This window comes from Euleptes europaea, chromosome 18 (genome assembly GCF_029931775.1).
Source record: "Euleptes europaea isolate rEulEur1 chromosome 18, rEulEur1.hap1, whole genome shotgun sequence".
NCBI classification, from domain to species: domain Eukaryota; kingdom Metazoa; phylum Chordata; class Lepidosauria; order Squamata; family Sphaerodactylidae; genus Euleptes; species Euleptes europaea.
Genome location: NC_079329.1, coordinates 18,853,963 through 18,955,173, shown reverse-complemented (window position 1 = coordinate 18,955,173; position 101,211 = coordinate 18,853,963). Strand labels below are relative to the sequence as shown.

The following is a 101,211-nucleotide window of genomic DNA, read 5'->3' as shown; positions in this document are numbered from 1 at the left end:
CTGAAATTTATCTTATCCCGTTTTAATTTGCCATCTATATGCTAGTGAAACAAGAAGAAGCAAAACAAAAATATAATAACAGTGTAGTCGGGAAAATAACTTCATGACCTCCCCCATATGTTTTGTACATGTTTCTACATTTTTAGAGAGCCAGTGTGGTGCAGTGGTTAACTGAAATGGACGGAAATGGACCACATGAAGCCTGCTGGGTGACCTTGGGCCAGTCACAGTTCTCTCAGAACATTCTCAGCCCATGCTGAGGCAGGCAACGGCAAACCACCTCTGAACGTCTTTACGGGGTCTCCATAAGTCAGCTGTGACTTGATGGCACACACACACACATTTTGGTGCACAAGCCAGCATGGTGCACAAGCCAGCATGGTGTAGTGATTAAGTGTGCCGGTTTGGAGCGGTGGAGTCTAATCAGGAGAACCGGGTTTGATTCCCTACTCCTCCATGTGAGCTGTGGAGGCTTCTCTGGTGAACTGGATTTGTTTCCCCACTCCTCACATGAAGCCAGCTGGGTGACCTTGGGCAAGTTACAGCTCTGTTAGAGCTCTCTCAGCCCCACCTACCTCACAGGGTGACTGTTGTGGGGAGGGGAAGGGAAGGTGATAGTAAGCCGGTTTGAGTCTCCCTTAAGTGGCTGAGTCCAGTGGTCCAAACCACTGCTCTTAACCACTACACCATGCCAGCTCTCCAGGATCATCTTATCCCAAATGAACCTACTTGTACACTTTGATCATCCTTGTAGGCCCTGGTTTGGGTACCCTTGCCATCTGAAAGTAGATGGGTGGCAACCTGTGAAAAAGCCTTCTTGGTCCTGGTGCCAAAATTTTGGAAATCACTCCCCACAGAGGATCATCTGTCTCCCTCTACTGTTGTCTTCTACTAGTGGGTGAAGACTTTTTGGGGAGGGCGGGGGGGGGGGGGGTTGGCAGTGTGAGCTATGGAACATGATGTTGTGGAACATGATGTTGTTCATCAGCCAGTCTATTTAAGTAGTTTAAAACACAATAGTTTGCAGGAAGTCCCTACATTCCTGTTTCCCCATTCCCTCTTGCTGGAAACCAAATAGGAAACAATTTACTGCACCAGCAGCTGGAGTTATTAATATCAGTCTACTTAAGGCAGCTTGCAGAAGGCTTGGTGCCTGTCTTTTGGGGGACTGATAAGGATTTCATTGCTTGAGGGTAGGGTTGCCAACCTCCAGGTAGTAGCTGGAAATCTCCTGCTGTTAGAACTGATCTCCAGTCGATAGAAATCAGTTCACCTGGAGAAAATAGCCATGTTGGCAATTGGACTCTATGGCATTGTAGTCCCTCCCCTCCCAAAACCCCACCCAAAAACCTCCCGCCGGTGGCGAAGAGGGACTGGCAACTAGGGCTGTCAAAAAGAGTGAGCTATGTACCTGAGTATGGAACATGATGTTGTGCATCAGCCAGTCTATTTAAGTAGCTTAAAACACAATAGTTCCTTTCCCCCACCCCTTGCTGGAAACCAAATTGGAAACAATTTACTGCACCTGCATGGGGCAGCTGGAGCTATTAATGTCAGTCTACTTAAAGCAGCTTGCAGAGGGCTTGGTGCCTGTCTTTTGGGGGACTGATAAGGATTTAATTGTAGTAAACTGCTTGTTAGGTAGACAGTGGGTTCTTAAAAAGAAACTTTTAAAAACTTCTGTTTTTTAGAAGGTAGATTTAGAAGGCCTTTAGGAGGAATTGCATTACTCTCTGTGTTACTTTTATGCAGCCATGACTCAAACTAGCCTGGAAGATATGGCTAATCCAGGTATCATCTTTTCTGAAGGTGATATATGGAGAAGAATGATGAGCCATCATCAGAAAACACTGTCAAAGTGTTATATCGTTGTCAACTCCAGGTTGGGAAATTCCTGGAGATTTGAGGGTAGAACCTAGGGAGGGACAGTAAAGTCAAACTGAATCCTTCTGGTGAAAGTATTGTTTTATACTGTAAATCAGGGGTGGGGAACCTTTATTCCAATCAAGGGCTATTTGGGTATTTATAACATCATTCATGGGCCATATAAAATTATCAACTTAAAAATTAGCCAACCAAGCCCCAAGCAGGCATTTGCCCCAGATGACTCCCCCACACACACAGACAAGCAAACAGGCATCCAACCAGTGGGGCACTCACCCACCTGGTGGCATAGGATGGTCTGTTGCACCAGCCGGGCGTAGCAGTCCAGCCGCACACTGGAGTGGCTCCTGCTCCACATGGTCAGAGCCAGATTTTACAGCCGGCTCCTGCTACCTCTACCTGGGGGATGAAATGGGGACACACTGGCTTAGAACTCCCCCCCAAGGCATTCTGGCCCTGCCTCCTTTAATCCCTCTATTGTCCCCACTTCTGCCCCCAGCACTCTTGTAGTACAGAGGGCATACATTTCTCCATGGCTCGGATGGGAAAGGGTTAACACAGTTTCTTGGGCGGTCCTAGCAGCTCCATAGCTAACGACTCTTCTGCAAGGGGGGGGGAGGTTCCTTTTCTCGGCAAAACAATCTCACATCTGGTTTGAATAGAGGCTATTCCTGCCGTAAATGATCTATGAATGTTATCTTCCATTTCTGTAATTAATGGGTAGTTAAACATCATTGTTTTAGAGCCTGGGAAAGTGGTCCTGGCAGAAAAGGCTCAGTCTTTTAGTTCAGCAGAGCCCTGCCTCACCAGACAAGCCCCTGAACTTTGTGCCAACTCCCAACCCTTCCCAGCACATGCCAGTGAACTGGGATCATAAATGAGTCTGATCCCTGTTTCCCGTGGTGGCTTGCCAGATTCCTCCAAGGAAACCACAAGCTGAATGTGAAGACAACAGCTCTCCCCATGCTCCCCCCCCCCCCAGCACCTGGGACTGTGATATAGCGCTTCTTAATTCCATTTATTTATATTACACATGTACATCCTGCTTCCTGGAGGTTTGAAGGAGTTTTCATCAGAACACCAATAAGGCAATAAAAAGAGCACCACCACCAAATTAAAAAAAAACATGCCATGATAACAAATACAGGCCACAGTTAAAACAATGGAAGGGGCTCACTCAGCAGCCCTGTAACATTCTCCAGAATGTTAGCTGAAGTGTCCCTCTTCTTTTCATGCATGTTCTCATTTCATGTGGTGTGGACATTTTGAACAAGGACAGTCCCATAAGTAATTTATCATTTGTAAGTTTCTCCCATGTGTTTCCCATCACAATGCATTCCCTTCTGTGTGGCTGTTTCCCCCCCCCCCACATAAAAGTTCTCACACTGTTGTGTTCATTGTCCACTTCAGAAGGCAGTATCGTAAACACATTTTGCATTATGCTCATCTCCTTACAGAATGCAGTAGCCTACCCAAGCTTTTCCTCAGGGCAGTTTTCATCTCCTGATTCCTGAGGGTGTATATCAGGGGGTTTAAAAAAGAGGTAACGACACTGTTCATGAGGGTCGTGATCATGTCTCTCTGTGGGGAGTCTCCTGAAGATGGAGGGAGGTAGTTGAACAATACTGGCACATAAAGCAGCCCTACAACTGTGAGATGGGAGCTGCAAGTGGAGAAGGCTTTCCATCTCCCACTATGTGTCTGGACCTTCAAGAACAGAAAGGAGATGATGTAAAGGTAGGAGAGGAGAGTTAAGACAAAAGGGACCATGACGATTGACCCAGTGACAACGTTGAGGAGGCCGAGGTTGACTACTATGCTACTGCAGGCCAGTCTCAAGAGCGGTTTGATGTCACACAAGAAATGCTCAATGGTATTGGGGCCGCAGAAGTGCAGTCGGGAGGTCATGACGGAGTGCATCAAGGCATGGAAGAATCCCATGGTCCACGTGGATGCTGCCAATAGAAGGCACACTCTTCGGCACATGATGAGCGGATACTGCAACGGGTTGCATATGGCCACATATCGATCATATGCCATGGCTGCTAGAAGAAGAACCTCGCTGCTGCCCAGGAAATGAAAGAAGTGGAGCTGGGTGATGCATCCAATGAAGGAGATTCTTTGGTGGGCCAACAGGAAGCCAACAAGCATCTTGGGAATGATGACTGTAGAGAAGCAAATGTCCAGGCAAGATAGGTTACTGAGGAAAAAATACATAGGTGTGTGAAGTCTGTGCTCTGTCGCCACCACGCACATGATAGCACCATTTCCGAGCACAGTTGCTAGATAGAAGAGCAAGAAGAGAGCAAACAAGAAGTTCTGAGCCTCCTGTCGATCTGTCAGGCCCATCAGTATGAAATGAGTAACTTCTGTCTGGTTCTCCATTATAGCTGAGATAACGACAAACAATTACAAATATATATGTATAAAAATAAGAATCGAAGAATATCGTGACTTTTTTTTAAATAGGAAAAATGCTCCCCCCCCCCTGCATTTTTCTATGTTTTGCCCGCATTTTGAAAGACCTGTTTTATCTCAAATTTGAAACATGGGGCAATGCAGGGTGAGAGTGAGGAAACCTCTGACAGTCGGAAACGGCATGCATAATCAAAACAAAGACCTGAAGTCATCAGAGGGGTGATGGCGAGGGAAAGAGCCATGCATAAAAGACCAAAGAAACAATGGATATTTTCACCTTGAAAATACACACACCAGGCATTATTGAGTTATTCCTATAATACTAATCAGAATATATGCGTGCCTTGTAAGGCACAGACTTGCCATATTTTCTCAATGGTGCTGCTGAGAAATTACAACATTTGTGGGCCCAAGGGCAATGTGGGGAGCAAGTTTAGAAGTGACAGAATAGATCCTGGCAATAAGCGATCACCAAAGTGAATATTTTGAGGCATAACCCTCCGCGTCTTCCATTGGTAGCTCTACTGCCATGAATTAGAGCTTTTGTGCAAGTTCTCATGTTTTGTAAAGAAGAACTCCAACTTGTTAAATCACCAAGAGCACAATCTACCATGAAAGCCCCTTACCACCAGATTAAAAAAAAACAAAAAACTTTCCCATGCATAGATCTTTTTAATCATGTACCTGTGACGACAACAACAACAAAGCCTTTATTGGCATAAAAAAATAAGTCTTGTACCTGTGAGTCTTGGTAGATTTTTTTCTTTAAAAGCATCTAACCAGAAAGGGGTGGCAGTAGGGGGGTAGGGAGAACGAGATGAGAAATACCAGTTCACAATAATCTGCAAGGCAGCTACAAAGTGCAGCTGTTGAAGCAAAATCCTACTTCAATTATATTTATTCCACATCACTGGGGAAATGCCACCAACACTTGTTCCATGACAACTCTTTAATGAAACGCACAAACCACCTGAGAGAGCTTGGTGGTACAATAACAAGATAAATGCTCCCTTGTTGAGACATTGTGTATCATTTTGAAGATGGTGCTAGTAGATGAACAATGACTCAAGAATTGGGTTTGCTACATGTCCCCAATGGAAAAAGGTCTCCACATTCCATTTGGCTTCTCAGAAAACCTCAAAAGACCAAGTCTTTAAGGGGAATTAGTTCTTCTCTTGTTGGATGAGAGTAAAGTTACATAAAAAGCTCAATAGTATTCCTTGAGCCAGATTTAATTGCTTGAGGGTAGGGTTGCCAACCTCCAGGTAGTAGCTGGAAATCTCCTGCTATTACAACTGATCTCCAGTCGATAGAAATCAGTTCACCTGGAGAAAACAGCCATGTTGGCAATTGGACTCTGTGGCATTGTAGTCCCTCCCCTCCCAAAACCGCACCCCAAAAACCTCCCGCCGGTGGCGAAGAGGGACTGGCAACCCTACTTGAGGGACAGGTTGTGTGGGTAGCATAAAGTATCTTTAACATCTTTGTGTTATGTGGAGGGTGCCCCCACTTTTAGATTCTGCCCTCATTGGACATTGAGCTATGAATTTCAGCCCCTTGTTTAGATTAACGTTGCACTCTCTAGAGACTGCCCTTGAGTTATCCTGGAAATGTCAAACGTGCAGGGGGAAAAAATGGAGGCCCAACATTCACTGGTCGTTTCATGTTGTGAGAACATTATACCAAAATTAAAACTGCTTCACTGACTGCTGGCGCATTTCCAAGCTCAGTTCAAGGTGCTGCTCATCCTTACCTTTAAAGACCTTCATAGTCTGGGATCAATTATTTGAGGGACCTCTTCACAATGATGCCCCCAATTACCAACTTAGATCTGCCAGTCATGAGAAAATAGGAAGAGCCCTGCTGGATCAGAGCAGTGGCCCATTTAGTCTGGTATCCTGTTTTACACACTGGTCAACCAGTTGCCCGAGAGGACCAAAAACAGGGCAAAGAGGCCAAGGCCTTTCCCCATTGTTTCCTCTTAGATTTGGAATTCAGAGTTTTTTTACCTCTGAATGTGGAGGTTCCCTTTAGTTACCATGGCTACTAGCCATTATAAACCCATTCTCTGAAATTTGTCTTATCCCGTTTTAATTTGCCATCTATATGCTAGTGAAACAAGAAGAAGCAAAACAAAAATATAATAACAGTGTAGTCGGGAAAATAACTTCATGACCTCCCCCATATGTTTTGTACATGTTTCTACATTTTTAGAGAGCCAGTGTGGTGCAGTGGTTAACTGAAATGGACAGAAATGGACCACATGAAGCCTGCTGGGTGACCTTGGGCCAGTCACAGTTCTCTCAGAACATTCTCAGCCCATGCCGAGGCAGGCAACGGCAAACCACCTCTGAACGTCTTTACGGGGTCTCCATAAGTCAGCTGTGACTTGATGGCACACACACACACATTTTGGTGCACAAGCCAGCATGGTGCACAAGCCAGCATGGTGTAGTGATTAAGTGTGCCGGTTTGGAGCGGTGGAGTCTAATCAGGTGAACTGGGTTTGAATCCCTACTCCTCCATGTGAGCTGTGGAGGCTTCTCTGGTGAACTGGATTTGTTTCCCCACTCCTCACATGAAGCCAGCTGGGTGACCTTGGGCAAGTTACAGCTCTGTTAGAGCTCTCTCAGCCCCACCTACCTCACAGGGTGACTGTTGTGGGGAGGGGAAGGGAAGGTGATAGTAAGCCGGTTTGAGTCTCCCTTAAGTGGCTGAGTCCAGTGGTCCAAACCACTGCTCTTAACCACTACACCATGCCAGCTCTCCAGGATCATCTTATCCCAAATGAACCTACTTGTACACTTTGATCATCCTTGTAGGCCCTGGTTTGGGTACCCTTGCCATCTGAGGGTAGATGGGTGGCAACCTGTGAAAAAGCCTTCTTGGTCCTGGTGCCAAAATTTTGGAAATCCCTCCCCACAGAGGATCATCTGTCTCCCTCTACAGTTGTCTTCTACTAGTGGGTGAAGACTTTTCGGGGGGGGGGGTTGGCAGTGTGAGCTATGGAACATGATGTTGTGGAACATGATGTTGTTCATCAGCCAGTCTATTTAAGTAGCTTAAAACACAATAGTTCCTTTCCCCCACCCCTTGCTGGAAACCAAATAGGAAACAATTTACTGCATTCCTAAAGTTAGGGTGTGGTTTCCCCTGCTAGAAGCTAAGAGTCTACATATCTGCAACTGACCTGGGTGGGTGGAGCTAACAATCAACTTGTCTATTTCACTATCCTACAGTGTGAGCTGTGTACCTGAGTATGGAACATGACGGTGTCCATCAGCCAGTCTATTTAAGTAGTTTAAAACACAAGAGTTTGCAGGAAGTCCCTACATTCCTGTTTCCCCATTCCCTCTTGCTGGAAACCAAATAGGAAACAATTTACTGCACCAGCATGGGGCAGCTGGAGTTATTAATGTCAGTCTACTTAAGGCAGCTTGCAGAAGGCTTGGTGCCTGTCTTTTGGGGGACTGATAAGGATTTCATTGCTTGAGGGTAGGGTTGCCAACCTCCAGGTAGTAGCTGGAAATCTCCTGCTGTTAGAACTGATCTCCAGTCGATAGAAATCAGTTCACCTGGAGAAAATAGCCATGTTGGCAATTGGACTCTATGGCATTGTAGTCCCTCCCCTCCCAAAACCCCACCCCAAAAACCTCCCACCGGTGGCGAAGAGGGACTGGCAACTAGGGCTGTCAAAAAGAGTGAGCTATGTACCTGAGTATGGAACATGATGTTGTGCATCAGCCAGTCTATTTAAGTAGCTTAAAACACAATAGTTCCTTTCCCCCACCCCTTGCTGGAAACCAAATTGGAAACAATTTACTGCACCTGCATGGGGCAGCTGGAGCTATTAATGTCAGTCTACTTAAAGCAGCTTGCAGAGGGCTTGGTGCCTGTCTTTTTGGGGACTGATAAGGATTTAATTGTAGTAAACAGCTTGTTAGGTAGACAGTGGGTTCTTAAAAAGAAACTTTTAAAAACTTCTGTTTTTTAGAAGGTAGATTTAGAAGGCCTTTAGGAGGAATTGCATTACTCTCTGTGTTACTTTTATGCAGCCATGACTCAAACTAGCCTGGAAGATATGGCTAATCCAGGTATCATCTTTTCTGAAGGTGATATATGGAGAAGAATGATGAGCCATCATCAGAAAACACTGTCAAAGTGTTATATCGTTGGCAACTCCAGGTTGGGAAATTCCTGGAGATCTGAGGGTAGAACCTAGGGAGGGACAGTAAAGTCAAACTGAATCCTTCTGGTGAAAGTATTGTTTTATACTGTAAATCAGGGGTGGGGAACCTTTATTCCAATCAAGGGCTATTTGGGTATTTATAACATCATTCATGGGCCATATAAAATTATCAACTTAAAAATTAGCTGACCAAGCCCCAAGCAGGCATTTGCCCCAGATGACTCCCCCACACACACAGACAAGCAGGCAGGCATCCAACCAGTGGGGCACTCACCCACCTGGTGGCATAGGATGGTCTTTTGCACCAGCCGGGCGTAGCAGTCCAGCCGCACACTGGAGTGGCTCCTGCTCCACATGGTCAGAGCCAGATTTTACAGCCGGCTCCTGCTACCTCTACCTGGGGGATGAAATGGGAACACACTGGCTTAGAACTCCCCCCCAACGCATTCTGGCCCTGCCTCCTTTAATCCCTCTATTGTCCCCACTTCTGCCCCCAGCACTCTTGTAGTACAGAAGGCATACATTTCTCCATGGCTCGGATGGGAAAGGGTTAACACAGTTTCTTGGGCGGTCCTAGCAGCTCCATAGCTGACGACTCTTCTGCAAGGGGGGGGGAAGGTTCCTTTTCTCGGCAAAACAATCTCACATCTGCTTTGAATAGAGGCTATTCCTGCCGTAAATGATCTATGAATGATATCTTCCATTTCTGTAATTAATGGGTAGTTAAACATCATTGTTTTAGAGCCTGGGAAAGTGGTCCTGGCAGAAAAGGCTCAGTCTTTTAGTTCAGCAGAGCCCTGCCTCACCAGACAAGCCCCTGAACTTTGTGCCAACTCCCAACCCTTCCCAGCACATGCCAGTGAACTGGGATCATAAATTAGTCTGATCCCTGTTTCCAGTGGTGGCTTGCCAGATTCCTCCAAGGAAACCACAAGCTGAATGTGAAGACAACAGCTCTCCCCATGCTCCCCCCCCCAGCACCTGGGACTGTGATATAGCGCTTCTTAATTCCATTTATTTATATTACACATGTACATCCTGCTTCCTGGAGGTTTGAAGGAGTTTTCATCAGAACACCAATAAGGCAATAAAAAGAGCACCACCACCAAATTAAAAAAAAAAAATGCCATGATAACAAATACAGGCCACAGTTAAAACAATGGAAGGGGCTCACTCAGCAGCCCTGTAACATTCTCCAGAATGTTAGCTGAAGTGTCCCTCTTCTTTTCATGCATGTTCTCATTTCATGTGGTGTGGACATTTTGAACAAGGACAGTCCCATAAGTAATTTATCATTTGTAAGTTTCTCCCATGTGTTTCCCATCACAATGCATTCCCTTCTGTGTGGCTGTTCCCCCCCCCCCACATAAAAGTTCTCACACTGTTGTGTTCATTGTCCACTTCAGAAGGCAGTATCGTAAACACATTTTGCATTATGCTCATCTCCTTACAGAATGCAGTAGCCTACCCAAGCTTTTCCTCAGGGCAGTTTTCATCTCCTGATTCCTGAGGGTGTATATCAGGGGGTTTAAAAAAGAGGTAACGACACTGTACATGAGGGTCGCGATCATGTCTCTCTGTGGGGAGTCTCCTGAAGATGGAGGGAGATAGTTGAACAATACTGGCACATAAAGCAGCCCTACAACTGTGAGATGGGAGCTGCAAGTGGAGAAGGCTTTCCATCTCCCACTATGTGACTGGACCTTCAAGAACAGAAAGGAGATGATGTAAAGGTAGGAGAGGAGAGTTAAGACAAAAGGGACCATGACGATTGACCCAGTGACAACGTTGAGGAGGCCGAGGTTGACTACTATGCTACTGCAGGCCAGTCTCAAGAGCGGTTTGATGTCACAAAAGAAATGCTCAATGATATTGGGGCCGCAGAAGTGCAGTCGGGAGGTCATGACGGAGTGCATCAAGGCATGGAAGAATCCCATGGTCCACGTGGATGCTGCCAATAGAAGGCACGCTCTTCGGCACATGATGAGCGGATACTGCAACGGGTTGCATATGGCCACATATCGATCATATGCCATGGCTGCTAGAAGAAGAGCCTCGCTGCTGCCCAGGAAATGAAAGAAGTGGAGCTGGGTGATGCATCCAATGAAGGAGATTCTTCTGTGGGCCAACAGGAAGCCAACAAGCATCTTGGGAATGATGACTGTAGAGTAGCAAATGTCCAGGCAAGATAGGTTACTGAGGAAAAAATACATAGGTGTGTGAAGTCGGTGCTCCGTCGCTACCACGCACACGATAGCACCATTTCCGACCACAGTTGCTAGATAGAAGAGCAAGAAGAGAGCAAACAAGAAGTTCTGAGCCTCCTGTCGATCTGTCAGGCCCATCAGTATGAAATGAGTAACTTCTGTCTGGTTCTCCATTATGGCTGAGATAACGACAAACAATTACAAATATATATGTATAAAAATAAGAATCGAAGAATATCGTGACTTTTTTTTAAATAGGAAAAATGCTCTCCCCCTGCATTTTTCTATGTTTTGCCCGCATTTTGAAAGACCTGTTTTATCTCAAATTTGAAACATGGGGCAATGCAGGGTGAGAGAGAGGCAACCTCTGACAGTCGGAAACGGCATGCATAATCAAAACAAAGACCCGAAGTCATCAGAGGGGTGATGGTGAGGGAAAGAGCCATGCATAAAAGACCAAAGAAACAATGGATATTTTCACCTTGAAAATACACACACCAGGCATTATTGAGTTATTCCTATAATACTAATCAGAATACATGCATGCCTTGTAAGGCACAGACTTGCCATATTTTCTCAATGGTGCTGCTGAGAGATTACAACATTTGTGGGCCCAAGGGCAATGTGGGGAGCAAGTTTAGAAGTGACAGAATAGATCCTGTCAATAAGCGATCACCAAAGTGAATATTTTGAGGCATAACCCTCCGCGTCTTCCATTGGTAGCTCTACTGCCATGAATTAGAGCTTTTGTGCAAGTTCTCATGTTTTGTAAAGAAGAACTCCAACTTGTTAAATCACCAAGAGCACAATCTACCATGAAAGCCCCTTAACACCAGATTAAAAAAAACAAAAAAACTTTCCCATGCATAGATCTTTTTTAGCATGTACCTGTGACAACAACAACAAAGCCTTTATTGGCATAAAAAATAAAATCTTGTACCTGTGAGTCTTGGTAGATTTTTTCTTTAAAAGCATCTAACCAGAAAGGGGTGGCAGTAGGGGGGTAGGGAGAACGAGATGAGAAATACCAGCTCACAATAATCTGCAAGGCAGCTACAAAGTGCAGCTGTTGAAGCAAAATCCTACTTCAATTATATTTATTCCACATCACTGGGGAAATGCCACCAACACTTGTTCCATGACAACTCTTTAATGAAATGGACAAACCACTTGAGAGAGCTTGGTGGTACAATAACAAGGTAAATGCTCCCTTGCTGAGACATCCTGGATCATTTTGAAGATGGTGCTAGTAAATGAACAATGAATCAAGAATGGGGTTTGCTACATGTCCCCAATGGAAAAAGCTCTCTACACTCCATTTGGCTTCTCAGAAAACCTCAAAAGACAAAGTCTTTAAGGGGAATTAGTTCTTCTCTTGTTGGATGAGAGTAAAGTTTCATTAAAAGTTCAGTAGTATTCCTTGAGCCAGATTTAATTGCTTGAGGGTAGGGTTGCCAACCTCCAGGTAGTAGCTGGAAATCTCCTGCTGTTAGAACTGATCTCCAGTCGATAGAAATCAGTTCACCTGGAGAAAACAGCCATGTTGGCAATTGGACTCTATGGCATTGTAGTCCCTCCCCTCCCAAAACCCCACCCCAAAAACCTCCCGCCGGTGGCGAAGAGGGACTGGCAACCCTACTTGAGGGACAGGTTGTGTGGGTAGCATAAAGTATCTTTAACATCTTTGTGTTATGTGGAGGGTGCCCCCACTTTTAGATTCTGCCCTCATTGGACACTGAGCTATGAATTTCAGCCCCTTGTTTAGATTAACGTTGCACTCTCCAGAGACTGCCCTTGAGGTATCCTGGAAATGTCAAACGTGCAGGAAAAAAAATGGAGGCCCAACATTCACTGGTCGTTTCATGTTGTGAGAACATTATACCAAAATTAAAACTGCTTCACTGACTGCTGGCGCATTTCCAAGCTCAGTTCAAGGTGCTGCTCATCCTTACCTTTAAAGACTTTCACAGTCTGGGACCAATTATTTGAGGGACCTCTTCACAATGATGCCCCCAATTACCAACTTAGATCTGCCAGTCATGAGAAAATAGGAAGAGCCCTGCTGGATCAGACCAGTGGCCCATTTAGTCTGGTATCCTGTTTTACATACTGGGCAACCAGTTGCCCGAGAGGACCAAAAACAGGGCACAGAGGCCAAGGCCTTTCCCCACTGTTTCCTCTTAGATTTGGTATTCAGAGGTTTTTTTTACCTCTGAATGTAGAGGTTCCCTTAAGTAACCATGGCTACTAGCCATTGATAAACCTATTCTCTGAAATTTGTCTTATCCCGTTTTAATTTTCCATCTATATGCTAGTGAAACAAGAAGAAGCAAAACAAAAATATAATAACAGTGTAGTCGGGAAAATAATTTCATGACCCCCCCATATGTTTTGTACATGTTTCTACATTTTTAGAGAGCCAGTGTGGTGCAGTGGTTAACTGAAATGGACTCTAATCTGGGGAACCAGGTTCACTTTCCCACTCCACATGTAGCCTGCTGGGTGACTTTGGGCCAGTCACAGTTCTCTCAGAACATTCTCAGCCCATGCAGAGGCAGGCAACTGCAAACCACCTCTGAATGTCTTTACGGGGTCTCCATAAGTCAGCTGTGACTTGATGGCACACTCACACACACATGTTTTGGAGCCAACGTGGTGCACAAGCCAGCATGGTGTAGTGATTAAGTGTGCCAGTTTGGAGCGGTGGAGTCTAATCAGGAGAACCGGGTTTGATTCCCTACTCCTCCATGTGAGCTGTGGAGGCTAATCTGGTGAACTGGATTTGTTTCCCCACTCCTCACATGAAGCCAGCTGGGTGACCTTGGGCAAGTTACAGCTCTGTTAGAGCTCTCTCAGCCCCACCTACCTCACAGGGTGTCTGTTGTGGGAACGGGAAGGGAAGGTGATTGTAAGCCGGTTTGAGTCTCCCTTAAGTGGCTGAGTCCAGTGGTCCAAACCACTGCTCTTAACCACTACACCATGCCAGCTCTCCAGGATCATCTTATCCCAAATGAACCTACTTGTACACTTTGATCATCCTTGTAGGCCCTGGTTTGGGTGCCCTTGCCATCTGAGGGTAGATGGGTGGTAACCTGTGAAAATGTCTTCTTGGTCCTGGTGCCAAAATTTTGGAAATCCCTCCCCACAGAGGATCATCTGTCTCCCTCTACTGTTTTCTTCTACTAGTGGGTGAACACTTTTGGGGTTTGGGGGGGGGGGGGTTGGCAGTGTGAGCTATGTGCCTGAGTGTGGAACATGATGTTGTTCATCAGCCAGTCTATTTAAGTAGCTTAAAACACAATAGTTCCTTTCCCCCATCCCTTGCTGGAAACCAAATAGGAAACAATTTACTGCACCTGCATGGGGCAGCTGGAGCTATTAATGTCAGTCTACTTAAGGCAGCTTGCAGAAGGCTTGGTGCCTGTCTTTTGGGGGACTGATAAGGATTTCATTGTAGTAAACTGCTTGTTAAGTAGACAGTGGGCTTTTAAAAAGAAACATTTTAAAACTTCTGTTCTTTAGGAGATAGATCTAGAAGGCATTTAGGAGGAATTGCATTACTCTCTGTGTTACTTTTATGCAGCCATGATTCAAACTAGAAAGCACAGCCTGGAAAATATGGCTAATCCAGGTATCATCTTTTCTGAAGGTGATATATGGAGCAAGAATGCATAGCAGAGCCATCGTCAGAAAACACTGTCAAAGTGTTATATCGTTGGCAAACTCCATGTTGGGAAATTCCTGGTGATTTGAGGGTGGAACCTATGGAGGGACCTTAGTGGGTTATAATGCCGTAGCGTTTGCCCTATAAAGCAGCCATTTTCTCCCGATAAACATTTCTCTGTGGGCTGATGATCAGTATAATTCCTGGAGATCTTCAGGCTCCACTTGGAGGGTGTAAGCCCTGGAAGTAAATAACCTTACTGAAAAGGGATTTTTGCTGCTTAGGTCAGTCTGTGGGAATCTTGAATTTGAGAGATGGTTTAGTCTCCCATTAGAAGAGCAGATGCAAATTGCTTTCAAAGTAAGTCAGGATACGATTGCTCAGGATTTTTAACTTGAATCCCCTGTTACACAGAGCAATGCCTTACTCCCCTGCAAGCAGGAACCTTTAACTTCCACTATTATGGAAAAATAAACTGACTGCTATCATGGAGAATAATGACCTTATTTATTCTTCAGCCTAAGTCTTCTGTATGTAACAACAGCGAAGGTGGACACCCAAATTGTATATAAAGTAAATGTGTTGATAAGTTATCTCAGGTTACTTGCTCATCAGTCTCCCAGTTCCACTGATTTTGAATATGGATATTTTTTTCTCCAAAAAAAATGAAGAGCAGTAAAGTCAAACTGAATCCTTCAGGTGAAAGTACTGTTTTATACCGTAAATGATCTATGAGTGATTTCTTCCACTTCTGTAATTAATGGGTAGTTACACATTTTTGTTTTTAGAGCCTGGGAAAGTGATCCTGGCAGAAACGGCCCAGTCTTTTAGCTCAGCTGAACCCCCGCCTCACCAGACAAGCCACTGAAACTTGTGCCAGCTCCCAACCCTTCTCAGTACATGCTAGCAAACTGGGCTCATAGATGAGTCTGAGCCCTGCTTCCAGTGGTGGCTTGCCAGATTCCTCCAAGGAAGCCACAAGCTGAACGTGAAGACAACAGCTCTCCCCATGCTCCCCCCCCAGAACCTGAGACTGCAATACAGTGTTTCTGAACACAGAGGTTCCATTTATTTATATAACACATGTACATCCTGCTTCTTGGAGGTTTGAAGCAGTTTTCATTAGAACACCTATAAGACAATAAAAGAGTGCCAACACCAAATTAAAAACAACATATCATGATAACAAATGGAGGCCACAGTTAAAACAATGTAAGGGGTTACTCAGCAGCCCTGTGACATTTTTTTAATAAGAACTGCGTTTTGCATCCTCTCCAGAAAGCTTCAAGAGCTGAACACTTTTCACCTTAGCTGAAGCGTCCTTCTTCTTTTCATGCATGTTCTCATTTCATGTGGTGTGGACATTTTGAACAAGGACAGTCCCATAAGTAATTTCTCCTTTGTAAGTTTCTCCCATGTGTTTCCCATCACAATGCATTCCCTTCTGTATGGCTGTTACCCCCCCCCCCCCGCCACATAAAAGTCCTCACACTGTTGTGTTCATTGTCCACTTCAGGAGGCAGCATCATCAATACATTTTTGCATTATGCTCATCTCCTTACAGATTGCAGTAGCCTACCCAAGCTTTTCCTCATGGCTGTTTTCATCTCCTGATTCCTGAGGGTGTATATCAGGGGGTTTAAAAAAGAGGTAACGACACTGTACATGAGGGTCGCGATCATGTCTCTCTGTGGGGAGTCTCCTGAAGATGGAGGGAGATAGTTGAACAGCACTGGCACATAAAACAGCCCTACAACTGTGAGATGGGAGCTGCAGGTAGAGAAGGCTTTCCATCTCCCACTATGTGCTTGGATCTTCAAGAACAGAAAGGAGATGATGTAAAGGTAGGAGAGAAGAGTTAAGACAAAGGGGATCATGACAATTGACCCAGTTACAATGTTGAGGAGGCTGAGGTTTACTATTATGTTACTGCATGCCAGTCTCAAGAGCGGTTTGATGTCACAAAAGAAATGCTCAATGATATTGGGGCCGCAGAAGTGCAGTCGGGAGGTCATGACGGAGTGCATCAAGGCATGGAAGAATCCCATGGTCCATGTGGCTGCTGCCAGTAGAAGACACGCTGTTCGGCACATGATGAGAGGATACTTCAAGGGGTTGCATATAGCCACATATCGATCATATGCCATTGCTGCTAGAAGAAGAGCTTCGCTGCTGCCCAGAAAATGAAAGAAATGGAGCTGAGTGATGCATCCAATGAAGGAGATCCTTTGGTGGGCCAACAGAAAGCCAACAAGGGTCTTGGGAACAATGACTGTAGAGTAGCAAATGTCCAGGCAAGATAGGTTACCGAGGAAGAAATACATAGGTGTGTGAAGTCGGCGCTCTGTCGCCACCACACACATGATAGCGCCGTTTCCAAGCACACTTGATAGATAGAGGAACAAGAAGATAGCAAACAAGAAGATCTGAGCCTCCTGTCGATCTGTCAGGCCCATCAGTATGAAATGAGTAACTTCTGTCTGGTTCTGCATTGTAGCTGGGATAACGACAAACAATTACAAATATATATGTATAAAAATAAGAATCTTAGAATATCATGACTATTTAAAAAAAAATACTAAAAATGCTCTCCCCCTTCATTTCCCCCATGTTTTGCCCACATTTTGAAAGACCTATTTTATCTCAAATTTGAAACATGGGGAAATGTAGGGGGAGAGTGAGGCAACCTCTGATGGTCAGAAACGACATGCATAATCAAAACGACATGCATAATCAAAACAAAGACCTGAAACCCTCAAAGGGGTGATGGTGAGGGAAACAGCCATGCATAAACGACCAAAGAAACAATGCATATTTTCCCCTTGAAAATATACACACCAGGCATTATTGAGTTATACTAAGGCATAGACTTGCCATGTTTTCTCAATGGTACTGCTGAGAAATTACAACATTTGTGGCCCCAAGAGCAATGTGGGGAGCAAATTTAGAAGTGACAGAATAGATCCTGGGAATAAGTTATCACCAAAGCAAATTCTTTGAGGCATAACCCTCTGTGTCTTCCGTTTTTAGCTCTACTGCCACGAATTAGAGCTTTTCTTTACATTCTCATGTGTTACAAAGAAGAAGTGCCACTTGGTAAATCACCAAGAGCACAATCTACCATGGAAGTCCCTTAACACCAGATTTTTTTAAAAAAAAAACTTTCCCATGCATAGGTCTTTTCAATCGTGTACCTATGAGTCTTTTTTCTTTAAAAGCATCTAACTAGAATGGGGGAGGGGGGGAACGAGATGAGAAATTCCAGTTCAAAATAATCTGCAAGACAGCTACAAAGTGCAGCTGTTGAAGCAAAATCCTACTTCAATTATATTTATTCCACATCACTGGGGAAATGCCACCAACACTTTTTCCATGACAACTCTTTAATGAAATGCACAAACCACCTGAGAGAGCTTGGTGGTATAATAACAAGATAAGTGCTCCCTTGTTGAGACATTGTGTATCATTTTGAAGATGGTGCTAGTAGATGAACAATGACTCAAGAATGGGGTTTGCTACATGTCCCCAATGGAAAAAGGTCTCCACATTCCATTTGGCTTCTCAGAAAACCTCAAAGGACCAAGTCTTTAAGGGAGATTAGTTCTTCTCTTATTGGTGAGGGTAAAGTTACATAAAAAGCTCAGGAGTATTCCTTGAGCCAGATTTAATTGATTGAGGGTAGGGTTGCCAACCTTCAGGTAGTAGCTGGAAATCTCCTGCTATTACAACTGATCTCCAGCTGGTAGAAATCAGTTCACCTGGAGAAAATAGCCATGTTGGCAATTGGATTCTATGGCATTGAAGTCCCTCCCCTCCCCAAACCCCACCCCAAAAACCTCCCGCCAGTGGCGAAGAGGGACCTGGCAACCCTACTTGAGGGACAGGTTGTGTGGGTCGCATGAAGTATCTTTAACATCTTTGTGTTGTGTGGAGGGTGCCCCCGCTTTTAGATTCTGCCATCATTGTACATTGAGCTATGAATATCAGCCCCTTGTTTAGATACAGTAAATGTTGCACTCTAATCTGGGGAACCAGGTTCACTTTCCCACTCCACATGAAGCCTGCTGGGTGACCTTGGGCCAGTCACAGTTCTCTCAGAACATTCTCAGCCCACGCAGAGTCAGCAATGGCAAACCACCTCTGAACGTCTTTATGGGGTCTCCATAAATCAGCTGTGACTTGATGGCACACACACACACATGTTTTGGAGCCAACGTGGTGTAGAATCCAGCATGGTGTAGTGATGAAGAGTAGTGGTTTGGAGTTGTGGAGTCTCATCTGGAGAACCGGGTTTGATTCCCCACTTCTCCACATGAGTGGTGGAGGCTAATCTGGTGAACTGGATTTGTTTCCCCTCGCCTACACATGAATCCAGCTGGGTGACCTTGGGCAAATTACAGCTCTGTTAGAGCTCTCTCAGCCCCACCTACCTCACAGGATGTTAGTTGTGAGGAGGGGAAGGGAAGGTGATTGTAAACTGGTTTGAGTCTCCCTTAAGTGGCAGAGTTCACCACTCCAAACCACTGCTCTTAACCACTACACCACACTGGCTCTCCAGGATCATCTTATCCCAAATAAACCTACTTGTACACTTTGATCATCCTTGCAGGCCCTGGTTTGGGTGTCCTTGCCATCTGAGGGTAGATAGGTGGCAACTTGTGAAAAAGTCTTTTGGTCATGGTGCCAAAATTTTGAAATTCCCTTCCCACAGAGGATCATCTATCTCCCTCTATTGTTGTCTTCTACTAGTGGGTGAAGACTTTGGTTTTTTAGGGGTGGTGGTGGTGTTGGCATACCTTCAATAATGTTTATTGGCTTCCCTCCCTGTTCTTTGTGTTTTGTGTGTTTATGTGTTTTGTATTGAATTGATGTACATATACTTCATTTGATTAAATGTTTTAATGCTTTGGTGTTCATCACCTTGGAGACCCTATTTGGGTGGAAAGGTGGCACAGAAATGTTTTAAATAAAATAAATAAATCTTTGGGTTGAATTGCTCCACTGTATGTGTGTGTGTGTGTGTGTGCATGCAGGTACTTTACTTTGGCTCACCCATTCAGGAAAGCCAAAATTTTCTTCAAAATTTTATTTTAGATGAAATTTGTTTTGTGGATCTTTTCTTTGAGCCCAGCAATCCGTTCTTCCTCCTTTATACTTCCATCCATGTGTGTAGAATACATGGAGAAGGGTATTGAACTTTGACAGATTGTTCAAGTACTATTGTATTTACTGTAACTTCAACTGTGAGCTGTACAAAATAGAGAGTGGCATTGCTTCTGCAGCAAACTGATTGCAATGGGCAGGTGATAGACAAGAGAGGATGTGAAAGCTGCTGAGGGATAACAGGCTAAAGTTCATTCCAGACAAGATGGAGGTAGTATTGGTTGGTGCAGAGGGAATTGCTTTGCCTTCCCTAGATTGGCATATTCTACACTTTTAAGGCACACAGAAGCCCAGGATCTGATCACCTTTAGAGTCTACACACCAGCTGTCCATGTGAAGAGACCTAGAATTGTGAAGGCACTATTGACCTTCATTGAGAGACTAGTCTTCATGATAGACCAATCAATTTATTTCTTTAATTCAGCATGAAATAATTGATCTATTTCAACTTCAGATTAATTTGCATCAGATATCTTACTTGTACTTTTGTCTGCTTCTGCAGACATATGTACGTTAGTGCACATACACAGGGTTGTATCCAATCAACTTTTCTATTGGTTTACAAGGTGTGCTTTCTGACCACCAAAAAGGCTATGCTGAGGATTGTGGGACCTGCATTGACCAAAGCCACATGGAACAGGGGCTGTTGCTAGGAGGAGAATTGAGCAAAATATCCGACTGGATACAACCTACACATTCTCCCCTTCTCCTGCCTCAAGAGAATTGTATTTGCCACAAAACTTTTTGCTTTGAGGACCTGAAATAGAACAGATCTGAGAATTATATATTTCTTGCAAGCAGTCATTGTGTGAATGATAATTACTTGGATTACTGTAATCAGTGAGAAGGTGAGAGATTTGAGGGATTATTTTAAGAAAACCGATAAAGATGCTGCATTTTTAAGCAGAACTGTTCTGAAATGACTGCCAGCCTAATACCACTTTGGCTTTGAGACTTTGTAAAATTCTAACTTTACTGTATAAACCCAGTAATGCATATTCTCTCCCCCCCCCAGGTTTTCAATTTAATACTTGTATCCATTTTGGACGATTCATAGATGTTGGCATCTGTTATATGGACTGACACTACTGGAGTGTGTCATTCAATCCATCACATGGTTCCATTATACAATACAATCCTATCTTTCACTCATTTAACATTCTTTCCTTTCTTGTTTTCCTTCTACAAAATTGTAATACCCACCCTGTCCCATAATCACTTGGATTCCTTAGCATGGATTACATAATTAACTTTTCTAGCATTCTGGAGAGCAGTAGCTGTTGTTTAAATCACACTTCTCTTTGTAAGACATGGTTAACACCAACATGTTCAAGAATTTGCACATCTATAATCTTATGGAGCTGCCTCTTTTTATCGGATTCCTGAACCTATAGAGTGTTCATTATGGCTATCCTACCGCCTAGCTCTCTGAAGTTCTATCATTATTGTGAGATTTTACATTTCTCTCCAACCACGGAAATGGAGTAGAACTCTGTATTTTGTGTACTGTGTGGAACCACATGTCTCTCCCCCACACACACAAAATGTTCCTCTTGAAGCCATTAATGATACTGATGGTATCTCACTCTTTTTGCAAAGTCTCATGTGGAAAGTGTGCTTCAAAAAGTCTAATGCAGAATGAGTACTATGAAGATGGAGATTTGATCATTGGTGGTATCATGTCTAATTTCCTTGCAGAAATTAGACCAAATAGCTTTGAACAGGCTCCTTCTCCCTATCTAGTTGATGCTTGGTAAGCACTGTTCACTAGTCTAGTTCAACCAGGAATTCTGGATTAATGGTTTGGATCCAGTTTAGTGCAATTAATAGCTTATCTGTCAGTACAGGCTTCTCCCATGTATTCTTGGTCAATAATTAAAATCTTCTGTACTGTACTGACCATTCTCTGTGTGACCCCAATGTCTGAAATAAGAGAAGTGGCTCCAAGGGAAAGGGTCTGTTCTATTGTTTCACGTAGTTTATATAACTCTGCCTCTGGGAGAAGTTCATCTGGTGCCCAGCCTTGCTTTAAGAAACATTCTTTTCTGTCTTGCCTTTTACCTGAAGGTGTGTGCGCTTTTTACCTGAGGGTGCGTGTGTGTTTTTAGTTTAAATAGGTGGGTGGGATTTGTGGGGGTGGGCTTTTAGCCTTTGCCAAGATGACATTTTCAAGCTAATGGGCTGTGTTTTTGAGTGTATTTTCATTATTTTTAAGCAGTTTCATTGTGTTGTATTTAAATTTTGTGTGATATTTCGCCAACTCATAAAAAGCAGCCAAGAGTGTTTTTCTCAATCAGCCACAATTCAATACAGTGGATTTGATCATTCAGTGTTCTTAAGCTCACTTAATTGTTCTATGCTGACCATTTTCATCTTAATCTGCTTTTTCAATCAAAGATCGGTTTTCTTGTCAATGGTATGGCTGTTTCAGTTATCTTCCTTAATCTTAATTTGGCTATTGAAACTCAGAAGCTTGTTTGCAATGCATGGTTTATCAAGTGATGACTTGCATTGGTAAATGGGTTCTCACAACGTTATCCTCACAGAGATGTTTATTTTCACAGGTATACTAAGAGACAGTGTCGTTCAGTGGTCAACTGTCAATAATTGAATAGCTAAATCAAGCAGTGTTCTTTGTGTGCAAACCCAGCTGAAACAAATGATGCCTCTTTCAAATTTCAGTACCTTTATTGGCATACCATCAAGCAGTCGATCAAATAAAACCAACCCTCTAAACATCATTTATATGTTGATGCCTCTTTAATAAAGCTATTGGACAATTGCATTACCCCTGGTTTTCTGTTACAGGCTATTTCCAAAATCGTTCCAGTTCATCCTGGCATTCTTGTTTACAATACAAGAGATCAATAAGGATCGCAGACTCTTGCCTAACTTCACCCTTGGAATCCACCTCTGTCAAGATTTTTTATATGCAAATAACATTTATTTGAGCACTATAAGATTAACATCAGGTCAACGTAAGATGATTCCTAACTACAACTGCAGGAGAAGGCCACTTATGGCTGTAACTGGAGGTCGTAGATCTGATTTATCCATCAATATAGCAGATTTCCTAGGGATATACAAGATCCCACAGGTAAGGGGCAAACAGATATAAATTCCGACTTACTGCTTTGAACTTGTTGGCAGAATACAAGTCTCTTGGTCTGGTGCTGCTTTTTAACATTGGATAAATTGTTGCAGCACTCTTAACAACTTGTTTGTGGAAAAATATAGTAGATTTTATTTATTTATTGAGATTTTTTTTATTCCCCCTCTTCAGCAAATTATTCATGGTGGCTTACAACTAAGACCACAGAACAAACCGACTAAAGTCAATGTCATTAAAAAAAAAAGGAGGGGAAAAAAACAAGGGAAAAAAAACAAGCAAAGGCATAGCAGCATAAAGTACACATTGAGCAGTTTAAAACGTGAACAATAAAATGAACCTTGGGTCAGAAGCATAGCATAAAAAGTGTAAGAGATGAAACCTTCTTTGATAAAAGGCCAGGTAAAAAGGAAGGTTTTAGCCTGACACCTAAAAAAAAGTAAGGAAAGTCACAGTGGAAAGCATTCCAGAGGTGAGGCCCCACCACGGAAAAAGCCTCATCACTTCTCTTAATGTCCATCATTACACTGAGTGCAGTAAAAAAAAAAAAATAGCTGCACCAGCTCTCAGTATCAAAAGTGGGGGGGGGGGTTAGAATAACTATGTGTCGTATGGATTAGCAGTGTTATAGCTCAGTTGATCAGAGCTGTATCTGAATGGGTGCATTGAGTGATCTCAGATATTAGAAGAGTTCTACCAAAATGAAGAAGTTGGTTGTTATACCCCAATTTTCTCAACATTTAAGAAGTCTCAAACTGGTTTACAATCACCTTCCCCTCCCCACAACAGACACGCTGTGAGGTAGGCGGGGCAGACAGAGTTCTGAGAGAACTGGGAGTAGCCCAAGGTCACCCAGCAGGCTTCATGTGTAGGAGTAGGGAAAGCAACCTGGTTCACCAGATTTCAGTCCATTGCTCATGTGGAGGAGTGGGGAATCAAACCTGTTTCTCCAGATTAGAGTCCACAGTTCTTAACTATTACACCACACTCAACAAGCCCTCAAGATGACATGTAATATAACAAATGCCAAGTTTCATGTAAATGTAAGAAGGAGAGAATGAATCAGTGCAGCTATATCGGTTGTTAGAAATGGGCAGGGTTCTGATTTTGAATGGGAAATCACTATGTTCTTTCTTCTTAGATTAGCTATGGCTCGTCTGACTCCATCCTGAGCGACAAATCTCAGTTTCCTTTCTTCTATCGAACAGTTCCAAGTGAATCATTGCAGTTCATTGGAGTGAGCCATTTATTTGCACATTTTGGTTGGAAATGGGTCAGCTTAATCAGTTCAGATAACACCAATGGCAGGAACTTTCTTCAAACAATTACCCACGAAATGAGTAAAATCTGTTATTGTATTGAGTTTGTAGCTCTTTTGCCTGTTCTTGTTCAATTAGACCCAGAATCGATCAATGGCTTAGGTATGAAGCTTTTGAAGCTGACATCCAAAGTAATGCTTGTTCATGGAGAGACTGACCAACTAATTCAGCTACATGCTATTCTCCAAGAATACCAGATTAGTGGCAAAGTATGGATCATCACAGCCATGTGGGACTTCACTTCTCATTTTTCCAGAAAACCCTGGAATTTGACAGCGTTTCAAGGTGCTCTCTCTTTTGCAGAGCACAAACATGAGATTCCAGGGTTCCAGGATTTCCTCAAAAGGCTTAATCCCAACAAGTATACAAAAGAGTTGTATCTGAAACCCTTTTGGGCCCAGGTATTCAAATGTTCATGGCAGGATTACATATTGGATGAAGCCTGGAATAACTGTACAGGGAATGAGAAACTGGAAGATCTTAACACTGATCTCTTTGACATGAACACATCCAGGCATAGCTACAGTATTTCCAATGCTATTTATGCAATAGCACATGTCTTGCATGAATTGTACCATTTCCAGTCAACAAAGAGAAAAGCTGCTAGAGTGGAGCTCTGTGATATTCATGCATGGCAGGTAATCATCTGAACTAGAAAATGGTTACCATGAGTGCACAATAAAGTAATAAATAACTCTGCTTGCCAAAGCAAGATAAATTCTAAATTTGGAGCTTAATCTCATCGTTGTGATAAAGGGGGTTTCATATCCCTAGAGGTTGTGATAGATCCAACACCACTTTCTGCATAAGTGAAAAACACTGCTGAATGCTTGTGGGGTAGGGGTAATGTTTCACTCATTCTGTTATACTTTCTATGGGGCTGTTCTGGAGGACATCTTATGTTTCACAGCTTGTTGTTCTGTTTAAGAGATGGTGCTAGGGATTGCATCATGAAGGAGCAAGCTGAACGTTCCTTTGCGTGAGAGAAGTAACCTTGCCCAAGATTTGCCAGATATGTCCCTAAATAATACAAGGATCCTTCCTTAAGGTTATTGTAGTCCTGATGCTTGGTTACACATGTATAAGGCAGTATTGCATTTCTTTCTTTCCCCTTTAAAATTAGCTACATTCCCTCTTGAGGAAAGTCCGATTTAATAACACTGCTGGTGAGGAAGTATCTTTTGACGGGAATGGTGATTTGCATGGTGGATATGACATTTTGAACTGGGCTGTTTTGCCAAATAATACCCCACTCCCTACCCAGGTTGGATGTCTTAAAGCTCAGATTTCTGGGAGCCAAGCCATTGTCATCAAAGATGAAGCTATTGTGTGGAACACCAGATTTAATCAGGTCAGGAGCAATGATGGAAAGACATATGGAGAAACTGTTAGGAACATTCTTCTTACCAATGATCTCTTTCATTACCACATTTAGCAGTCAGGGAACAATCAGTTTCAAATGTACAATGGTATTTTTTAAAAAAATATAAAGATCTGGAAATGATTTTGAAAGATTTATTCTGATGCAACGAATCAACTTAATTTGTTCATTTCATTCTAATGAAAAACATTAACAGTGCAGTTGAAATGTTAATACTTGAAGATTTCGCAGCCCTTTCTTTTGTGTGGGAAGAAGAAAAAAGGACTCCTGCAAAAATAATTTTCATTCAATTGCTAAAAAGGGAGGAGAGGTCCCCTTTGACCACCCAGAAAAAGTTTGGTTTATATCATGGAATAACCAAAATTCATGTGGGTCAGTGGCTGCAGTGAAAAGGAGAATTTTCCTAGACTGCTCCAAAAGGTTGGCTGGATCCAAGCCACTATCTTCTTCTAGGTCTCCTAGGTATAATTTTCCCAGGTAAATTTTTCTAGACTCTGGGCAACAATCTAGCAAAGGAAATTAAATGTAAGTACATATAAAGAAAAGAATAATGAAGTTTTTAAAAAGTACAACTTCAGATATCTGAACCAATCCACTGATGGGGTTTGAACTGGCTCTGATTATCCTGAAAGGTTATTTCTGTGCTGCTGTGGAAACTTCATTGAAAATATCAGCTAGCGCACTGATAAAAAGGCAAGCTCCATGTTAAGAATTTTTTGTAAAGGATTGAAAATACAGAGGATAGTGTGGCTGATACTATGTATCATTCTAGTTGCTTCATCTCCAAAAAAGCTTCATGCAGCTGGAAAAGGACAGTCTGGAGAACCTTCTCTATCACTCAAGGCTGAGATATTGAACCTTTTTTGTTTAGAAAAAAGGACAAGGGAATTATGATGTTGTAAATGCATAAATAATACAGAGGAAGAGGACAGAACTGCATCTAATCACATTTTGATTGCACCTTATCTTTAAGGATGTCAAAATGCTGTACATCAGGGGTGGGGAATGTCAGGCCTGGGGGCCGTATAAGGCCTGTGAAATTATTTGGTCTGGCCCTTCATGGGTCCTGGCAGATCTCTAGCTCAGAAGGATGCTGAATCTCTTGGGGCCAGCTGGGGACAGCAGAGCTCAAAAGCGAGTCGCTCTATGTGGCAGACACTCAGAGCCGTCTCCGGTCGTGCCTCTTGGCTAAATGTTTGACCAAATATAGCAGGCTAATTTTTAAATTGATAATTTTGTATGGCCCACAAATGTTGTTATAAATATCCAAATGGCCTTTGGCAGAAAAAAGGTTCCCCACCCCTGCTGTACATTGTTCTTTTATTTTGTCCTCACAAATTGATCTGTTGTGGTTGGGTAAGGAATTGAATGCACATTTTCTCAGTCATAGGGAGACATTTTAACAACACCATCACACTGGTTCTCCTGGAGCAGCCTTCGTAGTATAAGATCATAAGATCATACAATAAAATAGATGGGGCAGTAGATTCAAGACAGAATAAAAGAAAGAACATCCTCCCATTTTGCCAAATAATTCTGTCAGTTATTAACATATGATTGAGGTGGTTGGGTCATGTGGATGTTGTAGTCATAGACACCATTGATATGACTTTAAAAGAAGGTTAGACACATTCCTTTTTGATAAATTGGATTTCATATTCAGAACCACATAGTACCAGTCACTGGGCTGCAAACAACTGGAGAGAGCTATGACTTTCATTTTTTCCTGGAAACACCGCACTAGCTATTGTATGGAAACTGAATGCAGCTTTAGATGGGCCTTTTGCCAACTCCTGAAGGATTCTATTTATTTCTTGCCTATTTATGGTCATTGAAATGCATTTTCATGAATATAACACGTGCTTCTGTACTTAGATACCCACATCTGTGTGCAGTGAAAGTTGCCATCCTGGCTTTAGAAGAATGGTTCCAGTTGGGAAGTTATCTTGTTGCTTTGATTGTGTCCAGTGCATGGAAGGAGCAATCTCTAGCCAGAAGGGTATGTGTTCCCTAAGCTGTCACCATCTAAGGACATTGGTGTGGTGTTGCTGAGTGGGACTGAAGTTCTTCTAGCAAACATATAGCCTCTACAATACATATTTTGTCTATCTATCTATCTATCTATCTATCTATCTATCTATCTATCTATCTATCTATCTATCTATCTATCTATCTATCATTTCCATTTATACTCTGCCCTTCTTCAGCTAGGCCAGGCTCAGGCCGGCTTCCAACAATAATTTACAATTTCAATACAGATTTCAAATTAAAACATTACATTTAAAACCATTGTTTCCAGTTTAATCTAATAAAATGGCATCATATTTATGTACCACTAAAATAAAGAGAAGAACTCTTCAGTGGTGACGGTTGTCTGGAAACCAATGGTGACCTGAAAACTCCTGAGTCCCATAGAGGGTACAGACAAGTGGAATGAAAGAACCAAGAAGAAGGGGAGAAAGGAATAAAGGAGGGAAGGAAAAGAAGGGAAGTAGCAAGAAAGGGGGAAGGGAGGCCAGCTGTCCTCAGCCTGGTGGAACATCTCTTTCTTACAAGTTCTGTGGAACTGGATTAAGTTCCACAGGGCATGAGTCTCACTCAACAGTGTTCCACCAGTGGGCAAGAGTCGAAAAGGTCTGGCCCTGGTCTAGGACAGCCAGGTTTTTTGGGGGGCAGGGACCACCAACAAGCTGTTTCTTGCAAAGCATAACATTGTTTGGAGGGTGTACCAGGAGAGGTGGTACCATAGATACGATGGTCCCAGACCATGTAGGGCTTTAAAGGTAAGTACCAACATTTTGAACTTGTTCCGGTACTCAATCTGGAGCCAGGGCAGCTGGCAAAGCACAGGTTGTGTGTGCGCTTACCATGGGGTCCCCATAAGGACCCGCGGCGCCACATTCTGGATCAGTTGTGCTTTCCGGAGCAGTCTCAAGGGTAGTTTCTTACTGCTAATTTCTTACTGAGTCGGTGAAGAGATTCCCTTTAGCTAGCCAAAATACCATTTTGGGGGCCATGGAATCCACATAGACAAAGATCATGTGTAGTAAGTAGGAGTAATGTACTGCAGTAAGTAGGAGAACTGAGTGAAACTGAGTAAATGAGCTGGTTGGATCCAACCAATATATTCTACCAATACTATCTTACAAATTTAGGCACGTAATGTAAATCTTAACTAAGATAAAATTATAAGTATTTAATTTTCCGTGTCAATGTTGTTTATTAAATGTTGGATAAACCAGAAATAGATTTTCAGAGCCATGTTCAGTGCCAAACTAAGCAGAATTGCTTCTCATTTGAAATGTCCTACTTAATTTCTTCTTCTTCTTTTATAACCACATGGATAAAATTAGCATGGATATCTTTTGCAAATTTCAGATATGGATTATTGTGAGGAATGTCCACAAGAACAATACCCAAATGACCAGCGAGACAAATGTATTCCAAAGGTCATTTTGTTCCTGTCATACGAAGAGCCTTTGGGAATCATCATGGCATCCTCTGCAGGTTTTCTTTCCCTCATCACAGTTGTGGTTCTAGGAATCTTCATTGAACACAGGAACACACCAATTGTGAAAGCCAACAATCGTGACCTAACTTTCCTTCTTCTCTTCTCCCTTCTGCTCTGCTTCCTTTGCTCCTTGCTATTCATTGAGAAGCCAAGGAAAATGACATGCCTTCTCCGACAAACCTCGTTTGGCATCATTTTCACAGTTGCAGTTTCTTCACTCCTGGCAAAAACCATCACTGTGGTCTTGGCCTTTCTGGCCAGAAATCCAGGAAATAGAATCCATAAATGGATAGGAAAAAGACTGACAATGTCTTTGGTTATCTTCTGCTCCCTCATTCAAGTGGGCATCTGTGCTGCTTGGCTTGGGACTTCTCCTCCATTCCCAGATATGGAGAAGACATCAGAGCATGGACAAATCAATCTTGTTTGCAATGAAGGGTCTGTTGCCCTGTTCTACACTGTACTAGGCTACATTGGTTTTTTAGCAATGGTCAGCTTCACTGTGGCTTTCTTGGCCAGGAAGTTGCCTGATGCTTTTAATGAAACCAAATTTATCACCTTCAGCATGTTAGTGTTTTGTTGTGTCTGGTTGTCCTTTGTGCCAGCTTATTTGAGCAATAGTGGGAAGTCCATGGTGGCCGTGGAGATCTTCTCCATCTTGGCTTCTAGCACGGCTTTACTTGGTTTAATCTTTTCCCCCAAATGCTACATTATTGTGCTAAGACCACAGACGAACAGTAAAGTGCATTTACTTCGGAATGCCAGTGCTCGAGCCAAACAATTGTAATGGGAAATATGATTTACATATTTGTATTTTGGGTGAAGTCTTAAATAAATTGCACATTGTGTGTCAACATTTCTTAGGTAGAGAATTCCTGATTTATTGGCATCACATACCTGCAATGATTGCCATATTAAATGTTAACTGGGGTGTGTGGCATAACCTTCACAGATCACACATGACCAGCAAAGCTTTTGTAAAACCCTGAAACCACATCAAACACAGTGTTTTACCACATCAAACACAGTGGTAAGTCGTTTATTTATTTTAGAGAAACCTATGATTCATTTTTTCACAGTAGTCCAATTACACTTACACTCTTTGCATTAGAAATAATAAAATCATACTTAAAGGAACATAGGTAGGTTTTATCTATCTCTTCCACTCAATCTCACTTGATTTTCTTCTTTCCTAGAACACCCATCCCTCATGGCTTTTGTCCATGCAGATCCCATGATCCTCAGCATAGGATTTTTACCTTTCAAATAAATCCTTCCTTTTTCACTCACAGAAAAGCTGGTTGGATCCAACCTATTGGTATCATGTTTCCCCTCCCCAATTGCCTTAAAATATACACATCCCACCATCCTCGTAAATATATATAATCAATAGCATCACCACCAAGGTAAGAAAAACTGACAACTTAGCAGCTGGCAAAATCCTGTTGAAAGTAAAGCATTTTAAATACTCTTCTAAACCTAACCGAGATTGCAGATCTATCACCTTTAAAAAAATTCTGCTATGGTGGAAGACCTCTGGGGCGAGGACATCACTTCTGGCAAAACACGGAAGTGACATCTTGTGGCTGGGGAGCACTTTAGGATTTGGGGGAAAAAACAACCTCTATGGTTAAACCATAGATTTTTTGGCAAATCCTAGAGCATTCCTCCAACATCATAATGTCACTTTCATTTTTTTTTGTCTGAAGGCCTATGCCCCAGTGCAATGCCAGATTTTTCGAGCGGAGACTGAGGAGGGTGGGGCTTGGGGAAGAGAGGGGCTTCAATGCCATAGAGTCCAATTGCCATTTTCTCCAGGTGAACTGATCTCTGTCGGCTGGAGATCAGTTGTAATAGCAGGAGATCTCCAGCTAGTGCCTCAGCCAGACGTCCTCGTTCACAAGGGAGATACACCCCTTTGCCTTACAAATGAACTCTCAAGCATACGGAAGAATTTGAAGCTTGACAAAATCGTTATGAAATGGGAATTTACCGGAAGCCCATTGCGTTTTATACACTCCGTTGCTTTCAATATGTTAAACTCTTTGCGTTATTTGTACTCCATTGCTTTTGAAATGTTTAACGCTTTGCATTCTATGAATATTGTTGAATTTTGACCTGTTGGTCACACCTGTGTCTTTTGTCAACTGCGGTTGTACACTTTATTTTTGATATAATATAACCTAATTGCATATTTCCATTTTGGAGTTGAGGCGCCATATTTTGGTTTCTTGTTCTTGTGCTACGTTTTTTGAATTCAGTACCTGGAGGTCGGCAACCCTAGGCCCTAAGTAGGTAGTAGGAAGGTGCAGGGTCAAGTAAGGTAGGGAGGAACATTGACAAACATTCTGAAGCATTCACAGATGATGGGAGTTCACCCAAACCAAACACCTCTCAACAGTATAGCCAAGGAGGTATTGGGAGGGCCCACCCTTGATGTTGGTCAGCATTATCTGAGCCCTAACTGCTATACAGCATAAGGGGAGTGGGGTAATGCTCGGTACCTCTCGGAACAAAAATCTGGTACAGTCAATGCACAGCTGAAATCATTTCGAGTGGTGTTGCCAGCCAGGTTTTGGCAAACAGCAGGAGTCCAAGGGATGAGGTATGAACAAGGGGGGAATTGTTGTGGGATGACATTATATTGCTTCTGGGAAAAACCCAGAGGTGATGTTGCACCTCCCTAGGAATTACCAGAAACTCCATGGTAAAACGATAGATTTTCTACCAGTTCTTAGAGAGGAGTGATGTCACTTCCAGATTTTCATTGAAAGTGGCATACCACCATTGCCCAATGGTGATTTCTTATTCCCCCCCTCTCACCGGCCACCAGAGTGCCAGTGGACAAGAGGAGCTCAGTGTACTTCTGATAGGCTTCTATAGAGTTCCATGGTTCCCACAGAGTTTCAGAGGCGATTACTAGAGCACCCGCATCACTTCTGGGGTTGATTGTGGGGGCCCCTTAGCTGGCCCTCTTTTGCCCGCTGACCAGCTGAGGGGCGGCAGGCAGCCTGGTGGATTGCGGGCTTTTGCCCACCCCCACCAGGCAGTTGGCAAGCCTATCAGCAGAAGAACTAGATTGGAGTCCAGTAGCACCCTCGAGACTAGCAAGATTTTTTCAGGATAAGCTCTCAAGAGTTAGAGCTTACTTCATCATTAACATACTGTTATAGTTCCTTTAGTTTGTTAATACATTTCTTTTTGTGTTATTATATGTTGCCTATGGGTATTCGGGGTTGTTTTTTAATCAGGGAGACTTGAAAAAGGACCTTTTAAAAAAAATTGTCCTTGGGAAAAAATATGAATCTACCTGAGATCAAGACACTTCACTTGCTACAGCTCACTAACACAGGTCTTTGGAGAAGTGGCACATACATTTTCTAAATAAAAGCTCCAAATAACACACAGGAGTATTTTGAAGCCTTAATGAGTACGGCATCACACGTTTTAGAAAGGGAATTTGCTAATTGTTGTGAAATTACTTCTTTAAATTATCAAGGGGTTTCTCTCTGTAGACTGTCTGTTGCTCCCCTATATAAAGCCTCTTCTGTGTAATGCACGGGGCCTTGTGAAGGGGTAAGATTTGATTTTCTCCATAAGGAAATGTTAGTCATTACACATGATAGCTGGTCAAGTGAGCAGCAGTTGTATGGATCTACTTCTCTACCATTCTTCATTGATGCCACCTGATGGTTAATGGTATAAGGTTTTTTATTATTATTATTGTTCTGATGACACAGCATATATCTTATTTAAAACCTCTTTTTCTACTTAAAAATTGTGCTTCTTGGAAATTGAAATAATAAATAAATAATAAAGTACTCCTGGGAAAATGTATACCAGGGGGTCCAATGATGCTCATACATCGTTGGATCCAAATGTAGAGAAAGCTACATTTGTCCAAAAGTAGTGATTGCTACCATTTAAATCACTTGTACCCTAGATTGTACCCAAGGTCTGTGTGAATATGGCCCACTTTCCAATTCAAACCCAAATTCACACAAAAGGTAGATTTATTTAATAATCCTAATTGAACACTGTTATGAACCCGGAGACTCCATTTCAGGGCACAGGGCAGCATTCTATTATAATAGTTGAATTTTGTTTTAATGAACCATCTCTTCTTCAGCACCTGCTCATGCAAGATGCAACAAATAGATTTATTTTGAGGAGGACAATACTGCAACCTTTGAGGGGAGATTACATGTGAGTGAGCTTTCAATCCATCCCTATTTTGTATACTAACTTTACAAAACCCTGATATATTTTCATTCTGCACATGGCCCTGATATGTTGCACTTGGGGTTAGATACAACCACTTTTTTGCTGGTGGAACAGGGAAAAAAGGTCCCTTTTAAATACCAAAAAGGTTACCTTTGAGATCATGGGACTTGCATTGACAGCATTTTTGTGTCATGGGGGCTACAATAAGGAAGGCAATTGGCTGAGGCTGAATGACAGGTTGGATGCATCCTATTCATGAAGCAACATTGGGTTGGATCCAGACTACATTTTCCAACAGCAGGATAGAACTTTCCTGCCTCCCCCTTTCTACTGTAGGCCACAAATCTACATGAAATGCTGCCCCTGGAGGATAAGGGACCCTAAGTAATGGCATGAGGGAGTGTGTGGAAGGAGAAGGTAGAATTGGTGACAATTGCCGCTGTACTCTGGATCCAATCTAGTGCTTGTACTCTTACATGTCATTTAGCTTGTGTCTTCATATGTAAATGAGTGTTTACTTATTTTCTATTCAGAATATTTTGATGACCAGTTGGGGTGAGTATCACTCCTCTAGGAAATGCTTACAGACTGGGACTTTGTTTAGACAAAATCAGTCACACACTATCAGACTAACCTATCTCACAGGGCTATTATTAGGATAAAATAGATGAGAAGAAAATGATATGAGCCCAATGAAGTAAAATAAATAAATAAATGGTGCCTGCTAGCCATCTTATAGCTCAGCCCTAATAATGGATTGCAGTATCCTTATTCAATGTGATTATCAAGTAACTAAGAGATTGCCTATTATATGAGGTAATAGCTGCATAATTAACTTCATAACAGAAAAAGGAATTTGAGATGGTTTTCCCATGCCCCCACAAAAAACACATAACATTTTATAAATTTCAGCATTAATTGTGCTAAGGGGGATGCCAACTTATATTTAAGTGTATAATAACTTTTAGACTTTGGGTCTTTTACTTGTAGACCTTATGGTTTGTTTGTTTTTTTAATTCACTTTCAGTGACTGAAACTATGGCGCATACTAAGATAGTAAATGAAACAGCAATAACTACATTTTTTCTTCTGGGATTTGGCAATGCCCCTGAACTTCAGATTCCTCTCTTCTTGGTTTTCCTAATAATCTACAGTGTGACCATGGCTGGAAACCTCATCATCATTGTGTTAGTAATCATGGATCATCACCTTCACATCCCCATGTACTTCTTCCTTGGAAACTTGTCCTGCTTGGAAACCTTCTACACTTCAACTCTTCTGCCCACGATGTTGGCCAGCCTTCTGACAGGGGACAGAACCATTTCTGTCCGGGGCTGCTTCATCCAGCTTTATTGTATTGGTTCACTTGTGATTGCAGAATGCTATCTACTGGCATCAATGTCATATGATCGGTATTTGGCAATATGCAAGCCCCTCCAATATGCAACCCTCATGAACAGAAGACTCTGCATTCTATTGACAGCTGCGTCTTGGCTTTGGGGGACAACAGTTATGACTTTAGTAATGAGTTTGATGTCACAGCTGAAATTCTGTGGTCCCCATGAAATTGACCATTTCTTTTGTGACCTCACACCACTGATTAATCTATCATGCAGTGACACGACTCTGGTGACACTGGTGGGACTCACAGCCTCTGTCATAGATATTGTTCCTCCCTTTCTTCTGACCTTGACGTCTTACGTGTGTATAATTGCTGCCATTGTAAAAATCCCCTCTTCAGATGGGAGAAAAAAGGCCTTTTCCACCTGTTCTTCCCACCTCATGGTAGTTTCCATATTTTATGGTTCGTTGATATCTGTATATGCGCTGCCCAAAAAAGAAGCTCTGAAAGAAGTGGACAAGATCTTCTCTGTCTTCTACACCGTCTTAACCCCTCTAATTAATCCCCTTATCTATAGCCTAAGAAACAAAGAGGTTAAAAAAGCTTTAAGGAGAGTCGTAAGCAAATATGGGATTTCCAAGTGATTTGTGGGAGATTTTATTTATTATCATTTCGATTTCTGACTTGCCCTCCCCGGCAAACCAGGCAAGTGAGAACATTAAAATCAATATCCATGCCATAATAATTCTAAATAAAAAAAAATTAAAACTATAATTCTTCAATCTAAAGCATAACCTTAAACAACAGATGAAATTAAAATACAACACTTGCCAAAAAGGCATATAAAGACCAGACCCCTCTTAGTTCACTTGAACAACGGATTTAAAAAAGGAGGGGTTGGTGGGGAGGCCAATACTGATAACATAATTAGATCAAACTAATTTATAATAAAATCTACAGGATAAAGCATTTTTTTTTTACATTCCTGTAATATTTTCTATTCTATTTACTTAGTTGAGTTTTTGGTTTTCAGCTTTACTAGTGGAGGTATAATGGAAGGTAAGAGCAAAATCAAATTTAAATTTCTCCAAAATCCTCTTTATGCTGTTGATTTAAACATGAATCCATGAAACAACTGTCAACATCGTATGATAGTAACAGAGATATGTAGTGAGTATTTCAGTTACTTTTTAAAAGCCATATTGGATTCTTATCACATAAGTATTTATTACTGGTGTGAAGATATGTATTTATTACTGGTATTTTTTACTGGAGTAAAAAAACTGCCTTGGTGAACAAAATGGGAGAACGAAATAGACACCACTGTACAAGTATCAAGGGATTTGGAAATCAGTACAGGAGCGAAAACAATTTAAACAAAGTGCAAAAATTCTTTATAAGCTACCACATGTAATTCAAGACAACACAAGACAAAATGTGCATCCAAGACCTACAAAAGACCATATATACAAATTCATATGTACAAAAGTTGTTTTTCAAAGTTGTCTCAATTATGAGTACAAAATCTTCTTATAAGAATAAGAATAATTTGTTTAAATTGTTTTCGCTCCTGTACTGATTTCCAAATTGGTGAACAAAATGGCATGCCATGTTGCTACTTGGCATGCAGGCCAGTGGCTGCCCACCTCGTTCTCAAACAAAAATGTTAGATGCTATGGCAAGTATAAGAGACACAATGTTCAGAAATCGTAGGGGGCAGGTTGCACCTCAAACTAAGTAAAACCAACGAAGAAAGACAACATGCTATTTATAGAGATATTTTATGTCTCTCCCCCTGTAAATACATCATGATGGAATGGCATTCCTCCCTCATTAAAGGAGACAAAGATAAACCTCCTCATTCTGGCTTAACTTGGACCTGCTGATGTAAATAATTACAGGTTTGTGTCAAATTTGTCAATTTGGGTACGATACTGTACTGGCTGATAGCTGGACCATTCCAGGCTCTCTTGTCAGACTAGATCTATGTCTACTGTGAAATGCCAGACCCTTGGGCCATTCTGGTTGATGGCCTGTGTGACGGATGAAGGGTTAATCTTCAGTAGAAACTGAGAGACAAGGAGTGGGCCTAGGGGCTCACTCTCTGAGTTCAGAGTGAAAGAAGAAAGGTTGGTAACCTGTGTGTGAAGAAGCTGTGAGCAACTCTGTGAACCTGAGGGTTCAGTTTGGACTAAACTTGTGAAACACACATCCCATGGAGTGACAGGATTGAGATTGGGAGGAAAAGGGCCCTTTCTCCGGTCATAAAGTGAGATTAGTCTCTGGGAAGGAACTATTCCAGATACAGGGTAGCGTGAAGGGATTACTGCCACTGCAGTGGGGTAGTTCAGTAGTGAGAACAGGAAGAGAGATTTAGGTAAATCTCCATACTTCTGTGTTTCTCTGGGGAATAGAGATTGAATGGTCTTTTCCTTCCCTGATAGCTAGGTGGCAGAGTCTGTGTAACTACATCTATAAGAGTTCTGGGGAGCAGAACTAAGTTTGTGAACTAAAATCTTAAGGAATGTAACTTGTATAACTTCTAGTCCAAATAGGAACTAAGCTCTCTCTGAAGTGACCCTTTTAAATATAAACTGTATATCTGGCTTTCTGCTTTCCCTCAAAAACAGTTTTCCTTCAAAATCCATCTTTTGAATACTGTTTAATAAATTTCTATGTTTTCTTTGTTAACTTTAAGAAGCCTCTGGTGTCATACTTTATTCTGAGGTAAAATAAGGTGGGGACTGGAGAAGGAAAATAATAATCTCCACATAATGTGTGGCTAGCAAAAAGTAAGGTGATCCCTCTCTCTTTCCCTCAGCACCAAAAACTGATTACTGGGAGATAGGAGGAAGGGTGGGGGGTCGTCATAGTCTGCATGGGGAAAATGAGAACAGATTCATTGCCCTTTGAGTGACTTTCATTTCTGACAACCAAAATTTCTTTGAGACCACCTCAGTGAATTAATTAATTAATTTAAAATATCTGTATTCCACCTTTCCTCCAAATGTGGTCAAGTCAGCTTACAAAAGAATACCCAAATAACCCAAAATAGGTTAAATCAACTCTAAATCTAAACCACAATTACAAAATTAGAACAGTCAGCACTCTGCATTTCTACCACACCATGAAGCATGTCGATAATACAGATGGAATCATGCATGCATGTTTTGTTTCCCACTGTGTCAGTGTACCCAGCACTAAAATCACAAATAGGTAAGTATCAACCCTGTGGTTACTGAAATAACGGTGGTTGACTCCTTACTATGATCAACTGCAAAATCAGATTTTTTTCCCCCAGTAACAACAACCAGTAACATTGTTCATCTCTAAATAAGCCAGTTCTACTTCATGGTTGACTAGAGCAAGCAACAGGAAGGATGTTGTTGGTCTGAACTTTTTCCCCTGTCTCTGGAAGAGCTGGTAGTGCACATCTGGCTTGTATTTAAGAGAGCCTTGGTTCAGCTACTGACATCTCCATTTGTCTGACTGCATCCCTGCTAAACTGAAGGAGCATGAAGGAAACACAGTTCGCTTCAGACCATTCAGGCTAATGGGTTCACTTCCCCAAGTCATTAAGCAATAACATCCAGAATGGCAGTTAGGAAGCAGAAATGTAGCTAGAACTTCTTTACATATAGCAGAAGAGAAATTCTTTCTGACAGTCAAACGAAGGATTTTATCTGTAGGTAAATAAAATATTTGCCCTGCTTCCAGAATGAGTATATGGCTCTTTCTGCTTCTGCTCCTACCTCCTATCACCTCTCCCACGAATCTAGCAGCAAACCATGTGATAAAAATGACCTTGCCACTTTCTCTGAGTATTATGGGATGGGGAACCATATCATTGGTGGTGGTTTCTCTCTCCATATTGCTGGTTGTGACCCTCCAGCCTTTCAGAAGCCTTTGGGTGTTGTGGATATTTTCAAAAGCATGACTTTGCTTGACAAATTATGCAGTATGATAGAGATTTTTCCTTTAGATAACAAATTCATAGAAATTTACTGAAAGAATGCCCACCCACTTGCCTTTTATCCATGCGGTTTTAAATCTTCATAACCTAGCCTCCTAGAGATCAGTTCTAAAGGAAAAAAATCATTATGGTATCTCAATGAACACAGTTGCTGAAACTCATAGATGTTTTAAGTAGCTTTCTCATTTACCGGAAAACAATAGATTTGTTGGATCCCTCCAGTATTTCTGATTGATCTTCCCCAATTTTCTATTTCATTGTGCCCTCAATCTCACTTGACTTTGTTAATGTGGGTCCCACAACCTCTGGAATAGCCCTCTTGGCAGACAAAATGGACACCTATGCTTTCACCAGAAGAAAAGCTCGCAGAATCCAACTTGATATCTTATTTGATACATTTTCTTGTTTATAAAGCAGACCAGTGGATGAGTAGTGCAATCCTACTATGAATAAATTCTGAAAATAAAAGGGAAGCTGATCTTATTATGGTTAAGAGAGTAGACTCTGAGGAGAACAGAATTCATTTCAGGGAATGTTGTTGGTTTATGAAAATACAAGGTGAAACTAGGAACTTCTGTGAAATGAATTAGACCACTTCATACCATTCATTGAAATGTGCAGGTGTTTTAACTTGGTAATGAAAGGAATGAGTCATGGGTTGGAACCAACCAGTTTAACCACTTTTGAAGAAGGGAGGGTGGGAAGTTCTCTGAACACCAAAAAGACTGTGCTGAAGATCATGCAACCTCCATGGACAAAAGTAATGTGAGCTGGGGGGGCTGTAGTAAAAGATTAGAATTGGACAAGGTTGAGTGACAGAACTGACTGGATCCAACCCTGAGTGTCAATACAGAAGCATTTGAAAAACAAAACAGGAAGTTTTTAATCTGATATAATAATAGAGATATAGGATGTCCATCCAATAGAAAGAGATTTGTGAGATCCCTGTCCTCCCCTCTAGATGAGACCCCTCGATCTGATCCCAAGTTTCCTCTAAATACCACCACGTCAATCTTAAGCTCTAAATCTTTTTAATGGGAAGAATGGCATGTTGCCTTTTCTTTTGAAGTGAGTGCATTTACAATTCTGAGGAATTCATATTACAGGATGCTACCAAAGAACTACCAGCATATCCTGGCCTTTGTGTTTGCTATCCATGAGATCAACAAGAATCCAGAGCTCTTACCCAACGTCACTCTGGGTTTTCGTATAACTGACAACTACTACTTTGGGAGAATGGCCTATGCGACCACACTGCAGTTGCTGAGTGAACGAGGGAGATGGGCTCCTAATTATAGGTGTGGCACAGAAGAAAAATTGTGGGCCATTGTTGGGGGGCTCAACTCTGAAACCTCCATTCAGATGTCAAACATCATAGGTATCTACAAGATACCACAGGTATTTATTATTTTTCTTTTTTCCATTTATGTTATTTAAAGTCTGCTATTCCCATTGAGACTCAAGGAAGGCTACTTACTACTTTAAGTCAGTGCCATCAATAGAATGAGACATCTGATAAGCAAAGTAGTATGATTAGGGTTGCAGAAATCTGAGGAAGAGGAGGAGGATGAAGAGGAGTTGGTTTTTATATGCCAATTTTCTCTACCACTTAAGGAAGAATTAAACCTACAAAAACCTCCCCCCTCCCCAAAAAGACACCTTGTGAGGTAGGTGGGGCTGAGAGAGCTCTAAGAGAACTGTGACTAGCCCAAGGTCACCCAGGTGGCCTTATGTGTATGAGTGGGGAAACCAATCTGGTTCACCAGATTGGAGTCAGCCACTCATATGAAGGAGTGGGGAATCATACCCGGTTCTCCAGATTAGAGTCCAATTGCCAAAGTGGCCATTTTCTCCAGGTGAACAGATCTGTGTTGGCTGGAGATCAGTTGTAATAGCAAAGGATCTCCAGCTACTACAAGGAAGTTGGCAAACCTACTGATCCCTCAGATGTCTTCTCTTCTAGCTCTGTTATGGTTCCTTTGATCCATCACTGAGTGATAAAACCCAGTTCCCTTTCTTCTATCGGATGGTCCCAAATGAAGACTCACAATATAAAGGAATAATCCAACTCCTCCTGCATTTCCAGTGGAAGTGGATTGGCCTAGTTGCTCCAGGTGATGACAGTGGAGAAACATGTGAACAGAGCATGATGGAGCAACTCACTGAATATGGCATTTGTGCTGCTTTCACTCAGTGGATCTCAGTAACATTCACATGTACTGAAAAAAGTATTTTAATACAGATGAAAAAAATGAATAGTTTGTTCTCACAAAGCAAAGTCAATGTTATTGTTGTAAATGGGGACTTGCGAAACTTAATTTTGTTGTCAATCTGGCTAGATTACCGAGGTGCAAAAGGGAGTCTCATTGGAAAGGTTTGGGTCATGACTGCCCAATGGGATTATACAACTGTGGATTCTTGGGGTTTCTGGTTTCTAAGACCCTTTCATGGTGCTTTGTCTTTCACAATGCACACAAACAAAGTGCCTGGATGCCAGGATTTCCTTCAGACTCTAGATCCTCAGCATCCCAATGGTGACATTTTCCTCCAGGATTTTTACAAGGGTGCATTGAAAAACCTCATAATTCTGATATGGACTTCTTTGATGTAAACATCACTTGGACAAAACTGATGGATCTGCTTCCAGGGGCCGTGTTTGAAACTGACATGATAGGGCAAAGCTAAAGCACTTACAATGCTGTCCATGTTGTGGCTCGAGCTTTAGATAGAATGTATACATCCACATTTATTCAGAGGAAGTTGGGGAAAAGCAACAGAAGGAAGGTACAGAGTATGCCACAATGGCAGGCAATCAACAGTAGGGCACAACTCCATTATGAAAAGACTGCCAATGGTTACGATCTATCATTCCCCAACATACATTTGTACCGTATGAAAATTGAATAGAGATTATTAGTGTCTTGATTCACTCCTGTTGCCTCCACAAGAAATGTATCAAGTTGATCCCCACTGTCCTTATTTCACATATGATGAACTAATGTATAAAGAGAGTGACTTCCTCAAATGGACGACAGTTTTACTGCGATCCATTTCCCTGTACTGTAGAACGCTTTGGATATCATAACCATAGAACAGAAGCCAGCTTGCTCTTATACACAATGTCAACCAATTCTAATCTTCATATGGATTTTCTCCATCTAACTCCCCTCATTCCCAGCATAGCCTTCTTGATAGTCAGATGGGACCCCCTGCAACCTTTTTCACCAGCAGAAAAGCTGGCTGGATCCAACCCACATTTCAACCCCATGACTCAAAAAAAAAAAAAAGACATCTCCTCTGCAGTATATACTTTCATTCATATGCTAAGATCATATGGTGGTATTAAATGCCAAATCAGGTTGTGCTGACTGGCGGTTTGGTGAAAAATAATGGAATTGTTTGGCATTAAATAGTTGGACAAGATTTCTTGGATCAGTATATTTTATTAAACATGATTTCATTAAACATGATTCAGTATTGAGCAGCAGAGGGAATTCTGTACCCAATACTCACAAGTATTTTTTGAATGGTACATAAGTGCTATATATGCTCTTGGGGCAAATACACAGGCAGCATGTAGAATTTCTGTAGGTTTGACCCAAAGACCCAGCTTTAGGTTGTGTGTGTAAAGTGCTGTCAAGTCACAGCCAACTTATGGCGACCCAGTAGGGGTTTCAAGGCAAGATACTAATTGAGGTGGTTTACCATTGCTTTCCTCTGCATTGCAACCCTGGTATTCCTTGGTGGTCTCCCATCCTAGTACTAACCAGGACTGACCTTGCTTAGCTTCTGAAATCTGATGAGATTAGGCTAGCCTGGGCCATCCAGGTCAGGGCAGCTTTAGGTTAGCATGGGAGAAATTCCCTTCTACACCTCTACCATTTTAACCTTATAAATCAGTGTCCAGTGTTCTTTTTGTTTGGGGGCGGGGGAGGTAGCAAAGTCCTGATGCAGTATTTAGCTCCTTAGAGTATGGAGGGTGGGATTCCTCCTTGGTAATTTAGATGATATGTCTGCCTCCCCAGTCGTGTGTGAATGTCTATGTGAATAAAGCTGTTTGGACTGATAACTGAGGGCTCCTGCACATCCTTACAAGAGGCATCTGGCAGTGGAACATCACAGCCCGGGAGGTACGCTACTTGGCGGATACACGGGCCAGCAGGGGCTCTGGAGGGGCCGGAGCCGGACTGGGAAGCTCTGGCAGCACCCGGTTGCCGGCAGCCGCCTTGACAAACTTGGGCCCCGACGATGACGTCGGGGGGTTCTTGGAAGCCTTTGAATGCATTGTGGAGATCATGGAATGGCTGCTGGACAAGTGGGCCTATGTGTTGGGCCCCTACCTTACCGGTCCTGCACTCGAAACCCTGAAATCCCTCCCCAAGGCTGTTACCTATGATTATGGGAAGTTAAAACAGGCCATTTTGGAACGGTATCAAATTTTGGGGAAAACATACCGGCAGAAGTTCAGGGCCAAGATGTGGTGGCGGGGAGATCAACCCCGAGCATTTGTAGTACAACTGCAGGATCTGGCTCACAGGTGGTTGGCCCCTGGCAATTTGGAAGCCAAAAGAATAGCTGATTTAGTGGTGCTGGAACAGCTGCTAGCCTCTGTGCCTCCAAAAGCCCGAGACTGGCTTTTCTATAACAAGCCAGAAGATTTGCATACAGCCACTACTCTGCTTGAGAATGTGATCGCCACAGAAGCCTGCGACACTAACATGGAGGGACCGGTGATCCGCTCTCGGCCGAGCAGCGCGCCTGACCCCGTGAGAGGACCGAGGTTTCCAGGACCACCGACTAGCTCCTGACCGCAAGGGACACTGGGAGGCGCCCAGGAGGGTGGGTTCGAGGTCAGCTCATGACGTCCAAAGACAGCCTGGAGAGGCAAGAGAGAGGAAGCATCAGTCCTTGCTTCACCTGTGGAAAGTGGGGACATTTGCGGAAGGATTGCCCCACCATGGAATGTGACTGGGGGGTGGAGGAGGCGTGGCCCCTCGATGAGCAGGGTCAACAAAACCCAACCCCCCCTGCGGGCATTGGTACAGCTAAAGGGCAGAGAACTAGTGGCCTTCTTAGATAGTGGGAGTTCAGGGTCAATGATTAGGAGCCACTTATTGCCAGCACGTTTACCAGTGCTTAAGCAGGTGCGACTGTCGTGCTTTCACAGGCACGTCTGTGAATATGATGTAGTAGCCGTCCAGCTGCGCTGGAAAGGAAAACTGCTACTGTTAGAGATGGCGAGGGTGCCCGACCTCCCCTATACCATTCTCTTAGGCAGGGATGCACCCTCATTATTGAGGGAAGCACATGAAATGGCAGCTAGAAGTCAAGTGTGGCTAGCTGAGGCAGAAGACGAAAAGGCGGGTGAAGGCCCCAGTGACCAGCTACGAGTGGCACCGATGGAGGCTGGATGGGACTGGAGTGGGAACCCCCCGTTCCAAGGAGCCCAAGAAGCAGACGAGTCATTCAGGGTTTTGCGACAACTGGTGACAGTAAGTGCGGGAATGGTAGTGGATAACAGGCGAGCGGAGAGACTACCCAGGGTAGAGAAGAGGGGTGGTACCTGGTACAGATTGGTCCCCTTCAAGGGAAAAATAATTAACCAACTCTTAGTCCCAAAGGAATATAGGGCTCAGCCATTACAAACAGCTCATGACCACTTGTTGGCCGGTCATCAAGGAGTAAAGGCAACCTTAGCTGATTGACAACCAGATTCTTTTGGCCCTCGCTGTCCAAGGAAGTGAAGCGGTATTGCCGGTCATGTGAGGTTTGCCAACGCCTATCTCAGCGGGGTCCTTGTAAAGCCCCTCGAAGTCCCTTGCCCACTGTGGGAACCCGTTCAAACAGATTGCTATAGATTTTATTGGGCCTCTCCCCCGAACTCCTCGAGGTTTCCGCTACATATTGGTCATAATAGACTATACCACCCGGTATCCGGATGTGATTCCCATGAGAACTATGCAAGCCCCTGGGGTATGTAAGGCCTTGATGAGGTTCTTTTCTCACTTTGGTCTCCCCCGGGTGTTATTTCTTATTTAAATATTTTTTTAAAAAATGAACTTCCCACTCATTAATATACTTGCAGAAGGGTAGCTGTGTGGTCTTCAGTAGAAGACCTAGATGCAAGTCCATTAGCACCTTAGAGACTAACAAGATTTTTGGGGTGTAAGCTCTCTAGAGTTAGAGCTCACTTCATCATTACTATACTGTTATATTTCCTTCATTTTGTTAATAAATTTATTTTTGTATTATTATCATGAAATAATTTGCATGAAAAAAGGAACAATTATGGCTAATTATCCATGGGAAAGTTATGTATCTCCCTAACATCAAGACACTTCGCTTGCTAGAGTTCACTCAAGAAGGTCTCTGGAGAGGTGGCACGTACGTTTTCTAAATAAAGGTTCCAAATAAAAGACAGGATTATTTTGAAGCCTTAATGAGTATTGCATCACATGTTTTAGAAAGGGAATTTGCTAATTGTACTGAATTGTTTTTCTTTAAAGAATCAAATGGTTGCTCTCTGTAGACATTCTGTTTGCTCTCTTATATAAAATGTCTCTTTTGTAATGCACAGGGCCTTGTGAAGTAGCAAGATTTGACTGTCTCCATAAGAATACGTTAGTCATTTCACACAACAGCAAGACAAGTTTGCAGCAGTTATATGGATCTACCTCTCAACCATTCTTCATTTCTGCCAGCTGATGGCTAATGGTAAACGTTTTTATTACATGATTATTCTGATGACACAGCATACATCTTATTTAATACCTTATATTTTTCTATTTAAAAATTGTGTGATTACTTAGAAAGTACCTCTGGGAAAATATATATAGCTGGATCCAATAATGCCCATGGACTGTGAAAAATATTATGCCAAATTAAGAGTCTTCCAGTTGGTGGCAGGGGGCTTCCTCTGAGAGAAAGCCTCTGCAGTTTCCTCTGAGCCAGTGTGGTATAGTGGTTAAGAGGCCACTTAACACCCAAAATTCCTACCTCAAAAGGAGTGAAACAAGGCTGCGTTTTAGCCCCGCATCTTTTAAATCTATTTTTACCTGATCTTCCAAAGATTTTTAACTCAATTGATGGTCATTCCCCTAAGATTGGAAACCTGAAAATTCCACTGTTACTTTACGCCGATGACACCGCTATTTTATCTTTTACAAGGGTTGGCTTATTAAGACACCTACAACTGTTCGCTGATTATTGTAAACATAACAAATTGCAAATTAATTATGCCAAAACCAAAATTCTAGTTTTCACCAAAAGCTGGCATCTTTCAAAATGGTCCATTGACAATGTACCAATAGAGCAGGTCAAGACTTTTAAATATTTGGGTCTCACTTTTAACTACAATTTAACTTGGACAAATCACAGAAATAATGTCATCAACTTAGCTAAATATTCAGCATCACAGATTAAACGATTTTTTTTACTTAAAAGGGAACCAATATGTACCTGCAGCTATTCATGTTTTTACAGTTAAGATTTTGGCTCAACTACTGTATGGAATACCTGTCTGGATAGAAGCATTGAATAAAAATTTGGAAGCTGTACAGACTTCCTTCCTCCGCCAAATACTAGGACTTCCTAGTTGCGTCCCATTCCAATCTATCCTTAGTGAAACTGGAATGATGACTTTAGAGACCAAAGCTTGGCTCTCAACTTTTAAATACTGGATTAAGATTCATTTTTCTCCAAATGAAAATCGTCTTACTCCCTTTTTATTAAAAGAAGCTGCAGATACAGAGTGGTTCACGCTTATCCCGCAAAACTGAAAACCTTGGGATTAGATATAGACAACTTATTGATGCTGGACAGCCAAACCATTTTCCGAGTTATTAAGCAAAGACTACTTGACCATGAAAGACAAACAATCCTGCCTGCAACTCCTCTATCTTGTTCTTCATCAAATTGGGTCTTTCTGCCAATTTTGGACTCCTCCAGGATTACTTCTACTTTCTAAGTGATCCTTCCCTCCGCAGAGCCTTTATGCTAGCTAGACTAAACGCCTTTCCATCGGCAGTTTTATTCGGGAGATTTAATGGTACCCCTTTGGAAAAGAGAATTTGTGGCTGTGGCTTGAACCAGATAGACTCCATTTATCATATTTTATTGGAATGTGAAATGCTAGCGGACCTACGTACTAAATTTTTAATGCCATCAATTTTGGATAGGAACTCTCCCCCCCACTCTTTGTTCAGACTTTTACTGAACGGGTATGATCCAGAAACTACAGAAATAGTAGCCATGTTTTTGAAGCAAGCTCTAATGATAAAAATCAAACAAAAAATATAATAGCTGCTATTCCGGTTACTTGTAGACACTAGTTTTCTATATATACCTTATATTCACTGTACTCCGGCATACCTCATTTTATTCATATCTATTGCTACAGATTGCGATATTGATGTTTTATCATTTGCCAAATTCTGGAATACCTTGTACGATTTGTTATGCCAATAAAGGTTTTTGAATTTGAATTTGTATAGTGGTTAAGAGCGGTGGTTTGGCGCGGTGGATTCTGATCTGGAGAACCGGGTTTGATTCCCCACTCTGGAGCTGCGAAGGCTAATCTAGTGAACTGGATTTGTTTCCCCACTCCTCAACATGAAGTCAGCTGGGTGACCTTGCGCTAGTCACTGCCCTTAGAGCTCTCTCAGCCCCACCAACCTCACAGGATGTCTGTTGTGGGGAGGGGAAAGAAAGGTGATTGTAAGCCGGTTTGATTCTGCCTTAAGTGGTAGAGAAAGTCGACATATTAAAAACCAACTCTTCTTCTTCTCTTTGTTGAGCCATAAGAAGTGATCACTACCATGTTAATCACTTGTACCCTACATTGTACCCGAGGTCTATGTGAATTTGGCCCACTTTCCAATTCAAGGGCAAATCCACACAAAAGTAGATTTTATTTAATCATCCTAATTGAACACTGTTATGAAACCGGAGACTTCATTCCAGGATGGGTGTGTGTGTGTCTATTATAATGGCTGCATTAGGGTTTTTGTTTTGTTTTTTAGAGTGAACTCTTATCCAGCACCAACTCATGCAAAATACAAAAAAAAATAGGTTTATTTTGAGATGGACAATACTGTTTGCTGTCTTTGAGGAGAGATTACATGCTAGTGCGCTTTCACTCCATCGCCAGCTTTTAAACTAACTTAGAAAACCCTATAGTATTTATTCACCCTGCACAGGGCCCTGCTATTTTGCACATGGGGTTCATTCCAACCACTTTTTCCCCCTTTTTTTTTGCTGGTGGAAAAGGGAGAAAAGTTCCCCTTCAATCATCAAAAAAGGTACCATTTGAGATAATGGGACCTGCATTTTTGTGTCATGAAACCTGCAATAAGGAAGACAATTGGCTGAGGTTTTATGAAAAGTTCCATGCATCTTACTCATGAAGCAATGTTTGGTTGGATTCAGACAACATTTTCCAGCAGCAGGATAGACCTTTCCTGCCTGCCTCCTCCCACTGCAGGCCACCAATCTCCATAAAAAGGATATGGAGGATAAAAAGGATAGGGAGGATATGGAGGATATGGAACCCGAAGGAACGACACGAGGGTTGTGTGGAAAGGGAAGATAGAATTGGTGGCAATTGCCAATGTTGTCTGCTTCCAACCCAGTGCTTATACTCTTATAAAACATTTAGCTTGTGTCTTCATATTTGAATAAGTATTTTGTTATTTTCTGTTCAGATTATTTTCATGACCAATTGAAATGAGTGTCATGCACTGCTGGAGCCAGAACATAGGGAACAGCTGTTTTCTGCAAAATGAATAGAAGACTGCAGATCAGAGGGTTTCCTAGGCTTAGATCCCACTCCTCTAGAAAACCTTTATAGACTGGGAATTTGCTTAGACAAAATCAGTCACACACTGTCAGCCTAACCAACCTCACAGGGCTATTATTAGAATAAAATGTAGGAGAAAAAATTATGTAAACCCAATGGAGTAAAATTAATTAATTAAGTAATGGTGCCTGCTAGCCATCTTATGGCCTGCCCTAAGAATGGATTGCAATATCCTCATTTAATGTATTCATCAAGTAACAATGAGATTGCCTATTACAGTGAAGGAAAAAAAAGTATTTGATCCCCTGCTAAATTTGCCCGTTTGCCCTCTGACGAAGAAATGACCAGTCCATAATTTTAATGGTAGGTTTGTTGTAGCTGTGAGAGACAGAATATCAACAGGAAAACCCCCAGAAACCCAGAAGACAAAAGTCAGAGATTGATGTGCATTATAATGAGGGAAATAAGTATTTCATCCCCTATCAACCAGCCAGATCCTAATCCTAACCCTCAACCTCCTTGTAGCTGTGAGAGACAGAATAACCCCCAGAAACCCAGAAGACAGAAGTCAGAGATTGATGTGCATTATAATGAGTGAAATAAGTATTTGATCCCCCATCAACCAGCCAGATCCTAACCCTAACCCTCAACCTCCCTCGGTCTGGGGCTCCATGCAAGATCTCATCTCATGGAGTTGCAATGATCCTGAGAACGGTGATGAAGCAGCCCAGAACTACACGGGGGGAACTTGTCAATGATCTCAGGGCAGCTGGGACCATAGTCACCATGAAAACAGTTGGTAACACACTACGCCGTGAAGGACTGAGATCTTGCAGAGCCCGCAAGGTCCCCTTGCTCAAGACAGAGGAGAACTGGGTGATTCAGATGTGCATTGGCAAACTGCAGACGGGCCTGTACATGTGCTGTCTTGAGCAAGGGGACCTTGCAGGATCTGCAAGATCTTAGTCCTTCACGGAGTAGTGTGTTACCAACTGTTTTCATGGTGACTATGGTCCCAGCTGCCCTGAGATCATTGACAAGTTCCCCCCGTGTAGTTCTGGGCTGCTTCATCACCGTTCTCATGATCATTGCAACTCCACGAGACGAGATCTTGCATGGAGCCCCAGACTGAGGGAGGTTGAGGGTTAGGGTTAGGGTTAGGATCTGGCTGGTTGATAGGGGATCAAATACTTATTTCACTCATTATAATACACATCAATCTCTGACTTTTGTCTTCTGAGTGTCTGGGGGTTATTCTGTCTCTCACAACTACAAGGAGGTTGAGGGTTAGAGTTAGGGTTAGGGTTAGGGTTAGGTTTAGGATCTGGCTGGTTGTTAGGGGATGAAATACTTATTTCACTCATTATAATGCATATCAATCTCTGACTTTTGTCTTCTGGGTTTCTGGGGTTTTCCTGTTGTTATTTTGTCTCTCACAGTTACAACAAATCTACCATTAAAATTAAGGACTGGTCATGTCTTCATCAGAGGGCAAATGGACAAATTTAGCAGGGGATCAAATACTTTTTTCCCTCACTGTACATGGGATAATTGCTGCACAATTAGCTTCATAACAGAAAAAAGGCATTTGAGGTCGTTTTCCCATGTCCAGATAAAACACATGATAATATTTTATAAATCTCTGCATTTATTGTGGGAAGATGGGTGCCAAATTATATTTAAGTGTATAATAATGTTTAGGCTTTGGGTCTTTCACTTGGAGACCTTATGTTGTTGTTTTTTAATTCACTTTCAGTGACTGAAACTATGGAGCTTATTGAGACAGTCAATGAAACAACAATAACCACATTTATTCTTCTGGGATTTGGGAATGCCCCTGAACTTCAGATTCCTCTCTTCTTGGTTTTCCTAATAATCTACTGCTTGACCATGGCTGGAAACATCATCATCATTGTGTTAGTAATCATGGATCCTCACCTTCACATCCCCATGTACTTCTTCCTTGGGAACTTGTCCTGTTTGGAGACCTTCTACACTTCAACTCTTCTGCCCAGGATGTTGGCTAGCTTTCTGACAGGGGACAGAACCATTTCTGTTGAGGGCTGCCTATTCCAGTTTTATTGCTTTGGTATAGTTGGGATTGCAGAATGCTACCTACTGGCATCTATGTCATATGATCGGTATTTGGCAATATGCAAGCCCCTCCAATATGCAACCCTCATGAGCAGAAGACTCTGCTTTCTGTTGTCAGCTGCATGTTGGCTTTGGGGGTCAGCAGTTATGACTTTAGTATTGAGTGTGATGTCTCAGCTGAAATTCTGTGGTCCCCATGAAATCGACCATTTCTTTTGTGAACTGGCACCAGTGATTAGCCTATCATGCAGTGACACGACTCTGGTGACCCTGGTGGGACTCACAGTCTCTGTCATAGATACTTTTCCCCCTTGTTTTCTGACCTTGATGTCTTATGTTTGTATCATAGCTGCAATTGTACAAATCCCATCTTCAAATGGGAGGGAAAAGGCCTTTTCCACCTGTTCTTCCCACCTCATTGTAGTTTCCATATTTTATGGCTCACTTATATTTGTGTATGTCCTACCCAAAAAAGAAACTCTGAGAGAAGTGGACAATATCTTCTCAGTCTTCTACACCGTCTTAACCCCTCTATTGAATCCCCTTATTTATAGCCTAAGAAACAAAGAGGTTAAAAAAGCTTTAAGGAGAGTTGTAAACAAATGTGGGATTTCTGAGTGATTTGTTTGTAGGGATTTGTAGGGATATGTTCTCAGTATTTCAGCTCCTTTTTTCTTCCAAAGCAGTATTTTGTAGTTATTAGATAAGTATTTGTTACTGGTGTGAAAACACAGAATGCATAACCAATAAAGAGGATTCATCAAATGGTAATTGGGTTAGCAAATATCTTACTATCTAGTCAAAGAAAATAGCTGATGCTTGATTTTATTGTTAACACTGGGCTTTTGTGCATAGCGAAGAAGCTCACAAATCTCTCAATATTTATCATAAACAATGGCAGTCAACAGGGAACATTCTATTGTATCATGGTTTTATTTCCTGCATTTATTTATTCCTTTGAGTATTAATTACTTTAATGTACATTTTGTGTGTGTTTATCCCCAGGAGATTATTCTATGCCCATGAATCAGGAAAAAGGGGGGATAACTCCCCTCCACCGGGTTATTTGTGGTGGATTAGGGTTGGGAAATTAGCATGGAGGGGAAGACAAGAGGCCCTCTTTCCACCATGCCAGTGTTCTTCAGCTCAGTTTGGCTCTCCTTTGCTTTTAATCAGTTTCTGCAGCTGTTTGCAGCTATGGAAAATGAGTGTTTAGTGCCGGAAACCTGGACTCTAACCTACTTTCTAGTTCAAAGCAATCTTGAACTCTCTCTAGAAACTAAAATCACTAAACTAAGACTATCATACTTTGGTCATATTATAAGACAATAATTAATAATGAAAGTAATAGGAAAGGAGGACGACACACGATGAGATGGATTGCCTCTATAAAGAAAGCCACAGCCACTAGTTTATTGAGTCGCCATGAGCTGTCAGTGACTTTATGGCACTTCACACACACACACACACACACACACACACACACACACACACACACACACACACACAACTAGTTATGGGGACACAGTAGGCGAGAATAGCTCTGCCCTTGATTAAAACAGTCTCTCCCAAACTGATAAGGTACCCAACTGCCCAGTTATGGTGGGCAATTGCTTGCCAATCAACCGGCTATCGTTGACCGATAGTCAGCACATGGAAGCAGGAAGGGGAGAGTAATCCCCGTGCAGCTACAGCATCCTACATAATATCAGCACTCCCAGGATAAACCCAGAACCCATACCCCCAACTCGATCTAAAAGAAACTCCGGCTGATGAGAAAAGATGACTTGGCAACCCTATGGACTAAACAGGTAGTGACTCACTTCTTTCTTCCATGTTTATATGCAGGATACCAGCCCTGTGAGGTAGGTTAGGCTGAAATACCAAGGCTGGCCAAAGTTCACACGGCAAGTTTCCATGGAAAAACCTGGATCTCCTTGACCTTAATCAAACACTCTAACAACTGCTCCACATCGTACATATCATTTATTGTATTTATTTAAAGTATTGATTGGCCACCTTTATCCCTTGCAGAATTCAAGGTGGTTTACAATATAAATAAAACATTATTTGAAAAAACACACACACAATTATAAAAACCCATTAAAGTTAACAATTTAGGATTGCCAATAAACCTTAATCAATCAAATACAGTCCTAAGCACAACTATCTTCAACTTCCTCCTGAAGATCAAATATGAGGGGCCATGAGGACCTCCCTGGGGAGGATGTTCTATAACTGTGGGGCTGCCACCGAAAAGTCCCTCTTTGGTGTGCCCACCAGATGAGTCTCTTTGGTGAGTCAGGAAAGCGTCTCCTTGTAATCTTAATTCTCAGAAGGAGAGTATGTAAGAAGATGGTCCTTCACATACTCAGTAGGGCATCAAATGGCAAAACCAACACAATGAAGTAGGCTCGGGAGCAGATCAATAGTGAGTGTAAGTGCTGCAGGGACATGCTCAGCAGTCTATCTGCTGACTCTGCTTAGCTTCCAAGATCAGATGGATCGGGCTAACCTGGGCTGTCCAGCTCAGGGCATATAACTTCCTACGAGCATCTAATTACCTCTGCTCTCCAGCCCTCAGGGACAGGCCTAATTGCCAGCAGCAAGGATGAAGTGAGTCATGGATATACCAGTGCAAGGCAGTCTTGTGCAGTCTGATTTTTATACCTTGTAATCTGCCTTGAATGGCAGCAAGAAAAGTAGGCTATAAATATTGCTATAAATAAGAGAAATAAATAAAGGTATTTGATCTTCAATATATGTAATGAAACAGAGCCAAGGGAGGGGGGAGAGAGAATTCCTTAAAAAAATGCATTCACTAGATAAGAAAAATAATTGGTTTTTATACCCCATTTTCTCTGCCATACGGAGTCTCAAAGTGGCTTACAATTGCCTTCTCTTCCAACCACCACCACCCACCACAGGCACTTTGGGAGGTAGGTGGGGCTAGGAGATTTCTGAGAGCTGTGACTAGCGCAACATCACCCAGCAGGCTTCATGTACAGGAGTGGAGAATCCCTTAACCACTACACCGCACTGTTATGGATTGTGGTAATACTACGTCCAGGTGTTAAATCAGGGATCTTTCTCATTTAAATATTTTAGGAAATGAACATCTCACTCATTAGCATACTCTCAGGAGGGTAGCTGTGTGGTCTTCAGTAGAAGACCTAGATACAAGTCCATTAGCACCATAGAGACCAACAAGATTTGGAGGGTATAAGCTCTCTAGAGTTAGAGCTCACTTCATCATTAATATATTGTTATATTTCCTTCATTTTGTTAATAAATTTATTTTTGTGTTATTATCTGTTTCCTTTGGGTACTCATGTTGTTGTTTTTTTATCAGAGTGGCATGAAAAAGAAGGAACAACTTTTTTTTGTTTAATTATCCTTGAAAAATTATGTAGCGCCTTATTACTCCACTTGCAAGAGCTCACTCAGGCAGGTCTCTGGAGAGGTGGCACATAGGTTTTCTAAATAAAGGTTCCAAATAACAGGCAGGAGTGTTTTGAAGCCTTAATGAGTATTGCATCACATGTTTTAGAAGGGGGATTTGCTAATTGTTCTGAATTTTCCCCCTTAAAATGTCAAGAGGTTGTTCTCTGTGGACAGTCTGTTGCTCCTCTATATAAAGTGTCCCTTTTGTAATGCACGAGGCCTTGTGAAATAGCAAGATTTGACTGTCTCCATAAGGAAATGTTAGTCATTCCACATGATAGCAAGACAAGTGTGCAGCAGTTATATGGATCTACCTCTCAACCATTCTTCATTTCTGCCAGCTGATGGTTAATGGTATACGTTTTATTTAATACCTTATGTGTTTCTACTTAAAGACTGTGTGATTTCTTAGAGGGTACCTCTGGGGAAATATATACATCTGGATCCAATGATGTACATCGACTGTGAAAATATCCCACCAAATGAAGTTGGTGGAAGGGGCTTCCTCCGAGAGAAAGCCTCATTTATCCATGTTAATCACTTGTAACCTAGATTGTACCCTAGGTCTATGTGAATATGACCCACTTTCCAATTCAAATGCAAATCCACAGAAAAGTAGATGTTATTTAATAATCCAAATTGAACATTGTTATGAAATCTGAGCTTTCATACCAGGATGGGAGGGAAAGTCTTTTCTAATGGTTACATTTGTTTTTTAAGAACCATATCTTGTCTAGCACCAACTCACGGAAGATACGAAAACAGGTTTATTTTGAGGAGGACAATACTGCAGTCTTTGAGGGGACATTACATTTGAGTGAGTTTTCATTCCATCCCTAGTTTGTAAATTTAGAACCCCACCACCACCAGTAAATATTTATCCTGCACAGGGCCCTGATATTTTGCACAAGGGGTTAAATCCAACTACTTTTTTGCTTGTGGAAAAGGAAGGAAAGAGGATACTCTTCAGATCAGGGGACCTGCATTTTGTGCTCCTAGCCCAAATCTGCCAACAAATCTGCTTTTTTGTGTCATGGAGGCTGCAATAAAGAGAGCAATTGGCTGAGGCTGAATGAAAAGCTGAATGCATCCAACTCATGAAGCAGTGTTGGGTTGGAACCAGGCAACATTTTCCAGCAGCAGGATAAACCTTTCAGGCTTCCTTCCTCTCACTGTAGGCCACCAGTCTTCATGAAATGCTTCTCCTGGAGGATAAGGGACCCCAAGTAATGGTATGAAGGGTATGTGGAAGGGGGAGGTAGAATTGGTGGCAATTGCCAACATAGTCTGGATCCAATCTAGTGCTTGTATTCTTACAGCTTGTATTTAGTTTGTGTCTTAATATGTATATGAGTATTTTGTTATTTTCTATTCAGAATATTTCCATGACCAATTGGGGTGCCCTGCTGAAGCCAGAATATGGATGGTGGGGAATCGATAATAGGATTGCAGATCAGAGGGTTTTCTAGGTTAGATTCCACTCCTCTAGGAAACTCTTACAGACTGGGACTTTGTTTAGACAAAATCAGTCACACACTGTCAGCCTCACAGGGCTGTTAGGATAAAATGGAGAAGAAAATTATGTAAGCCAAATGAAGTTGGCTTCATTTGGCTTACATAAACAAACAAACAGTACCTTCTAGCCATCTTGTAGCTTAGCACTAGCAATGAATTGCAAAATCTTTATTCAATGTAGTCATCAAGTAACAATGTGACTGCCTTGTAGATGAGGTAATAGCCGCACAATGAGCTTCATAGCAGAAAAAGGCCTTTGAAGTGGTTTCCCCATGCCCAGATACAACACAGGATAACATTTTATAAATCTCAGCATTAATTGTGGGAAGGAGGTTGCGACATTACATTTAAGTGTATAATCACTTTTAGACTTTGGGTCTTTCACTTGTAGACCTTATGTTTTTTTTTTTGTTTTTTTTTAATTCACTTTCAGTGATTGAAACTATGGAGCATATTGACACAGTCAATGAAACAGCGATAACTACATTTCTCCTTCTGGGGTTTGGGAATACCCCTGAACTTCAGATTCCTCTCTTCTTGGTTTTCCTAATAATCTACAGTGTGACCATGGCTGGAAACCTCATCATCATTGTGTTAGTAATCATGGATCATCACCTTCACATTCCCATGTACTTCTTCCTTGGAAACCTGTCCTGTTTGGAGACCTTCTACACTTCAACTCTTCTACCCAGGGTGTTGGCTAGCCTTCTGACAGGGGACAGAACCATTTCTATTGGGGGATGTTTCATCCAGCTGTATTCCTTTGGTACACTCGTGGTTGCAGAATGCTACCTACTGGCATCAATGTCATATGATCGGTATTTGGCAATATGCAAGCCCCTCCAATATGCAACCCTAATGAGCAGAAGACTCTGCTTTCTGATGACAGCAGCATCTTGGCTTTGTGGGATAACAGTTATGACTTTAGTACTGAGTTTGATGTCCCAGCTGAAATACTGTGGTCCCCATGAAATTGACCATTTCTTTTGTGAACTGATGCCAGTGATTAACCTGTCATGCAGTGACACAACTCTGGTGACCCTGGTGGGACTCACAGTCTCTGTCATAGACACTGTTCCTTCTTGTCTTCTGACGATGCTGTCTTACATGTGTATCATTGCTGCCATTATAAAAATCCCTTCTTCAGATGGGAGAAAAAAGGCCTTTTCCACCTGTTCTTCTCACCTTATCGTAGTTTCCATATTTTATGGTTCGTTGATATTCGTATATGCACTACCAAAAAAAGAAGCTCTGCGAGAAGTGGATAAGGTCTTCTCTGTCTTCTACACAGTCTTAACCCCTCTAATTAATCCCCTTATCTACAGCCTAAGAAACAAAGAGGTTAAAAAAGCTTTAAAGAGAGTTGTAAACAAATGTGGGATTTCCAAGTGAATTTGATCCATCTAGGTTATAATAAAATCTACAAAATAGAGCAATTTCTTGTATGTCCATGTAATATTTTCCATTCTATTTACATATTTGAGTTTTCAGCTTTACTAATGGAGGTATAATGGAATGGAGAGCGAGCAAAATAATAATCCAGCTTCTTCCAAAATCCTCTTTATGCTGCTGTTGATTCATCCATGAATCCATGAAACAACTTTCAACATAATATGATAACAGTAGGGATATGTTTTGATTATTTCAGCTACTTTACCCCCAAATCAATATTTGGTACTTATCAGTTAAGTATTTATTCTATGTGAAAACATAGAACACATAATTGGTACAGCAAATATCTCATTATCTAGTCAAAGCAAATAGCTGATGCTTCATTTTATTGTGAACATTGGGCTTTTGTGAATATTGAAGAACTTCACAAATCTCTAAGTACTTATCATAAACAATGGCAGCCAACAGGGAACAGTCTCTGCCTATACCATTAAATAATGATTTATTTCCTGCATTCATGTATTCCATTTGTGAATTAATAATGTCAGTGTAAAAATTGTGCTTTTATCACCAGGAGATTGTTTTGTTCACATGGATCAGGCACAAGAATTGGTTTGAAAAGATCTCTACAAACCTTTTCTGAGTACTGTTCTAAGGAAGATCTTAAAATAAACCATCATAAATCAAAGAACATGATCTTCTCCAAGAGGAGAAAACTGTCTTCCTTTTGTTGGGTACTCACTGTCTAAAACAGGGCTAGGCAACCTGTTTGGGCCTGAGTGCCAGACTATTTCTCTGCTCAACCTCATTCCTGCTAGTGAGATGGAGTAAGAAAACTGCCAGGGTGAACAAAATGGCATGCCATGATGCTACTTGGCATGCAAGCCAGTGGCTGCCCATCTCGATCTTTAAAAAAAATGGTAGATGCTATGACAAGATTTGTGAGCAAGTAAAAGAGACACAATGCTCACAAATAACAGGGGACAGGCTGCATCTCGAACTAAGTAATACCAATGAAGAAAAACAGCATGGTATTCATAGAGATATTTTATATCCCCCTCGTAAATATGTCATGGGCGACATGGCATTCCTACGTTATTAAAGGAGGCAAAGATAAACTTCCTCATTCTGGCTTAATCTAAATAGTTCCTACTAATTTAAGTAATTACAGGCCTGTATCAAATTTGCCATTTTAGCTATGATATAGTGGCTGATAGCTGGACCATTCTAGGCTCTCTTCTCAGACTAGATCTATGTCTACTGTTCCAATTTTAGTATATATGCTGCTGAAGCGAGTACCTACTGTATGTCTATTGTGAAATGCCAGTCACTTGGGTCATTCTGGCCTATATAGGGAAAATTATAAGGGACACATGACCCTCTCAATATATAATTTGTATTCCACCTTTCCTCCAAAAATATTTGTATTCCACCTTTCCTCCAAATGTGCTCAAGTCAGCTTACGAAAGAACACCCAAATAACCCAAAATAGGTTAAATCAACTCTAAATCCAAACCACAATTACAAAATTAGAACAGTCAGCACTCTGCATTTCTACCACACCATGAAGCATGTCAATAATACAGATGGAATCATGTATGCATGTTTTGTTTCCCACTGTGTCAGTGTACCTAGCACTACAATCACAAATAGGTAATTATCAACCCTGTAATTACTGAAATAATGGTGGTTGATTCCTTACTATGATCAACTGCGAAATCAGATTTTTTTTTCCAGTAACAACAACCAGTAACATTGTACATCTCTAAATAAGCCAGTTCTACTTCATGGTTGACTAGAGCAAGCAACAGGGAGGATGTTGTTGGTCTGAACTTTCCTACCTGTCTCTGGAAGAGCTGGTAGTGCACATCTGGCTTGTATTTAAGAGAGCCTTGGTTCAGCTATTGACATCTCCATTTGTCTGACTGCATCCCTGGTAAACTGAAGGAGCATGAAGAAAACACAGTTCGCTTCAGACCATTCAGGCTAATGGGTTCACTTGCCCAAGTAATCAAGAGGTAACAACTAGAATTGCAGTTTGGAAGCAGAAATGTAGCCAGGATGTCTTTACTTCTGGCAGGAGAGAAATTCTCTCTGGAAGTCAAAAGGAGGATTTTGTCTATAGGCAAATGTGATATGTGGCTTGTTTTCAGAATGAGTATACAGCTCTTTCGGCTGCTGCTCCTACTTCCTACCACCTCTCCCAGAAACCTAACAGCAACCCATGTGGTAAAAAATGGCCTTACTCCTTTCCCTGAGTATTATGGGATGGGGAACTTTATCATTGGTGGTGGTTTCTCTCTACATATTGCTGGTTGTGATCCTCCAACTTTTCAGAAGCCTTTGGGTGTTGTGGATACTTTCACAAAACTGTAAGCATGTCTTTCCTCTACAAATTATGCAATATGGTATCTTTTTTCCTCCTTTAGATAAATTCATAGAAATTTACTGAAATAATATCCACTTGCATTCACATGAATATGAAATATTCATAGTTCCATTTACCTCTTATCCATGCAATTTTAAATCTTCATAACTTAACCACCTAGAGATCAGTTCTAAAAAAATTATTATGGTATCTCACTGAATACAACTGCTGAAACTCGTCTGTTTTAGCTAGCTTTTATCAGTTTCCAGGAAACAATTGATCTGTAGGATCCTTCCAGTATTTCTGCTTGATCTTGCCTAATTTTCTTGTCCACTATGATCTCAGTCTCACATGACTTTTGTTAATGTGGGTTTTACAATCTCTGAAATAGCCCTCTTGGTGGTCAAAAATGGACACCTACCTTTTCACCAGAAAAAAAAGCTTACAAGATCCTTCTCATCTGATACCTTTTCTTGTTTATAAAGCAGATCAGTGAATGAGTAGTTCAATCCTTCTAGGAATAAATTCTGAAAATAAAAGGGAAAGTGGTCCTGTTATTATGGTTAAGACAGTACACGTTGAGGAGAACGTAATTTATTTCAGGGAATGTTGCCGGTTTATAAAAATGCAAGGTGAACCTAGAAATTTGTGTGAACTGAATTAAACGTAGATCACTTCATACCATTCATTGTAATGTGCAGGTGTTTTAACTTGGTAACGAAAGTGTTGGTGCTGAACTGCCCCAGCTACCTGGTATGTCATCAAGGCATATAGGACCAAAGGTTTGCACTCAAGCAGGGCACTGCTACACTGAGGTGAACGGGTTGGAACCAACCAGTTTAACCACTTATGAAAAAGGGAAGATGGGGTGTTCTTTGAACACCAAAAAGGTTGTGTGGAAGATGATGCACCCTCCATGGACAAAAATCAAGTGAGATGGGGGTGTGTGTGGTAAAATATGAGAATTGGACAAAGTTGGGTGACAAAGCTGGCTGGAACCAACCCTGAGTCTGAACAGTAGAAGAAGAAGAGTTTGTTTTTGTATGCTGATTTTCTCTACCTTTTTAAGGAGAATCAAACTGGCTTACAATCTCCTTCCCGTCCTCTCCCCACAACAGACACCTTGTGAGGTAGGTGAGGCTGAGAGAGCTCTAAGAGAACTGTGACTACCTCAAGGTCACCCAGCTGGCTTCATGTGTAGGAGTGGGGAAACCAACCCTGTTCTCCAAATTAGAGTCCACCGCTCTTAACTACTACACCACGCTGGCTCTTTCAGAAGTAGTTGAAAAATAATACAGAAGTATGTGAAAAATGAAACAGGAAGTTTTAAAATCTGATATTAAAATGGAGATATAGGATGTCTATCTGTTAGAAAGCCCTGACCTGGATGGCCCAGGCTAGCCTGATCTCGTCAGATCTCAGAAGCTAAGCAGGGTCAGCCCTGATTAGTATTTGGATGGGAGACCACCAAGGAATACCAGGGTTGCTATGCAGAGGAAGGCACTGGCAAACCACCTCTGTTAGTCTCTTGCCATGAAAACCTCCCAAAAGGGGTCGCCATAAGTCGGCTGCGACTTGAAGGCACTTTACACACACACACACACACACACACACACACACACACACACACACACACACATCTGTTAGAAAGAGATTTGGGAGACCCCTGTCCTCCCCTCTGGATGAGACCACCCAGTCTGATTCCCACTTTCCACTAAGTACAATGGCATCATTCTTGATCTCTAAATCTCTTTTAATGGGAAGAATAGCATGTTGTCGTTCCTTTTGAAGTGTGGTGTTTACAATTCTGAGGCAACTTTAGAAATTTTGGTGCAATTCATATTGCAGGATGCTACCAAAGAACTACCAGCATATCCTGGCCTTTGTGTTTGCTGTCCATGAGATCAACAAGAATCCAGAGCTCTTACCCAACATCACTCTGGGTTTTCGGATAACTGACAACTACTACTTCGGGAGAATGACCTACGCGACCACACTGCAGTTGCTGAGTGAACGAGGGAGATGGGCTCCTAATTATAGGTGTGGCACACAAGAACAACTGTGGGCCATTGTTGGGGGGCTCAACTCTGAAACCTCCATTCAGATGTCAAAAATCACAGACATCTACAAGTTGCCACAGGTATTTATTATTTATTTTACAATTATATTATTTAAAGTCTGCTATTCTCTTTGAGACTCAAGGAAGACTGCTTATTGCCATGGGTCAGTGCAATCAATAGAAGACATCTGATAAGCAAAGTAATAGGACTAGGGTTACAGAAAACTGGAAAAGCATTAGATTTGATACATTAACAGCCCATTCCTACGCTGGAAGGGCGAAAGTGCTTAGGAGGTGGGCAAGGGCCCGCTCCGGCATCTGGGCCACTTGCGCCAAAGCCTGGGCCACTTGCACCGCCCGGAGCAGCATGGATGCCAGAGTTGGGGTGCTCATGCCAGCCTCCCCATTTTGCCCTGGGATGCCAGCTTGACCTCCTGCCAGTGTCTTCATGGGACCACCTCCTTTGCCCTTACCTGCCCCATGGAACACTATGGAGTGGTTCCAAGGGGCTCGCAGGTAAGGGCAAGGTTTCAGCTTCAGTGGGGGGGGGGGACAAATTGTCTATTGAAAGTGGCATGGCCCTTCCCCTCAGGAATGGGCTGCCCCAGTACCAAAAAGTGAAAATACGAAGTTTCAAAACAATGTAGTGAGATATTGTCGAAGGCTTTCACTGTCAGAGTTCATTGGTTCTTATAGGTTATCCGGGCTGTGTAACCGTGGTCTTGGTATTTTCTTTCCTGACGTTTCACCAGCAGCTGTGGCAGGCATCTTCAGAGGAGTAACACTGAAGGACAGTGTCTCTCTGTCCTTCAGTGTTACCCCTCTGAAGGATACTGTCCTTCAGTGTTACTCCTCTGAAGATGCCTGCCACAGCTGCTGGCGAAACGTCAGGAAAGAAAATACCAAGACCACGGTTACACAGCCCGGATAACCTACAAGAACCAATGTAGTGAGAGCATGTTAATACATACAGTGAACAAATCATACTATATGCAGTGTTCCTTTTATTAAAGCACCTTTTGAACTATTGCATAAGAATACAGTCCTATTGCCTTTATTAAATGCTGAACAATTCTATGTAATATAGTTTGTGGATAGCTTGTGGAATGCCAAAACATTTAGTCCATGAGGGACCTCAAGAAGTTACATCAGCTCTTCAATATGCTACTAGGAGGAAAGGCAGACAAAGAGTCTTGCATGGCTGTTTATAAGATCAAACCCCAATATTTTACAAATTGAATACAATTTAGTTCCCAATGGGATGTATGTTACTATAAATGAAGTGGCGTACAGACACAATTGGACTGAACAGACAAATTATCCATGTGTATGTGGTGGGGAGGACAACACATTGGAATTTCAGTTATAAATGAGTGAAGCTGCCCTGTATTAGTTTGATGACTGAGCCATTGAGAGTAGTATCAACTAGTTAACAACCATCTTAAAGAAAACCCTGTCATTTATTTGGTATTATATAAACAATTGGCAATACAGCTGAGAATCCATCTCAGTGATATCTATTATGTGGTTATCAGTTCTCCAATGTTTGTCATTTCAGCCAACTAACCCTAGACCATTTTTTTCTACAGATAGTGGGGGACTGAAGCTTCAACCTTTTACAGAACAATTATGGTGGGACCTAAGCAGCTTTTCTCTGCTAAAAAAGGGATGAGGTGCCTTCACTGTGCACCAAAAAAGTCTATGCTGGGGATTGCAGGACCTCTGTGTGGAATAGAAGAAGAAGAGTTGGTTTTATATGCCAACTTTCTCTCCCACTTAAGGGAGACGTAAACCGGCTAACAATCACCTTCCCTTCCCCTCCTCACAACAGACTCCCTGTGAGGTAGGTGGGGCTGAGAGAGCTCTATCAGAGCTATGACTTGCCCAAGGTCACCCAGCTGGCTTGGGGTATAGTAGTGGGGAAACAAATCCAGTTCACCAGATTAGCCTCCACTGCTTGTGTGGAGGAGTGGGGAATGAAACCCGGTTCTCCAGATCAGACTCCACCGATAGGGCTGTCGATTCGGTTCGTCCCGAACCGAAAAACTGCCGAATTTCCCCCGATTTCGCGGTTTCCGGTTTGGATGGAACCGAACTTAAAAAAAAGGCGGGAAAAGGACTCGCTGAATTCGGCGAGTTCAGGCAAACGCCGAATAAATTCAGCAGATTTGGCGTTTCCCGAACCTGCCTTTTCCCACCTTTAAAGACCGCCCTGCCTGGTTTCCTGGGAGGCGCAGATCTGTTTAAAGAGCCCCCCCCGCGCGCCTTCATGGAAGCCCCGTGAAGGCCCACGGGGGGCCGAATTTTCCCCCGAACTCCAGATCTCGCGCCGAATTTCATGGATCCGAAACGGGGGAGTTTGGACTTCAGCATGTCCCGAATTTAAAAGGGCTGAATTTTGCCGAAGCTGAACTTTACCAAAAAAAAATTTCAACAACCCTATCCACCGCTCTAAACCACTGCTCTTAATAGGGGCTATAGGGGAATACTGCGTGAAAAAAATCTGACTGGATCCAACCCATATTCTGGTTTTGTTCTGAGGAGTGTGCAAATGTTTGTGCACCAATAACACCTCAATGTTTTCTGGGTACGATGAAAGGGAAATTATCTGTGCCAGCATGAGCAGTTTGAACATCTGAATCATGGTGATTAATTAATTTATTTGTCTTATGTGAATAATGTTTATGTATGGCTAGCTTTCTCCGGAGTGGGTTCTTCTTTTTAAAGAGGATTTCTGATAAGAAGTTCAGACTGATCCCTTCTCTTCTCTTGTAGCTCAGTTACGGTTCCTTTGATCCAGCACTGAGTGATAAAACCCAGTTCCCTTTTTTCTATCGGATGGTCCCAAATGAAGAGTCACAATATAAAGGAATAATCCAACTCCTCCTGCATTTCCAATGGAAGTGGATTGGCCTAGTTGCTCCAGGTGATGACAGTGGAGAAACATTTGTGCAGAGCATGATGGTGCAACTCACTGAGCATGGCATTTGTGCTGCTTTCACTCAGTGGATCTCAGTAACATTCACAAGAACTGAAAAACGTCTTTCGGTGCAGATGGAAAAAATAAATAGTTCGTTCTCAGAGGGCAAAGTCAATGTGATTATCGTAAATGGGGATTTACGGATCCTAGTATGGCTATCTGTATGGCTAGATGTATTTTACCAAGGTAAAAAAGGAGGTTATACTGGGAAGGTTTGGGTCATGACCGCGCAGTGGGATTTTACAGCTGTGAATTCTCAGAGTGTCTGGTTTCTAAGACCCTTTCATGGTGCTTTGTCTTTCACAATTCATGCCAATGAAGTGCCTGGATTCCGGGATTTTCTTGAGACTCTGGATCCTCAACATCCCAATGGTGACATCTTCCTCCAGGATTTTTACAAGGGTGCCATTGAAAAACTTCATTATTCCTATCCGGACTTCTTAGATGTCCACACTTGGACAAGACTGATGGATCTGCTTCCAGGAGCCATGTTTGAAACTAGCATGACAGGGCAAAGCTATAGCACTTACAGTGCTGTCCATGTTGTGGCTCATGCATTAGATGAAATGTACTCATCCAGGCTTGTTCAGAGAAAGCTGAGAAAAAGGGAGAGATGGAAATTGTGGAGTATGCCACAATGGCAGGTAACCAGCAGTAAGACACAACACACAAGAAAGTATGGAGAATTCCTATAGGTTTGACCACAAGGTGCTGTTTCAGGCTAGCATGGGAGAAATGCTTTTCCATACCTGAATCATTTTCACTCTTTAAATCAGTGTCTAGAGTTCTTTTTATTTAGGGGAGAAAAGATATCAAGTTCCAGGTGTAGCAATCACACATCACCTAGGATCCCCTTCATTTATGTTCTATCCTGTCAAAACCTTCCCAAACAAGAAGAATTCTTTAGTTTCAAATGAGTTGTATAGGTAAAACACCATGCATAAGTAGACTATTTATCTTTCTTTCACAGAGTGCAGGGAAGCATGCATGACCTCATTCTATTTTATCCATACAACTATCATTAGATGTAGGATAAGTAAAGAGATAATGGCCAAAAAATGGGAACTCAGTACTTGCAAGGTTGAGCCAATCATTATAGTTTACATATCACAGTAAAAAGGCTCTGATACTTTTGTGGCAAGACCCATAATCTGGCAAATTCTTTCATCTTCTCCACCCATCCAGCTTCACCATCTTTTGAGAACCATCAGGTTTAACAACAGTGCTGGGGATGAAGTCTCTTTTAATGAAAACCAAGACTGGGTGGCTGGATTTGACATTGTGAATTGCATTGTATTCCCCAATGAGTCCTTTACTCGAGTGAAAGTTGGAAGGATGGACCCCCATGCTGGGATGAGGCAGGCATTTTTGATTAAAGATGATATGATCACATGGAACAAGGGATTCAATCAGGTAGGTTATTTTGAGTCTAGGGTAGATCCAACGAGCTTTCCCATTCAATCTCCCCTGATTTCTTTTCTCACTGCACACTTATGGTGTATGCCTTGTGTCCAAGTGGATGCCACAATTCCCCGCTAATCATTTCATGAGGATAAGAAGCCTCTCTGATTCCCTTGTTTTCATACAGAATTTCTACAGCATTTGTACTTATGATGTCTGTGTCGTGTTGATTTTCTGACACAGAAATACTTTTGAAATGCATGTACATTTTACAGAAATGGCACAAGGAAACTGGAAATGACACACAGACACACACTTCTATTTCTCTACTGAACACAGGCATGCTTCTTTATAAATACTGCTTGATCTTCTGTCTTCATTTGACAGAGAAAAACCAGTCAATTACACTTGCAAGTTAGAGAATGGATTAAAGGAAGAATACTTGTTCGGTTGAAATCTTTCTTTTTAAAAAATCAAATCCTGTGCAGGGAGTTGTAGGTGGGGATGTCAAATTAGCTTGATAGAAACAAGTGACTAAATTTCTGAACACATGTTTCTGTAAATCTTTTAACGGATATCATCCACAACTTTAAATTCTTGTTGTAAATGGGAAGTTATTGGTTTTTTCTAAGAAAGCTAACCTTATAGTTAGGTAAAGGTCCTAAGTTTCAATTTGATCCAAGGGTGTAGGGGAGGAGTAATGTGAAACCTCTAAATAAATTCCAGTTTAGTCATTTCACACTGAACTCCACCTTTGATTCCTACTTGGAATTCATTCTTCTTTAACAACAGTGTGTCTTCAACTTCAGAGTGTCCTAACAGAGTGAAAATTACTTCCACTGGTTTCTGGATATTGTAATGTCTAAGTTGTGTTCATGGACTGAATTGTCACTGACCTGTTTGTCCATTAGAGACAGAGCAGAAGCAAATATCACATTGGATAATGAGTAGGTAGATGAATCTGAGAGGATACAGCTGATGTAATTAAGTCCAGTAGTCACATTGCTTGGCTGTATATGGAGACATGCCCTGACCTGGATGGTCCAGGCTAACTTGATGTCATCAGATCTTGGAAGCTAAGCAGGGTCAGCTGTGGTTAGCATCTAGCTCATATGAAATATGAGTGTAGCAGGCTTAGAAGATAAAATATGCTGCTTTTCTTCACTAGATAAAGGTATGGGGAAATGCTCTGTATCAAATCATATTAAATAAATGCTAACTTATAATACCTAGACTAGGATGGGATTCCCATATCTCTTATGATGACATGAATTCTTATGGAAGATATGCCGGACCAAATAACTAACTAACTTTGACTCAAGGATAAGACAGTATTACATTATTTATCACTTCCAGTTTTCCATGCTCAATATTTGCTTATAGCAGCCACTGCTGATCTGTCAACAGTCTTTCTCTTCCATTTCTGTTCAGACACAGCCTCACTCTGTATGCTCTGAAAGATGCCATTCTGGGTATAGAAAAAAGGAGCAGGAGGGGGAGCCAGTTTGCTGCTATCAGTGTATTCAATGTCCAGAGGGGATGATTTCAAACCAGTCAGGTAGGCAATTGAAAATGTTGTTAATCTCTTTGATAGGAAGCCACCACAGATAAGAGGTGTACTGTCAAAACAGCATCACTGTTGGTACTTTTTCCTTTTAAAAAAAACACCACCTAATCCATTATGGAGTTGAGAAGAAGTAAACAAACTTAATAGGAAGTAATTATTGAAGGAATCTGTCACAGTTTCTGTCAACCTATACAATTACCTTAAAAAACAAACTAAAGCTAATCTCATGCATTCTAATGGTTTGTGGAGGTGAGGATCAAGGGGACAGAAGCCAGTAGCTAGGGATGCCAACCTCCAGGTGGTGCCTGGAGATCTCCCACTATTTACAAATGATCTCCAGGTGACAGAGATCAGTTCCCCTGGAGAAAATGGCTGCTTTGGCCATTGGACTCTATGGCATTGAAGTCCCTCCCCTCTCCAAACTCCGCCCTCCTCAGGTTCATCCCCCAAAATCTCCAGGTATTTCCCAACCTTGAACAAGCAACCCTACCGGTAGCATACCTTGGGAAGGTAAGGAATCATCAGTATTTTGAATTTTTAAGGATGGCTCTGTATGGAACCCTGGCTCTAGTAATTCAGATTGTGACTCAGCCTTCTAAGGTTCCAGGTTCAATTTCCAACTAGTTAAAGGCTTCAATATTAGGTGATTTGTCTAATACTCACCTGGAGAGATCAGTGGTCTGTCAATTTCATATGAATTCCAAGCATGTGATAGGAAGTCATGCAATATCAGAGTCATGTAGCAAACCAACTTGCATAGTATGGCCACTCTGTTGTATACAAAGCATTCAACTTTAGTGTTTATACAACATCAATATTCCTAACATCAAAAGCATCTAACATGGTATGTAAAGCAAAAACACCCGTGTTTCTCCACAACCAGTGTACTTATATCAATAATAATAGCTCTATAGAAACTTGTAACCTAGGCAGTGAGGCTCTAGTGTGATGATGACCACAAGTCCAAACTCATTCATCTTGTGTATTACTGAAATCTTCATAAAGTTCATATTGGTATCCTTGATATGTTTGTAATGGCCTATGTCTAAATTCAAATAAAACCATTCATTCATTCATAAAGTTCATATTTTATTTGGATTTTAATTAGGTTGAGTGGGATATATAATTGACAGATTACCTTTATTTTTAAAGATGCAGGACACTGTGACAAATGCCCAGATGAGAAGCATCCCAACCACAAACAAGATCAGTGTATTCCAAAAACCATACACTTCCTCTCAATCAATGACCCTTTGGGGATTGTTTTTGTTCTCTCCTCCCTTGGTTTGTCCCTCATCACAAGCCTGATATTGGTAACATTTGTTAAATATCAAGACACCCCAATCATCAAGGCCAACAACAGGGATATCACCTACATTCTCCTCCTCTCCCTCCTGCTTTCTTTCCTCTGCTCCTTGCTCTTTATTGGACAGCCAAGCAAAGTCACCTGCCTTCTTCGACAAACAACATTTCTTCTTGTTTTCTCGGTTGCAGTTTCTGCTGTGTTGGCTAAAACCATCACTGTGATTCTGGCTTTTGAGGCCACCAAACCAGGAAGCAAGATGAGGAAATGGCTGCGGAAAAGAGTCACAAACTCCATTGTCCTCGGCTGTTCTCTTGTTCAACTGGGAGTCTGTACTGTCTGGATAGCAAGAAATCCTCCCTTCCCAGAGTTAGACATGTATTCTGAAAGGAGAGAGATCATAATTCAGTGTCATGAAGGGTCACTCGCCATGTTTTATTGTGCCCTCTGCTACATGGGCTTCTTAGCCATGGTCAGTTTTCTGGTAGCTTTCTTAGCAAGGAAGTTACCTGATAGCTTTAATGAAGCCAAATTTATTTCCTTCAGCATGTTGGTGTTTTGCAGTGTTTGGGTGTGCTTTGTTCCCACTTACATGAGCACTAAAGGAAAATCAATGGTAGCTGTGGAGATCTTCTCCATTTTGGCCTCTGGGGCAGGATTGCTTGGCTGTATCTTTTTTCCAAAATATTATATTATAATCTTAAAACCTAATCTTAACTCTAGAAGACATGTTATGTCAAAACAGAGTTAACTTGGGATAATTTATCTTGTCATTGGTGATCAGTCTAATGTTGTTGTAGTGAACCCATTTGAATTGTTGCTTGTTCCTTCTTTCACCATCTCCATGTTCAGACTTTTGGCTTTGGCATTCCTACCATGCAAAAGCAGATCACATGATATATGTGACGCTCCCAACATGTGTGCTGCTGTTTATATGCATTTTCCATGTGCCTACAGCTTCAGTACACATTAACATGGTCCCTCAAAAATCAAAATGGGGGAACCATATGTAAATATAAAAGGTACAACTGAAAACCATATTCAATAACACTTAGAATCAAAAGGATAATGTCCTTCTTTTGAAACCCCTTGTTTTTTTCTGGTGTTCTAGGAGGTCATATTTATCAGATGCAAAGATAATGAGCGCTTCTTTTTCTTTAATACGTCTGTATAAGAGGACATTGCAGCAGCTCTAGCTCTAGAGAGAGTAGCAGATAATTTAGTGTTCATTTAACAGGATATTCATCAAATAAATGCATACATAGTTTGTATGCAGTTCCTGTATTATATTACATCATTATGACAGATCAAAATGAGCTCACATTTAGGACATCTCAATGATCCCCAAAATGGTGGTTCTGGGCACCATAGTAGCTCCCGGCAATGAATTTGCTGATTCCCACTTCCTGCTGCCGTAAAGAATCTGTCATACAAAGACATGAGCCCATCCCAAATCCTGCATTGTTCCAGAGTCAAACCGGCATTGTTCATTAGGCTAAGCCTAGAATACCTAGAATGCTCCTCAGTTTACTGAGGAGTGATAGCAATAAAACGGTTGGGCAGATGGCTAAAGCACAAATAGAGATGTTACATTTGGTCATAAAGATCAAGCAAAAATTCTTTGGGATATACCAAATAAAAGATGTTTTAGGTATGTACGATACTTTGGAAAGCTTCAGTTGTTTAATTTCTGCCTGGATCTATCAACCAAGTCCAATGTCTGACTGTATGACTAAGGCAAGTCACGGCCGCATTGCAGCCATGTTAGCTCATTTCACATTGAGGAAGTGAAGGCGTGGCTTAACTTATAATTTCCATGGGTTTTGGAGGATGTGTATTTGTAAACAGGCTGACTCTTCTTTAAACTAGAGGGTTTTTTAAATCTAGAATAAACACATGTACAAAGTCCAGTAGCTTGCCCTTTTCTACTACTGCAGACAGACTAACACGGCTACCCACTGTGAATTATCCACATGTACAAAGGCAGACTCATGTATATTTGGGAAAGAAAGGTCAAGCTCAGACCAGAGGGCAACCAAACATAAGAAACTGCATGAGTGTAGGGGGTAGGCTGGTTGTGCTTAAACCCTGGAATGAAAGTTCCATAGTTACTTACTAACACCTCCATATGAGAGTGTATTTGTAGCAGCCATTATTTCTGGGAGCAAAGGTAGACTTTCTAAAGCATTTGTATTCACCGTGCATACCGAATAGCTCCCCGATGGTGGTGGGGGGGGGGAGAGCCATCAGAGGAGGAGGAGGAGGAGGAAGAGGAGAAGAGTTGGTTTTTATCTGCTGACTTTCTCTACCTTTTAAGGAGAAGCTAATTGGCTTACAATCTCCTTCCCTTCCACTCCCCACAACAGACGCCTTGTGAGGTAGGTGAGGCCAAAATGTGGAACATTGGGTACCAAATTATATTAAAGTGTATAATAACTTTTCGTCTTTGGGTCTTTCACATTTAGACCTTACTGGTTTTTTTGTTTGTTTGTTTTTGTTTTGTTTTAATTCACTTTCAGTGATTGAAACTATGGAGCATATTGAGACAGTCAATGAAACGGCAATAGCTGCATTTATCCTTCTCGGATTTGGGAAGGCCCCTGAACTTCAGATTCCTCTCTTCTTGGTTTTCCTAATAATCTACAGTATGACCATAGCTGGAAACATCATCATCATTGTGTTAGTAATCATGGATCATCACCTTCACATCCCCATGTACTTCTTCCTTGGAAACTTGTCCTGTTTGGAGACTTTCTACACTTCAACTCTTCTGCCCAGGATGTTGGCCAGCTTTCTGACAGGGGACAGAACCATTTCTGTTGGGGGTTGCTTCATCCAGCTTTATTGCTTTGGTACATTTGTGATTGCAGAATGCTACCTACTTGCATCAATGTCATATGATCGATATGCAAGCCTCTCCAATATGCAACCCTCATGAGCAGAGGATTCTGCTTTCTGTTGTCAGCTTCATCTTGGCTTTGTGGGATGACAGTTATGACTTTACTAATCAGTTTGGTGTCACAGCTGAAGTACTGTGGTCCCCATGAAATTGATCATTTCTTTTGTGACCTCACACCAGTGATTAACCTGTCATGCAGTGACACAACTTTGGTGACACTGGTGGGACTCACAGTCACTGTCATAGATACCATTCCTCCATGTCTTCTGATCTTGCTTTCTTATGTGTCGATCATTTCTGCCATTATAAAAATCCCATCTTCAAATGGGAGAAAAAGGGCCTTTTCCACCTGTTCTTCCCACCTCATTGTAGTTTCCGTATTTTATGGTTCGTTGATATTTGTATATGCGCTACCAAATAAAAAAGCTCTGAGAGAAGTGGACAAGGTCTTCTCTGTCTTCTACACAGTCTTAACCCCTCTAATTAATCCCCTTATCTATAGCCTAAGAAATAAAGAGGTTAAAAAAGCTTTAAGGAGAGTTGTAAACAAATGTTGGATTTCCAAGTGATTTTTTGGAGCTGGTGTAGAGTTAAGAAGATTAAACTGGTCTGGAATAAAATCTGCAGTGTGGCACAATTTTTATAATAAGTTCCATTAAATTTATTTACCTGAATTTTCAGCTTTACTAGTGATGGTATAATGGAATGGAGTAAGAGCAAAAGACAAAATCCAATTTCTTCCAAAATCCTCTTTATGCATCTGTAGATTCATACATGAATCAACTTTCAACATCATATGATTGTTGTAGGGATAGGTTGTATTTCAGCTACTTTTGTTTCAAAGCAATATTTGATATTTATTGGATAAAGTATTTATTACTGGTGTGAAAACATAGAGCACATAAACAATAAAGAAGATTCACAAAATGAGAATTGGGATAGCAGATATTTTATTATCTAGTCAAAGAGAAAAACCACTGATGCTTTTTATTGTAAACATTGTACTTTTGTGAATAGTGAAGAAGGTCACAAATCTCTAAATACTTATCATAAACAATGGCAAGCAACAGGGATCATTCTCTACCCATGCCATTAAATAATGATTTGTTTCCTGCATGCATGTATTCCTATGAGAATTAATTATTTTAATGGAAAAATTGTGTGTTTATCCTCAGGAGATTATTCTAGGCACATGGAGGAGCCAAAAAGGGGGGGATACCCCCTTGGGTTGTTTCTAATTGGGTTAAGATTGGGAAAACTGTGTGGGCAGAAAGGCAAGAGTCCTTCCTCCCACCATGTCAGAATTCCTCAGCTCAATTGCACTGTCCTTTATTTTTAAACAGACAGTTCCTGTAGCTGCTTGTGGCTATGGGGAATGAGAGTTGAACCCAAGAAAACTAGACTATAATGTGTAATTACTAGTTCAAAGCAAGCCTGAACTTTCTCTAGAAGCTAAAGAGACTAAACTGAGGCTATCGTACTTACTATGAAAGTCAAGAATCACTGGAAAAGACAATAATGCTAGGAAAAGTTGAAGGCAGCAGGAAAAGAGGGAGACCCAGTATGAGATGGATTGACTCTATGAAAGAAGCCACGGCCCTTATTTTGCAAGATCTCAGCAAGGCTGTTAACGATAGGATATTGTGGAGGTCATTAATTCATTGAATCACCAGTTAGGATGCCCAGATAGGACTCAAATCACCATAATATGGTTCCCCTTACTCCCAATGCTGAAAGGCAGATCAGTAGGATACTATGGTTGATAGTATCAAAGGCTGCTGAGAAATCCAGCACAACTATCAGGGTCACATTTCCCCTGTCTAGTTCTCAATAGAGGTCCCCAACCAAGCAGTCTCTGTTCCAAATCCTGACTCGAAGCCAGATGGAAATGGGTCCAGAAAATGTCAGAATGTCCCACATAGCCAGCAGCCCAAAACATCTAAAACTATATAAAAAATAGTTGTACACATACATAAGTCAATGAAAAGCAGAATACCAATGACACGTCACTCCAAATCTCTGGGTGACTTCTTCTGGCTGTAGATGTTAAACAGTACTAGGGAAAAGACAGAGCAATGTGGGTATATTTCAGATTTTTCAGTTCACCTTTATCGAACACACACCCCTGATGCTTACCTCTCTGCACCCATGGCATATGGGAGATTTGGGAGAAAGACAGGCTTAGGGAGTACACACATCATGCTGCACACCCCAACTTTATTATTATTGGGATCCATTATTTGCCCCCATCCTCACCAACAAAGATGTCAGTACAAGCAAATGGGTTCAACTGGGATTTCTTTATTAAATAGATGATCTCAACTAAATCACAGCCAATGTGCCAATGCAAGTGTAGCTTTTCCTTGCCTGTATACAATGATATGTTGAGAGGAGCTGTTCCTCCACCACCCTCCCCCTCCCCATCATGGAAAGCAGTAGCATGAAAACATGTGAAGCCCTTACTCTGAGAGGGTGCCCCTCTGTAATTCCTCTGACATGTAAGCCATGAGAGGCTGGTCTAGGAAGCCCTCCCCGAACCTAACATGTCTCGCAGTGATCACCAAACATTCCTAAATTTAACAAACATTGACACTGTTCCAGCCAATCCCAGTAGCACCTAACCAGTCTAAAGCATGTCTGTTCACATGAGTATTGCCTATTCTGCAAAGTGAAAATGGTGAATAAGACCCATTTCACAGCTAACCTGAACGGATCCCAAAATTCCTGCTTGGCCTCAAAGAAACCAGCTAGTCCCACCATGCAAAAACAACAAGATGGGGGAGCAGGAAGCTGAAACTGCCAGCAAGGATCAAGCCTATATTGCTTTCTTGTTTCTGCACTCAGATTGGGTGAGAAGACTAGTCTCCTCAAAATGCCCACCCAGAAGCTTGATATTACCTTTTCTGGGTAAAAGAGTGTCGGCAAAAGCAGTTTTGGAGCATGAGGGGCAGGAGTTGGGTTTCTAAAGATCTCAATGGATGGTGTGAAGTGATCTGATCTCATTCATAAACTCTACAAGAAAAGCTGGCAATAGGTAGGGTTGCCACCTCCGAGTTGGGAAATTCTTGGAGATTTGGGGGCAGTGCCTGGGATGGTGGGGTTTAAGGAAGGGAGGGACCTCAGCAGGGTATAATGCCATAGTGTCCACCCTCCAAAGCAGCCATTTTCTCCAGGGGAACTGATCTCTGTAGTTTGGAAATAAGTTGTAATTCTTGGAGATCTCCAAATACCACTTGGAGAATGGCAACCCTAGTAATAAGAGTGTCATGGATGAAAAACATAAGTTTGATAGTGCAATATTGAATAATCAGTAGACTCCTTTGCCTTTCCAGAACATGTCTGAGATATGTATGTGTGTGTGTAAAGTACCTTCAAGTCACAGCCAACTTATGGCGACCCCTCATGGGTTTTTCAAGGCAAGAGGCTAACAGAGGTAGTTTGCCATTGCCTGCCTCTACATAGCAACTATGGACTTCCTTGGTGACCTTCCATCCAAATACTAACCATCCAAACACTAACCCTGGTTAGCTTCCAAGATCTGATGAGATCAGACTATACCATGTTGCCTTCCCTCCATGCCTAAAATAATATGACAATAAAATTTATATAATATAGACAGAGTTATTGCTTAGTTCCCTTGCAAGTGGAGCTGGTTAGTCAAAATACAGTACAGATAAACTTGCTTTAGAGGTTAGATCTAGTCTGGGAATCACTAATTGACCATCCTGGACCCAGCAAGAATCTATTCATTCACACAATGCAATACATCAATAAAGTATCTAAACTGTGGATGAGAAATTCTAACTGTTGAGTCAATATCAGAAGAGACCTCTTTCTCATTCTAATCCACAGCTGCTATGACAGGATCCATGTCTCCCTAAAAAAATTACACAATTGACTGGTAAGCTTATTCAAAGCCTCTTTTACTTCTCTGTTTCTCAAACAGTAAACAATGGGATTGACAATGGGAGTTAAAACCGTGTAAAACACAGAGAATACTTTGTTGAGGTCTTTCAGTGTGTCACTTTTGGGAAACATGTAGACAATGACAAGGGTCCCATAGAAAACTGTAACTACGGTAAGGTGGGAGGAACATGTGGAAAAGGCCTTCTGTCGACCAGTGGTGGAGGGAATTTGCAGAATAGTGGCGATAATCAAACTGTAAGAAATCAGGGTCAAAAGAAATGGAACAAAAGCTATCAGGGAAGAGAGGAAGAAAGCCATGAATTCCATCCTCTGGGTGTCTTCACAAGCAAGCATTATCACTGGGGTGAAATCACAAAAGAAATGGTCAAGTACATGAGGGCCACAGAATGATAACCGAGACATCAAATATGTCGTTACGGAGTTAAGTAGAAAACAGCTTATACACGAGGTCATCATGAGCTGGACGCAAAGTGTATTATCCATGAAGACTGAATAGCGAAGTGGCTTGCAAATGGCTAAAAAACGATCGTAAGACATGGCAGCCAGTAGATAACACTCTGAACCCACTAGAGAGCCAAAGAAATAATATTGTAAAAAGCAGGCCCAAAGAGGAATGGTTCTGTCGCCCGTCAAGAAGGCCGTGATCATCCTGGGTAGAATGGTGGTGCTGTAGAAGGTTTCCAGGCATGAAAGATTCCCCAGGAAGAAGTACATGGGGGTGTGAAGATGCTGATTGCATGCAATAAGCACCACTATGAGAAGGTTCCCAGCTATCGTCACTGTGTAGATCAGGAGAAAGATCACAAAGAAGAATATCTGTAATTCAGGCGCATCATTGAATCCCAAGAGGATAAATTTTGTGAGATCTGTTTGGTTCCTCCTTTCTCGGGTTGGCATTGCATTTATCATATTGAAATGATAGATATGGAAGAACAAATATGGAGGTAGCCTTAAATAATTTCAGCGAATCCTTAAAATATTCATATTGGGTGGAAATCTGTAAGAAACATTACAAATAATAGGTAAAATAAAAGATTTCTCTACCAAACTTCTGAGCAAGGCTTCTTGAATGTAATCACCAAGGTCTCAAATATCTGACATCTACCAGGGACTACAAAAGCAAACTTTAAAGATACTTCTGGGAAATATTTGAAGAATTTCTAGGGAAGTCAAATGAAATGAAATAAAAATTATTAAATTAGTTTTAATAAGAATTACAAAATGAGAGCCAGCATAGTGTGATGGTTAAGAGCGGCAGACTCTAATCTGGAGAACCGGGTTTCATCCCCTACTTCTCTGCACAAAGCTTGCTGGATGACCTTGGGCTAGCTACCGTTCTCTCCAAACTCTCTCTGCCCCACCTACCTCTCAAGGTGTCTGTTATGGGGAGAGGAAGGGAAGGCGATTGTAAGCCGCTTTGAGACTCCTTCAGGTAGAGAAAAGTAGGGTATAAAAACCAGCTCTTCTTCTTCTTCTTGGGTGAGGAAAGGAGACACACATTTCTAATCCAAGGGTCACAGCAGGCGCTGCCTTAAACATGTAAGTGGCATTGCATAAGGACAATCAGGTCAGGTGAGGCCCACTACTGAATAATGAACATAATCCTCATTGCCATTCGACATGCCTCGGAAAGTCAGAAGTAATAGATCTGCACACAGCTGACATGCAAACTGTCAATGTGCCTCTGTCCAGTGCACCACAGATGGCTAAAATCAGTGTGAGCAATGGATCATACATCATCTTTGATTCAGTGTACTGACAGCTTTTATAACCCATTTTGAACTCCATGTAAATAACATTCTTCCAAACAAAAAGGTCCAGTGATGGAATGTTTAAGCAAAGTACAAGCTCTCGAAATCCCATTAATCCCTTAAACCCTTGGTTGTAGATGTACATTATCTGAGAAAGAGGCTTAGATCTAGAGAATGATCATCAAAATTCTACTTCCACAATCAGGTGTCCTGCCTACTCCTTATGTTGCTAGCCCCTGAACCTCCTGCAAAGACACTTGTATCAGAGGACCTTATGAATATCAAGGGCATGGAAGGTTTTGGGGGTTGGGGTTGGGGGGAGGAAGGTGTCAGCAGAAATCAGAGATCTCCCCTCGCACAAGTAGCTACTTGGATATTGACGGTCATAATAAATACATTGCATATGAGATTTGTGTTCTAATGACTGATTTAGCATACCTTCCTGGAAAGAATGTTATCTTCTCAACTGCAATTCCCAGAACTTGTTTAAAAGGCCCAGACTCCTTCAGCTGTGCATATTGTCATGAAGTAATTCATGTCCCTTGAATAAAACATCCTTACAGCATTAGGAGAAAATGCAGCGTATTCGATAAGCAACATGGCTTTATAGATCTGCAACAGAATCTACATTCCCATTTGGTGGCTTTATATTTCATGTACTAAGTCAATGTCATGTGTAAGAAAGGTCACCAGAAATATCTAAGGAATTCATTATATATTGTCGAAGGCTTTCACGGTCAGAGTTCATTGGTTCTTGTAGGTTATTCGGGCTGTGTAACCGTGGTCTTGGAATTTTCTTTCCTGACATTTCGCCAGCAACTGTGGCAGGCATCTTCAGAGTAGTAACACTGAAGGACAGTGTCTCTCAGTGTCAAGGGTGTAGAAAGAGTAATATATAGTCAGAAAGGGGTTGGGTTTGAGCTGAGTATTGTCCTGCAAAAGTATTGTCCTGTAAGTATCAAATACTTACAGGACAATACTTTTGCAGGACAATACTCAGCTCAAACCCAACCCCTTTCTGACTATATATTACTCTTTCTACACCCTTGACACTGAGAGACACTGTCCTTCAGTGTTACTACTCTGAAGATGCCTGCCACAGTTGCTGGCGAAACGTCAGGAAAGAAAATTCCAAGACCACGGTTACACAGCCCGAATAACCTACAAGAACCAATTCATTATATAGTTGTAGCTAATTGGAAACTAATTGAGCCAAACTGGTAAACTTGGAAATATCTTGAATCTTCAGCTGAGAAAAAAAAGCAAACAACAACAGTAGAGCATTCAGTGGATTACAAAAGAAAAATTGCTTATTTATTTCAGTTAAAGAAAAGGTGGAGCTAAACCATGCTGATTATCTTTAAGACTTCAGTCTATTTTTAAAATGAATATCAGTGGGTATTTTGTGATACAATTATGGAGGGTTGAATCAAGGTAGTTTTTTTTGTGCCAAATCTAGCCCAATCCCCCTCTTTATTAAAGCTCCTGTCACACATAATTTATGTCCATGCAGGTCTGACAATCAGTTCCATTGCCTTTTAAGAAAAGGAAGAAAACATTTGCTGCCTCTCTTTGTTATCAGTGGAGAAGCTGTTAGGAATCGACCAAAAATTCCAATTCAAAAGCCATTCCAATTTTGTGACTATGTAGTGTGTTTTATGAACAATCTTAGACATAACGTCGTGCATGAAAACACCCTCTATGTTGGAGAATCAAATCCAATGCAATGGCTATCTTAAACCTACCTCATGTTGCTAATTGGCCAGGCATGGAACAACAACAAGAAGAGTTGTTTTTTATACCCCACTTTTCTCTATCTTAAGAAGTCTCAAAGTGGCTTACAATCAATCTCTTCCTCTCCCCGCAACAAGCACCTTGTGAGGTAGGTGGGGCTGAGAGAGTTCTGAGAGAACGATGACTGGCACAAGGTTACCCAGCAGGCTTCATGTGTAGGAGTGGGGAAACCAACCTGCTTTGTCAGATTAGAGTCCACCGCTCTTAACCATTACACTACACCGCCTCACAAAACAAAACAAAACTGCCTAGATTGCTCTTGCGTCCTTCACAACTGCACAATATGTAGAAACTTGCAGATGAAGTTTTTCATCAACAATTGATGCTTGATAATTGATGCAGTTTAAATGGCTGCTAACTGCACAGATAAAGGGGCCAGCTGAAAACGGTAATCCTGACTTCAATGGATTTAGAAGCACCACACACACAAAGTAAATATGATACTCAGAAATTACATCCTACAGAGGAGCTCTGAATATCACAGAATGTTTCCCTTTTGGTGGGGAATGTATATGTTCTTCTTGGATAGCAGAGTTTTGGAGGTGCTCAAGCTAGGGCTGTCGATTCGGTTCGGCCAAAACCGAAAAACAGCCGAGAAAATGGCCACTTCAGAAGGTGGACCCTATAAGCATTGGATCCCACTGAAGCCCCTCCCCAAACCCCACCCTCCTCAGACTCCATCCCTCAAATCTCCAGGTATTTCCAAACTCAGAGCTGGCAACCCTAGGTAGGAGGCCTACCTTCCCCCTGCCAGTAGTTTGTGACAAGCTCTGAGTGAATATATGGAATTGCACGTCAGGACAACTTCATTATGGTGAGGGGTTGCAGCTCAGAAGTAGAGCTTCTGGTTGGCATGCAGAAGGTTGCAGGTCCAATCCCATTTGAAAGGATCAGGTAGTAGGTGAAAGACTTCTGCCTGAGATCCTGGAGATTCCCTGTCAGCCTGAGTAGACAATAGTGACTTTGATGGACCAGTGGTCTGGTTCAGTAAAAGGCAGCTTCATGTGTTCATATGCTCATTGATCTACTAAGAATGTAAGAAGTCTATCTAATCCAGCTTTCTAGAGTTTATCTAATCCAGTTTTTGGTTTCCAAAACTGGTTAACTAACATAATCCTGAAGTAGGGTTTTATAATGATACCAATCTCTGTGGCTGCAGCCCTAAACGTGCTTCCTAGAAACTTTGCTCCTATTTAGAATTGAGGTGTACAAATCAAAAATGCTTTAAGATTAAGACATTACAAACCATTGACTTTCATCCACATAAAAGCAACTCATTATTACATGGCATTTGTGACATTTTGAAAATAATGTTCCCATGAGAAGCAAAAGGAAAACAAGGAAGTGATGCTTATGATGAACCAACACAATGTCGGACAGTTTTTTTCAAAGCTTGTTTAATGTCTTTATTTCTCAGACTGTACACAAAAGGGTTTACCAAGGGAGTCAAGAGAGTGTAGAAGACTGAGAAGACCTTGTTCAGTTCTCTGAGCATGTTGTTTTTGGGTACCACATAAACAATTATTATAGTTCCATAAAAGAGAGTAACCACAGTGAGATGCGATGAGCAGGTAGAAAATGCCTTCTTCCTCCCAACAGAGGATGGGATTTTTAAAATGGTATCTATGATGCAGCTGTAGGAAATGAGGGTTAAAAGAAAAGGGAACAATCCAAACAGAGCTGACAGAATAAAGATCAGCAGCTGGGTGTTGAGGGTGCTGCTGCAGGACAGTTGAAGTAGTGGTGAAAAATCACAGAAGAAATGGTCAATGATGTTAGGCCCACAGAATACCAAGTGAGTCATAAAATAGGTTGTTACTGAGTTGACCATGAACCCAATGATCCAAGAACCACTCGCTAACTGCAAGCAGAATCTGACATCCATAAGTGTTGCATAATGCAATGGTTTGCATATTGCTAGGTAACGATCATAAGACATGGCTGCAAGGAGATAACATTCTGCTGTAGCCAAGCCCCCAAAGAAATATAATTGCACAAAACATGAATTCACCCACATGGATCGGTTCCTAGTCAGGAAACTGTCGAGCATCCGGGGCCAAATGGTGGAGACGTAGCAAGTCTCTAAGCAAGACAGATTTCCCAGGAGGAAATACATGGGGGTGTGAAGATGCCAATCAGCTGCAACTAAGACAATGATCAGCAGGTTCCCAGCCATGGTGACAAGGTAGATCACCAGAAATACAAAGAAGAGAAGGATCTGAAAATCACTGCTGTCCCCAAACCCCAGGAGAATAAATTCTTTGACTACTGATTGATTTCTCTGGTGTATATCCATGGGTTGCTGCTCAAAGAACTGGAAAATACAAAAGATGGGAGGAAGAAGTCATTTAGGAATGAGACATGATCTAAATAGCATTTAGTATAGATGTGCATATATTTACATGCTATTCAGGCTGTGTATACACATATATGCATAAAAACTCACACACTCATTAATCTCCAAGTGTCAAACTACACAATGAGTAGGATTCAGCCATCTTTTTTGCTCAATCTCACCCAATCATTCTCCTTACTACAGCCCCTGATCTATACATTTATTTTTTACATGAAGGGCTCTTGATCCTCAGCATTTTCTCGAATGACCAAAGATTGGATCCCACCCAATATGTTTATTCACTTGTTCTTTATAAACTGTTCCTTTTGCAAATGCAGTTGCTGGGGTTGCTTTTTGAAAGAAGACATGGTTTGGGGGGGGGGGGAATGAAGTTTTATCCTTTCCTCTCCTACTATTTTCTCACTGGAAAAAAAAAGCCATCCCAGCCCCAGCACTCCAAGTTGCCTTTGACTTCCACTGGGGGGAATATAGATAGAATACAGTTAGATATATGTGGGAACCTGTATGTTTTCATCAGTAGTTTAAAAGCAACTTCAGAGTGGCCTTTCACTGGGAAAATGGCTGGAGGAAGGTCACACTTCTCATCTCTAACCTCATTTTTATCGTAAATCTATGTATTATTCTATGTATTATTGGCATATGGTATATTAATAAACCTGAATCTGAATAATCTCTAACCTCACTGTTCTCTGCCATGAAAAAGCAAAAGCAGGAATGGCATTTGCAAAAGAAAGAAAAGAAACAGCTAAGCTAAATTATTTTTTAACATAATGCAGATGGGAATAGTTACTGTTGAATTCAGGGGGAAGGAAAAGATATGAGAGGGGGAAAACACTTGAAAGGCCTTGCTGGATTAGGTTAAAAAAAAGTCCAAAATTCAGTTATCTGCAATGGACAGCCAGATGCTTCTGGCTGGGTAGGTACCACTTACATGAGTATTTCACTGGAACAAGTCCTGCAATTTTATATTACATTTTCTTTATATTACATGGATGCAATTTCACCAGTTATACATAGATTTGGGAATTCAGGAAATTTAGTATAAAAAACAAATAGACTGATGAACATATACTTTGCACAAATCACATTTGGAAATTGTATGTCCAAAGCTGCAATCTTAAATCACTTCACTGGGAGTAAGTAGCACTAAATAACAATGAGAAGACTTGCTTAGAGATTGCTCTCTTAGCCACTTTATGGTACTGTAATGATTACAGAACATTTTAAAGAGAGAAGCTGCTTTCTCCATTTCATCTCTGTCATTAAAATATAGCAATGATTTCATTGGTACCATAAAATGTGATTTGCCTTCTACAGTTAGAAATCAATTATTTTAAGGCTCCATAGTTTTGCGTACATAAGGTTACTAGAATCCCACATAAAATATTCCCCTGATTAATCAAGGCTTCTACATTACAGTCCCACATTCTATACAACTTTCTCCTTAGTACAATATAAGCCTCATGCTGGATCCAACCAGCTTCTCTGTTTTATCAGTTCCACTCCTCACTATAGTCCCCATCCTGTATAGCTTTTGTCTACACCCCAAGATCCATATCATAGTCTTTTCAGTGGTAAAAAAATGGTAAAAAAAAATTCCCTTGCTTTTTTTGGCAGAAAAGCTGGAAGGATCCAACCCTTTGCTTTGAATTTTGATGACTGATCATTTCTTTTATTTGTGTCTTCTGCAGGGACCATGCATCCATATGACCAGGGTACAGAGCTGATTATATGATGGATACCAGCAAGCATCCCTACTCCATCTAGATCTTTTGTTGACCACAGAGCAGTTATAGTGTGAAACGAGAAATGGTCATGAGACTTCACTGTATTTTGTCTCTCAATAAATCATACATAGATAGGTCTAAAATCTTAACATGAAGACCATACCTTTGCAAGGTTCTTAGACCTGAATTAAAATTCTGTCTGTGTTCCAAAGATCAACACAATTCAATAGCTGTGCTCAGCAAGATGGGTTCTCTGTCTTTACAAAAGACTGAGTACTTATACTTGCATTGAATTTTATATAACGTTGAAAGGTATAAAGCTCTCTGTAAAATCGAATCACTATGGAATTCATTATGTTTTTTTTTAATTGCAAGTGAAGAGAGAATTATTGCCTAATGGCAAAACCCAGCATTCCCAAATGGCAATACCCAAAATTCCCAGTGTAAACAGAAACATATAATATAAATTATAGATAGGGTTGCCAACCTCCAGGTACTTGTTGGAGATCTCCTGCTACTACAACTGATCTCCAGTCAATAGTAGAAGTGTATCAGATCTCCAGGAATCATTATTAAAGAATGTCAAGGTAATTGCAATTACATTGCAACTTAAAAGTTAATCTATCAAACAGTAGTAATTACCAAATAGTAACTACACAAATAGTCTAAAAATAGACAAAAAAAAAACAATCATTTTTGAAGCATGTATGAGAAAACCACACATTTAGTGGTTCCTATATATGATTCGGCTTTTGAGGTGGAACCAACAGACATGATAAAAATCTACTCAAGGCATTCTTCACCTCTTTATTTCTCAGACTATATATGATGGGGTTGAGCATGGGGGTCAAAATGGTGTAGAAGACAGAGAAGAATTTTTGAAGGCCCTTCATTCTATTGGTGTTGGGAACCACATAGACACTCATCAGTGTGCCATAGAAAAGGGTGACAACAAAGAGATGGGATGAACAGGTGGAAAATGCCTTTTGCTTCCCTTCAGTGGAAGGGATTTTCATTATTGCTTCAATGATGAAAATATATGATGTTAGGGTCAATATAAATGGGGGGAAGGTAAATATAGAGCATAATATATACATATACAGTTTAAATATGTGAGTGTCACTACACGATAGTTCTATGATTGGAAAGGTATCACAAAAGAAATGGTCGATTTTGTGGGGTCCACAAAAAACTAGCTTCAGCACAAAGGTTAATGACAGAGTATTTGCCAGGAAACCATTAAACCAAGAGCCAGCTATCAGCTGGAGACACAACTTGTCATTCATCATGTTGACATAATGCAACGGTTTGCATATAGCTAAGTACCGATCATAGGACATTGCAGATAAGAGGCAGCATTCTGCAGCTCCAAAAAAACCAAAGAAATAATGTTGCAGAAAGCACTCACTGACTGAAATGGTCTTCTTTCCTGTAAGGAAACTAGACAACATTCTGGGCAAGATATTTGTGCTGCTGCAAGTCTCCAAGAAGGAGAGGTTGCCAAGGAAGAAGTACATGGGGGTGTGAAGGTGTTTGTCAGTTGCAACTAGCAGGACAATGAGGATGTTCCCAGTCAAAGTCGCAATGTAGATAAGGAGGAACAGCAGGAAAAGAAGAATCTGAAGGACCTGGTGACTCCCAAATCCCAGCAGAATAAATTCAGTTATATTAGTGTCATTTCTTGGTTCTTTATTTTCTAGTAACTGCATCTGTGAAACCAAACATAATTACATTTAATGGCTGGTGTGTCTGAGATCACCAACTCTATGTGCGAAAAGCAGATATATGCACCGATGTATTGTAAGTGGGAAGTTCACACCCAGGTCTCAGATATTCACAGACATTCTATGGATGGTCTTACTGCGCATTCCTGAAGGGGGTGGGTCTGAGTCAGTTTAGGAGCCAACGTGACCCTGCGGCAAGTGCCCACTTATCCCTGCCAGCCCTGGGACACCACGCCACAGCACACGGCTTGGGTGCCTGCGGGGCCTTCCACTGGAGTTCTCCCGGAGCAAATCTCGACACCAGCATCCCAGGAAATGTTCCTAGGGCATTCCGAAGGTGGAGCTGCCTAAAGCTTCCAAACCCCTTTTGTCCCAGGAATGCCTCCTGGGATGCCGGCAGTCCTGTGCCACCTTTTTAGGTGGCACAGGCCCGCTTTCCTCTATGGGGGGGGGGAAGCCTTTTTTCCTGTCTTCATTTTGGAATCAAGGCTTTTCCTCCTCCATGGTGGCTGGAAAGCCTCTAAGGAGGCTTCTCAGCTGCTCCATCACAGCCGCCGTGGTCCCGTTCCCCCCCCCCCTGCCTGTCAGGAGTGGGCAGATTGTCTATTTTCAAATCATATGCAGATTCAAATGTGCTTTCAAATGTGGATACCATTCTTTGCTTTCAATGGAGTAAACATTTGGATGTGTATCTCTCTATATACATTTCTGACTAGCCTTCATAGGAGTTTGCTCACTATGATGCAAAATATATCTGTCCAAAGATGGGTCTAGAATAACTTTCTGGACCAGATGAACCACTTATCCAAGTTTATCTCATCTTTCCCCCAAAGAGCTCAGTTTGAAAGGGTAGGAAAAAAATTGGAGATGGGGAACAGTTGTTTCTTTTAACTTTGCCCCTTCTTACTGAAAATCATGTGCAACAAGCAGCTTTTAAGGCTTGCATGAGAGGAAAGAAAATGGTATCCATATCTTTACTCAGGTCTGATATAAGCAACTTGGTGAAGACAATTTTTAGAGGGAAATCAGGACACAGCTAAGGATTAAGAAGCCCCTTTCTTCCACTTCAAATTGCAGCCTCATTGGCTGTATTTTATAAAGACATCAGTGTATCTTTAATGGAACTGGCTGTAACATTAATCATGGAACTGGCTGTTGCATGAACATCTGCTTTGCTAGCTCCTTCTTCCAGGTTTTTGCTACTGATCTGGATTTAATTCACCTCCTCAAATCCTATAGTACCGAGATTATAATTTCTACTAATCCTACCACATTTATGTAACTCCCTTTGAAATTAACTACTTTTGGACACATGCAGTTCTGGGGACCACTGCTAGGTATGACATTTAAAAAGAAAAGAATCAAAAGCCACATACCTTTGGAGGGGTAGTCATGGTTAATTTGCAGGGGGCCGTGTTTGAGCACCAACTTAAATTTATCCAGAAGTTCCTCAGTGATGATGGTTGCTGTTTCATATGTTTTTTGTCTTGCAGAAACCAGATGATAGTCCAATGGATACCACCACTTCCATTAATTAACATACAGCAATGCTTAGCAAGAGCTTTTGAGTATAATCCTCAGAAGGTCTACTCAGAATCTTGCTCAAGTCTTATCAATTGAACTTTCCCAGAACTGAACTCAGAAAGTGTCCTTAGGACCTGACCGTTTGTTTTGGAAATGACAAAAATTAAGATGACATGTTAGCTAATAGTTTCATGAGCTAAAGTGGACATCTTCATTTCTTTCTGCATGCCCCTTAGCTCAGTAGCCAAAGGAAAGCCTCAAGGAGGAAGTGCTCATTGATGTGACCATCTCCTGATCCTATCCATAATATCTGGTCATCAAAGTTACCCTTCCTCTTAATATGGAGGGTCTATGTTTAATTGTGAATTTTAGACTTTTCCTTCATTACATTGCCAAAGAAAGTCCTATAAACTATTTGCCAGTAGTTCTTTTCATTGTTACAGTAGGAAATCCATGCAGCTACTCTTAATGTTTTGAAGTAATTATTCTCTTGTACTTACTCATATAACAATAGCAGTACACAAAGGAGTAAGTAAATATGCTAAGTTAAAAAACAAAAACAAATATGATCTTATGACCTGCTGTATTGTTGCTCATGTCACCATAACTCTAATACGTTTCGTAGTAATAATTTGGAGACATATCAATAATGCAAAGATAGTGTGTACCTTATATCTATTTATCTCATTGTGGAGTCTTTGTTTGCCTCCCCTGAGACGTTTATTTAGTAGGGACTATTCAAGTCCCATGAAATTATCCACGATTAACTGTTCACAGATCGAAACTGAGCATGTTGATCTCATTATGGTTTAAGTATGGGGGGAAAAAACATATACAACACAGGCAAGTGCCTCAGGGAACAGGGAAGTGTTTCAAAGAACCTCAATTATGTTTTTTATCAGAGTAGAACATGTTTAAATATACACATAGAAAGACCATTCTCCCGGCCTTGCACAAAGCATAACAAACCAAGTTGATGAATGTGTCATGCTGCAGGCAGAGGGCAAGGGCCAGAGGCTCAAAACATAGTCTTGAAGCCGTCCAAGATATTACACAATTCAGGTAGAGTCCAAGAGATCAACACAGACAAAGGCAGTCCAAGGTGAGAGTCAGGGTCAACCCAAGACATCAAAATACCAGGAATCCAAAGTATAGCAAGGAGACAAGGCCAATACACAAGGAGATTGGCAACAAGTTGCTTGCACAACAGCCAAGCATATTTGATAACTTAAGTAGGCCAGGGAGGAAACAGCTGTTGCTTGTTATCCCATCTCAGCTGTGGTACAAAATATTAATATCTGTGTGTGTTAAGAGCCGTCTGTATGTGTGTGTTAAGTGCCGCTAAGGCGTGCATGCACACACACAAATATTTATATATACAAAGGACTACTGGATGATAATACATCATGACATTTTACTATCTGATAACAAAAACACATTGAAAACACATATAGAAAAACCACATATTTGTGGGGTTTTTCCCTATTATATTGTTAGCAAGAACAAGTTCCCTTTTCTATCAAGTTGAGAGACAGCCTACTGCTGTTCAAATCATGAATCCAGAATGATAGGAAAAGAGGGGAAGTCTCAGAAGTGCAATAGTAGATGGGTATGGATGGCCCAGGCTAGCCTATTCTTGTCAGATCTCAAGAGCTAAGAAGGGTTGGCCTTGGTTAGTATTTGGCTGGGGGACCACCAAGGAAGTCCAGGGTTGCTACACAGAGGCAGGTGATGGCAAGCTACCTCTGTTCATCTCTTTCCTTGAAAAGCCTACAGGGTCATCATCAGTCAGCTGTGACTTGACAGCACTTTTACACATACATGTAGGGGCCATGCAGTGATTTTTATGTGGGAACTGAAAGCTTACAAACAGGTCTCTATTTTCATAAATGAAATATTGGCAGGTACTTGCTAGAGGAACTCCACATCTGTTAGAAGACTTAAAATGCTAGGATAATAATCTTCTTTCAGTTCAGCAAAGACCCATCAAAACTGGAAGCCATCCTGTAATCCATTCTGTAGCTATTGTCTAGGGGTTGTTTGAGATACACTCCTGGTTCCTTCCCCCCCCCCCAAAGGTAATCTTTTTAAAATATATTTTCTCTTCTTTAATATATGTATGTTAAGTGCCATCGAATCGCCTACGACTCATGGCGACCCTATGTATCAGTGTCTTCCAAAATGTCCTATCTTTGACAGCCTTGCTCAGATCTTGAAAATTGAGGACTGTGGCTTCCTTTATTGAGTCAATCCATATCTTGTTGGGTCTTCCTCTTTTCCTGCTGCCCTCAACATTTTCTAGCATGACTGTCTTTTCTAGTGACTCTTGTCTTCTCATAATGTGACCAAAATACGATAGCCTCTTTAATATACATACTAACAAATAGTCATGGGCACTGGGGGAAAAACTAATGTTCTGCTTTTTAACTATATAAAAGTAAATTGCATTTATGGAACAAGAAAGTGTAGAATACTATCCAGCATAGATTGATAAATCTTATATAAAATAAGTACAGTTCTTACTCCAAAACAGATACATGTAATATTAGGATGAAGTATTATCACAATATTCGAAGCAGAATTTTTGGATTAAAATGATTACCTACAGTGTGATATTTAAAATACAAATACAGTCAATGAGAAACTAACTTTTCTTTCTTGCTTTTAAAGTCTCAGCAACTGTCACTGCCCACTCCTTTTATAATTAGAGATATGGACACTATATGCTTTCTCTGTTGAGATGAAAGGGAAGTTCATCATATGAATACTTTCCCCCACTGGTAGTCAAGTGAAAGAGATTAATTTATTGAGATATTTTCTCAAGGCCCTGTTCACTTCTTTATTTCTTAGGGTGTAGATGAGTGGGTTAAATAACGGTGTCAGAAGAGTATAGAAGACCGAGATGATTTTGTTCAAGTTCTTGGAAGAAGGAACCAAGTATACAGCAAGGAGACTTCCATAAAATATAGTAACAACTATTAGGTGAGAGGAACAGGTGGAAAAGGCCTTTTGCTTCCCTGTATTTGTTGGAATTCTCAGGATGGCATTGATGATACAAATGTAAGAGGTCAGAGTTAAGGCAGTGGGGAATACCGATATAATGCTACAAACCACAGATAGTGCTATTTCTGCAAGACTTGTATCACTGCAAGCAAGCTTGATCAGGGGTGGGAAATCGCAAAAGAAATGATCGATTTCATTGGATTTGCAAAAAGACAAATTAGATGTTAATGCAATGACTACAGTGCTGCCCAGGAAGCCACTCCCCCAGGAATATGTAGCTAGCTGGATAGAAATCCTGGTATTCATAAAAACTGAATAATGAAGTGGTTTGCATACTGCTATATATCGATCATAAGACATCACAGCTAACAGATAACATTCAGTGGCTGCCAAGATGCCAAAGCTATACAACTGAGCCAGACATCCAATAATGGAAATGGTTTTGTCTCCAGTCAGAAAGCTGCCCAAAATCCGAGGGATAACAGTAGACGTGTAACATATCTCCAGACACGACAAGTTTCCCAAGAAGAAGTACATGGGAGTATGAAGGTGATGATCAGCCACCACAAGCAGAACAATGAGGATGTTTCCAGTCATGGTCATGAGGTAGATGGCCAGAAACACTAGGAAAAAAAGAATGTGAAGTTGTGGGAGTTCCCCAAATCCCAGGAGGATGAATACGGTGACAACAGTTTGGTTTCTCCATTGTCCACTTGCAATGGGTTGCATCTATGGAGAAACACAGACAATGTGAAAGATTTGCTTTTTTTCGTGGTCACAAATTCAGATGTAGAACTGTGATTGTGGTTTCATTAAATGCACTTCTAGCAAGTGAGCATATTCACATTCAGAAGGAGATTCAAATTAATTTAGAGTGCAGACATAGGATTACATTTGAGAGAGCTGAACACACTATAACAGAGACATCAGGGAGCATGAATGTACATTCTTTCAACAATCATTCCATTAACAACTGGCAATGCCATATCCCTCCCCACGATTTACCCCTTTAGAGGCATTTTGGTAATTAAATAAATTAGTATGTCTTCAGAAGAGAGGACTATAGCATATTTTATCTTTTCAATATATACTCAACACAGGCAGAACTGTCAACATTTCTTCTCTCATCCGATCATGAATACTCACTGTGACTGTCAACAATTACAAACTGTGTACATAAATCCACAGAATACCTTTAAGCCTGTTATGCTGGATGCTTCAGTGTGCTCAGACAACCTCTCTTTCATAGATTGATTAGCAATGGAACATGGATATGGCAAATAAACTACAGCTGAAGGTTTGAGGCAAGCATTATTTAAAGTCTTTCTGCAGCTAAGGGAGCAAATCCCCTTTGGATACCTGTTCAGATGAATGCACTCTGCTCCATATTTGGTTAAAACGTCTTACATCAATTAGGTTGTCTTTGTGAGAATCCATGAGGTACTGAATCTCCATTTCCCTAGTGTATGTGAAGTTTTTACTTCATAGAATCATAGAGTTGGGACCTCCAGGATCATTTAGTCCAACCCCCTGCACAATGCAGGAATTTGACAACTACCTCCCCCCCCCACACCCCATTGACCCCTACTCCATGCCCAGAAGACGGCCAAGATGCCCTCCTTCTCATGAACTGCCTAAGGTCATAGACTCAGCATTGCTGACAGATGGCTATCTAGCCATCTGTAATACATGCTGGAGGAGGGGAAGATTATTCATAGATGTTTATAAAGATGATGCTTTCTGTTTTATTTTCAGTCACTTTCATCATAATCTCTAATAACTGGTGGTTGTTGTTGTTTTTTAATCCAGGGGAATAGCCATGTTAACTAAAGCAAAATTAAGCATGACATACAAAAGAGTAATAACAATTTTATTCCGGTTGCAGTTTTCATGGACCTTTTTGCATCCTATGACAGTAACCTCATTATGTAGTCATTTGGGTACATTGGACTTGGGAAGAAACAAAGTGAAGAACAGAAGTTCCTTTTTTCTGTTTGTCATAAGGGCAATGGACAAGAAAATTCGACAACCATTAATGTAATCTTGAGTTGCAGAATATGTGACCAACCAAGGCTGACAAATGTACTGTACTCTGATTCCCACATGTTGTGACTTTATAGGAGTCTAGAACAGAGGCTGGAAAGGAAGGCAGCATGGTATAGCTTGATCTTGTCAAATCGTGAAAGCTAAGCAGGGTCAGCCCTGGTTAGTATTTGTATGGGAGATCATCAAGGAATACCAGGGTTGCTACACAGAGGAAAGCACTGGCTAACCACCTCTCTTAGTCTCTTGAAAACCCCATAAGTACGGTTGCTAACTCCAGGTTGAGAAATACTTGGAGATTTTGGGGGTGGAGCCTGAGGACGGTGGGGTTTGGAGAGGGGAGGGACTTCAATGCCATAAAGTCAAAATGCCAAAGCGGACATTTTCTCCAGGTGAACTGATCTCTATCGGCTGGAGATCAATTGTAATAGCAGGAGATGTCAAGCTACTACCTGGATGCTGGCAACCCTAGGTAACACTAAGACAGACAGGGGGGCACATTTTACCCCAAGGTGGCGGCACGCTACCCAGAGGCCAAAAGAAAGGCAATAAGTGGTTTTTTTCCACCTGCATTCCCCACTTGACTGTGTTCTGCTTGTTTCTCTCTACTGCTATGTTTGCTTACATGAGACCAAAATCGATGTCTTCTGTATCAATGGACCTGATGGCTGCTGTATTGTGCACCATTTTGCCACCACTCCTGAATCCCATTATTTATAGTCTGAGAAACAAAGACATCCAAGTGGCCATGCAGAAAATGTCCAAGAAGCTTGTCAGAGCTGGCTTGATGATTTGATAAACTTCCCAATGAAGTAAGCCTAACTGATATTAATGTGAATAGCTGAGTTGTACTATTATGGCTACAGATGTATCCTCATTGCTAGGTTATTTCTACCATGTATAACTGTATAATTATATTATACATGTATAATTGCTAGGTTATTTCTACCATGTATAATATGTAAATGATGGCTATAAATTGATATATCTATATGACTGGTGATAGATCTCCTGTACATTAGCATGCAGGGTAATATTGTTCTGAACTAAAGTAGATGTGGTGTTTGATGTATAGGACTCCTTTTGAAAACACAGTTCATCCCTTGCACTAATCCATACTTTTAGATTGTGTGTATTTGAATAATATTTCTTTTCAAACTATTTTATGTTTTGGGCAGTCCAATCTTGAGGGCTGGCACAGCAGTAGTGGATGACTGTCAGCATAATAGCAATATCCATGGTTGATTCCCTATGGACATTCAGTGGGGTGAGGAGAAAAAAAAAACATGGTCCCCTTCTCCAGGCAGAGAGCCATAGTGAACATGTCAGAGACCCTAGCAACCCTAGGAATATCATGGAGCAGTGGCCAATGAAATTCCTCCGAGCTGCCCAAACAGATGCAGGCCACCAATGGGACCACAGTTCCTCAGTGACATGCCCCTCCCTGTGAAGTGCACAGACAAGTGTTCAAGTCACGGTGTAGTTGCTAGCAAAATATAAGGGCTTGAACCCACAGCCACCACCCCCTAGACAAGTGCCCTAATCACTGGCCCAACCAGGCACCTGCAAAGGAGGAATGCCATTGGGTATTAGGCATTCCATTGAAGCTCTAATGTCACCACCAGCCATATGGGATCAGGCATGGAACATTGTAAGGTAGGCATGGAAAGGCACTGGATCAGCATGGCCAAGGCCCCTGGTTTGATCCCCACATGGAAAGAGGCTGGGCTGAAAACTTCAAAAGGGGAACGGGATAGCCCAGTTGATGAGTTGGCCAGGAGTACATTTTGGCTGACATGTTATTTCAATACTTGTCTGCACCTTACACAAGGGACCATTGCTGCCACCAGCCTCCTTTCATCCCAGGGACACTGTCAAGACAGAAGATCCATTTTGTTCTTTGTTACCTTACTGCTCTCCATTTTGTGTGTCTAAGATTCAGCACTCAGTAATTTTCCACAGGCCTAGCTCATTGTGTTCTCACAAACAACACCTCTGACAAGGTTTGCAGCTTATCTGGCTATTGCCGTAATAATAAAATCATTCATTCACAAACAACACCTGTAGCTTGTTATGCCAACTGGCTGAGTTATCACAGTCACTAGCTCATACCATCCTAGTTAGTTGAACCAGCACTCTTTTCCTCTGAACACATAATTCTAGCTTAGACTGGTTTACACCATCCATAGACTTCTCCCAATAGTCCACCTTGATTGGGAATTGAGAGTCATCTGACCTGGGCTAATTTTTCCATAAGTTTGGCTATGCTTTACAGTAGATATCTGCTTCCTCAACACTTTGATTTCAACATGTCGCTTGTAACAAAGTCTTTTTTTAGCTTTTAAGATCCAGCTTATCATGTAACATCTTAGTAACTATTATGTAGCCAGCTAGATTTCTTGTTTTATATTGCCACTTGCCTATTGACTAAGTATCTTTTATTTTAATCTCTTTTTAAAACTTTAATATTAATAAACATTTTAAGCTTTAAAGTTTGAGTTTGCTGACCTAACCTAGACAGTTTCAGTTATTCTACTGGAACACGGCAGACCTCTGTTGTCATAGACCCCCCCCCCCCCTTACAAGGACACACAAGTCCCCCTTGGAACATCCTCCTTGCCCAATCATCATGTAATTTCACATAAATGCTAGCAGAGTGTGTGAGTGGGAAGGGGGTGGTGATTGTGGAGGGGTGGCCACATCGGTCAGTTCTAGCTGAATCCAAGAGGAGTCCAATGGCACCATGGAGACTAACAAAATGCATCCTAGCATGAGCCTCCCATAAACCTAACCCCAGCCCCTCAGACGTGTGAAGAGGAAATCTTTCTGGGAAGTCTCAGTGGGAATCCAGAGTGGGGAGGAGGAGGAGTTGGGGATGAGGGGGTGGAGCAGAAGGGGCAGGGATTGCCTCAACCGGCCAACACCAGACAGGGACACGGCTTTTGAACACTCTAGACTTTATTGAACAGGGAAACAGTAACAAGGTCCAACACATGGGGTTGCGAATTCCCACTGTCCAGCCCCTGCGACTTTGCAAGCTCCAAAAGGGAGTCATGGGGAGATACAGTAAGCCATTTCTATCATGTTGCATCCCAATTATCTATAGAGTCCAATGAAGATAATAAGGAGGAGGTTGGATAAACTAAAGGTAAAGGTAAAGGTCCCCTGTGCAAGCACCGGGTCATTCCTGACCCATGGGGTGACGTCACATCCTGACATTTCCAAGGCAGACTTTGTTTGCGGGGTGGTTTGCCAGTGCCTTCCCCAGTCATCTTTACCCCCTTTACCCCCAGCAAGCTGGGTACTCATTTGACCAACTTTGGAAGTCAACCAACCTTTGGCTGAGTCAACCTTGAGCCGGCTAACTGAGACCAACTTCCATCGGGATCGAACTCAGGTCGTGAGCAGAGCTTTTGACTGCAGTACTGCAGCTTAACACTCTGCGCCACGGGGCTCTCTGAGAGAGATGGGGGAAGACTCTCTATCTGGCACTCATTTTGTCCCAAGAGCAGATGCTACAGTGTTAGCCCTTGGCAGCGATAACCAAAGAAAAGACTTGTGTGACACCATCAGGATCAGCAAACTTATTAGAGCATGAGCCGATGTTGTCTGATGCAGTGGAACGTATTGATGCCGTGAGTTCTGAGCTCCAATGAATAGCAAAGCCTAATTGTTCTCCTTTAGACTGTCTCGAGTTCTGAGAGCAGAAATGTTAGAACACGGAGTTAAAATCCTTCTAATGCTGGGATGTGTCATTTCAGTGGTTGGTTCTCCAGATAATAGTCCTCCTCCCCCGGGGGGGATATATCAAGGAAGCAGCCCCAGCTTTGCCTTCATCTTGACATACTGTTCAATATATGGCAAGGACCTTTAAAAAAATAAAAAGCATAGGGAAATTCAAACATATAGCTCTTCACCTAAAGACAGAAATGGTGGAAGAGCCCTACAAAAGTACTAGCAACGTTCTTGTCTGATCTGAAGCATACTAGAAATAAACTGATGTCCTGTTAAAATTTGATTGTTTTTTGGTATGGTTTGGCATCGTTTATGTTTAGCAGCTAGGGTTTGTAGAGATGTATTTTTTTCCTCTGGAAGATGTGATGGGATTCAGGGCATGGGATAGCTCATTATCATGGCAGTGATAAGCATGGTTACACTCTTCTAAGTTTATTGAAGTCAATGTAATAATTAGGGTTGCCAGATCCCTCTTTACCACAGCGGGGTTTTTTGGGGCAGAGCCTGAGGAGGGCAGGGTTTGGGGAGGAGAGGGACTTCAATGCCATAGAGTCCAATAGCCAAAGAGGCCATTTTCTCCAGGTGAACTGATCTCTATCGGCTGGAGATCAGTTGTAATGGCAGACGATCTCCAGCTAGTACATAGAGATTGGCAACCCTAGTAATAATGTAATAAGGTGTAGGTGAAACAGCTAGAGTGTCAAAGTAGGATTAAAGGAATAGCATCTCTTCCTGAAGAACCCAATATTTCCCCAATGAAATAGTTGGCTGGATCCAAAGCCAAGAATGCAGCAATCCTTCACTAGGCAACAATGGCAGTTGTCCTAATTATTTCTTCCATAGTTTCATTAAACTTCTGCGAGGGGTGTGAAGGAAAAGTTTTGTAATTAGCATTAGTTTCTGCTGTTAAGTCACAAAGACTTTGGGGGAGGAGATGTTAATCTATTAATAAGAACAAAAATAAGTGAATCTCCTCCACGTCTCCATTTCTTCTTCCGGCCAGGAACAGCTCACCAGGACAGAGGGAAAGACGTGAGTAAGCATACAATGTTTTTCTTCTGAAGTATAACTCCTGGTGGTTGAATGTGTTATTTAGCATGGCATAGCAAAGCTTTGGTGATGGATAAGTGGAAGGACAGTAAGAAGGAACAAAATAACAATCGACACAGAGCAACTGTTGAATCAGAAAGCTTCCAAGTGATGAACCAGATATCTGAAGTCCTTTAAATAACGGTTACTGAAAATTGGGATCCAGTTGTGTGTTAATACACACTTTATCTGAAAATGGAAGAAAAAAGGTACCTAAATGGTTTTGAGTATGATGTTAGCCCCTCTGAGCTTGGCCTCAGCCAGGAAAAGGTGGCTAATCATCATCATCATCATCATCATCATGACAACAACAACAGTAATAAACCAGACTTAGCAATTTGACTTGCAAGAACAGCTAAATACCTTGAATTCGTTTCACACAATGAAATAGACCCATGTCAGATTCAGACCAAACATTATAGCGTCAAACATATTTCATGGAATTTACACCCCAGAAGTGTAGTTGTGGCCATTAGACTATTATTTCTTAATTGTCCTTTCTAGATTTGTGGAGAAAAGTTTTGTTGGCAGTTATTAGCCATGTAAGCTAAGTGCACAGTATACATTGGATTACTAGAGGCTAGGGCCAACTAATAAGGAGAATCTTTCATGGACCCCTGTCTGGTCTCTACTTGGAAGAGGGTACTAGACTAGATAAGTGGGACCCCAGAACAAAATGTTGCAAATAGTGTTGTTGTTTGTTCACAGTAGCACTTTATTTTTTTTAAAAAAAAACCCCTGCAATATATGATTTGTAGTTATTTGGGAACACTGGAAAGAAAAGCTTCTGGCCTTTCTCTGTTCCCTTGTGCAAAGTTGCGCAGTTGCCTGCAGTTGGTTTTAAAAAGGAATCTGAGAGGATGCATGGGGATTGCAGTCACTTTGCTAGTGTGTCACCAGGTGGTCAAGGAGGCTTCTTCTCACCCAGCTGCCTGCCTCCAGTGCCGTCACCTGAGCCACCCTTCCCAACCACCCCCTCAGCTTTTGAGCACTGAAACTGAGGTGATGGCACTGCCGGCGAGCAATGGAATTCCCAACCATTAAATTTGGTGGTAGTAGATTTCTTCATGAACAGATTAGACATAATCAATTGCTGTTGACCATAATAGGTAACTACAATATACCAGAAGTTCAAATAACAGGGAAAGAGAATCTTTCCTGCTCTGTTTCTGAGCACCTATCAGGTTTGTGCTGGGAGCATGATACTTGACAGCGTTGATATGGCCCAATAAGGTGCTTCTTATGTGCATTTGGTCCGTTTTCTGAGGGACATCCTACAGCAATGTGGCAAAGTTGAGAATATTGATCAACTGTAATAATTCTGCCCCACCATGTGTGTGTGTGTGGGGGGGGGGGGCAGAACCATTATGCATTAAAAATTGGAATGAGATCCGTAGTTGGTTTTAAATCTCCTCAGTAAAAATGACATATTTTCCTCATTTTGAAACCTCATTATTAAACAGAGAGATATTTGTGCATAACTATGCATAATTTCAAGGAAATACCCATGCCTAATTTTGAGGAACAGACTCAAAAGTATTTTTTTGGTCGAAATCCTGTAATAGCCAATGGTGATGCCATTTGGTCATTTTAATCTCTGGGTTTAATGGTCCAGATTGGGGGGGGGGGACATGCTTCAGATGTGAAAGTGAAAAATTGTTTCTGGAGACTTCATATGTGATCTGCATCCTGACTGTTACTTCAAAGCCCAACCATCATGTCCCTACCAACAGTAGATGGTTTTCTTTTATTTCTCAATGACACATTTCCTTTTCTTTCTACACAGGTTCGTTTCAATGAAGAAATGGGAAATCAAACAACTGTGAAAGAATTCTTTCTTTTGGGATATACTAATGTCCTAGAGCTGCAGATTTTACATTTTGTGATGTTTCTGTCCATTTATTTGGCAGCCTTGGTGGGAAACTTCCTTCTGATCCTGACTGTAGTCCAGAACGAATCCCTTCATAGTCCCATGTATTTCTTCCTAGCCAACCTCTCCTTATCAGATGCGTGCTATATCTCTGCCACTGTCCCCAAATCCATGGAAATTTCCATGACAAACAGCAAACTGATTTCTTTCTCTGGATGCAGCATCCAATTGTTTTTAGTTGTCACATGTGCTGGTGCTGAGTTGACTTTTCTTACTGTCATGGCTTACGATCGCTATGTAGCAATTTGTCATCCTCTACAGTACGCAGCGGTCATGAACTGGAATGCCTGCATCCAAATGGCAGCAGCTTCTTGGATTAGCAGCCTAATCAATGCTGCTATGCACACTGCAAACACATTCAGGTTGCATTTTTGCACCTCTAAGGTTAAACAATATTTCTGTGATATCCCCCAGTTACTAATGATATCTTGCACTGACGCAACAGCCAGTGTCATGGTTCTTCTCATTGAAACAGTGGTTGTTTGCTCATTTTGCTTTTTTTATATCTTAGCTTCTTACGGGCTCATCTTCTCAGCAGTGTTTAAAATGCAATCAGCCCAGGCCAGGGCCAAAGCCTTTTCCACTTGCATTCCACATTTGGCTGTGTTCTGCTTGTTTCTGTCTACTGGTGTATTTTCTTACTTGAGACCAAAATCTTTATCTTCACCACTAGTGGACCCTCTGGCTGCTGTATTGTATACCATTTTGCCACCGCTCTTGAATCCTGTTATTTATAGTCTGAGAAACAAAGAAATCCAAGCAGCTATGCAGAAAATGTCAAAGAATCTTTTTGGATTTCACTTTATAATCTGATGTACTTTCCAATGAAGAGAACCCAATTAATGCTAATATGAATAACCCATGGATATCATTATGACTATTGATGTATTCAGACTGATATGTAATTTCTACTGTTTCTGAGTGTATCATCAAGTCACAGCCGACTTATGGCAACCCCAGTAAGTGGCTTTCAGGTCAAGTGAGAAGTAGAGATGGTTTGCCATTGCCTTTCTCTGCAGCACCCTTTTTGGTGGTCTCCCCTCCAAGTACCAACCCTGCTTAGCTTTCGACATCTGATGAAATCAGACTATACCATGCCTCCTTTCCTCCTCTGTTTCTACCATGTGTAATATAACATTTTTAAAGCTATCTGTGTAAATGATGGCTATAAACTAATATATCTTGATAACTGATCATAGAGTTGAAAGAGGCCATTCATGTCATCTAGTCCAACCCCCTGCTCAATGCAGGATCAGTCTAGAGCATCCCTGACAAGTGTTCGTCCAGCCTCTGCTTAAAGACTGCCAGTGAGGGGGAACTCATGGAAAATTTAGCATGTTGTGTAATGTTCCAAACTAAAGCAAGATCTTTTGTTGTTTGGTATATGTGGCTTTTTCATATTTTTTCCATTGGAATACACAGTCCATCACCTGCAGTTTAAATGGTTACAATCTAGATAGAGATATGATATGATTTTGTTGCATGAATGGCCTGGCTCATACAGAAGTCACAGTATTAACATTACTTGACCAGTACCTTTAGATAGTGTGTATTTAATAGTTCAATCAGTGGAGCAGCAAAGAAACAACCCGGGTACCTCCATAAGAACATAAGATTTTGGGAGATGATATTATGCTGTGTGTTGGTTATTACATATAATATGTATATATTGGGTTTTTACTGCAAATAAATTCATTCATTCATTCATTCATTCAAGATTTTGGGAGTGGATCCTGGTTAGGGTGGGATTTGTGAGAGAAGCAACCTCAGCAGAGTATAATGCCATAGAGTTCAGCCTCCAAAGCAGCCATTTTTTCCAGGGGAACTAAACTTAACCATCTGGAAATTAATAGCAGGAGATCTCCAGGTGCCACCTGGATGTTGGCAACCCTAGTCAAGAGAGAAGACCTTTTTTTTTTTTTTTTAGAAATTCCTGTACTTCCAAGGAATATGACAAACTCCCCATACCATTTGGCCAGGTGGCACAGATTTTCAGTATGGGAAATTATTTATTATGTGCCCACTGGGATTAGCCACTGCCTGTTATCAGTGATCCTACTACAGTGAAGGCTTATCCAAGACTTGTCCAAAATGTGTGGTTTAAGTGAAAGAAAAGGAATGATGAACAAATAACCAAGCAACTTCCAAGGAAAATTCAAAAAGAAACATTGGATTTGCGGGTTGATCCCCACAACCTTTAGATTCTAGAGCATCTGTGATGGAGTAGGCATTTGTACAGTTCAGTGGTGGTGCCATCAAACTTCTATTTTGTTTTGTCTTTGTCTCTCCTCCCTCAATTCTGATGCCATGACCACCTCCTCTGGGTGTTTCACATGACACCAAAAAATGCTAAAGCCATTTGCCCCAGCACCCTTCCCAAATTATGACACAAGACAACAAAATTGGTTCAATTTGTTTTATTTAAAATTATTGAAATCTATTAAGTAACTGATCTATGTTACCCTTTCTTTCAATAAGCTGCTGATGATTATTAACTGTTCTTTCAATAAACTGATGGTGACTACTGACAGTTCATTTAGACATGTCCTCACACCTTTTACATGTTTTCTGTTTTTACTGGGCTTTCCGTAAAAAAGTCCCTCTGTTCTTGATATGCCTTAAGATTTTTCCTTATAATTACAGTTTTTTCACACATCCTTAAGATACCACCTTAAGAAAGCTAGGAAGCAAGTTTGCTTGGGTAAAAAAACCCCTGAGAATTTTGAAAGAAAGGCAAAATGTTTTCTATTAATCTAAAAAAAATTCAAAGATGAGTTGTATGCATCTTACTTGGAAATTTTTGAGGGTTTTTTTAATATAAATTGGCCATCACATTCTTATTTTAACAACAACAACAACAAAGAGAAAGAGAGAGTCAAGTGGCACTTCATGTTCCTGACAAAGTGGATTCTAGCCTACAAATGCTTCTACATAAGTAAAGGTATTTTTCTTTGTTTTTGCTGCAACAAAATACCTCACTAGAATTCCAATTATGAATTAATTTGTTTAAGTATTTTACTAAATTACCCCATTTCTCCAAAGAGTTTGGTGGCATATTAGTGCCAACCTCATCTTCCCATTTTTATGTGTGCTGCTGACAAGGAAGTTACACTAAATGGAAAGATTAGGGTCTTTTATGCAAGGATGTTTCTCTATGGTCACACCCGCCAGGGAAGCTTCAAGGCTTCCTTTTGATTATGCATGCCTTTCCCGACTGTCAGAGGTTGCCTCATTCTTCCCCTGCATTTTGCTTGCATTTTCCAGATTCTGGCTAAAACAGCATCTAAGAAACACAGGCAAACCGCGCAAGGAGAGTGACGGTCGGGAAAGGCATGCATAATCAAAAGGAAACCCCAGAGCAGTCGGCAGGGGGGATCGTGGGGAAACGTCCCTGCATAAAAGGCCT

General features: G+C 41.5%; 13 protein-coding genes across 13 annotated transcripts; 6 read left to right on the top strand and 7 right to left on the bottom strand.

Moving 5' to 3' along the window:
• Window positions 1–3,327: 3,327 nt before the first annotated feature.
• On the bottom strand, window positions 3,328–4,269 carry LOC130490717 (olfactory receptor 12D1-like). The gene has a single exon (XM_056864526.1). It carries the CDS (start codon window positions 4,267–4,269, stop codon window positions 3,328–3,330), a length of 942 nt encoding a protein of 313 aa, XP_056720504.1.
• Window positions 4,270–9,930: 5,661 nt separating this feature from the next.
• Window positions 9,931–10,872, bottom strand: LOC130490716 (olfactory receptor 12D1-like). Its single transcript, XM_056864525.1, has one exon. It carries the CDS (start codon window positions 10,870–10,872, stop codon window positions 9,931–9,933), a length of 942 nt encoding a protein of 313 aa, XP_056720503.1.
• A 5,040-nt stretch (window positions 10,873–15,912) lies between these two features.
• LOC130490715 (olfactory receptor 12D1-like) lies at window positions 15,913–16,854 on the bottom strand. The gene has a single exon (XM_056864524.1). The coding sequence runs from the start codon at window positions 16,852–16,854 to the stop codon at window positions 15,913–15,915; it is 942 nt and encodes a 313-aa protein (XP_056720502.1).
• Window positions 16,855–21,156: 4,302 nt separating this feature from the next.
• LOC130490714 (vomeronasal type-2 receptor 26-like) lies at window positions 21,157–29,632 on the top strand. Its single transcript, XM_056864523.1, has 7 exons — window positions 21,157–21,278; window positions 22,334–22,622; window positions 23,776–24,591; window positions 25,077–25,304; window positions 27,210–27,333; window positions 28,302–28,304; window positions 28,713–29,632. The coding sequence occupies exons 1-7, from the start codon at window positions 21,157–21,159 to the stop codon at window positions 29,630–29,632; spliced, it is 2,502 nt and encodes an 833-aa protein (XP_056720501.1).
• A 4,475-nt stretch (window positions 29,633–34,107) lies between these two features.
• LOC130490713 (olfactory receptor 11L1-like) lies at window positions 34,108–35,055 on the top strand. Its single transcript, XM_056864522.1, has one exon. It carries the CDS (start codon window positions 34,108–34,110, stop codon window positions 35,053–35,055), a length of 948 nt encoding a protein of 315 aa, XP_056720500.1.
• Window positions 35,056–49,962: 14,907 nt separating this feature from the next.
• On the top strand, window positions 49,963–50,895 carry LOC130490712 (olfactory receptor 6N1-like). The gene has a single exon (XM_056864520.1). It carries the CDS (start codon window positions 50,071–50,073, stop codon window positions 50,893–50,895), a length of 825 nt encoding a protein of 274 aa, XP_056720498.1. The 5' UTR covers window positions 49,963–50,070.
• A 4,782-nt stretch (window positions 50,896–55,677) lies between these two features.
• On the top strand, window positions 55,678–56,625 carry LOC130490711 (olfactory receptor 1020-like). The gene has a single exon (XM_056864519.1). The coding sequence runs from the start codon at window positions 55,678–55,680 to the stop codon at window positions 56,623–56,625; it is 948 nt and encodes a 315-aa protein (XP_056720497.1).
• Window positions 56,626–60,842: 4,217 nt separating this feature from the next.
• On the top strand, window positions 60,843–69,054 carry LOC130490710 (vomeronasal type-2 receptor 26-like). The gene is made up of 5 exons (XM_056864518.1): window positions 60,843–61,133; window positions 63,828–64,600; window positions 65,175–65,445; window positions 66,865–66,991; window positions 68,153–69,054. The coding sequence occupies exons 1-5, from the start codon at window positions 60,843–60,845 to the stop codon at window positions 69,052–69,054; spliced, it is 2,364 nt and encodes a 787-aa protein (XP_056720496.1).
• A 6,003-nt stretch (window positions 69,055–75,057) lies between these two features.
• LOC130490708 (olfactory receptor 6B1-like) lies at window positions 75,058–76,038 on the bottom strand. The gene has a single exon (XM_056864517.1). The coding sequence runs from the start codon at window positions 76,036–76,038 to the stop codon at window positions 75,058–75,060; it is 981 nt and encodes a 326-aa protein (XP_056720495.1).
• A 3,987-nt stretch (window positions 76,039–80,025) lies between these two features.
• Window positions 80,026–80,958, bottom strand: LOC130490707 (olfactory receptor 6B1-like). Its single transcript, XM_056864516.1, has one exon. It carries the CDS (start codon window positions 80,848–80,850, stop codon window positions 80,026–80,028), a length of 825 nt encoding a protein of 274 aa, XP_056720494.1. The 5' UTR covers window positions 80,851–80,958.
• A 2,533-nt stretch (window positions 80,959–83,491) lies between these two features.
• Window positions 83,492–84,466, bottom strand: LOC130490706 (olfactory receptor 10A4-like). The gene has a single exon (XM_056864515.1). It carries the CDS (start codon window positions 84,464–84,466, stop codon window positions 83,492–83,494), a length of 975 nt encoding a protein of 324 aa, XP_056720493.1.
• A 4,323-nt stretch (window positions 84,467–88,789) lies between these two features.
• On the bottom strand, window positions 88,790–89,737 carry LOC130490705 (olfactory receptor 11A1-like). Its single transcript, XM_056864514.1, has one exon. It carries the CDS (start codon window positions 89,735–89,737, stop codon window positions 88,790–88,792), a length of 948 nt encoding a protein of 315 aa, XP_056720492.1.
• A 4,916-nt stretch (window positions 89,738–94,653) lies between these two features.
• LOC130490703 (olfactory receptor 14I1-like) lies at window positions 94,654–98,618 on the top strand. Its single transcript, XM_056864513.1, has 2 exons — window positions 94,654–94,686; window positions 97,662–98,618. The coding sequence occupies exons 1-2, from the start codon at window positions 94,654–94,656 to the stop codon at window positions 98,616–98,618; spliced, it is 990 nt and encodes a 329-aa protein (XP_056720491.1).
• The last annotated feature ends 2,593 nt before the right edge of the window (window positions 98,619–101,211 follow it).

Coding starts and splice junctions, on each gene's coding strand:
- LOC130490713 (XM_056864522.1), top strand. CDS start 34,108: ATGGCGCATACTAAGATAGTAAATGAAACAGCAATAACTACATTTTTT.
- LOC130490716 (XM_056864525.1), bottom strand. CDS start 10,872: ATGGAGAACCAGACAGAAGTTACTCATTTCATACTGATGGGCCTGACA.
- LOC130490705 (XM_056864514.1), bottom strand. CDS start 89,737: ATGCAACCCATTGCAAGTGGACAATGGAGAAACCAAACTGTTGTCACC.
- LOC130490710 (XM_056864518.1), top strand. CDS start 60,843: ATGCTACCAAAGAACTACCAGCATATCCTGGCCTTTGTGTTTGCTGTC. Junction 65,446..66,864: donor GGAACAAGGGATTCAATCAG/GTAGGTTATTTT, acceptor ATTTCTGTTCAG/ACACAGCCTCACTCTGTATG. Junction 66,992..68,152: donor GATGATTTCAAACCAGTCAG/GTAGGCAATTGA, acceptor TTATTTTTAAAG/ATGCAGGACACTGTGACAAA.
- LOC130490703 (XM_056864513.1), top strand. CDS start 94,654: ATGTTGTCTGATGCAGTGGAACGTATTGATGCC. Junction 94,687..97,661: donor CAGTGGAACGTATTGATGCC/GTGAGTTCTGAG, acceptor CTTTCTACACAG/GTTCGTTTCAATGAAGAAAT.
- LOC130490712 (XM_056864520.1), top strand. CDS start 50,071: ATGGCTGGAAACATCATCATCATTGTGTTAGTAATCATGGATCCTCAC.
- LOC130490708 (XM_056864517.1), bottom strand. CDS start 76,038: ATGATAAATGCAATGCCAACCCGAGAAAGGAGGAACCAAACAGATCTC.
- LOC130490714 (XM_056864523.1), top strand. CDS start 21,157: ATGCAGAATGAGTACTATGAAGATGGAGATTTGATCATTGGTGGTATC. Junction 22,623..23,775: donor GGATATACAAGATCCCACAG/GTAAGGGGCAAA, acceptor CTTTCTTCTTAG/ATTAGCTATGGCTCGTCTGA. Junction 25,305..27,209: donor GGAACACCAGATTTAATCAG/GTCAGGAGCAAT, acceptor TTCTGTACTTAG/ATACCCACATCTGTGTGCAG.
- LOC130490707 (XM_056864516.1), bottom strand. CDS start 80,850: ATGGCTGGGAACCTGCTGATCATTGTCTTAGTTGCAGCTGATTGGCAT.
- LOC130490715 (XM_056864524.1), bottom strand. CDS start 16,854: ATGCAGAACCAGACAGAAGTTACTCATTTCATACTGATGGGCCTGACA.
- LOC130490717 (XM_056864526.1), bottom strand. CDS start 4,269: ATGGAGAACCAGACAGAAGTTACTCATTTCATACTGATGGGCCTGACA.
- LOC130490711 (XM_056864519.1), top strand. CDS start 55,678: ATGGAGCATATTGACACAGTCAATGAAACAGCGATAACTACATTTCTC.
- LOC130490706 (XM_056864515.1), bottom strand. CDS start 84,466: ATGCAGTTACTAGAAAATAAAGAACCAAGAAATGACACTAATATAACT.